This window comes from Anarhichas minor, unplaced genomic scaffold (assembly GCF_050575085.1).
Source record: "Anarhichas minor isolate MPS153535 unplaced genomic scaffold, ASM5057508v1 ptg000027l, whole genome shotgun sequence".
In the NCBI taxonomy this organism is placed as follows: Eukaryota; Metazoa; Chordata; class Actinopteri; order Perciformes; family Anarhichadidae; genus Anarhichas; species Anarhichas minor.
The window spans coordinates 17,285,888-17,428,439 of NW_027466473.1; the positions used below are offsets into that span (position 1 = coordinate 17,285,888).

General features: G+C 39.7%; 2 protein-coding genes across 3 annotated transcripts; one reads left to right on the forward strand and one right to left on the reverse strand.

Annotated features, from left to right (window-relative positions):
* Positions 1–27,546: 27,546 nt before the first annotated feature.
* Positions 27,547–44,715, reverse strand: gabra6b (gamma-aminobutyric acid type A receptor subunit alpha6b). Its single transcript, XM_076101779.1, has 9 exons — positions 44,627–44,715; positions 44,353–44,477; positions 43,894–43,961; positions 42,591–42,811; positions 41,969–42,051; positions 41,201–41,344; positions 40,731–40,883; positions 36,005–36,282; positions 27,547–27,807 (listed from the first exon to the last, which is right to left on the reverse strand). The coding sequence occupies exons 1-9, from the start codon at positions 44,713–44,715 to the stop codon at positions 27,547–27,549; spliced, it is 1,422 nt and encodes a 473-aa protein (XP_075957894.1).
* Positions 44,716–57,049: 12,334 nt separating this feature from the next.
* Positions 57,050–108,320, forward strand: gabrb2b (gamma-aminobutyric acid type A receptor subunit beta2b). 2 transcript variants are annotated; one of them, XM_076101734.1, is made up of 10 exons: positions 57,050–57,132; positions 57,286–57,383; positions 58,059–58,126; positions 82,211–82,431; positions 91,402–91,484; positions 101,799–101,936; positions 103,949–104,101; positions 106,251–106,495; positions 107,313–107,453; positions 107,964–108,320. In XM_076101734.1, exons 1-10 carry the CDS (start codon positions 57,050–57,052, stop codon positions 108,318–108,320), a joined length of 1,587 nt encoding a protein of 528 aa, XP_075957849.1. The 2 variants fall into 2 exon arrangements, with proteins under 2 accessions (XP_075957849.1, XP_075957850.1); XM_076101735.1 differs by lacking the exon at positions 107,313–107,453 and having other exon boundaries at positions 57,062–57,132.
* The last annotated feature ends 34,232 nt before the right edge of the window (positions 108,321–142,552 follow it).

The following is a 142,552-nucleotide window of genomic DNA, read 5'->3' on the forward strand; positions in this document are numbered from 1 at the left end:
ATAATGTATGCGCAACGCCTTTCCAATGAGGTGGTTGAAGGAATGAAAGAGGCAGGCTGTGTTTGCACAGTCAAGCAAGTCCGCCACCGATTATGTAAATGTAACGTCAGTAGCTCTGCCCATAATGCCATGTAGGGGTGCATTGCATACACACACTAAACGTGCATCGGTGTCAGACGCCGTGGAGCACTGACCAAGCTGTGGTATTTGGCCATGTAAACAGCCGAGTAAGAATATTGTTTTTTTGGGGGTTAAAAAGTTAAAAAGTTAAGGACAAAAAACTGAATATTTTGTGCATGTAAACCTTGTCACTGACATTCTGTGGCGGCGCGTGTCTATATTTATGCCTGTGTAAGAATCATATGACGCATTTAAAGTGGTTTGGCGGTTCAGGGAGAGACACCGACGTGACGACATTGTTCAGGTTAATGTTTAGAACAGGAAGGGTAGGTATTAGTATCAGTTAAGATTAGAGGGAATGAGGCTCAATTAATTCAGTTTTTTGATTGCGAGGAGGAGTATGATTAATTATATGGTTTGGGTGTTTAGCAGCAGTACATGACACACAGCGAAATGAGGACTTGTGTGTGTGTGTGTGTGTGTGTGTGTGCGAGCACATGTTCATGACAAGAGTTCTTTTTTTTGTTTGACTTGTTCTGCTATGGACTATTACACAGAACTATTTTGTTCTCTTTTTATTACTTTATGTGTTTTAAGAATGTAAGTAAATACAATGTTCATGCATGCACACTACCACACATAAGTCTTAGAAGTGTGCATACACTGGGCATTAAAAAGATAATCACAGAAACAAAGGGTAACATCCACACCAGAAGGTATATACCCAAAACATAATGAAATGAATAAACTGTATGGATGGCATTTCTGGCAGGCTAGATTTGAATTAGCTATAGATGCCAATTGCAGATACCATTGCTTGTCATGATGCATAATGTCTCTGGCACTCATTCTTGTGTCTTACAGTCTCAAACTGTTTCAAGACATTCCTCAAAACCTGACATTGATTTGGAACTGGAAGACCTTGTATCTGGTTGCTCGTATGAGAATAAATGAGAATTTCTATTAAAATTCTGATCTGGTATGTTGAACCTTGTAAGAAAGATTTAATATTTAATTGTGTATATTTTATCGAATGAATTACACTAATCTTGAGTTGTTTTCATCCCATTCAAGCGTTTTTTAATGACAGATAACAGCATTAACTGGCATGATTACTGTGGTGTAGCTGTTTCTTTGAATATAGTAGTTGGGGATAGTTCATACCTGTCAACATTAAAATTTTGATATAAGGAACATTTTCCAGTACCTCAAAGCTTTGACAATCTCAGCTTTGATCACTCGATCTGCCTCAGAAAGCTTTCTGGTTATAAATGCTGTCATTGGCAGAGGATGTTTGCAGATTTGTCATCCTGGGTCACATCGCTTTTCCCTCCGTGTGATATATTAAAATCTGTGTGGCATATTTTACCAATATATGAATAAAGAATATGGGAGATTTACGTGCAATTTGAGGCAACAGGACAACAGCAGGAGAGAAGTGGAAAATACGGGAGAGAGTGCTAAAATCAAATGTTTTTAGCTAGCCACACGCATTTTGTTAGTGTTTCAGACTGTGTCAGATGGGTTGCATAATGTGGCGCTGATTGTCTTTATTGGTTGGTTAAATTGAATGGTTTGAATACAGGCAATACTGTTGAAATGCATTGATGTTAAATGTTCAAATATAGTTATGTTTAAGCATCTGTTTTTTCTGTTTTGTACATATTTTCCAATTTTCTGTTGAAGAATATCAGAATCCGTTGTTTTTGTTAATAATGAGAAAATTATCAAAATTGGTCATGGCATGCATGATACTTTTTGAAACAAAATTGTTGCTGCTTTTTCAATAACAATATTGTACATTTGAGGAAAATTTGGGCATGTGGAAAAAAATGTGTATTGCCTTTTGAGAGGGTGATTGACTCACCATATATCACATCAGCCCTGAAGGCAACACTGTAATCCTCCCCAGTTGTGTCCTGTGTGCTTCCTGCACCTGTGGCATTTCTCAAGCTATGATTTAGAATTGTCATATTAATGCTTTTTCTGACCTCCAGGGCCAATACATCAATCTCTGAAGAGGGAATAGATTTGTGTAGGACACCTGGAGCTATTCACTCTGCTGAGATGACCTATCCACTTTACGGTGATGCCACTTGTGTCAAAGTGAGTGGTAAATTCCAGGACATGGGGGTTAGTTAAACTTTCCAGTTGATGGTTGGTATTTTTCTGAAACAGCGCTGTTGGAATCTTTCACCTCTTTATGGTGATCATAATTTGCTCTGAAATGTTTGGTTTCCGATTTTTTTAAAGCAGAGGAAGGTTTTAAAACAGGATCAACATTTAAAAACGGTACAGTGCGAACCTTTTTCACAACACGTTTTCAATGCGCTGTTGTAAGCTATTTTCCCACAAAGCAATGCACAAGTAAATTGGAGGAGCCACTCACAGCTGGAATTAAAAAGGTTGAATCAAATTGCCGTTGCATGTGAAACAACTCCAGAAAAAGCTTGGGAAAATGAATATAAATTCTTTGCGGTCACATTTTGAAATGTCACAGTAGGAAAAGCACAGGTTTAAATACCAGAAGTAACGATGGCTGGATTCCATTTACCCCAGTGTCCTGGACCCAATTCCAATGTCCTTTATAAACATTAAGCCCTGAACACTTCATCTGGTAAATGGTTGAATGTGAGAGGCTACAAGGGCTTAAAATTGGATCAAGACAAATGGGACAGTACTTTTCAACAACATATTGCATTACCTTGATGAGCCCAAAAGTTGAGTTTTTTACTGCCTGATTTGAACATCGTCCAGGCTCTTGTCTCATTGTCAATAATGTATTTCATTGTTTTTGTCAAAACAACTTCAATAAGAAAAATGAAAATAAATAGTTGATGAACAAACCAAGTTTGTAATATAGCCTATTTTTATGTACGCATCACCTTAATGTTAATATTCCTGTGCCATCTTCTTTGTTTACCTTTTTTTTATACTCCCTGGTCTTCCCCTGCTAACCCCATGTTTAAAGTCACAACTCTATGAATTGTAAGTAATTCCCTCAGGCAAAGTTGGCAGAAATGGGGAGATACGGAAAGTGTGCAAGAGCTCAAGATGTCTGCGAGCGAGCCCTGAAGCATTTGACAATTTGACAGTGGGACAGCCCTAAGTCCTCATGGACTTCGTGAGAACGCGCCTCAAAGTCTGTGATTCAGTGAGTGTGGACATTGGAATCGGGCCCTGGTATTGTGCATGCTTGCTCACGGTCACACTGGTTTATGGGGACAGAGAATTGTTAATGAAAAGTGAAAATGTATGCTGTGATAAAGTCTTTTGGAAGTGACATTTCAAAGTCACAGTTTGATTTACGGTTGCAACATTCAAGACAACATTCAACAGACACCATTGCATTTGATTCTTATGAGGAATGATTTGTGGCAGTAAAAATAATCTGGGTGGTGTTACTATGTGTAATCATGACAACACCAAAACAATGTGGCATGGATAGAAGGAACAGCAGCAATTGATGAGTTACGAGAGCTGTTTACTGTGTTTCAAGGTGTTAACTGAACCCATAGTGGAAGCACATTAGCGTTCTTCTCCGGCGAAGAGCAACATTTACAAAATGGTATTAAATTAAATTGGACCTTTTGGATGAAAAAAAAGGATACTAAACAGGGTCACTTCAAAGAGTTTGTAAAATGTATTAATCATTTTACACCTGTTTTACAGAATTTCTTCAATTCAGGTCACTGTGACCTCATAAAAGTGTAATTTTGGGCCATAACTCAAGAACTGATATGCCAATTATAAAAATCTCACAGAAATGTCCGATAAGATAAAATGATCTGGCCACACTCTTTCCAAAGTCATGACGTTTTGAATATGTAAACTGCAACTTGAGTGGTTGGCGGAGGCATAACCGCGAGCCAGTAATTCTAGCTACATATGTTCAATCGTAGCTTCTTGTTGAAGTTCATCTCTAAAAAGTGGCTTGACTAGAACTCCACTTAATGCTGAATTCATCAAACCTGTGACCTTTATGTTATTGGGTAGTCTGTCTATGTTAAATTGCCTGGAAGTAACTATTTTCAAGGTATCTTATCTTGGATGAGCTTTTGTGGTATGACAGCTGTGCTTCTGAGGGCTATGGGAAAATGGATGTTTTCTTTTGTTTGGGTTGAGTGTCAGGTCTAAAGTGATACTTGCTGATGTGATATATATGTCAACGCAACATTGGCCGGAAGGTTCTCCTTAGAGCAGACATTTATTAGAGCACCGTCAGCATATTGGACGAGGCTATAAATCGGTTGATGTAGAACACGACGGCACAAGTCCTTATGTGTATTTCTATGGGCAGCAATCTCTGACAAGCAGGCCATCCATGCTGGGGAGACAGAAAATAGAGGGGTTGGACTTTGAGTTAAAGCATCCTCATCATTATCATCATTATTGTTATACAACAATTAATGCATCACATCTTTATACTTTTTTTCGCCCTGTGTCTCTGCTCTAATCAGTTTCTGTTATCATTTAATACTTATTTCTCCACCCTCACCTATCTTTTCAGCACACTGACCATGTTCAGATGCCTCCCTTCTCATTAGTTTTGTCCGGCAACTTTCCTCTTTCCTCGTTTATAACCTTCATCCATCCATCCACGCACCCATCCAGCTATCATCCAATCATTTATTCACCCATATACGTTCATCTGTCCATCCAGCCAATCCTTTATCTTATCCTGCGTTCACCTGTGCTGTTACTGTATGTCTCTCATCCTTCCGCTCCCTATTTCAACCCCCATGCTAATTTATCTTCTTCCAATTCCCTTTTTGCTCGGCCCTCCGCCCTACTATTCTTCACTCTTGGTGTCTTCTGCACAACCTCACCTCTCTGCCCCTGCCCTGATCCTTTTATCCCCACATTCACTTGCCTCATTGCTGGCTGGATTCCCCCTCTCCTTCACATCTGTTACTTACACATGTATCCTCTACAGTAGTCTTCTCTCCTCTTTTGCTGTCACTTTTCCCTGCAAATAATTTCACCTTCGACAATCCCCCATGTCTCCGTCTTCCTAACATTATAATATATTACTCTGTATCATTCTCTTATTGCCCCTTTCTGACTTGTACTACTACCAGCCCCTTATTTACTTCATAGAAATGACATGTACTGTCCTTCTCCCTCACTCCCCTTCTTCTCCCTCACCCTGCTGTCCTTATTAGTCAATAGGACATGCCCTCTAGTGTGCATTTAGCAGTCTCATTTGGGTAGTTTGAATACTTACCGATGTTACTTACGTGTTACATTAGTAGAGCTTCAAATTATTTTTTTGCCTGCAAATACAGTCAAATACAGACAAATACAGACAAATAATGTAAGTTTATAGCTAAATGTATAAAGGCAAGCATGGTTTTATGTGCTCATCTTCAGACAATAATTTTTTTCAGTAAGCTGGTTGAGGAGTGACTCATACATTAACACATGGTGTTGATTATTGTAAAACACTATCACAAAATGTTTTTGCTTGCATATCGAGCCAAAAAAATTGCTGGTAAATTAATTTGAAAAATATCAATCTTACTCACATTGTAAACTCAGCAGGGATTATTTAGGTTTAGCTTTCAGCTTGGTCATGCAAAACCACCCACCAGTGGGAAATACACAGGTTTTACATAAGATGACTGCAAAGACTGCAGCAAGTAGCCAGAAATCATTGATGTTAATGATTAAGCTTAACTCAATGAGTTATACTACCGTTACATTCGTCGTGCTACAGTCTACCATGTCCTCAGAGTTATTTCCAGTAAGAGGCAAATCATCATTTTGTTTCAGTAGGTGACAATCAAGAACAAAACAACATAATAAGAAGAAATACAAAGTTGTGTATTTTAGTTACATTTTGTAAAAATACAAATTAATATTAAAAAGGTTTTGAAAAAGCGTAATTTTGGTTTCACTTTACAAAAGTGTAGTGGTAGTGTTGCGGGTGGGAAGCCAGTGGGGGATCAGTGCTTCAAATTCATAGATATTTGGGTATTCTGGATATTTGGGTATTCCAGATTAAAATGTGCTCACTGGATCACCGGCGTAATCCTTAAAGAGCCATAATACTTTTGTGAACAAAGACTTGTGCTGCAATCATATGAGACCCTTAAATTGCTGTGCTTTAAATACTACAACACTGATAACCCCAACTCATTGTTTTATGTCTGTTACGGCCTATTTATTGTGTCTAGGGGTACACATGGAGTAACATAACTATTTATTGAAAAACAAACTAAATGAAAAGAAATGGCAGCTGGAACACTTGATTAACCATGCGTAACATTTATTGATAAAATAATGATTAACAGAAACAAACCAACTAAAATGGAAGCAGGCACATCAGGATCTCTAAACCCAAATGAATAAACAGAACCCCCAAATGAACTAAAACATAAGGAGTTCAACTGTCCAACAGAAACAAACAGAAAAACAATATGATATCCAGCTCTGCTGACGGACTGATGAGTCTGAGGTGTGGGTGCTTCAACCACTGAAACGGGGCGTGGCAGACCTGAAACCAAAAGAAGCCAGAGTAAAGTCAGTGGGCGTAACAGTGTCTCTTATTAACCTGGTCTGCAGTAGCCTTAATGGCAAATCAGCTCCCCGGACATTTGTTCTTGTCTTTTTATTTAATTTGTTTGTGTGTGTGTCATCAGGGTTAGGCAATCAAGAGTAGGTCAAGTGTCCAGACAGACAAGCAAACCATTCAACCGTGCCTTGACCCATGTGACACAACTGTCTGGTCAGTGCTCATCATTCACTTGAAGGTTTCTTATTCAGTAAGATTAGATCATGTATTTATGTTGGTCAAGGTTTGCTCAGATATTTCACATGGGCTGCATCTTGATCTCATTCACCCTTTGTATTTCTATTTGTAGGTAACATTATTGTAGTGACATTTGAGTTTTCATTTTCCCTAGATCTCTGAGCTGAAACCAAACTGTACATCCAGGAATGTATAAATCCATCCGCCCATCTAAACCCCTCTCATCCACTCATTCATCCATCCCTCTGTTATTCTTTCCAACTTTTCCCCTTGCTCCTTACACTCCCTCTATTTCTACCTCTCTAATTGATTCGCCCTCTCTTGCTTGCTTTCTCTCTCTCCCAAAGCCCATGTATGATATGAGCGCCCTGCTCCAGTGAACAGTGAGCTTTTTTTCTTCTTCCAGAAATCCTGCCGGAGAGAGAGACAACCTTGGCTAAAGACTTTATGTAAGCAGTTCATTAACTCCTCAGCTCTGGACCCCCCCACACTCACATTTTAATCAGAGAATACAGACTGAAAACACTCCAGCAGGAACTATTATGCAACCGTGACCCTGGTCTCCGTGTGCTCTAGCAGTGAAGGCATTGTGGGGCAGGAAACACCAGTCCGTTGATTGAGAGGACTAATTAAAAGGGCTTTATTTAATTGTCCTTTTAAACTGGCACCTTCTGCACAAGAGACACCTCCTAAACTTGGGTTTGGGAAGCCGGCCCTGTGCTATGATACATTTTAATTTCACAACAGAGGGTTGTTATTGTTCTCAGCTGCCACTTGCAATGGTAAGCAATGGAGTCGTTGAGGTTGAATAGAGCGTATGTCACTGAAATTGCCAGTGTTGTGGGAATGGTTATCAACAAAGGGTGCACTTAATGTGACAATCTGTGCAGGAAGATGCTTCATATAAAAGCATCTACTGGTTTCCATGTTAAGGAATACATTTTGCCCTGGTGACCTCTGTTCATCAGTGCCAAATGAATGGCTTTGTGTCTTGAGAAAATGTAGGTATGACTTCATAAGTTGAATTATAATTTTAAGTTTTCAATGGTGTGTGCGAGGCAGCAGGGGAAGAACCCAAATGCAGATAGGGAAAAAAGATTTTCTCAGATTTTTAGAAAATACTTAGATAGGCAGGTTTGTACAGAAAACAATGGCATGGCACATCAACATAGCATCACAACCGTGAGGGGAAATGAACGGGTATAGGTAGCCTACAACTCGGCTGATTATGGAAAACGGGAAGCAGGTGGTTAGGGAAAGTCAAGCAACTGCAGGGCTGATAAGCGAAAGTGAGAACAGGTGAGGAGGTGGGTGGAGAAGGTCAGGTGACTGGGAATGGAGGGTACGTTTTTGTTTTTTTTAGACCGGGGTGTAGGGGCTGCAGTCACAGTCAGTGATATGACTCCGGCAGGTGGAAAAGTCGAAAGGCATTTGGTGGATAGAAAATGTATGGCACATCAATTTTCACAATACAGTATGTGCCACATTATACATTATGAGAGAAATTGACAATTGCCAAATGTATAGCTAACAATTCATGCATCATTTTTTAGGAGCTGTGAAATCAAAACATTACCACTTCCATTGAATACGTGAGTAGGTCACATGCACCAGCCTGAGCACTGTATTATTTCCACCTCATCCCACGATTCCAAATAATTGAAGTCAATTGTGATTATAATCTGATGTATGGTATTTAGTTGCCCTACTACGAGAGATGTATTCCTACAGATAGTAGCTCTCTCGTGCCCCACTCTTGTTTTATGCACATCTGATTCTGATTTTTGACTAAAAGTTACCTTAAAGTGTCACTTTGTCTCGGTTACAGTTCAGATAACTGAAAGCTGAAAACTGTTGAAAGAAGCCACCGTGTAGGTAAAAAAATAAATAATAATGAACCACACATTCAATCAGTAATCAATAAATGCATACTGGGAATGTCTTCCTTTGCTGCTTTTGCATTTTGTTTCCAGTGAAACTGCATGTGTTGCTGCTTGAGCGAACAGATCCTGTATGACTATAACAACAGCAGCTGCTATGAGGTGTGGGAGAACCGACTCAAAGTTAGCCGAAGAACAGATGGACCAGCTGGTCTCTTCTGGTGGGTTACCATGGTAATGTGGATTTGACCTTATTTGTGTCTAATATTTCTACTGCACCCCCACAGCACCGAATCCTTTCTTTAACAATGTCGGCATACATTTCCATACTTTTAAACACATAAACTTACTCACATAGATATCCATTTAAACACGTTTAACTTAGCCATCAAGAAAAACACACGCGTATACCCGTTTTGCCCACACACGTATGTACACCTATTGCCAGCAGGATCCAACATCACCCGCTGTGCTTAGAGTCACAGTTGCCACTTTCGTTCAACGTGCTTTCTAAACCCAAGGGAGGTCTCTTGTGTTCCTCATTAGCATAGGTTCTGTCCACAGCGTGAGGCCTGTCATCAATCTTCCACTTAACTTAAGATATGCAAACTTGGAGCAAAAAAAAGGACCACAGAGGACTGCAAATCAGATTTTAATAATGCTGGTTAGCAGATTAGATCTGCGTACTTTGTGAATTTCCATCATTTGGGCCCTTAGACTATATGTCTGAGAAAAATGCCACAAAATCTACATTTTTGTTGATTGGTCTAAGATCTTGAAATCTGGTAGTCTACAGACACACTTTGGGCAAATGCGTAAACATACAACAAAACACACTTGTATCAATATTCTTATCAGGATTTTAGAAAAATTACAGAAAACCCGTTGACATTTTTAACACTGCATTTGTGGACATATTTTTAAAATTCAACTTGTCATGAGTTCATGGATAGCAAATACTAAATTGTGCTCCCCCTTGTAGTTTCTGAGATATAGCCATGTTCTTACGAAACTATATTTAGTCTTTGGGTGAATAGCGCTTTTGTTTTCCTAAAATATAATGACATGTAAAGAAAACAAACCTGTAGTTCCATGTGCCCGAAGACTACATAGTATCATAAAAAAGACTCACCAAGTCAGCCAAGTGGTTTGACCCATTTTGAAAATGCAGATTCTAAAAATGTTCCAGAGTTGTGCTGAAGCCTAGAGAACACTTCTACCAAAGGTAATTCAAAATTCCAGTAGCATTTCGGTGTTAACATGTATATCTACTTTGTGTTTCATAAAGTCCACAGAGATTGTGCTTACATGTAAAGAAATGGATGTTTCTGTTTCCAGGTAGCCTTTATGGCTAAAATGCATACAACTGCTTCATAAAGTCATAAATAGATCATTTATACGCTTAAAGATTACACTACACTACAGTGATCTAAATTAATAAAGTCAGTGTACTTATATAAACTGTACTACTTTTCTTGTACAAGAAACCCTCAACTACCCTAAATCTGAGCTGCTTAACTTTGTATTAGATCCCTCCTTTACTGGCTGATGAACTCTCTCTTCCCTCCATCAGTCTGGTCTTTACTCATCCCAGTCTCAACCTGCCTGTTCATGGCCAATGCCAAAATGCCTCAAAAAATAAATGCTAAATGCATTGATTTCAATGAGGAGCTACTAACTGCTAAGAAGGCAGGTTTTCCTTCCAATAAAAATAGTGTCCCTTCTTAAGTGCATGAAGCCAGGAAGCTCTGTTGATGTATAGAGATTCTTTTCATTTTGTTTGTCATGCAGTGGTAATGTTAATATGCATGTATCTATGTAAAACAGACAAAAAACAAATACTGTACATGCCAACCACGTTAATGAGTTTACATTCTGATACATTACACACGGGACATCAGCTTGTTTCTTGCTCCATGTTATGTGGATTAATGGCCGAGTGCATTCACAGTGCTGTATATCTGCAGTATAATCTAGATGTTGAGGTCACACCAAGCTGCTTAATAGCACTGGTTCCTCTGTAAGTATAGAGATCGGCTTTTCCCATGACCCTCCCCTCTCTCTCTCTCTCTCTCTCTGTCTCTCTGTCTCTCTCTCTCTCCCACACTCTCTCTCTTCTCCCCTGCTGTAATCCTCACAATGAATGTCTTTTGCCTAAACTGCAGTGTCAGGGGTAACACTGCTTCACACTCCAAATAAATGTAAGATTTAGGTGTACCAGTTTGTGGACATGGGGCAGAGTAAAAGCATACATCACTGGACATCTAAAATATTGACTTTTACCACAAATAATGCCAGTGTAGTCCTTAAAGAGCACACAAGGACATAGGGTTAATGTTGTAAAACGATTGATTAGGTTTAGGAAAGAAAACTATCTGTTTAAGGTTAGAAAAAAGATCATGGTTTGTTTTAATATGATGACGTAAAGCACCAGCCGTAACAACGTAACTATCCGAAATTTACGTAAACACAGGACAGGACCAAGGGTCTCTTACTTATCAACATACCATATGAAATTCATGTAACCTAACGTTCAATATCGGTCGCTCGATATATCCCCTCACTTGCTCAATGCCCAAAGTCACTTGCTATGAGCAAATGCAAAAATGTCCATATTCATGGTATCCCTGGTAAGACTCATACACTGTTAGGACCACAGTTAGGATTGCAGATCATCAAATCAAAAACTTTTTTATAACCTTCAAATTGTGACTATTTTTCAGATGTTTCATGCTCAATTGATTGCATTTTACAGCAAACCCCTCATCACTTTAAGTTGGTCATAAAAGACCCATCGGTTTCGCATCTGCATTTCTATTCCTGTATGTACCTGCACTTCATTTAAAACGACATTCCCAGGCATGCTAATGGCATATGAAAGAAAAAGAAAAGAGGTGAGGTGTTTCATCGTTTTGTTATTTTGTCTCATATGTATTCTAACACAAACGCCTTGTTTAAATGAGATGGTTTTGATTAAAATTCAGTTGGCCCGTCGCCCAGGCCACACAATTGCATCTATTAATTTATGCACTGGTCATACAAACTGCAGCAACTTCATTATTAAGTATAGCCTTCAACTCAGAATAATATGTTACACTCAATACCAAATGTTATTTAGTTTCCCTGACGTACAAAATCTATTTGTAATACTTTCAGTTTAATTAACTGACATAGGAACTTTCTAATTAGATGGGAAATATTTGTGTCCCAGATTGTAATGTATGAATTCAGTGTCTTGTGTAAAAGGTGTGAAGACGATGAGAAACAAAACAACAAGTCTGAATATGGCATTCAGTGAGAGCTTTTGAGTGTCTGGGAAATATAGCTAGGATGTTACCAACACAAATAAAGAAACAGATGTGCACTGAGTAATTTGTTGGAGGCGAGCACAAGCCAGGTGCAGAAGCTGAGACGTGTCCTTTCACCTCCTAGCGTGGGAGACCCAGTCGCTGGTACCATGCCATCTTCTCTACAAGCTCCAACTGACCTCTTGCAATAAGAAAAACTTGGTTGCTATGGTATCAAGAGCAATTTTAATGATATGCTGTTGCTACAGAATGTAGAGGCTTGATACATACCAGTTAGAAGCTCCCAAAGAGTGCACCATACCTCCCGAACTATGGCAACTGCAAAAGGTGATTTGAACAACTATTTTCTTTAAATAGTGCCGAGGTAGTGGTGAATGTTGCTCTCCATTTGTATTATAATTGCACAGGATACCATTACACCATGAATATACAATGCATAAACCAAACGACGTGTCATACAATTTAGGATTTTGCACAAATCGTCCAAATCTCTTCCCTAATGTTGTTGTTCCACCATTATTTTTGATATAGTCATAACGCAGTTGAATCGGTCCACACAGGCAAGACACACAGACTATAGTGGAGTGATCTCTGGAGGCCAGTGAGGATAAACATCCGTAAATCTGTTTAGAAGGAAAAAAAAACGTTCTAATATTTTTCATATTAGACCAACTCTATTTTCATCCGAGCCTCCTCCAATTAGGCTCAACGCAACCTTTCATTTTTTGAAAAGACGGCTCACACACCTCTAACCTTTCCCCCTGTTAAATAATTTAAACTGTGCACATTTAATACATTATACTATGTTGTTTATTTAGTGAGAAGCTTAACTTACAGTATATGCATGCACACCTGATGAGTAGAAAAGTCAAGAGGATTTCCCACCACTTGTAGTTTAGGCTCTGTCCACTTCTGGTTCAAATACAGATCCGGATTCAGATATTATTATTAAATAAACAAGACAGAAAGCAGCTTTCTGTCACATCCATGTGGGATAACATGAAGCACTGATCGGTGTTCAACCTCTTTTGAACCAGGCCAAAATATTTGCCTGAAAAGAAAACACTGGCAATAAGCTTTCAAAACTGATGCATGGAATCCTTATGATCTTGTTTTAACTTTGTTGTAATATCTAAAGACTTCAATTCTTTTTCAAGTTTGAATTTTTAAACAAAATTTGACTAAGCTCCAGTGTTGCCAATCATGTTCAAAGAGAACAATGGACAAATGCTCTCAATGTAATCCTTTTCAGAAACTCTTTTTTTGATCTTACATTGAAATGTTAATTGAAGCTTCTCATCTGCCCCGTGTAGTGTTTCTGTTCCAAGAGCGTGTGGAGCGCCGTAGTACATCGAAGGAGGTCGTTCGTCACTGATTCTGGGGTTATTTTTAACCGTCCCCCGTGTGCAGGTCTAATCAGAACAGGATGTTCCTCATCAAATTAACCAGGAATATATTTTCATGTAACGAGACTGGGTCTGCACATGTACCCCATGATGTAGCAGACGAAGTTCAATTACACGGGTGGGTTAGGCTACTGGGTTGAGTATTGCAATTTCTCCACTTCAGCTGATAATCAGAGGTGGTTAAGCGTGTTAGTTACTTCTTAATGAGGCAATAACACAGAGACAAAGTCATATTTGAAATTAACGAAAGACTGAAAGACATTTATTGGTAAATGGTAATATAATTTCTTTCTGAATCTGAGGTATTTATGACAGTTGCTTTAATTCATTTTGCCAAACGAAACACAAAAATAAACGTATCGTTATTTTTTTTTTGTCATGTTATTTCAGGTAAAATTCCTATATTCTACAAAGATAAGACCAATTTCCATGTGTGTGAAGTGAACAAGTAAAACAAATAAAAATGATTATGTTGTCATCAAACTCTCCATGTTCAAAATTATTTTTCAACAAGTTGACAGTTAGAAATTCCCTCCAGCTGTGATGAGCCTCTTCAGACCTCATTTGCATTTCAAACAGTGACACATTGCACAATATCACTTAACACTGAGGATTCTCTCCTTGGGTTCTAAAAAAGATAGACGGAATAAGGAGCCTTACCGGATCAACACTCTCAAAAACACTTTAGGCCCACATAGTTCCATATATTCAAATGCAATATGCCTGGTGATGGTTCCACATTAGGTGAAACATCCTAAGCATTGTTTCATGTAACGTACTGCCACTAAGCAGCAAATGGAATCGGAGGTATGTGTGCATGACACCAGATTATATCCTTCAGAGGAAAAGGAGACGGGACAAAATTAAATGAGATTCGGCCGGCATCTCCACACAAAACATCACCTCGAGTGTTTCTGTGGCTCTTTCACACTGGGAGAAACAGAAAGAGAGAGACCGAGTATGTTTCCCATCTGTGTAACACTCAGCGTTCCGGGCTATTGGCTGGTTTACACCGTTGTGCTTCTCCTTGAGCTAACAGCTTGGCATGTCAGGCACAGGAGAGCTGTTGTTCTGCTTGTGTGCCCCCTTTTATTTATATATCTTTTATCCAATACTTTTATCCCTCATTCTACTTAATACATCTCTCTTCATCTGGTTCACTCCACTATCCACTTCTCAGTTTGTTCCTGACTGTCCTCTCACCTCTCCATCTTTGAATCTTTCATCTCTCCCGCCTTCTGTCTCTCTATCTTCTTCTCTCCTGGGTTGACAGTGTGGAAAGTTGATGAATCAGACTGCATGGGACAGTCTGGCATTTGAGTGAATCTGATGTGGTTAATATGGTGCCTGCTGACAGCGCTGTGGAAATTGTTCACAGTGGAGGAGCACTGAGACACAGCTACACTTAGGCCCAGCTGCCCTCACTCACTCTGCTGCTAGTGTATCAGCATAGGGGAAGCATGTGTGTGTGTGTGTGCATCCACATTTGTTTCCTGGGGGTCAAAGGTCAGCAGAATAAGGCGCCTTCCTTTATTTTCTGCCTACACTTATCATCCTGTCTCAAACAGCTATTCCTTCAAGAGTTCACATCACCATGACAGTGATAGCTTTGAGCTTCCCTGGACGAATTAAAGTGATACTCACATCCACCTCTCATCATGGCTTACAGGCAACAAAGTAGGTTCTCACAAAACTCATGTTACATAATTACTTTTTTTTCTTCATTGCCATAAAAAAATCGTGATTATTTAAATATAGTGGTTTAGGTTTTATGCCAGAAGAGTCACCAAAAGACCCTTTGAACTGTAACTATTGAATTTAAATTGAATTTAAAAAACACACAATTAGAGGTATTACATACTGAATAGATTTATTCTCAAATGACAACAGTGGAAACATTATTAGGACAATGTATTTTTAAATATAGTTTTTGTGGGCATTTCTATGCCTTTAATATATATTTGACAGTGGAGCAAGGACAGAAAATAAGAAGGGAGAAAGATCGGGAATCACAAAGGTCCCAAGATGGTCTCAAACTGGGATATTGTGGATAATAATTAGTACTTTAAACTCTTATAAGCTACCAGCTACCTCTTTGAGACCCATGATTCAAAATTATAAATACAATGTTTTTTTTGCAGTTACATTATTCAACTGTGTAACTTCTTCTATTGTTGAGTTGTGAATGTTTGTAGGTTTTTGCACCATTAATGAATCTGTGTGCTGTGGTTCTGCTCATATTTGTGCATGCGTTAACATTTCTGTGCAACTTCAAATATACACACACACACCGAGATATTTCTACATGTCAGTGTGTGTGTGTGCATGTGGGTGCTGTGCATACTCAAACTGTGAATTTCTCTGTGCGTGTGTAAAAAACATATGGTGAGTCAGTGTGTAGGAGTTAAGCGCCAGTGTGCCTGTAGGAGGAGGGAGAGCTGTTAGGTGGTGATGAAGAGGAAAGAGGATTCAGGTTGTGCACCAATAGGTGGCACTCTACCCTTTTGTGATTGGCTACGGTGGCCAAAGTCAGGTCTGGAAGCACATGTGTTTGCATCCCAACGGAACAGGAAGTTGGATGATACAGCTACCTTTTGTTCAGGCCTCTGGTTATTTCTGCTGCTGGCTGCTCTTAGTGTAGAGGAATAAAAGCAGAGTGCGAGGAGAGTGTGACTTGGGGGAGGGGGTGGAGTTTACACCACTCTTGGTGATTGAATGGAGAGTTATCACTGATGGGGTTAGAAGCTCACTTTCCTTTAGGCATTTATTTACAATGCATGCCTTTATGTGTGCCATTACGTGGTGTAAGTAAAAATAACCCCAAAAACAAAAAAACATTGAATGACTGGTTTCATGATTTGGAAATGTACTTCATGTATGTTTGTTCATGTTTATATATAGGCTGCATTATGTGTCACTGAATGCCAACCAACACACAGTGTCGTAATCTGTAGTTAACTGTAGTATAACCCATTCAGAGTACAACACATTGAGACTGATATATATATATATATATATATATATATATATATGTAAATGAGTCACTGACTAAAACAACATCCCTATAGTTTTCTCATTACATCTCATATAACATCATTACTATCATCACCGGGAGCGATAAAGGACTCACATTTAGTGTACAGTAGCATTCATGTGTGAAATGAGAATTATTAGCTTCATATCGTGTGATTCAAAGTACAACATGGAACTGGTTTGATTAAACCATTGTGATCTTCTACATAAGGATAGACTGCAATGATTCAAAAATGTAATTTACATGTCCTAGAGTGGAAATTGTGGCTATAATGATTAGAATATGTCCAGCTAAGTAGGGCTTCAGAGATTGCATTTTCAGTCTAACAACAAAGATTGTATTTTCAAAATAAGCAGAGCTTCAAATGTTACTTTTAAATTCTATATCACAGTGGCATTTTTATACAAAGTGGGAGAGAGAAATTCATGTATTTATATACATAACCTGGCTTTATTGAACATAGTAATATACAATCATGTGGGAAAAGTGAGCAAGGTTTTACCTATTAACAGGGGACAAGAGACCTGGATATGCAAATATTATTTACTGTTGCAGTAAAAACAGGCCTTCCTGATGACAATTAAAACTAATATAGAGGAATGTGTACAAGGAGAAAGTGTGGATGAACTAAACTGCTTGAAATACAAAAGTTGGTGGTTGGTGGTCAGTACAAATGTTAATGCAGTGCAGCTGATCATCAAGCAGGGTCAATTAGTTGGAATACAAATAGCAACCTACATAAATACTTAATCATATTCACAAAATATACAGATACAAATAATGATGTAGAGCATTCATTGTCTTCTAAATTGTATCCACAATTTCTAGGCAAATGACTTATGAAGTGTAAAAATGAAAAAAGAAAAGAGATTAACGCTGACGAAATGAAACAATCAAGAAAGCCCATGCCTGTGGAATAAAATGAAATGACTAAAGGGCAGTTCATGGCCGCAGTCACCATAGCAATATAATTCTATATTCTATGGAGTTTACAACCTTCTACATTCAGCAACCCTAACAAGGACATAAAGGGTCGGAGGTCATGCAAGTGCGGTTCTCGCCGTGGTGCGATGGGGCTGAGCCGCTAGGCTGGGGTCAGAGGGCAGATCAATAGTGTCACTGATAAAAGCTAACGAGCTCAATCAAATGAAAAAAAAGCACACTCAGTCACGTGCGCACACATCCATACACACCATCCCATTGCAGCTTATTTCTGTTGGACTATTCCACTGAAGTTTACTCTGCAGAAAAACCGCTGGAGGTGGGAGGTCGTTGGTGTTCTGAGACTCCGTTGGGTTTGAGCCAGCAGTTCTCTAGCAGTCTTAGTTCACTGGCAGTCAGGTTTTCCCGCAAAAGTGCCTGACCTACAGGGCAAAAAGGGGCTGAAATGCCCCGTATCATCAGCCTCTGCCTCAAAAACAGAAGGGAGGAAGAGGGTGATGAATGAAGTAGAGAAAGAGGGAGGATACAAAGATAGTTCATAAGTCTGACACCACTGTTTTCTTAGTCCTCAGGGGTACAAAGAAAAAAGAAGAACATGCAACAACAGGCCTTTGAATAAAGAAATCCTTTGCACCCCATAATTGACACTGGAAACTTTTCCTTTTTATGTAGCCGAACCCATAACCCTACCTCAGTCATATCATAGTTGTAATTCATGGATATTGTAGAAAGCAATAACTAAAAATCCTTGGCACCGGATGGAATCCGAGGTGTTGTAGAATTGTCCAATAAGTTCTGGTGATAGAGTTGCTTGTTTGCAACCAGTTCATGAAAGACTTCAGAATATGGTATTAAGCAATGGATCCAAACCGAGGGGGTCCAACCAGAGTCTATATTGCATTGTTATAGCATTGCATATATTTATTCTATGTTAATGATGAAACATTTGAATCATGCATTATCTATTTATGTTATCAGTATTGTTGAACTGAGCTCCACCATTCTGGTCTCGTCACAAGTCAAAGGGCTCACAGGAAATATACATAATTACATCAAATGAAGAGTTTCCTTCCAAACCCGAATAAAACCCCAAACTATAACACAGTATTAAAGAACCAGGATGTCATGTTGCTTTTGTTCAATACATTCTATAGATAGGTCCCTCAGTATGAGCAAGATCGATTAAGAACACATGGGTAATTTCCCCCTATTGTACAGCTTTATTTAACATAAAGTCTGAATGAGAATTTTCATCAAAATCTAACACCCACTAAAGAACCAGAGGAAGTGTACCGTTTTCAACTGTACTGTCATCTTTTGGCAATGTGTGCAGTTTTTCTTTTCCCATTTCAAAAGGTGCCTGTTAATAAGAGACACCTTCAATGAGAACATCCTCACGGATGACGGATGTCATGAGGAAGCAAACACACATCAGTTTATATTTAGACACCACATGGCTTAAACATGTTACAATATCTACTTAATTAGAAGCTCTGCATAATAATATGCAAATCCACACAAGTGTTCATTGAATTCATATTCATGAAAATGTTTTGGCCTTTCGTATAATTGATGATGATAGGTTTAGGTGTCTATCTTTTGCTGCTTTTTTAAAAGAAGCCTGTGCTGTCGTCTCAAAAAATAATTGGCAACCAGTGTAAGCATCCTTTAACATTAAACTGCTACAATAAGTATAAACAATATAAAAGAAAAATGATGTTAGCGTATAAAGGACTAAATATTCTCTGGGGAAAGACGGGTTTGTTGCCAGGATACAGGCTACTGTATGAGACGCTAGCAATGATATGTAGTAGTAGGTTATCTGTATGTTGCTTTTTTTTCGCAGTTACCATCCAAAGTGTTAGCATCCATTGTTGCACTGAAGTGTCTTGCATGTCATACATTTGCTCTTTCATGAAATGTCTGTTTTGGGTGTGTTCCTCACTTGTTCCTACTGTGTTTATACCAGATGGATTACAGATTTGAGCTTTTACTTTGTGATGGTCATTCAATCGTATATCAATAATATTTCAAAGTTTATTCCTGTCTAAAGGAAATGTTTCTCCATCCACACATGCATGTGGCAGTTATTATTCAAGCAGGCCTATGTATCTGTGGAACACACCTTAAAAACCCTTTGAAAATTTCGCCTCACATCCTCTGTACTCCACCAGTGGAGGGAAATTAAGCCAATGTACCAAAAAATAGCGGGTGTTGTGGGGAAAGAAAATAAAGAGTGGAAAGAAGAGCTGGGAGTTCAGTCAGTCACATTGGATTCAGTCAGCACAAAGGGTAGACTCGTTCCCTCAAATTTGTTCTAAATATCATAGAAGGGACTGCGTCATTTCAAACAAACATGCAAAATCACTATGTGTGGAACTGCATGCATGTTGCACGCATAAAGCCTAGTTCTGCAGCCTAGCTAGCTTAGCCATTGCATCCTGCCCCACCCACTCAAGACAGAGAATACAGGACAGACACTGAAAAAGTGTCATACAACTTTTTTTAAATATTGGGGAAAAGAAATAATGAACTGAAAGACACAGATAGAGATGTTGTGCCTGTTTGAAATGATTCCAGAGCCTGGGGCCCACAGGCTGTGAGCTCCCAGGTCAAGTTGGCAATAGGAGCTGGTACATCTGCTCTCAAAACACTCGCTTTCCAGGGAGGTACTTAAAAAAAATACAATGCACTGAGGTGGCATAAAACAGTGCTTGGCAAGCGTCTGTCATCTAGTTATTGTGTAAATGTGTATGTGTGTCTGTGTGCCTGTGCAGGTGTATGAAATGTGTGTGCATGTCTCATTTCCAGGAAGACGAAGACTTGGCTTACACGGTGTCCCTGTAAGACAGAAAGAAGAGAAAAAGGTAGAATTAGCAGAGAGAATTGCACTTGTGTAAAGTGTGTGAGTGTGAGAGACGGGGAGAGCAAGAGGGGCACCCTGGTATGCTGCCAAGAGTATCTAAAGGTTTTCTCATCCAATTATGGATTTTATATTTGATCATATTCAAATATATACAAATAAATGCATACACCTCCACACACACCTACTCCATCTCACATGCGTTCACATCTGCCTGTACAACGCACATTGGTATGATGTAACAACATTCTCCGGATCAGTCTTGCTGTGAAGCTTGGCATCCGTTCGAGGCTGAATTTAAAATTTGAATTTATTCAGTCCCTCGCTGCCAATGTTGTTCAGAAAGACCTTGTGAAACCCGTCTAGGAACCTCTGCCAGGTAGTTCACACCTCCACCTCCTCCGCCTGATGTGCTAAAGCAGGAGACACTTTTGACAGCACTGAGAGCCATTTTCAGCCAGAGAACTTACATGTCTGCTGGCAATAAAAGCCAACTTTTTGTGTTGGTCGGTAGGTAGGTGAGGAGGCACTATGGTATAGAATAGCTACTGTGTCCATGTGCTTTAAATGACTTAGCTAATGAAAACAATTGCTAAACTGTTTGCAGTATGCAAATGTATGTTTGTATGTGTAGCTATATGTGACTGTGGGATAGTGTGAATCTGTAGGTTGCCTGGCCATATGCTCAATAGTGTACATATTGTATATGATTTATGTAGTGTTGTGTATGAGCTACACCATTCGTGGTTATAGTTGTTGCAGTAATGACAGTCTGCTGTGTTTAGGGTTGTTATGAGAAGCAGATGAGTTGAAGTTGTTATGTGCGGCAGAATTGAAGCTGCTCTCCGCAGGTTATTGGATATAACATTTGGCGACAAGGATTTGGATTTTCCATTTCCACCTTTCTCTCTGTTCCTTACCCTGCCTTGTGAGACGCTGGATCCATGGACACACTGACATGAATCGTTTGAAACATTCATTGCGGCCATCGGATTAACAGACGCCAGCAACAACCAGATGAGAGCCATACTCATCCACAACCTGGGAATCGAGGGACAGCTGATTTGTTTTGACTCTCTAACCGGTTTTCATATACGCTGCATGTGTCATATGGCTGTCTTTACATTCCACTGCCTCGCAGATCATTATACTGCGGCGGATTGTGAGTAAGTCCACCATTACGTAGTCAACCGCAGGGGCCTGTGTAAGTTTGAGGCACTGGAGGATGAACAGAAAAGAGACCAGCTAGCTGAACACACTAATAACCTGAAACGTGTGATGTCCCCTGACGATTTAACACAGTGTAAGATGGAAATAACATTCTGAATCTGTGGCTGGTTTGGCGTTGCAACTAGCAACCTCCAGCCCCTCCTTCTCCCAGCCCATGCTACCGACAAAGGTCACCTAAGCATTGTGAAAGAAGGGGCTTAGTGTGGTGGCCAGGTATTGGTAAAGACGGCACAGCCTGCATTGTCAGAGGGAAGACTTGCCAGCCGCCGCTGCCAACCTCTGCAGCATTTGCAGTAGCCACCCAAGCCTTGGGAACACATCCAGGTGGACATCTACAGGGAGCTCCATGGCATCCCACAGCATTAGCACCTCCTGGTGGTAACCTCCATTCAAAGTGGCAACAGGGTCCGTTACAGCTCAGGTGGTCACAGACTTCCTTGGCTGTCTGTTTGCTCGGTGAAGCATCCCTAACATAATCTCTACGGATAATGGCCATGAGTTTGTCTCTGCTGAGTTTAAAACCTTTGTGAAGGACCAGGGACTCCATCACATCCGCAGAACTGTCTACCACCTGGAGGCAAATGAGGCGAGGTTCAACCAGGCATTTAAAAAACTGTGCCAGAGTGCACTTGGCAGATGACCTTCCTTTTTCAGCTGCACTGCTCCGGACCCTGCCACACTACCGGGCAACACCACACTCCACTATGGGCAGCTCCTAAGCCCTTCTAATGATGGGGCGTGAGCTGCAGCTTCCCCTTGGTGCACCACCAGCAGCGCATCAACAGAGTGGCAAGGTTTCAGACCATCAAAGTCACATGAAACAGCAGTTTGACAAGAGACGCATGTCACCAACCAGCTGGGGCCAGCCGCCTTTTGCTTGTTCGACAGATCTCGGTGGCATGCAAGCCGGCTAAGGAAAGTGGCAACGAGATCCATCATAGACCCATAAACTGATGCAGACATAATTTCCCTGCTGAGCAGCTGCAGGCTCCAGTTGGGCACTCACTGGAGACAGCAACCTGAACCCCTGGCTAAACCAGAAGCCCACCTGGCCTGAGTCTGGGCCAGGCAAAGTTGCCTTAAACACTATGTCACAGACTTTTGTCTTCCTAAAGTGTTCAGACCATAGTCGGTCCCTTGGCAGAATAATCCACACGGCTATGCTGGTAACTGGCAGTCTACCAAGTTTACCTAGTTAGGTTGCAAGTAAAGGTGCAAGCATAAGCATACTGAGTTGTTTTCATATGAGGGGGAAGCATGGAAAAGCTATATTTCAGTTTGATGGTGCTAAACATAAGCAATAATGCAGAACATGGTGTCCCTGGCATGCATACGATAGTAATACACCGCTATAACTGGAGGCAAACAATTCCATGACACACAGTATATTTATACAAGACAAAAGGGATAAAATCAAAAACTACAGTTTGACAAAAGGTCAAGCTGTAGTTATACGTGGTTAGATCTTGTCACCACTGAGAGTTAACTAGTGACACAGTTTGAAACAAAATGTTGATATCGCTATCTGCAGTTTAATTTATCTTACTGAACATACTGATTTTAACTGTTGTCGACAAAGTTTTAACAATTTCATACTCGCCAGCCAATCAGCAAAATGTAATTTATGTGGCTATTGTATGATAACTATATTGTTAATAATGTATTATAATTAGTTATATATAATAAGTATATTGTTTGTATTTGTCCATTCTGTACAATAGGCAATTTTAACTGTTGACAGGATATCAAATATCAATATCAGTGTCTCGCTATAGCGTACACTGACAGGTCACACAACTGCTGACAGACTCATGTTGGTTCTTGCAGTAACTGAACTTTTGACCTTTTGGGTGATGGGACCATTTCTCTTTAGACGGACTGCCCTGCTGCAGTAACTGTATTTGCCAAAGTAACCGGATGGCCAATATGCATCTATACAGTCAGTGAAGTAGATAGATAGACGAGACACATTTGCAAAGTCCTATGGAGACCAGATTCTGCTTTGCACGGAAATGACTGGATGATTAATGCTGAGTAGATGAGATAGAGGGACACCATCTCTGCTCATCCTGTCTTATCAAAGAGGAAGCATGGAATAGGCACTTCACCATGGGAGAGGGAGAGAGAGAGAGAAAAGTGGTTGGGGAGTATAGCGGCAGGGAGGGGGTAGCAGAGAGAGGGAGAGAGTGTGTCTGAAAGAGTGACACTGAGATAAAGTGAGAAATAGAGAAAGCAATTGAGTGTGAGGGATGGTAGACGAGAGAGAAAGCCTGTATTTGTGGAGTGAAAGTAGGGGCAGAGATCAATTTTCTTGTGTGATAATTTATCTTATGAGGAATTGTGAATGTTCACATTTCAGCGCTTGAGTGGGCACACAGACGTCCATGTAAACACAGGTAGATGTGTGAGAAATGTGCACACGCAAACACTCAAACTAGGTGACAAAAGCAGATGTAGCAATTCCCTCGAGAAATATGATAGATAGGGGAACGCTGTTTATATTGGTCTTCTTCGCTCCCTGTCTGAGTGGTCTGTAATTGAATGATCATTACACCAAAGTTATGGCTACTGCCCCGCAGTCGAAAATAGGGATTGAGTTGGAAACAGCATTTAGTAGTTTTGATTTATGACCAACAATGAGGAAGTTGTTTTTCAAGCCTGGCACTCTGATGGGCAATAAAGAGGGGCAAGGCTTATCGCCTGCTGTACCCACTCTGACACACATACACCAGTCAGCCAGCCAGCCTGCAACCAGTCAGCCAACCAGCTGGGGCCCTTCATGGAAGGAAGTGTTTTCATCAAATTTGTTTCCTTCATGTCTCGCCCTGAATGCTGCTATTCATTAAAATAGCCTCCAGTCGGTATAGGCACTGCTGCCATGGCACATTTATACACTTGTCCGCCTGTATCCTCACAGAAATAGACACACACACACACACTCACCTGCACACACACTTGCACAAACAGAGAGTCTTTTCTTCTGGTCCAGCTCATCTTTGCAGGAGGGCCCTCTATATTAAAAGTAAAGCTACAAAGAGATAAAGAGGTATGCTGCATGCACTGTTATCTGCTTTCAGTTGGGGCTTATGGAGCTGTATATTTATCTATCTGGAGTGAAAAGGACGGCCTGCTTACATTTAATTGATGTGATATGTGGATTAAGGTGGATCTAACTGAGAATTATGGGGTTGCTAGTGTGGGTGGTGCTGCATAGAAATAGCTATGAAATGTGAAGTGTTAATTATGGAAGTGTGAAGCATTGTACGGTGGACTGTGATTCAGCTGTGGCCCAGATCACTGAGCTCGTGTCTACAAAACTTTGAACAGACTCACAGTTCAGCCATATCATATGTGTGTTATTGAAATCTTAACACCCAGCCTCTCAAATTCATCTTCATTAGCCAGATCTCATTTTACCGGGCTATATGCAAATCAGGGCAAGTCATACTCCAGTCCAGAGGGTTTTGATAATGTACTTGATGCTGTTTTTGCTCATCATCACAGGCTCACGCAACTCCCTCAACACGCAGATCACTGCTCCATTATCCATACAGATCATTCAGGGGAAGCATTGATTAGAGATCAGATATATGCTGTGCATGAACATTATCTTAAGTCTTCTTTATAAATGTAAGTTTTTGTTATACTTATATGTGACTGATATACTTATTTGTGACGCTGGCTAGTTCCAGTATTATCTGGTCAGTAAAGATTGACATTTCTTTTTTTTATTATTTTGTGGGAAGTAAATATCCACTACAAACGTCATGGTGGCGGCTAGACTGAGTTGTTGGATTCTTCGACTTGTTGGTACGCAGACATTTTGTTCAAGTTAAAGTAAATTCTACCACACTATCTGCAGCAACCCTGTGTGACAGCTTTTGTCTATGTTAGACATCTTGATTTTCATGGTGAGAGTGATGTAACCAAAATCAATCACAGCGACAATCTGTGGTACACTGGCTGGTCAGCTACAGGTTCAAACACCACTGGGATTTACAGTTATCCGCCCTGGGGCATGGTGTCACCTCCTCTTTCCTGTCATCACTCCCCCCACTCACTGCACTTGTTCAGTCATACAGTAGATTTGAATGTATGCAGACATTCTTCTGTTTTGCACACATGTTTACAGAAACACACATGCAAATTAGATTGCATGTTATTTCCTTATTTCTGATTCCTGTTGATTCCCACAGCCTGAAGGCCACCCTTCTTCTGCTTTCATACAAGACGTTTGTCAGGTTCTGCTTTCTCGCTTAAAGTCCTTATCAATTAATAGAAACAGTTGAGACAGTGTCACTAAGAGGGTTAGTCACACAGAACTATTCCAGTGCCTGCCAACACTGTCATGTCATTTGACTTGTCTCAGTTCAGGCCTCAGAGCTGTTCCCTTTTTAGAAAAAGAGCAAGGCAGGGAATGAAAGAAGCTGTAGAAAAGCCCCGGAGTTAGGAGTGGTGAAGCCCATCAATAGCATGCACATAAATGCACAACTAGGCATACGCATCTGTTTATAGCATTTGGTTGGGACAAATCAGACTCCCAAACTTGCATACACACACACGTGCATAAATAAAGCTTTTTCCTTCAACCGGCAAAACCCATCAGCGCTCACAGGATCCATGGAGGTGATGTATGAGAGCAACATGCATCTCTTGTTGTCATCCAAACACCACAGAGTGATTTCATTTGTTGACAGACATATTGCTTTGGCAATAACAACGCCACGAGGACTGCCATGCGTTACAACTGTGAATCACGTATATGTCTCGGTTTATCACATGCATTTAAAGACACCACTTGCGAAAATGACATGAATGTGCCTCTGAGCCTTTACGGTCCACCCTGGCAATGACAGTAGCTATCGTGCTCATTTTCAAGTGGCATTCTTTGTGTTGTGTGGTGTTTTGATTAAAGTCCCAGATACCACAGCTATTATGTTTTAAAATGGTTCAGCAGCAGTAGATAGGAAACAGGCCAGGAGGGTTAGGGTGTGATAGCCTTTTCTAATCACCATCTAAAACCTGTAATACTTGTACACCAGTATACTAGTGTCATTTATGTCAGGCAAATGGCCCCTTGAAGGTAAAAACACTTTTCCTGCAATCATTAAGACTATAGTTCACTGTGTATGTAAAGCACAGACACCTACAGGCTATGAGTACTGCAGCCTATTGGCAGTGTACAGTGCTGGACACATCGAAAGCATTGAATGACAAATACATGGCCTGCCAGTTTTGCCTGGTGGTCTTATATTGCAGTTGTAAAATAACTATTGTATTAAGAATGTGACCAACTCTTCCACTCTGCTGACACATTTGAAAAAAAGCCATATGGTAAATAATTAGAGCTGGAAGTGTAAGAGCTTTGTGTGGCTGCTGAATAATACATCAACTTAGACATTACAACCAGATTATTATATTGGGATAGTTCTGTGCACTGAACCATGTGGTATGGCTTATAATGTGACTTTAAATATGGATTATTGTGCTCAGAATCAACACATACATTATAGACTCAATGTGCAATCTACTATACAGTGTGTGATGTGGTGTTTTTGACCAAAGGTACAAACTGCAACATCATATAGACACTGATAACTTACTGCATGCCTACCTTTCTGTGGACATTTCTCTATTCTTATGCTAAATAATAAGACAATAACAAATTGCAAGATCCAACAACTTTGAAGTCAAACAGCTCAAGAGCATATGCACCAACTTCGAAAGCTGACAAATAATCGTCTTGAAAACATTTTCAAAAGTTAAAACAGGCCAGGTATTTTTTTGCGGTTGGTCTTTATTCATTTTTTAATAAATTTAAAAAAATGTGTTCACAATTAGAAGTTTAAAGATGCGGTCGTAAACTTGTTCACGTGTCCTACCAATCTCATCAATGCACACACAAATACAGAACTTGTGCGTATGTTTGAGGTTGAGCGAGATTTACCCAAACAAATTATTTTCAGACGAGGAGGTGCTGGAATTATTCGTAACAAACATGCCATCTACTCACCTGGACATCTCCATCGTGTCCTTAGTGAGATAGACAATCCAGTAAACCAGGTTGAAGGCACCAAACGAAAGTGGGAAGAGGATGCGGGAATATTTGTCGATGATGCTGGTGCCCGTCAGGACATTGTTGTCTGGCACAGCTGAACCCTGCTGCAGGAAGGCTTGGGCATTGACAGGTGGGTTGGGAAATGTTTTGGCAGGGCGGTCAAACAGCGGGGTAGAGTTCATCCTCTTCTTTAGCACACTCCTGGCATCCACCTTGGAGAGGGAAAAGGAAAATGTATATGATTGGTATGAGGAAACTGACATTAAAGAGAATAGTGCATGATGTAATATGAGGGTATTAATAATGAAACGGGTGCTGCGCTGTTTCCAGAGACATAAAATCATCGTATGTTTTGTGCTAAAATATTAATGCTGTGGCACAAAACTGATTGTGCGTTTGAAGGGACAACTTGCTATAATGGAATATATATCAACACATTACACAGAGAGTAAGAACAATTATATACAAAATAATCCTGATGTTAGTGCCATAATTACACAGCTAGTTAATCACTGCATGTGGGAAATGTGTGTGTCTGCAAAAACTGTCTAGGATACCAATGAGTACCACAGGTAATTAAGCTCAACAAAGGAAATCAATGATATTCTGTTTTCCATTTGATGCGATTTCCATCAACCCGTTCTTAAGATCGATAGAGTTATGGGAAGCAAACAAAACATCTTAAACAAAAGAGACTTGCAGTATATTGACACATAGTTATCGCTACGCCTCATCAGATTTGAGTAAATCAGTGTGATCTCAGCACATACTGCCTTCTCCAATAGTTATAAATCAGCTACAGTATGTGTATGGAGCGAAAAGGGAGAATACATCTTGGAAATGGGTCAAGGAACACCGTGTTGCCTGTAGTGTCGGAGAGAGTGAGAGAGACAATGAAAGAGAGCGAGACATTTCTTTTTATAAAGACAACAATACTGTGTAAATTACTGTATCAACCTGAAGAGCCATAGAAATAGTACAAACAGCCATTTCTTGATAGATCAAGTAATGACCTAACAGTAGCTCCATTAATATGGAGATGAGCATTATGGAACATTTATACATTTTATCTCTATAAAAACAACATAATAATGAAATATTTAGCATATTGTCATTTAACGTTATGATTGCAAGACTGTTTACAATGTCATAAAATGTTTACATTTGTTTTTTGGTCATTTGGAACCCATGTGGGCGTGTAGCCCCCAGCTAATGAGCAGGAAGGGCAGCTCGTTCTCATTCCCAGGTCAAACACTGCAGCTTTATCCCGCCCCTCGGTGTGCTGAGGCTCACATACCTCACAGGCCTGCATGCACAGAGAGAATGGACCACAGCAAGAGGAAGCGTGCCTTGGGCTACATTCATTAAAAGAAATCAGCCACCTTCCCGCAGGTTTGCGATGAAGTATGAATCTGTTTATCTGTTCCTTAGAACGTAACCGTCTTGAAACAATCAGAAAATAATGTTTTATTCTTTTGATTCACGGTTTTGTTCTCACAGACACTAATCTCACTCTTCAATTACTCCCTAGCTCCCTCAACCTCTGCTACAATCTCTCTCTCGCTCACTCGCTCGCTAGTTGAGAAGAGGAGGTGTTTGGAAAAAGCAACCGACAATGGTAGTACATATATCTTCAATAAAAGGTATGGAGTGACTCATAAAAGCACCGTAGGGTCCAAATCAATTGAAAAACAGTACCACATGTGCTAATGGAGTTTTCCTAAATTATTCACCAAATCATGTTTATGATTCTTAAACCACACTTTAAAAGAATAATGCGGAGGAAATACACTTCATATTGTAGTTCACTGACTTGTCCAGCTTAAAACTGTCAAGCTTATTGCATTCACAGTGCATGTTTTTTTTCCAGACTATAGTCTTCGAGCAAAAATTGTGCTTGTGAGATTTAGGCTGGATTTGTGAGGCTACAGGATTACACGCTCCTCTTCAGGTTAAGAAACTGTCAAGCTATTGCAATCGTCTAGCTGAGGGGGACTCTTCCAATTTAACTACATAACTTAGATGTATTCATATCCCAAAACTTGACATATTTGCAAATGCAACAATACATTTACAATCAAAAACGATTCTGTATTTAATTATTAAATAATGTTGTTGTAGTATGACTTTGTCCTGATGCTCATCTTCACAAACACCATATCAGTCGTTGTAAGGCAGCCATCTTGACATGTACAATTCATGCACATTCACACTGCTGATTTAATTAGATCGAGTCATCCTCATTCCAATTCTGTATGAATTGATTGAATGTCTATGTATAGAAGGTGTTGTATGATGCATGGCTTGACCACATATACTAAGAAACACAGTCTCTTTCATCTGAAACAAATACAGAATAACTTTCCTCCTCTTCGGTAAACCATAAAACTTAATAATGATCCATGGTACCCAATATAATTATTTATTGTGGTATAATACTGATAGTTGCCAAGTAACAAGGGACAAAGAGAGAGAAGAGAAGGAAAAGTACTGCACAATGATTAAAATTCTTTAATTCTCTTCAGGCTTCATTAGTGTGAGAGGGGGGGTCTGTGGGTCCTGATGATCCAACAGCTGGTCATCCCGACGCAAAGCTTACTCAATTACTATTTGTGCCCCTATGTGTGAGTTAGGTACGCTTCCTGCTGTTGAATAACTGCCCATTTGTACATTTATCCTCACAGGAATTTGGTCTTGAAGGTCTTTGGTTTTCTGTTGCAACCAGTTGGTGTCAGAAACTGCAACAACATCAGGCTGCAGCTTCAAATCTCAGAACTATAATGCTTCCTATTGCTGTTAAAGATCATGCAGTGAGTACACATTTCGTGCATGCCCTGCGTGCGCGGCGTACTGTACATTTGCACAGCTGATCCGATATGCTATTTTTGATAATGACAACAGGCTTGTATGACTTCTTCCTGGTCAAATCCCAGAGGGATCATCTCCTCTCCACTGCTGAGAATTTCAACAGAACCACTTTGACACAGGGAGGAAGGGTACTGACTGATGGATGGATGTATGTATGTTTGGGTGCGGGTATTGATATGCATGGGTGGGAGCTACATGTAAGTGTGTTTCATTATGTATATGTGTAGGTGCGTGTGTGAAATAAGGTTACTCTAACTGTGCACTACCAACATTGGATGGGAGAAAGAGCAATGAGGTTCATCTGAGTGGGTGTTGAGTGGGTGTGTATACACTTATGGATGATCATAAATGGAGGAGATGTGGAGCAGTACGTACTGAATGCATCAGCTATAATACTGTACTTTCATTGTTTAGTTTTAGAAAGTAAGAGAATAAAAATGAACATCAGTCGGGATAAAAAATAAAATATAAAGATTATTTTATGAATTGGTGTTTGTGTCATGATATTAATTCTTAAGAATATGAACCAGTAGAATATGGAATAAAGCTGAAAAGGGAGAGATTACCTGATCATCAGCTACATATAAAAATAAGGTTACATCTTTCACAACATCCTCTAAATATTACACTGCATTCTCAACATGAACTGTGGAAAACTTACACCAATGTTGACTGACATGCAAGAAAAAAAACATTGAAAAACTTTTCTGACTTCTGGTTATGACAAATCCTGCTCTTCCTTCTCTTAGTTATAAGTTCATACTTTAACCACTAGCTTCCTATGTGACTTGCCCAAAAGGGAACACTAAAAAAACGATTAGGTCTTCTAAAACGCAAGTGATAACATCTCCCCATTTGCGGTCATATAGTCTCTCTTACACAAAGCTTAGAGGAAAAGTCAAACATTTCACTAATGCCTTTTCTCTATGCGGAGTGATACAGTGGTTGCTCAGGGCTAAACTTACATTCATGTCCATCATTTCAGCAGACACTGCTCTACTTCTTTTCTTTGCCGAACAAATGTTAAGTCTGCCGCGGGCACGCAAGAATGTTGGCTTTAAACATTGGTTAAAACAAAGATTTTGATGTCCCCCTAATGTTTTCACAGTGGGCCATGCGTTACCAAGTCACAGAGTAATGTGTGTGTGCTGAGGTTAATAACAACAAACACTATGAATGTAGCCTATCCCTATTGTATCACTAATAATCCAGACTAACATATACATCAAACATTAAAACCTGTATGACAATTAAAGATAGTGTTTTGGAGCAAATTTTGATGAGCATTACCACGTTTTATTCACGCTTATTCTCTACTAGGACACAAGGGGGACACATGATGACATGCATGAGCAGGAGGTTGACCAAATACCCTTCCCTGCTGATTGCAGAAGTCAGTAATGCAAATGATTAGTGCATGCAAGCCATACAACACGGATTGCCTAATCAACATAAAAGGGGTCTCTTGGTTTTTCAACCTATTCCACTGATCACAGTACAGTTATAGTGGCAGGCCTCAAGGATACACACAGCGTATTGTGTGACAACCAAGAAAACTCCACAGGTAGCTCTAGGTACAGTGCACGACATCTGTTGTCAAATCTCTGGCCGGAGCTTGAAAATCAGAACTCTCAGGACTAATCATCAGGACACTGTGACACCAGGTTAATGCTTGGAAATCAAACCTGTCCCGATGTAATCAGGACCCGTCTATAAATAAAGGTCCCCTCTTTCTCTCTCTTTCTCTGTTCTCCTGTATTTCCTCCCACCACTATTTTATTTTCTGTTTATTTCCTGCACCACATACTGCACCGCCTACTCACACAAGCCACTGAAAACGCATGCAGCAGCCTTTACTCACACACGGTAAACACCCCCGTCCCCTTTGTGTTTACATTCGTATATCTAACTCATTAAATGGAACATTTATCTTGTTGCTGTGAGGTGTCCTTTCCTGTTATGGCTTTACCTGACAGTCATAACAGGTAGTGTTTGGCGTGACTGTTGGATGGCTATTTCTATCCCCAATGATACACCATTGTGTTTCTTTCCCCTTTCTCTGTGTAATGAAGAGTCTTTCCTCCTACATATTTGTTGAAAGCAGTCATTTTCCATGATGCATCCCTCCCACTCTCTTTCTCTCAGTGTAACGCTCTCTCTTTCTCACATACGCAACACAAAAACAAACCCCACTGGTCCCTCACATCTATCTCTCCATCTTGCGCTACAAAAAACGGACTGGGCCAGCTTTCTCAGCCCCCACTCTACTGGCTGCCCTCCTTCATGTGAGCCTGCAGTGATCTGCTGGATATTTCCTTAATCTATGGCTGTTACATAATCTGCAGCAACATCGTTCACAGAGCCACTGGCTGTCTCCCCGTGTCACTCTGTGGTTATCACACAGTTACAGGGCAGAATAGAGGACTGGGAGAGAGGGATGGATTGATGATAGATGTGCTGAAGGATGGATGGATGGATAAGGCATCATATAGAGTGATGAGGGAATTGTGCGGATGTGGGGGGCATAAATTGCTGCAGATTACGTGTGTGCATATATACAGGCCTGTATGAGGGTCTGAGTGTGTGCTGCAGATTATGTGTGGACGTGCGTTCTTGTGTTGGGCTGTGAGGACAAGCGTGGATAAAGTGGAGATTGTGGCGTTTCAGTGTGTATATGTGGACAGCACATTCAAACAAAAAGTGAGGGAAAAAGGTGTGTGTGTGTGTGTGTGTGTGTGTGTGTGTGTGTGTGTGTGTGTGCATAAGAGAGAGCGGGAGAAAATATTTATTTAAAAAAAGAGAGTGTACCAAGAATAATGGGTTCAAATGAAGAGCACCGCAGGGGGCTAGAGAAGAGGCACAAAAAGAGGGATAATGTTACATGTTGGTGCAGTTTTGTGTATGTGTGTGTGTGTGTGTGTGTGTGTGTGTGTGTGTGCATGTGTTTGAGGGGGAAGAAAGGAAAGAGGGATGAATCTATGGATTAGATGTAGGCGAGCATGAGACTTGGTCTGGGATGGGGCAGAGGATGAAAGAGAGACCGTACACATTACAGTATAGTGTGCATTTGAAGAAAGAACTCGAGAGCAAGTCATGAAGTAGAAATTCTACATCAGTGATATAAAAATAAAATGAACCATCTAAATCAGTCAGAATCAAACACAATTTCACACACGTCTCTTGAGTAACATGTGCTATGTGGACGCAGAACCACTGAAGCAACGTTAAAGAAGGGTACAGTCCACAATGAAGAAAATAAAATAAATAACGCAGCACCAATCCCTCAACGAAGATGTTCAACTGGTGGAATCTTAACAGCAGCGAACCGGAGATTGCAAGAGGTTGCTATATGACATGATGAAAGCCATCAGAGGAAAGTAACTCTAACCACTGGCACAGATAAATATCATAGTTTTGGTAGTCCAGGGTTTAAAACCCTGCTTAATCATGAAAAGAAAAGAAAAAATGTAATTTTCTGTTGCTTTGTTTGGTACCTACTGCCACAAGGCAAGACAGAGTGATGATAAGTTGCCTGTCAACATACATCTGGCCTTTAACACCCTATACTGTACGTGTATATAGTGTATAAAATGAACACATATGGAGCATGTGACTTTAATGTATTTGAACAGTCACACTGGATGTATGCCTTTACACACCGTATTTAATCATTTTATTTAATGTTCGCTGTTGGTATCTGTTCAGCGGTTTGTATCATATTTATAATTGCTTGCTTTTTCTCGATCCACTTTTCATTTTGTAATTATGCCTTTGCAACACAGCTGTGTTTACATGTTATACTAATAAAGCTAATTGGAATTGGAAAAAGATCAGAACATTGAAATTGTTATAAAAAGGCAAAGATCTGAGAATGGATTTAGACAGAAGGGGAGACAAACAGAACAATACAGGCAGGAGGAAAAATAGAGACATGTTTAGCAAGAGACAACAACAACTGAGACCCAGAAAGATGAAAAGGGACGATGAAAATCAGACATATAGAGAGATGATATTGACAGAAGGATTACTTGTATAAATCCAGAATCGTATCTGACTTCGGTACTGCAGTCTATACTGGCATTATTTTCCCTCTGTTGGGTTAACCCCTTGCACCCAAATGACAATCATTCCCGCAAATATCACGGCCCATCTTCTCCAACCTGAATAATATGTCATAAGCATATTGTCGGTGGGATCTGTATACCCATGATTACTGTGCAAACAGGAGCTGCTTTTAGCTAGTGCAACAATTTCCAAAAATGTACACGAATATAGTTAAGGCTTACATCAGCCCGATATGACCGATCCGCATCATTAAAAAAGGCATTTGCTAGGATAGACTAACTTTATTGTTCAAAGCTGCAGCTGATACTAAAACCATCCCTTTCTGCAGGTGCTTCACTGACTCCTAATGTAAAAGCAATGGTACATCATTGACGTGTACGTAGAAGTGTTGGCAGTCAGCTAACACCACCAAAATTGGACTTGATGCACATTTTCTAATTTCAATCGATAAGTTGCTCCAAAACATTACATGGACAAAATACTTGTCCAAAGTCCAACACAGGAGAGAGGCTCCGAAAACGAGTACTGACTTTTCAACGACAAACTTTTAGCGAATGTAGTTAAAAGCCCTGCGGAGAGTTATGTTATTTAGCAGCTGAGTTTAGATTTGTGAGAAAAAAAGATAGTGTGGTGGAGCCAGTGGAGTGGTTTGATGAAGAGATGTAGAGGCATGTAATGAGGCCAAGTGAAGCCCTCTTCCTTTCCTGTGAGTGCAGCATCAGCTCTGATCATCATTAATCACAGAATCTCCAGTAAGTAATCCTACCTCTGCATGTAAACTACATTAATAAGACGAGAAGAAGAGTGACACATAGAATAATGATCTTAATTAGTTCTACACTGTGTAGCATAATGTACACGACAACATTTGATAAAAGCTGCTCTAAATGGAATATAGAATCGCCTTTGATAAATGTGAGCTGATGAAGCGAACGTTCAACTCACATGACCAGAAATATATTCATATTGCCTTCATCTCCAGACAGCATGGAACATGGCCAATATCAGCTGACATGAAAGAACAATCAAAACTTGGCCAATTGAAACAGATTCCTGACAAAATGTCTCTCCCGTGGATCGGCCAAGGCGATCTGACAAAACAATGCAGCCTAGTTTATTTGCTTCAAACCAGTTGCTGGATATGTGCCTATTTCACATTTCTTTTTGGCGGCACTTCAAGAGGTCGCTTAGAATTTGCTTGACAATTAAATGGAAACAGAAGTGATGTTTGCAGATTTTAAAATAGAGAAAACAGAGTAATGGTATTGGTATTTGTATAGTGTTTCCATCCCACCCGACACCTAATGGAGCACGGATATATGTAACATTTGCATTTTGACAACAACATATTCGGAAAACCTGATTTCCTTCCTTGAGTTAACAGTTTAGTGAGTTCACACAGGTTTGAGCTTGAGCCAGAGCTGATTTGTGAATGCACGTAAACACAACAAGTGTGAAACAGTGGAGCAGACTTACTGAGGAAACCTCTCCGTCGTTCCCCGAGGCTGCAGCCGGTGCTGCGGCTGCAGCTGCTGCCTCCTGAGCCGCCGCCTTCATGGCTGCTGCTTTCCTCAGCTCCCTGTTGGCCTGCAGGGTGGAGAAGTAGTTGACGGCCGCAAACTCAATCAGGGCAGAGAAAACGAAGGCAAAGCAAACGGCGATGAACCAATCCATGGCTGTGGCGTAAGAAACTTTGGGGAGGGAGTGGCGGGCGCTGATACTGAGTGTTGTCATGGTCAAGACAGTGGTGATACCTGGATGGAGGGAGGAGACAGAAGTTATGAGTGCACTGTTCTGTTTACATCCTATCGTCCTATGCTACTTGGGTTGAAAGGCTCGTCTATTCTTGTGTTTACTGTCGTAGTAAACTGTGGCAGTGTGTTGGCTGAAACTTTTATAAGACCGGTAACACTCTCATGTCTTTAAGATAAATATAGACCTAGAGCCTGGAGCCAGTGAGCTTGGCTTTGGATGGAGAAAGCTGTTCTTTCTCCAAGTTTCAAAAATATGCCTGCCATACCAAAACCTTACTAATGAACAATTATATCAGATTTTTTGAATCTGCACACAAATAGTCAAGACTACGACAAGTCACTTTGCTCAGCCACTGTTTGCCAAAAACTTGTAACGTGAGCACATATATACTGTATGTTTTGCACAGGCCAGGAAAGATGTACTCAGTGGTTAATCCTCTTTCTATTAATACATGGACGAACAGAGATTATTTAACATAAACTGCACCCTGTATTGTGAATATTAATGTTCTAGAATTATTAAAGAACAATGATGAATGTCAGTATGACGGTTTCTGGGAACCATCATATAAGTCAACAGCTGCTTGTTTTTCAATGCATAACAATGTAGAAGCTTGATTATGAGAGATCATTGCAATCACCTTTATTCGGACAGACACATCAACACTTATACACGAATGTAAACAAATGCAATGTTATAAACAACTTAAGGGTAAGTATAGCTACCGTGTCTTTTCTTAACATCAATAGATCAGGTCTGCTCACGAACATCATTTAAGTGACAAACAAAACTGCAGCATCTCTTTAGAAAAAGCCATTTTAAATCTCTTACCATCTGGCAAATAGTGTCTATAATCACATCAGCATTGCCGAGATGATAGCAGTTGAATCCCTTGTGGTTTCAGTATTTATTAGACCAAAATGCTGCAGAACTTCCGAGTGAGGTCTTAACATGAACCATAATTAATCACTGGCATACAGGTCTGGCAGCTATCAACACGAGGATAAAGTGATTTTCTGAGGACTCAGTTTGTGAATACAAATGCACAAGATCCACAGGTGCATGAGATTGAACTCTGACTCGTATGTGTAGATGCCATTTATAGCCTTCTCTAAAAGGGCTGAATTTGAGTTTTTATGTCTCCTTATGTCTAAATACCATGGCATGCACTACCTAATTACATACAAACTGGAGCTTTGGATTGAGTGCTTTATGTTGATTTAAATTTTCCAATAGTGTTAGAATTAAGACAGATCCTTATTCAACTTGCATGCAAGATGCATGCAAACTACAAAATAATCTAATTGAAACTGAATGCAGTTTATTAATCACGTATTAATGCATTTGACAGGAGGATGTCAAAATAAAAAAATATTGTTTCTGGTCTAAAAAAAACCATATTAATACATATAAAGTAACACAGCATGTGTAACACCCAAGCTGTTATAGCTTGGGTGTAGCTAGTATAACGAGGTAGGCAGTAAATGTAATTTAATTAAACAAAAAAATAAAAAGTGAATTGTAGTGAGCACACAATTGATTTTCCCAAGGATTATCTTTGACACATGACAGCAACTCTGTTTGATGGCATATAACTAGAATGGCAGGCCATGTGGCATTTCTGCCCTGCAAGCTTTGCCAAAAAGTCACTTCATCGGAAGCTAATCCGTCCATAAGCAGACGAACCCGTGCCCCTGCACTGGCGCGCCAATATTAAACCAAACATCTGTAAACATTCTCGAGGAAGCCAAGCAGAAAGATGACCCAGACACAAGCCACAAAGAATTTGCTAATATTTGTTTATCTGCTAATAAGTACTTCACAATAGAAGCTACGGGTCAGATAGGGAAGGATAAACTGACTGAAATACGGATGTGTGGAAAACAAAAAAAAACTGTATGTATCAACATAAGCAACATTGTTTTTGATATATTTAGCAGCTGTCAAAAGTTCTTCTAAAAAGTTATACTGGCCAAGGCTCCAGATTGAAGCACAGAGTGCAAAGATCCTTTTGAGCACACCCTCACAGTATATACAATTAGGAAAAACACTGTATAGATTTGAGACTGCAGGCCATTCATAAATTCCCCTTGATACATGACAGTTTGAAATGAACACAAACGGTCGATGGCAGGTGCATTTCTGAAGCATAAAACTATCAAAACACACCGACAAAAATAGATATGAAGTGCAATTTTGCCTCTGTAAAAATGGCTCTTAATCACTAGAAAGGGATTTTACCTGTCTTGCCCAGATTCTAACCTTATTAAGTCAGATAGAGATCCTGACATTGAACAACTTTTCTAATGGCCCATTAACAAAGTACATTTCTAATTCACTTTCATCAAGCTAAACCAAGCAGGGAAAAGGGGCCATTGAGTACTGCGGCCCATGCTTTCAGCAAATGTGCACTGTAGCTGTGTAAATTGAATTTGCAGCGTAGGAACTTATGGGGGATTTAATGCACCCCTTAATGTATCAAAAGCATGTTCGACACAACACTTGAGCAGTGAAAGCTAACAGCTCTCAAATACAACCCCCTCCGATAGCCAGCCAACGCTGACTGTCTCAAGCTCAAGCACAAGTTAAATGAAGGGGAGGAGGGACATGGGAAGAAAGCCTGTCAGGGTAGGAGGGAGAGGCAAGAGAAAGAGTGTAGGAGGGAGGGGGATGAAGGATAAAGACAGGCTAGAAATTAAATGCTTGGGGCATTTATGTGCTTTTACATGAAAAAAGCAAGGTACAAATTAGGCCACACTCAATTAAGTCTGTGAGACTTGAGCTCAAGGGACTTTCAGCTCTTAGAGAGGTTGTTGACAATCCAGAGCACAACATACGATGACTTAATGTTCTGTCAGAGTGGAGCACATCCATACAACAATTTGTCTTCTCCTTTGACTCATTTCCAACGCTCCATATCACATCGAGAGCATTAATAAAACCTAAATCAGATAATGGCTTTTTTTTGGTGATTCGATTGCTGTCCTCTGTACAAAAGAAAATTACTACTTTCAGACCTCATAAGGAAGGTGCTTAAATTCAGGAAACGTACTTTATCGGAGTTAGAAGATAAAGTTTGGCCTTGTTAGCAAAATATCCAATATGCTGTATTTGATTTTTGCTATACAACCTCTTCTAAAATACCCAGCACGCCCTTGGTTCGCCCCAAAGCTCCTTTTCAACAACAGCAAGTTTTTTTCATCCCATACCCAATACTGAGTGAAATGAAAACAGCAGGACGAGAGCGGTTGATAGGTTGCCACAGATGTGCTTTCAACACGGGGCCTCAACCTTCATGGTAACACTAATGATTGGGATCTAATCTCTAAAGAAGCGTGCAGGGTTGTCGAAGCGCTGGCTCGCTTACCAAAACAAGAACAGACTACAGAACCATAATCTCCAAGGGCCAGCAATGTTACTCCGCTCAGCTGCAGCTTGTCGAAAATTAACGAAAGGGGAAAAATAAAATAATTATTTAATAATAATAAAGGAGAGGCATTTCACACACTTTCCCCATGTTTTTCCTCTTGCTTTGTCTCTGTCTTTTTGTCTCTCACTCCCCTTAGTCTCATTTTCTCCGTCTCTCGTCAGTGTCTCTCACCCTCTCTGCTCCCGAGGCTAGAGCTTGGTGGCAACTGTAGCGTAATGTAATGTGACCAAGCGGAACCTGTGAGTGCTCGGAAGAGGGCCAAGTAAACATCCTCACTCTCGTTGTCCTTGCATGACCAATTTCAAAAAGGACATTTATTCCCAATTAATTCAGCTCCACCACAGTGACAGAGGATGGGAGATAATGAAGAAAGGTTAAAACATACTCTGATGACTGTGTTTGTCTTTGTTCTCTCGCCGAAGGTTGTATTTCGAGGACCACTCCGTGCAGTTCTACCCAATCAGAGCGCAGTAGATAGCGATAGGTGTGCTTGCTTAAAGCTTGCAGAGCTAGACTCACACTGGGGTCGAGCAGTGGGTGGTGAGTTGATACATATTCATTTGAGTTTTGGATAATTGAAAACAATAAAGTTTTTTCAAGGTGATAACTGAGTGAAAAGAAAAACTTGATATAAACTCTTGCAACATAGTACAAACCTTATCTGACTCATCAGAAATACAAGAACTTCATGCTGGATGATCCATCAGAGGCACAGCTTTAGAAATGTCTGTTCTACTCAGTGAACTTTACGGGATTTACATTTATTAAAACATTATACTCCTCTTTACTAAAATAACAACTGAGATGGCTATGAGAAAAAAAACAACTCCATTATTTGCAAATCATTGTATTACAATCCTGGCTGCTAAAATGAGAAAGTTCCATCCCAGCAGGACAGCAATGTGCAGCATGTGCTCTTCTTACATTGTCATGTCTACACTGATTTCCCTTTAAAATCGGCTTAAAACTTTAACTGGAATTTTTTACAGCATTTGAGGAAATTCAAAGAAATCTTACCAAACACCGTCCTCGCTGGAACCGATTCTTTATTAATCCAGAAGGAGACTTGGGCCAGGATGACGGTCATAATGCAGGGAATATATGTCTGAATCAGGAAGAAGCCCATTTTCCTTTGCAGATGGAAGTGGACAGTCATGATGACATATTCACCTGAAAGAGGAAACACCAAAGACATTTGTATTTCTATTGGTGGCAAATCAGCAATTCATAGACACACAATTAGTGGTTTAAATGTTTTGATGGACATAACTGTGTCTTTTTTGAATACATGTTGGTTTAAAATAAAAGCTTTAATAATATATATTACAGGATACTATCTCACCCCAGAGAAACCTCATAAAACACATGTCACATAAAAGAACACAGGGCTGTGAAATGTTGACCTGAAGGGTTATACATAAATATAAAACACATACTGCATATTGCAAAGCACATTTCTGAGCAGATCTCCAAGAATCCCTCCTCACCTGTGTTGGACTTTAGCCTCTCGCTTGACACTGTCTGACCGATGAGGTCGTACTGCAGCAAACTGGATGATTCCTGTGGCACCTCCACAGAAGACAGAGGACCTTTCTTCCAAGTGTACACGATCTCGCTGATGGGGTAAGCATCTGGACGGGATGGATGACAACTTTGATAAAACTAATATTTTTTTTTTTTCTTTTTTAAAATAATTTAAGACACAAAGTACAAAACAAAACTTTGAGACTCTGAGAAGATAACAGACAAAAGGGACAAATACGTTTGGTTTCTGGCTTTAAAAGCGGACCTGATTATCTACGTTCTCCAAAATAAAAAATCAAATATTAATAGCTAAAATAGATTAAATAGAAAAAAAAAATAATATAATAAATGAATAAGCACACAAGCATGTAACCCTGCAAAATTAACATGCATATGAAATGGCAGATCAATCAACTGAAACATTATCCAAAAACATCATTCAAGGCTACATGGGTAAATAGCTGATGTTATTGCTGATACAAAATGATAAGATAACTTTTAGATTTTCATTTCATAAACATTTTTGCGGGCCTGGTCTTCTACACACTTCTTATCGAATACTGGAATAGTTGTATTCGTACAGTTCCCCAAAGGTAGCCTCGTGTCTGAGACATTTCAAACTGAAATCTTTGACTTTACGCTTTCAGGCGGTCAGTTACTCGGTGACAGAGTGATCATTTGAGAGTGACACCATCTGTCAGACCAGTGAGGCTGAACAAAAACAAACTCACAACTCCCAAACTTGAGCGGGCAGGCATGGCCATCCATCGGGAAGTTCATCAGACGCATGGGACACTCTGCATTTATAGTTAATCTGTCAGAATAGAGAAGAGTTGAAAGCAGTGTTTGATAAATATTTGATACACTGTTGCCTGCTAAGCAACTATACTGAAACCAGTCATTGTGGTGCCATACAGTACAATGGCTGACTAAAAGAAAACATTAATGAATTTAAAATGTATATAGAAGAGGGAATAATTTAACTGAACCTCCTGCAAAGGCAAATAACAACACATTGCGGATTAAATAAAGATCTTGAACTTATTCAGTAAAGTTGATCCACTTAAAATAATCAAATTATTTTTTTGAATCTGTTTTTGTGCCATCGGTAATTTAAAGGGATTTTTTTTTCATGCTACATTGGAACAAAGCTCGAGTCATGTTTGTTTGAATCGCATTCCAGGCCTGTTTTCAATATCAGATGGCGCATTTCTCTTTTTTTTGGAATGGCACTCCTCATTTCTTTTCATGTCTGTGCATATTCTTGGATGCTTGTTTGTTTGATTTGCTTTCCAGGCTAATACTCTATTCCGGTCTTGGCTGGGTTTGGAGCTCACCGTCCAGCACTGTTACCTCATGGTGTAGAGGATAGTTCCGTTCTGCATGATGCGGAACAGCTTGTTGGGGGTGGTCATGTTGTGAGAGATCGACCTCTTGCCATTCCGGAAAAAGGTGTCCGGCGTCCAGATCTTGCTGACCATCAGGTTGTTGAGCCGCAGGATCTCGATAGGGCCCTCGAATTTCAGCCGCTCGTCGATCCATGTCTGACGGAAGAAGACGTCCATGGTGTATTCCTGGATGGAGGTTAGAGTGTGGGTTAAAGGATGTATTTACTACCACAGTTACTACTACCAATCCCACTGCTGGTGCTGCTTCTGCTCCTGCCACTACTATCTCCACTACCCCCGGAAATAATGGCAGATGGGTTTGTGAGCCATGTTTTTTGTTGGATCTGCTGGATGGCAATATAGTCCTTTGTTTTTATGTTTTTTTCTTTCCATTTATGGATTACTATTGCTGCCAGTACTATTGAAATTCAAAATGTAGATTTGTGCTTATTAAAATATTTTACAATCAAGACATTAATCTATTGCTGTTTCTTTTAAGGGATTTCATATGGGATTTTTAGATGCTAACAAGTGTGGGACACAGACATACTGCCATCTTCTCAAAATAGATGATTTTTCTTCATCACACACATTAAATTCCTTTAATGCAAATAAAGATACCAAGACGCTAAAACATAATTTGCAACATGTATGTTTTTATCATATTCTCTGCGGACTGCAATTAATGAAAATCAAGTAAATTTGTTGATTGATTGATGATACAATCATTGAACATGAATACAGTTTACTATATCTACAGCCGGCAAAAAGTCTAGGATGTTTTTAGATCAAATGGATGGCCATGCTGCCCTGACGAGCCTTTTACATGCATCTCTATCACTAGCCTATCACATGGCAGTTCAAGTGGGCTTTAGATGCAGTGAAAGCTAAAGCCTGAACAGAGTACGTACTACAGACCTACAGCGCTCAGCCTATCCCATGACACACAGTGAAAACCTATCCCGTCCCAACATCAGTCACATCTCTCTCTCCCTCCCTGACAGGGGGATTGTCAACCAGATTAAAATGCTAAGCTGCACTAATGACGTCCTGCCCAAATGCTGGAATAATGAAGGCTGGGAGAGCCATGACTTGATGCTGTATGCACCGAGTTACCGGGAAAACCGTACATATTCTCTTTTCTATTCACATATTTACACTGACTTTGTTAACGAGTGATGAAACACATGCATGCATGCGTATGGCAGCCAGTGAATGATCCTGTGTATCCTGTATCAGTGTCTCAGGGGTCAGCATGGTTTACGTACCATCTCAACATCTGAAACAGGTCCAAAGCTGGTGACAAAGATGTCAGTTTTGACCTCTGTAACTGGACCTACAGCAGGAGGATAAGTAGTTGCTTTGATACAGACAAAAACAAGAACTTTGGGACAGACATTTGACTATTTTTTTCAACATATAAAGCAGTTAGAAATAAAGCTGTTTAATATATAGTCTATGGAAAAAAAATATCCAGTGAAAATCAAAAATGAACATGAAATTAATTTGAGCCGATTCTCAAACTGAGTTTCCAGTTGTTAGCTGTAATGTTGTCATAAGCATATAAAAGAACATCAATAATATTGAACCTTTACAGCATACATGCTGGATGAAAATCAGGGCACACACACAGCTGCTGGAGTAAAACTTTATCTCCTGAGAAAAGACACATTGATCCAATAATGTATCAAGCAATATCGTAAAATATGTCACGGTCATTAACATACCTCCAAATCCAGGTCGCAGCCTGTTGTCATAGCCATCCAGTAATCTATCCAATATGCGCGTGATGTTATCCAAATAGATATTGGTGCCACCGGGCTGATTTCCCCAAACACTGCTCACACTGTAACTAAAGTAGATATGCACGAATGAAATCTCATTCCAACAAATAATTAAACTGCTGAAAATACAGTTTCTCAAATGGACATAAATGCACGGTCTTTGGTTCCCGTGCGTAAAAGTCGGAGAACATGCGGAGAAAAGAGTTGTCATACTCACCAAGACAGAAATAAGCAAGTTAAAAGGAAAGCCATGCCTCGCAAACACCCCACAACTAGAAATCCCTGGTCAACTTTTAAAATCAGCATATTCCATCATTTAAAAGCATGATTAAATGTGGGTCGGGTCTTCTTTTAGTTGCGAACCACGCGAGGATATCGCGCCAGTCCAGCACGAACTGACTTTCTCTCTAGTGCGGTTGCGCCCGCCTCAGAATCGCTCAGTTGGAAAAAGCTGAAGAGTTTTTTTAAGAGAGTGAAGAGGAAGGACGAGGGGGGCATTAGCATTAACCAAACAAGGCACTTTACAAGACACACTCCGGTCTCAAGAGCAACTTGTATATTTACAACATGTATCTGTTTGATGGAGCTGATGACGGTTATTGTGCCTATTTAATTAAGGAGGTTGAGGAGAAGCGAGGGCGAAAAAAAAAGAGACTGGAGGGAGCAGTGCACAAATACTATCATATCAACGTACAGTATACCAGTGACCTTTTGAGTGCAGTATCATCTTTATATTACATCATTTTGCGACTGCCTTCTGTGTGTGCGTGTGTATGTGTGTGTGTGTGTGTATGTGTGTGTGTGAAACCACAAGTCTTGGCCATAGGAAGACAGAAAATTGCTACTCGAGATAAAGCATGATGAACTGTGATTCATATAGTGGTTGGGTGGTTGAGTGGAGTAGGTGGTAGATACATTTAGTGCAACTTCAAACTCACACTATCCATAGACCGAGAGCGAGGGGAAACCACACAAAGTCAGCTATTCCTACAGCGCTGGCACGAGTTTATATCTGTTGCCAAAACACAATTCAAGAAATTGCATCATTTTCACTGTTGCTCAGTAAAGTTGATCTTTCCGTGGCACCGCTGGCAATGTGCACAACCATCAGCTGATTATGATAAGGGTGGCAATGATGATACGATTCAAAGGTTAGTGAACCAGGAAGCGTTTGGGAGGGATCTTTTTGACAGCACTACTATTTGTGACTTATGTGTTAATTGTAACACTTGCACTGAAAATTACTAACCTTAACATACCCTGACCCTAAAACTGAAAAAATGGAAATAAGAAAATAAAAAATAAAAATGAAACTCATGTTTGCTGATCAAATATCTTCAGCAAAGATCTTCATTATAGTGTGTCCCTGTTGATCAACTGACAAGAATACATTGTTTCCGCACAGCATTACTTTTTTATTATAAGTGGTATCATAGTTATCAATAATTCATGTGAGAGAAAAATATAGGATATTCTTCTGACAGCATTCAAATGTGGAGACAGATTATGCAACATAATCCTTCAACTCTGGTCTCTTTGTACTCAAAACAAAAGTTAGATAATGATCTCAAAATATGATTTCAATCATATGCAGAAAACAATGGATTACTTTCAGATCAAGTGCATCCAAAGTCAGACCTTTCAAAGATTAGACGTAACTGCATAAGCGGAAAGATCTTGGCGATCACTAAAAACCACTACTAGTACTTGTTTTACTAGTAGAGTTTGCTCGACATAGTAAAACAAGAAGGTTCAGCACGATTTCAAGTTTACATGATGCAACTTAAATTTGCATTTTTTACATGTTCCACATGCTTTAGAAACTAAAAGGAGTTTCTTGATGCTGGTGTGTTGTTAAGGGACATATGTAACCTCGCTGTACTGAAGAATAAAATCAAACTTTAGATTTTTTTTTTCTCAGGATCCACTGCAACCCACCATCTAAGAGTTGGAGCAACAGAAGAAGTAGAAGTAGCGGTATGGGCAGTATAGCAGTAGGAATTGTATGAATGTTCGACATAGAGGTAGCAGAAGCAAGTAAGTAGGAGAACCAGCAGCAGCAGTATTCATACAAGTTAAAGTAGTACTAGAGTAGTTGCAGTGGCGATTGAGAATTAATCTTATATAATTTGTGAACACGTTGATGTTTTCGTTGGCTTGTTGGCTAGACAAAGTAATCTGTCCCTAATGCTGTGATCAACTTGATCTTATCAACAATGAGGTCAGCTCATCTGACCAACCACAGCCCACTGACCATGAAAGGCGCTTGACCCGATTCACTTTGCTGGCACTAGACGAGCTTGTGGATGAGACCCGGATAAGAGTGAATTTATGCGAATGTGTTATGTAGCATGCTATGCAATGGCTTATAATATCACAAGCAAGCAGAGACCTGTGTGTATACACTCACATGACACAGACAAGAGCCAATAGTCTTTAATCCACCTCTGTGGCTGATACGATCACGCACTGGGCACACCCATGCAGTCATTATTAATCTCTGCTTTTTAGGCATGTCTTTCCAGTAATCACACAAAATTAGCACAATACATCACTGAATTCATACTTGATAAAACAATATTGATTAGATTAGAGATGATTGCTATGGCTGAAATCAGGATTCTTCATGTGCACTCTCATGTTTGTTCTTGCATACATCTGTGTCCCGTTTGTCCTGTCAGCATAGTGGTTATATTCCAGGCTGGCTGGCTGGTTGATTGTCTAACTGGCTGGATAAATGGCCCCTTTATAGAATCATGTACCGAGTAGATAGATGCATCTCCTGAATGGCTGGAAGACTGACTGACTTATAGACAGCTATTAGAATGTAATGCCCGTCTTCCTGACTGGATCACTTTCTTCCTGGGTACCATGTCTTGAAGCAAATGCTCCGTCAGGCACCCAGCCAAACATAAGTGCTTCAGAGAGCAGAGAAGCAGATGGTTGGACTGGATACATTGAGCTGTGTAAATGCACTACATAAAACAGATATTACTCCTACTAACTGAAAGATAATAGTCAGCTCAGGTTAATCCTTTCACCAGTCTTATTGATTATCCTGCTATAGCCAACATCTTCTCACATCTCATTCTCTATTCCATTTGGCCGAATTCATGCCTCTCTATAATTGGTCATTACTTTTTAAAGCCTGTGTCATTGGGACAATGTTAAATAATAGGAGGCCATTATATCTTATAGACAATATTTCCACAAAACATAATCACTGAACCATTATTAGACTTTAGTCTGAATTGAGATGAAGGCACAGTGATTATGATGGATTGTAATTACGTATGCCTCATTCCTTGAGAACAATACACCTCATATGCCAGGGTGGGTAGCAATTCAATTATGTCAGTTTAGGAAGTGCAATTACTTTGGGAAGATAAGGGGACATACTTCGAAATCCAACGTGTTTTGAAGAAGGAAAAAAAAGCCTTCAGTAGGAGTTTGTTAATTAGTTCATTATTCAACAAAATAGGATTCAATTAAACATGTCATGATATGTACTCTGTATTTGATTCCCAATAGTACACGGCTTGGTGCAGAGCTAGCAGATTATTACAAGAAACTTTCCAAAACTCGCTGACCTTTTGAAGGAAGAAGAGCTCTCAGATGGCAGAACTAGAAAGGGGGGGAGGATTGTTAAGTCGTTTGCTCAGTGCTAGTCATTCTAATTTTTCTGTGGAAAGACAGAGACTGACATACACAAAGGCATGCCGTGAGGAAGAGTAAAAAAAAAAAAAAGCTGCAGAAATGGATGACAAAGAAAAAACTGATTCAGAAGAATGAAAAATCTGTTTTGCTCAATATCTGAATATTCTGAATGCCTCAATCTACTTCCAGCACCACGGACAGTTCCAACATGCAACTTATTAATATTACACTGAAGTGCTATACACGATGACAATTCAAAGTCACTGCCAACATACAAGTATGTGGCTCACAGCACCTCTTACCCGTTACAGCACTTCATTGCTCGTTATTGCCCAAAAAAGTGCATTGTCTAAACTCATTCCTGGCCTCACCACAGTGCTTCTATAAATACACGATAGCTCCCACGTGAGATGGACCCACTGTACTTCATGAGCCTCACCATGTGGTATCTATGGTAACCACTTACAGTAGAAGAAGCTCAGCATGTGTGATGGAATGTGAGCGTGTGTGTGTGTGTGTGTGTGTGTGTGTGTGTGTGTGTGTGTGTGTGTGTGTGTTATTAAGAGGCTATTAAGAAATGAATTGCTTCACAGGAATAGAAAGGTGAGGAATTTCTGGTCATTGCTTCTGAAAGTGACTTGAATGGGGTGTAGGGTAGTGTAAAGTTAGAATACATTTAAGGTAAGTGTGTGAGTTGAGGTTCAGTCAGTATGGTCAAAAAGGCTGAACTAAGACGATGGGATGGTTTTAGGGGAAAGGTTATGTTTTGGTAGAAAGTAGTGGTAGAATGTTCAGAGATATGAGCAAAGAAAAAGATGTTGGTGATGGATATTCCCAATTAAATTGTGTACTGGGCATGGTATTATACGCCTGGGTTAGTGGTTGGATGAACATGCAGCACAAAGTGCCTCTTTGTCAGCGAACTCATTGCTAAAGAGACCTACTTTAAACTCAGAGGTTTGAAAACGTTGGGACTCAGCCTGGGTATATTGTCTTTTTCTCTCCCCCATAGAAACACACCCACAGCAGTGAACACAAACAGCCGTTCTCTAAAATCTCTGCTCCTCAGACATGATGTGCTGCACCACATTCAGTGGATTAGACTGTTGGAAAAAAAATAAATAAAAAAATTCCAGTGCAGTTTCCATGGGAACCAAACCATATCATAGTAAGATAAAATAAATGTTGATTTTGAGAAAACAGCTGTCCTCACTGTCTCGGTTGACCTTTCTCCTGACTGCAGCCGAAAGCTTCACAGTGAACTGCTCTGGACAACTGCCAACAGCCTGCAGTACAGAGACAGGCAATAAAGGCAGCGAAACACACAAAGTCAATTAAAAAAACAAAACTTTATTGCCTCAAGGTTTGTAAATTTTATTGAAATGTAAATGTTATTATTAATCGATCTTTACTCCAAATGTCACAGAACTATAGAAATGCATATACACAGGACATACATGTACAGAATATATATATATATATATATTTGTATATATCTCTCTATATATATATTTCAATGGTAACCGATCAATTTCATCTGCAAACAAATTGTTGAAGAAACCTTTTTTCCGTACTGCCTCAGCTGACCTGTAAGCTGAAGACAAAAAAGAGAAAGAAAAAGAAAAGGCAGGAAAACTTCAGCAGAATAAAACTTGGCCAACAGCCCCCAGTGAAATACACAAAGAAGTCAAAACAAGTTTAACACATATATACAGTATATATATATATATATATATACATTTATATATATATATATATATATACATTTATATATATACTGTATGTTGACGCATGTCTTACAAATGCGTCTATATGTAGTTAACTATGTGTGCAAGTGGTTAACTTTAATTCATGTTTGTACTGGTTGTGAAAGCATTGATGTATTAGTTATACATGTGTAAAACGCATGATTTTGTGTGTACATACATTTGAATTTGAATTGGGGATGACAAGCTTATTTACTTTGTCTTTTACTGAAACACTGTTGTAGTTCGCAAAGCATTAAGTACAACAAACTGCATTCATTTGTACTGTGCAGCAAGGATTTGCCTTCACTCACAAACGACGTGCACGAAAATAAATCCGGACTGTGATGTCTGAAATCCAACCAAAGGTGCACTCAGACACACATACACATCAACCATGATGTGCATACATCCTTTGAGTTAAGTGTTTTGCCCTTTCAACACAAAAAAAAACACAAAGCCTGCAGCTGATGCTAAATTTGTGCCATGCATATGATATTCATCCCTCAGCAGATGTAAGCATAGAGAGTTAGTATTCAGTCTCTATGGTTACCACTTGCAGTAATGGAAAAATAATCAATGTCAAGTTAAAGTCAGCGAGCCTGCAGAGATGGTACTTCGCCAACTCTGCTGAGCTGCGTCTTCAGACTGAGCTGATCCGATTAAACTTGACCTGCTCAAAACAGCTGGTTATCACCTGAAAGCATGTGTGGGTTGGTTAACTTTTAAATAGAAAAATCTCCACCAAAACTTTTATTCCATAATTATAATCACTTGATAATGCACCATTGGACTGCTTGTTGAAAAAAAGAGTTGTTACGTCCAGTAAATAGATCTCGGTTGTGTAATATCTACTTAGCATGTTGAAAGTGCAACTTTGAATGGCATCAAGTGTCACAGTAGCCCTTGATCTTTGTAATCTGCAGGTGGTATGGTGAAATGGCGATCGAGTGGCCAACTGCCGTGTTGTCATCCTGTGTCATGGACTAAATCATCACTTCAGTGACCAAAAGAGGGGCTTTTGGCAGAGGCCCTCAGAATAATCTTCCTATCGCTCGCTGCTTCTGCCACTCCCTCCATCTTTCCACCCGTTCCAACTGTGGCTCAAGCTGACACTCACCCTGGACTCCTGTCAGCAGTTTTGGCAGTGATAACCAACGTCTGTCAGTGGCAGAGTGAACGACAGAGAGAGAGAGATGAAGAGAGAGAGAGAGAGAGAGAGAGAGAGAGAGAGAGAGAGAGAGAGAGAGAGTGTGTGTGAAGGTAGGCAAGGAATCAGCCAACTGTCTGCTGTTTTGGTGATAACTAGGGAAGGACAACGCAACCTTGAGGAGGTGGCAGGTGGCGCCTCTTCTGGTAGGGGTGTAATGAGGCATAAAGTTTGGCGGATGGACTTCGTTTTTCCTGCTTACACTTTAGAGGTTGAATCCACCACCATGTCATTTTCCCAGGGACAGGTGGAGATCCTGGCTAACAGCAGCCCTCTGTTGGTGCGAGGGCTTGCATAGAAACCCTGCAGTCCAGGATACATCCAGGGGCCATTTTGAGGCTATGTTGAAGGGCTATTTAGCCTCCAGTTAAGGTGAATAGTGATGGATGGAGTGCAACTATGGGCTTATGAGGTATGGTTACAAAGTCATGAACATAATTGCCGGTGAAAGTGTCAGCTCCTCACAGCCTGGATGCAAGAGGAAATGCTTTGTTTTGGTATCTGATTATTCAGTGGGTGATTTATGATGAGCTAGAAAAACATGAATATAATTATCTATCAAAAGGGATCAAATTACACCCACGTAGTCCTGAAGAAGCACATTATTTGTTTAGTGTTAAATTAGCAAGAAATAAAAAAATATATTTTACAGAAATTCACAAGGTTCGAAAGCAAGTTTTCAGGGGCTTTACTTGGGTTGGATTTTATTTGTCATGCTTCACCCATCGGTTCTCTGTTATTATAACAACCGTCCAAAGTAATTGATCAGATCTCGGAACGCAAAACTCACTGTTTCCCTGTGCGATGAGAACACATTCACTGTACATCATTTTTGTCTTACTTCCAAATAAAGCGGTTCCGGTGTTTGTTTACAACCTTTCTGATTGTCTGACCAACCGTGTTTGTTGCCCTATTAAAACACCTGTTGTAGCATTGTCACCACATTTTGAGATCTCAGAATATCAATTACTTAAGTGAGTACAATGTTAGTGTAAAAAGGTTCCCTTTTGTTGTTCTGCATGAGATGTTGGGCTGCCTAATTATGTCCTTCCGGCGAGGGGCTGAGCAATGTTACCTATAGTAGGTTAGAAAGATCTGCAGTAAATTACATTCAATAATATTTGGCGTGCTCATTGGTATGAGTGGGTGCACATAGGTAGATTGAGATGCAAGCAGTAACTTAGAGATCTTGTGTTATAGGTATGACCATTATTCTGCTTGAAATTCTCTTTTTTTGTTAATAAATGCCACTCTTTTTGCACTACTCTGGCTCATTGACCTGGTTCTTCAACATACCTTTTTGAAGTTTCCCAGTGCCAAAGCACCTCATCTGCTCCTTATATGTGGTGGTGGCACTACAGCTGATACAAACAATGGAATTTATCAAACCAAACCTGTATTAAGCTGTCCTGTACACTTTCGAGGTATTCAAGTTGAGCACTTGCATGCAATGTCATGATTATTTTCAAATTCACAGGCAAACATACTTAGTTTATCAAATACAACGCTTTGCTATTCTGTAGATTAAACCACCCAACACAATTTAAGTTGTTAAATGTGCTGCTTACACTATTTTGTATCAATAATCCAATAATGTTTGATAGATTGACAGACTGACAGAGGGCACTCTGCAAAATGCATTTTTTTTTTTTACTTTGGATGCACTAAGTACATACTGCTGGAAATACTTCCTTACTTTTAGTTGAGTGCGGTTTTTTTAATAGAAGGCTTCATTTGTAATGAGTATAGAGAATATCTGTAAATTGTAGAATAGCAGCTGTTTCTGAGACAAAGGATCTGTATCTCTCACGGAACGGAACACGGAACACATCTATGTGGATAGGTGTATTTCCTGTCCAGGAAAAAGGATCTTTAGAAAAAAGTAAATTAATAAATAAAATCAACAGCTATAATTACACTATACTTTGGTGGTTGTCTTTTTATTTTTTTGGTTTCCTCACCCTGTCAATAATTAGAAGGCTATAATTTTAATGTGCCTTCCACTGGCCTCTAATAGAGCTTTCCTGCTGAGTTAATGAGCAATGTCAATGCTGTAATTGTGGTACCAAAAACAGAAACACTGAAAGATGTTTTAAGTGCAGAGAAAGGCAGAGAACAATGTTCAACTCTGGTAGGCACATTGCGTACAGTTAAACTATTCATTTTAATTAAGGTATTTGTTGAAGTTTATGCTGTTTGGTCATGTTTGGTATCTCCACACTGTTGATGGCCATCTCATAGACACAGCCATGATAGTAAGTGGGTGCAATTATGCTTCTATATTTTGGCCATGTGCTTTGGCATACTGCCGCTCCATCTCTGTGGGGCTGGAAGGGGGCTGGAAGGATACCAACATTCCAAGGGAGGTGTTACCTGCTGAGAACAGACCAGGTGCAAACTCCACAGTAAGACCACACAATGTAAGGTTTATTCAGCACTGCACAGTAATCCACCCTCCTCCCTTCACTCTGGATATGACTGAAATGTGTAAATAAATAAAAGCTGATCGCATTGGCTTTATTAGTTTGCCAATATTTAGCAAGGTTTTGCAAAAGCTTTAGCAAGATTTAATTGAGGAAAAATTCATAAATGAGACATGTGGTGGGTCGAGATAGAATTACAGCCACCCAATTTAACATGGAAAAACTTCACATCGTAATAAATATGAACCAGCTCTTTTTTTAGAAATACAGTAGATGAACATTATCTCAACCCCCCCCCCCCAAATCTACCCCCCAAAAGATGTTATTTTGATTTGACTTTGAAGGTTATTAGAAAGTATGTGTGTCTGTTTATCTATATTACTCGCAATGTAGAGACAAAAATCTTTCCAGAGTCACAATATGGAGACACTGGAAAGAAAAAGGTAAACCATAAAAATGTCTATATGTGTGTGAAGAACTAAAGCTTTAGACATCCAATGCAATGCCCAACCAAACAGAGTGTGTGACATTGTGTGCCAATATTTGTTTTTTCACCACGTTGGTTATTTATTGCAAAAACAAAAGTCAATGTCATGGCAGACAATAGACTGAGAATGTGTTATCTATGTACTCAGGCACAGAGTCCTCACGCTCACACACACACACACACACACACACAGCCAGAGAGAGAGATCACAAGCTTCCTCCCTACTTATGGACATTTTCCATCATCTTGCCAAGATTCCAGCAAACAAACCTTTTTACTGACATGAAACAACACAAATGCCTTTTTCAGACATTGTGGACATCCTTTTGTATTCATCAGCACACAAAAACCTGAATATTGCACTGGCTGAAATGCGTGGTGTTTTACCGAGGGGCTCAGAAAAGCAGTCATTATATTCCCTCTTAGTGCAAAGATGCAGAACGACATAGATAGAGAGAGAAAAGATGAGAGCCAGAGCCCTTTTAATGTTAAACAATACAGTAAATCAAGCATTAAGAACGGCATAGCAGGTCAAAATATGTCTTTGCTTGCTTCAGTGCCAGTTTCAAAGAGATGTGAAGATCCACCCACTGACATTGCAGGTTTGCAATACAACTTTTTATATACTCGCAATATTGTGATTGACAAAGCGCTCCATGGTTCCACCATCTGTTCGCCCTCTGACTAATATAAACGAGCTATGAAACGCATGCTAAAAGAGGTCATGATATGAAAAGCCTTGAGGGATAGTGATCATGCGATGCCTGTGCCGCACAACCAAACTTGTGCATTACTTTTATTGTCTTGCTTTTCATGACCTATGGCTAAAATCTGTGCATGCACGAAAAGCAAACACTGGGAGTTTGATTCTGACAGCAGACAATTTTTAGTTGTTGACACACTTGATATTAAACATATATAGGCCCATGAGGAAAATTTCCAACAGCCATACCAAATGTCATGAGGGCTATCCATGGTGCTGGATTCACCCTGAGCAGACAGAGGCACATCCTCAGGAACACACCAGAGTTCTAACTGTTACAGCCAGCAGGTAACCACGTAGCACCACAGACAGTCACCAGACTAACATTCATCCTGAATGCACATTATTTAATGTTGTGCTGTATTAGTCTTGAAAAGCCCTGCTTGTAAAACCAAATAATCTGTGAAAGAGCATCTATATTTGAAAGTACAAAATGACTCAATATCAAAGAAAGCTGACTGGAAAACCACAACAATGTACCAGAGACCAACTGCGTTACCAAGAGAGTTAACAATTGTCAGTGTATCCTTAGTTTAAATCAGTGTATATAACTATGCATTAAGATATTAGAAGAAAAGTATTGTCAATAATGTCTAATCCCTAACAATGCACTGTTGCCGATTTTGTTGATATCTCTCTTTCAAAGCGACAGAAAACCAAAGGTGATAAGGTGCAAGATACTGTAAATATGTTGTCATTGATTTTAATTGGATTTTTTGATATGTGTGGAGGTTTATAAGGTGAATTCAAAGCCAGGAATGCAGCAGACAAACTAATCTTTGTCTCTCAACAATTTCATATCAACCCTCTGTAGATATATTACCAATGTGTGCAATGGGGCTGTAAATAAAATATTCATTACCCAATCAAACTGCGTTTTATTTGGCACTGAAAATCTTCACATTTTACAGCGCCCCCATCAGGTACAATGGGATGCATGTGAACAAATCAATATAATCCCAACATGAGCAGAATCCTTTAATGGACAGCCATCGATTTTCTACTTGATACTTCCTGGTAAGATCACTTCCGCTCCCCTCCTTACTCGGCCAGTAGAGCCGCTGTAGGGCTTCTACACAGGGCTCACTGCTCTAGCATCCGACTCTGATCCCACCATATCCATGGCGATTCGTGTCCGAGTTTACACAGTGGCGCACATCCTGCTTACCAGTGCTTGGAGCCACAAGCGTGCATGGCTGCGAGAGATGTGCTGAGTGTAGGCTTCAGTGCATACTGCTCTGCTCTGCTCCATGCATCCCACTCCCAACCCTGAGGCACTGCATTGGCACCGCGCCTCTCAGAGTATTAAGCCACGCTCTTCGTTTTCTCGTCAGAGGCCTGAATGCTTGGAGATCGATGCGTGAGCAACTGTTGGTGCAGGGATGCATTAACGGAACCCCTTGTTTGTGTGGAGGGGAAGCATTAGTGAGAGAGGAGAGTACATTCAGCACAATGGACAGAGTCAGAGAGAGGGGGTGACTGAATTCACACATTCCAGCACCATGGACAGAGTCACCAACAGATAGTGAGGTTTGTTTTTTCTTTCTTTCTTTCTTTCTTTCTTTTGGAAGGAGTGAACAAACGGTGAATCTGTTCTGTTCCCTCAGCTTTCCCGTGGGACCCGCCTGACAGTGCTCATAAAAACTGCAAGATACAAGAACAGTTTTATCTTACTTGTATCTGCCTCACGTACAAGTTCACACCCACGCACGGATTGTAATGTCACTATATCAGTGAGCAATAAATACAAATTAAATGCAGATATAATAAGACGTATAGCCTAATAAGACAATACGATTTGTATCGGTCTCATTACTGTCTCACATATACATTCCACTTGATTCAGTTGAATGCTCTAGTATCGTTCTGCTTCACGCTCAGGAAGTTACATACATTTACACTAAAAGCTGTCCAGTCCAGACGTCAGCTGGGAGACCCCGAGCAGCTCTGCTGGAGCAGCGGGGTTAAGTGCCTTGCTCAGGGACAGCTGAATGAGTTGGCTGACGGGTGTCTAAAGAGCGAACGGAGAAAGACAACTCCACCCACATTTTCCACCTCGCCCCCACTGGATTTGAACCTACAACTCACGGTCACCGTTTCTAAAACAGTCACACAGGGGTGGATAGAAACCAGGGAGACCCCCGTGTACCACTGAATAATTTGTAGTCATGGTTCTCCTTTAAATTTCCTCCGTGCCCGGGTACTACATCTGCCACTACCACCACCAGCAGCAGCGCTGCTTCTTGATGTTGTGGTCGGGAATACGCATGCGCCCGGCATTGGAATTACTGCACTGGGAAGAATAAGTTGGACCTCGTCTGTCTTCACTAAAAGAAAAATACATATAATATAAGCATGGCAGTGTTCCGAATAAGAAGAATGAGGTGTTTTTGCGTCTGGTTCGTCTCTCTCGTAGTGACCGTGATGTGCGCCCAAAGGTAAGTGAGAAAGGTTCGGAGGATGCTCCACTCATTTATTTTTAAGTGTGACTGTCTTACAGACGGCATGGAAAATACTTGGACACTTTATGGTCCAAGAATGTCTCGTGTTTAAATTTCCTGTGCACCTTTTCTCTCTTTTCTCTTCCATAGTGCCGGTGTCAATGACCCTAGCAATATGTCTTTGGTTAAAGAAACGGTGGATAGACTGTTGAAAGGTTATGATATACGATTGAGGCCAGATTTCGGAGGTAAATTAAATCGTATTATCATCAACTCTGATCGAGTTTTCGCCTTGTCAGCCCGTATAATAGTACAGTGTTTAATCCCCGATAACTCAAATCATAATTGCAATTTCGGAAAGTAAACGAGACATGTCTTATCAGATTCTGCCACAGTCTGACATTTTTTACGATACAGTCGAGGCAAAATGTGCCAAAACAAACCAGAGTAGCGACATGATGAGAGCACACACGAGTGATGTGGTTGAGACGATAACATAGACCATCGTATTTATTTCAATGAAAAATCACTACAGGAAAAAAAAAAAAAAAAAAGGTGGCTGTCAACTCCCAGTGCTCGCTTATTGGAATTTAAAACAAAACAGTGCCCATTCCTGTTTATTTTCATATTCCAACTCAGGTGTTCACTGCGATGGAAACATGCTTGGGGCTAGACGATTTAATGTCAACAACTTTTAGGGGAATTACCAACACTTTCACTGCAGCTCACCGCGTCTAATCTCACCCGAAATGAACACTGTAAACTATTATCCGGCTGACAACAGCTACATTCACAAGTGTTAATTAATGTGTGTTTTCATCACACATTATCAGCCGTCTATCGTAAAATGTGTCAGTCAATCATACAGGCTGCAGCTGATGTACAGTATATATAGTGCTTACTGTTGTTTTGACCTGTTCTAGGTCCTCCGGTGGAAGTGGGAATGAACATAGACATAGCCAGCATAGACATGGTGTCAGAAGTCAATATGGTAAGTAGGCCATCATCACCTCTACTTTGACAATGGGAGACCATTCTGGACTAATGATCCCTGCTAAGCATAAACCTCCCTGGGGAATTCCCTCCCAGACCACGGGGAAACCCCCTCTAAATGCAGGCCTGTGTAACTGTGTCGTCCCCCCCCAACACTCTCATCAACTTGTGGGTATGAGAACTCAACGGTCTTTTTGTTTGTGGTTTGAAGGCATGGATTGAACCTGTCTAGGGTATTGAAATTGATTGACATAGATGATCGCTTTGTTTTCTGTCCCATAAACTGATTGCTGCTTAATTTACTGAGCAGGCAAAAACCCAATAATCACTAACTTCACAAAATAAATGATATTGGCAAATAAAAGTTCAATCCAATCACCACTTTCTTTTTGGGAAAGTTGAAGTATTAGTCCAAGTCTTAACTGGTGATTTTCCCCACTGACATTTATGTTGCTCCATGAGAAATGTTTTAGATTGTCTGTTATGGCTGGTTTAAAACGCTGAACTAGAAATATTGACAGTGGAAGAACTTGAGAGCTGTGGATATGAGAAGTGGAGATTAACTTTTGCTTCATACAAGTGCACCTCCTAGTGATGAGATGCTGGAACTGCACTTCAGTTTACAGAGAAACTCAAGGCTGCCTTTTTTGTTATGGAAGGTCAACCTCGACACGTATGATACAGTTGACATAATGAGAAAAAAATTGATATATATGAAAATATGCATTACATTTCCATATGTTCACTGTCACCTTATTTTTTTCTTATGTAAAACTGTCTCTTTCTGTGGTTGACAGAACTCTACTGATTTGATTTACGACCTCTTTACATCTCGCACAGATGCCTCCTGCTGTTGCAGTTATTTATGTGTTGCTAGCTGTTATGAGTCATGTTGTAATCTCAGGGAATGGTTACGCGCTGGAATATTTTTGGCAGCAGCACCCAAAGGCTGTTGCTCATGTTATCTCTGTGCTCCTCTGGACTTTGTTGATGTGTAGAGATGAGATGAGAGAACAGATGATGCCATGTCTATTTGCATGCATTTACCCAGAAGACCTGCACAACCATAGGCACATGCACATGCATACACAATGCAGGTCTACAGAGCCCTCCAGAGTGGCCTTGAATCCTTAATTAAAGGCATGTTTTCTGTGTGTAACCGATGCAAGAGCTGGAGAGATGTTGTGTTTGTGTGCGTGTGAATGAGTGCCTGCAAGTACAGTATGCATGTCGTAAGTGTGGGATGCACTTCCAGGAATGAAATACTTAAGTATTATGTAAGATGTTATTTGTATTTACATCCCAATCACCTAATGTATAAGAGACATTTCATTCAATTTATATTTAGCTTTTCTCAGCAGAAATGAAGGTAGTGATTTAGTTACGTCAAATGGCCACTCAATTGTGTAGGCAACAAGCAACTATATATATATTTGGGGTATTTGTTCTTATAAAATAGCATAGAGCAGATAGAAATCCAAGCAGAGTGAGGAAAGGGGGCACAAGTAAGATTTGTAGCCATGGTGTTGCAAGTATATGATATACAGTAGTACAACAGGACACTCCGACATTTGTTGTGCTGTGTTTACTATTTCCTCTACTGCGATCATCTCCTCTGGGCTACAACTTTCTGAAAAAAAAGTTGAGTATATCCCAGGTTCATTACTCCTACCCAGAAGTGCGTCATGGCCGGAGCTTATATCCACACACACCCACACACATGGTCAAAGAAAAATAAATCCCACTCACCATCCAAACACACAGAGCCAACGCCGCACAACTTCTTTGATCATCCCATTCCTTTATCAGCTTTGGCCCACTAAACACCCTCTAATGTGAAAGGGGAGTCATTACCACCTGACCCATTGGAGCCTCATGAAAAGAAGAGGCCACATGTGTGCGCGTAATGGTTTCGGCATCTTTGATCTGCTCCCCTTCCTATAAATGTAACCACTTTTCAGGATTGCAGCTGGTGTAGAAGCACTTTCCTTTCTTCCATTTCCTCTCCCCCATCTGGCTCTTTGTCTGCCACTTATTTTGGTGTGGGGATGGAACCATCCTGTGTTCTTTCTTCAGAGAGCAGATGAGAAACAGGGTAGAGGATAATGGAGAGATGTTACCGATGGGTATATCCAGCAGTGTCCTATTAGCCATTATGGCAGAGCAGGACACCCATGCTTTGGTGTGTATTAACAATCTATTCTTCTATCACCCACCACTGCTTTCTGTTGAAGGCCTCGCATTGAAAGCAGAGACATGAACTAGTGAGAACATAGTGAATAAATTAGATTCTTTTCCAGGAGGGCTATTAAAATAAGGAACTGCAAAGAGATTTGTCTTAAACCATCTGTTTTAGCACGTTGTTACCTATGTCACAGAGCATAAGCCCATTTAGGAACAACACAGGCCTCTAGCTTACTTTAGATGAGTCAGTCCCCCGGAGGACATGAAGTCCCCTCCACTATTTGTCACGTAAGCAGTTCTTAGGTCCAAATGCCTCTAGAATAAGGTAGCGCCTGGTGACTGTTTATATATGCTAAGGTTAAGACTTTGCACCAATAGCTGGCTTAACTGAGTCATATACGATGTAAAAAACTACATTACATGTCACTTGGGCCTGGAGCCAGATGTGAAATTGAAGCTGTGGCTGGTGTTCATTACATACCCATAAAAGGTCACTTATTCCTGGGTGTCAGGGCCAAAGTCCCAAGCCTTCGAGGGAGAAAAGCAATACCATTTGATTGTTTAAGACCGAGGAGTCAAATTTGTCACCTGTGTATTCATGTGACAGAGAGACAGACAGAGATATATAGGAGACAGAGTGCTCTGACATTACTAAGTTACCATGTGGAGAGCCAGAAGCGGTGCTGGTGTTGGAGAGAAGGTCATGTACCGAGTGCTGCTGAGGGTTCATTCTGCATGACTCAGAGGTGGACATACAGATAGGGACACACACACTGAATACCAATGTCATGTTAGACATTCAACCCAAGGCAAGTGGCTTGGCAAGTCTTAATTCATGCATTGGTCAAAGGAAGAAGGGAGAATAGTAGGCATGTAGAGGAATTGGTTGATTTCTTTCTTTGTCGTTCTTCCCAGCAATTCTTTTTTGTGCCCTTTTTTTCAACTACTGCCATTTAAGTCTCAATATTTGCTTTTGGTTGAGCTCCTGGGCATTTGAATCCTAAGCCAACAGTTTTCACAGGGGAAGAAATACTCCTGTCTGAGGATGAAGTAAAGTTCTTATCCTCCTCCAACAGGCAGAAATACCATTATTGATGCACACAAAGGTCAAAAGGAGCTTATCGATTGTTGGAGAAGGACTGTGAATTTCAGAGCTCCCCCAATTTTGTACCCAGGTATTTCCACCTCTCAGCAGATGTCTCTGATAGGATGTATGCTATAAATTCACAAGGATCGCACTGAAAACTAGGTTTATACTTCATATTATACAAATGGTTACATCGTAATTGATATAGGCTGAAAGGCAAGAGCTCATTGCTAGGCTCTTTGATAATAAAAGGCAAGGGAGATTGGGAAGTACTTATAAGGTATTGTATAATATCTCATCTGCATATCTGAAAGCTTCAAAATTATATGAAGTCTGCATCTTGTGTCTAGATCTATTTTAAAGCAGCCTTCAATTGTCTATTGCTGATGTGGGCAGACTTGTAAATGGATGAGCAAGAGTCTTCAGCCAAAATAGTGAGTCAATATGATTTACATTTTGTCATGGTACAGATTTAAACATTTAATGACCAGTTCATAATGGCAATAGTGAGGAAAAACTCACCCTAATCAGCTCATTGTAATGGTAATGATACAAATTAAGAGATGGATGATATAATTCATCTTTGAGGATGATAAATTCAATATAATCCAACTTTTTTGAAAGGATACAGAGACACTTTTGTCTCTTTTGTCACTGCACACACTTTTCTTTGGACGGGTTTCACCAAATTAACACAAATTATCTTCAAACTCCAGCTCCATGATGGTTGCATAGTAACTAATAAGAGTGTCGAGGCAATGTGCAAAGATTCACAGACTGAAACGCATTCCAACGGTGGGGAGAAATAAATACACTCAAACGTTTTGTTCTGTTGTAAAATGAACTGTCAAACTATCGCCACACTATATTCAAAACTGGTAACAAGTTAATGAGCAACGAGGGATTGGTCTTAGTCACCAGATGTAATTCTGGGTGATAAAGCATATATTTGATTAGTACAGTTTAAGATATTATTGTAATCCATAAAGCTGTAGATGGTTGGTTCGGTATTGTGAACCCAAACTAACCAATAGTTTACTTTGTAAATGTGCAACGGTTAATCACACCAATTCAATTTTTGAGTTGGCTGTAAAGGGTAATTACAGCACTCAAAACTGCCACATTAAAATGTTTAGTGACTGAAGTCCTTTGGAGCATTGCTTGCAGTGTCTCCTTTCTTATTCACACTCTATATTAAGCCTGCTACCATATAGGGTATACATGGGCATACTTGTACACGTTTGATGTCTCTAGTGAGAGTGTACACTCACTTTCTGTTTCTCATATACACATTCTCAAATTCTAATCCCTCCGCTGTTCTCCAGTCATGCTTCCTCATAAACTGGTATGTTAACGTAGCCTCCAGGAAAGTAGCTGTTCGAATTACGTAACAGACCGGCTTCAGCAAGGATTTGATTTGGTGCTGCAATGGAGGTGGAGAGAACATAATGTATGAAGAAAGCCGGGCTCTAATGATAACAGTATTGATTTATTTTCATTGCTTAGGATAGATGATACATCGGTCTGACTCATTTCCTAGCTCCTGTTCCAAGACAATTTCATTAAAAAACAGCTTGAGTAGGATTAAAAATATATACCGGTTGACTGATGGTGCAGTGCACTAAAGAAGGAGACCTCATGCATATGTAATAACTGCATGTTATGAGGGAAGAAAACAATAGATAATTTAGATGTTAAGAACACAATCACAATTAAATTGTTTTTTAAAGATTAGATATCATGTTAACCATATTCTTCCTGTTAGCAGTGTCAACCTTAATAGTATCACTGTACCGACTCTGCTGCTACCAGGATGTACAACAGCAGGATAATTCATTAAAGTGGCAGGAAGTGAAGATGCGTCGTTCATTTATATATATTCAGTCAATGTTGTAAATTAATCAAATGCTCCCAATGTAATTCACTCCTTTAAGCACTTCACTGCCCAATGCACAGATATGACCAATGCAGTTGGATCAGGTCTGATACCAATTATCTAGAGGATTGTGGATTATAGTCACTCATACCATTAGTATTTCAGGAAACGTTGATTTTAGTCCTTTATTTATTAGACGAGTGGTATTATTATTGTATGGCTTCCTTTAGTTGGCATAATATTTTCAGCCAACTCCCTGTGTCATTTTTAGTTTCAACTTTACAGCCCTTTCATTTGGCCACGTCTTTTCCACTTTGCTCCGTTTTTCCCGACCCGAAGAGATTGGCAGCAAAGAAAGAAAGAAAAACATGAAGCTTACACAGGAGCTGTATACATTGGGCTTACATACGAATAGCGAGCTTGTGCAGAGGAAAGTCACAGGGGATGTGTGAGGCAGCAAAGTAGGAGTGGATGTGAATTGTGTGAGTGGAGTGCTGAAACAAACCATGCCCCAACTTGCATTATTCATGCTGGTAGGTTTAGATACATGTGTCTAGCTCTAGAGAGTTTTAGTAATCCATTTAGATTACACTGTGTGCCACACGAATGCAGTAAAAGGACAGACATTAAGTGTTTGTATACTGAAAAGAGGATTTTTATTTCATCAGTAAATATACATTACATATGGCCAGGTGTTTATCCATTAGCAGAACCAGTTAACTCAATGTAAATGATGATGAAGATGGCGGAAGTGTTGCTGTGATGATGATGTTGATCATGATGATGAAATAAGAACAGAAGATGATTTTTCACTTCATATGGAGGATGAAGAACCAGCAAAAGGAAACTAGGATAAATATATGTAAAATAATCAACTAAGTGGCTTTTCATAGCTTGTCGTCATATGAGAGCAACTGTACATTACACATTAGAGCAGTGGGCGCACCTGCCTCGGCCACTGGGATGCTCTTAGTGTGGGGTGGGCACAGCCAGAAGACTTGATATTATGTTCTGCATACTTCACAGCACCTTATCAATTTTCCTGGTGACTTAGATGAGAGTTCAACATTTAATATATGTGAACATACAATGATGAGATAGAAGAACGTTAAGTAAGAATGATGTTTCAGCCTGTGAGTCGGACTCTTTTTGTGTCATCAAGTGTTATTATCAAAGCAACACTAGGCAAGTGAATTGCCTGGAAGCTGTATGTTGGTAATATTATCTATAGTTCATATCCTGGAGATACATAAGAGCGATTATCAATTCTGGCTTATTCCTCTGAGTTGAAGACCTCCCCTGTTGTTCAAAAACTATTAAAACTGTAAGGATTACAGATACTTGAACCCAAAAGCACAACTCGAAGACAAAAATACAAGTTTAGTTCTTTACTTATGTTCAGGAAGGGTCAAAACCGGGAGGTCAGTCAAACAGGCGAACAAATCCAATAAGGGCCAGGCAAAAATCCAAGGTCGAAAACAGGCAGATCAGGAACAATATCAAGGTACGCTGGAGAGCTTGGCAATAAAACACAAGACAATCTGGCAGGGAACAAGTGCAAGTGAGGGGACCTAAATAGTGAGGGCTAATGAGGGGATGGGCTGCAGGTGAGATGGGTGTGGAGGACCAGGGGAGGGGAATGAGAGGTGATCGGGTGTGAATGGTAGGATCTGAAATGACAGGAGAGTTAATTCAACAAGCAGACAGGATGAAAAACTAATATGAAGGGGAATTCGTGACAAAAACATAAAATGAGCCACTACTGGGGACATGGTTTTTCATTACAATGAACTTCAGTACTGTAGATCCCATAAACACTGGTCTGCTGTTGCAAATACTTACTGGCACACCACATTTGTATTAATACACAACTGAAAATAGTCACCAACAAATGCACAATTTTCTCTGGTTCGAGTAGTATTTGCCAAAAACTAAAGTGCCCATGCGGTTATTGGAAATGACCTAGTCCTAAAAAATATATATATATTGACAAAGACAGATTTAAGATAGATTATTGTCACATTCATAATTTTAGGCGAAGATTTACCAAAAGGTTAGCATTCACACTCTTTCTAAAGCAAAAGAGTGATACCGAAGTATAACAAAATGATCCTGACACAAATATAGTGCGATAATCAACATACAATTAAGCTGGAGGTAATTAAGTATTTTCTTGGTCAATAGACAGGCTGTTAAAAACAAAGTCAATCAGATAGGGTAAACAAATCCAAAATACTGAGGGTGTTAGGCAGTCAATCAAAAGACCGGCAGATGGCCATATATAAACAGGAACAGACAGGGAAAACAGATCAACAAGGCAACAAGACAACATAGACAGTCTGGCAGAGGCTAACTATGCACTACACAGTATCCCCTATATACTCGAGCTAAGTACAGATGAGGTGCGGCTGAACAGGTAACTGAGTTGCCTGTCGAGCAGGACCGGGGAAACTCAAGAGCAAAAGCTGCAACTGAAGGAGGTTAGAAGAATTCAGAAAATACGAAATAGTGAGGAGGAACTAAAGGCGGAGGAAGGAGGAGAGGTAGACGGGGCAGCTGTCGGCCTGACAAGATTACCTCAGGTTTTTGCACAGTCAAAATCTCATAAACTGTGTGTACAAAGATGTCTGGGAAAATGGTAACTGAAGCGTTAGGCAGCCATTATTTCTGTACTCACTGCACATATCTCTTTAAATCTCATCAGTAGTCTGTACAACAGGTTTCTGCAGATGCACAATTTTTCATTCGGTGAATTCTCTTTAAATGTACCATTCCTCTGTGTTCTAGCATAGCGTGCAACCTTGCAACACACTCTCTTATATATTGTTCTTATCTCCCTGGATTGTGCTCACTATTTCTCTAACTCTTTAGCAATACACAGTTTCTATATGCATTTATTCGGGGTGTAACGGTTCACAAAAGTCTCGGTTCGGTTCAACACGGTTCGGTACGTTTTCAATACAGCAAAAAAGCAGAAATGCCAAATCCTTACTGGTGAGACTCTCAAGGTGGGCGTGTCTGAAGAACATGGTTCTTCATCTCCCATTCAGTAATGAGGCAATGTGTCGTTACAGTCAGGTAGCTTTGTGTAGTCCGTGACGTCCGGCCGTCTGTAAGCATGTTCGTACAGCCTGGTTTTCCACTCCAGAGTAGGGTCTCATATCTGCGGCTATAAATATACCTTTAGCCCTGTTTGAATCGGAAGGGAGTAGCTACCTAAACGCTGCGGGGAGAGTTTGTAGCGTGTGTGCTGCTGTTGGTTTTCCTGCTAAGCTAATTTAGCGTAGCGTGCCTCTCCCAGAGCAAACATGGCTCACCACAGCAGAATGTTGTTCTTCCGTGTCAGACAACACGTTGTCTGTTACGTCGGGGGGTTTGCCTTGTTGAGCGCATTATATTTCCCACAATTTAAGCTTCTGCATTTTCCAAATGCAATAGTATTATTCAAACGTATTGTTCGGTTCGTAATGCGTACCGAACCGTAAGCCTCGTACCGAAAGGTTCAATACGAATACGTGTATTCTTACACCCCTAATATTTATGATCCTCTTCACTTTTTTACCTCGGGCCACAAGCTGTGCAATTAAGTATTCAGCGACTTTGGCTACGTGTGAAATATCTCCGCAGCTATTGAATTGATTGCCAAAAAATTGATGATCCTCTCACTATTCATCTATAGCACCATCATCAGGTCACAATCTTTGGTTTACAATCAAACAATGAGTCAAAAAAAAAACAATCATATCACTAAAATGTATGCTCACCCCTTAGTTGTGTGAAAAACAAAAAATCTCATATTTATTTTATAAACAAACTAACTTTTAAAGCTGACTGAATTAAGATATCCTAAAAACCCTGCAGCAACCCTTTGTAGTATTCAAAGTAATTCTGTGCCTTTGATCAGGATCATCACTATATTACTGTTGTTTTGAGTCTTGTTATACAACAACAATATTGAACATAATATGCAATATCTAACATTTATAAATTAAATGGCATACACCAGTAGCATTACACACACACACACACACACACACACACACACACAGTCATAAAGTAGCCGAGATATACTGATTAAGTCATTATTAATGTTACAGACACTGCTTATTGTACAATTAATAACGCAGCTCTAAATGTCAGGGGAAGGAAGGCGTGTAATCAATTCCCCCAGGTTTAACAAGCCCACCAGTTAGGCATCTGATTCACTGTTGCCTGTGACAGTCAATGATGGGGTGGCTGTTTAGCCATCAGAGATGCAGCTGTAGGTCTAACTGTTAAACGGCAGCATCATCTATTTTGGTGGGCAGAGCTTGGGGAATTGACAGCATATTGTCATTGTGTGATTCGCTCATTGTAGGGCAATAATTCCCACACCTGTCCTGTGTCAGGCTGATGCTGCTCTCTTTTTCTACATTCACTCATTCCTCGGTTCCTCACTCACTGTCTGGCCTCTCTCACTTATCCATTCTCTTTGCCTGTTTGACAGTGACACTAGGCTGGGGCACTTCTGCAGGGGGATTAGACAGATCAAAGTGGGTTCATCGGCTGGCCTACCATTTCAGGAGGCATCTCTCCATTCACTAACCCCACTGCTCTGTTTGTCTGTGTGCTTTTGCTCACACTCAACAGATCTAAGTTTTGGCACATTTTCACTCCGCTCGTTACATGCGTCTTTTCTGAATAAACTTCCAAGTTCACAGGAAATGTACAGTTTCTGCTCTTTACATGCATATAGTCCCTAAAATAAACTTTCAATGGAGGTTTACGTAAACAACAAAACTACTTGGTTAGGTTTTGGAAATAAAACCACTTGGTTCTATTTCGCTCTCTAAGAGCTGTCACTATTGGGTTTATCCATTCTCGCAAGCACAGTTGAGAATATGTTTTGTGCCCTTGTTGCCTGCACGGGCCACTCTTGCATCCACACTTGTGTGGATATATAAGAGTGTGCGACCATAGTTTTGCTCCCTGACATTTTTTTCTTCTGCGTAAAGCAGTCAACAAATGAAGAAGTAAAGAATATGATGGACGTCTAGCGGTGTCCGTCTGTGTACCTGCTCATAACGGATCTTCATCCCCGCTGCGAGCTGCCTCTGCTTACCCCAATGGAAGAGCTGCAGCGAATAGTGGAGGCCTTCATGGCACTCCTTGTTTAAGGTGGTAGTAGACTTTCCAAAAAAGAGTCTTTGCCAGCAAGAAAACATATCAACTTAAGTGAAAAAAGGTCCACATATCACAGGAATTTATGAATCTGCTTCATGAATGTACAGAGTCAAGAGGACATAACCAAAAACACAGCCCAAAATGACAAAATGCCTTAAACCAAAGGCTCAATGTCTATGTAAACAGCATCATGTACAATGTTGATCAGTGTTAAATATTCACTGACAACTATTTGGCTTTGGCGCTGACTGGAGTTTTTTTCAGTTATAGAGCTGATATGACTGTTGTGCAGATGGTCATTTATGTATTTAATTGGTACATTATCTCAGACACTCACAGTTTGCTGTGCACATATATCACCAATGATAAGAACTGGAAAGAGAAGTATGTCTTTTTGTCACTGTAGTTGTGTCATTGGAGAAACAAAAAAAAAACATTTATCGATTGTAGTTGACCCTCTATAGTTTAGAAAGACCCTGAATGAATGCATTAATTTATACAGAGAGATCATTGAGGATCAGGGACAGAGGAATGAAGAAAGAGTCAAGGATGAGGAAGTCAATAAGGAGTCGACTTTTCAACTTCAGCACATTGTTTAGAGCAAATTTAAACATTCTATCACTCCTGCCTTGAGTCTGTAAGCAACTGCTCTGTGTTGAGGGGACAACACTCATCATTGTGTGGGACCTATTTTTAGCTTGTTAATCAAGGTAACATGTTCAGACTGACACACTCAGTATGATATCCCCTAAAGTGTGAGTAGAGTGAGATTGCTTCATTTTCGGCTCATCCACCTACAGTGACCTAACAGAGGTCAAAATCATGCATGCAAGTGTGTTTGAGGAGGCTGTTCCACAGAGGTAGAGGAGGTAGGTGGTCCTCTATTTTTGATAGGCAAGAGGATCAAAATATTACTAAATTTTACGCCTGGCATCCTGCTCGCCAATGTGTGGACTTTAGACGATGGGCTGCCGCTGGATGACCTTCGTGCTGCCGGCATCAGTTTTCAACGAAATATTCAAAACTCTAATGTTTGAAAACTTGGCTAAACTGGAATGGAATAATAGAGAGCGCAATTCAACCACAACTATTTTCCTTTATACCAATCTGTAAGAACAGAAGACTCCTGCTACTTCTTTATGGTGAATAACGTTAACGTTAATGTGCAAATTGAAGGAACTGACAGGATTGCATTTCGGTACCTTCTACGATTTCATGTGAGATGTAAATTAATCATGTATTCCAGTTTTTGGGTGAGTGCAATTTTAACACTAGCATTGTTTTATTTATATATTAGCCGGAGCCGCCCACTTTGAGCTCCATTTTTGCTTTTCAGAAAACTATGGCTGACGTCACAGAGACTAGGTCCATGTTTTATGCAGTCTATGGTCTGAACTGTGTCCAAGTAAATTCTGTACAACTTAGTGGTCCGGCAAGTTTTTGCAAAATTGGGCCGTACTGCATATTCCTTCATTGTGATAGTTGGAAGGAGGCCCAGATTAAACTAATTGGTATGAAGTAATTATAATAAATTAAAGAGATAGTGACATATAAATGTGCCATATTAGCTCATTCAGCCACATTGCATAACGTATGAATATTGTGCATTTAAGGGGAGGAGGCCCAGACAATGTTAAGTAGTTTTGAGAAAATAAATAAGAAACAAATGATGGAAGTCTGATAAGCTTTTTGTAATTTTGCATCTACTCTTAAGAGGATCCCCAACTTCAGTTTGTCATCTTCCTGTCCACTGTCAAGTCATTCAATGTGCCAGGCTTCAATATAGTGTTAAAAGGGATTAACTGAGTGTCAAACGACTGGGTCGAGACTAACTGAGTAGGTAAGACTATGATCTGACGGTGTGGTGGAGTTAAAGCCCAGTAATTAAAGCAGAATTGATTGAGGCTGATTAGCAGCTTGCCACCCAACACCCATACACCTGATCCCATTCCTGTAATCAAGTACACAGATACACAAACAGAGTGAGAGAGAGGTGTATGTTCAAGTGTCAAACTGAAAACTATCTAAACCATCCACAGTTCAACTGGAACTACTTAGTAGCCGATCAGAATTGGGTATTTATCCATACAAAGATATATATATACATGTGTATCATTGCCATCTTGGAAGATTTTATCGTGAAGATTTTATCAGCCAGCGCCTACCATGTGTTATGAAAATATATGTAATACTTTTGAATTTCCAGTTTCCCCATTTACCTGTGGCCAGCAGTTTTAAAGGTATCCGCACTGGAAAGTATTTTCAAAAAGCTGCATTTCGGGGGGGTTTGATAATAACACTGTAGACGAAAGGCCAACACAAAGACAATTCTGCATTCTGAAAGGTCTTGGTATTTGATATGTGTGAGATAAATGTGTTTCTGAGTGTGTGTGTGTGTGTGTGTGTGTGTGTGTGTGTGTGTTTCTTACAAGCTGAACAGATTTACTCACACGGTTTCTGCTGTTGTGTCTTGTCATCAAAGCTTTATAATTGGTGTGGGTCATTGTAGTTTTGCTCATGTCTTGAACTATCACAAGGCAAACGGACAGTTGTCAATGGAGCACAAGATTAGATTCTGCTTTATCACAGCTTGTCAACATACAAGAAGTTGATAATGGCCAAAAAAGGAGAGATGGCGGGTGTGGATTGGTTTTCACACAGCAGCTGAACATGACACTGAAAGCTGATAATGGGATAGCGGCGAGCGGGATGTATGGCAGAAGTTGCTCTTGGTTCGAGTGATACGTTTGCCATCACTTCACTTTCTTTAGTTGTCTGCACTTTTACACATATGTTATATACCAGTGTTTTGCAATTTTACAGTTTTATTTTAGTACTGTATCGTACAATTTGACAAATCTGAAAAAATAAATCATTTTCTTCACAGCCTTGCTTCTCTGGGTCTTTAGTTAGAGCTTCTTTTGTAAGTCCCTGTCTTTTGATGCCAGGAAAATGTACAGTTGGTAAAATGAAGCCAAGAGCAAGTGTTGCTGTTGTCTATTGGGCTGTTAAAGGGAGTTTAACAGCAGCATCAATGCTATAGATGAAGCCTGAAACCCTTTCCAGATTTATTTTGTATTCAGCCTTATACTGTCAGCTGTGGGAGTGAATTCCAAGAAAAGAGAAAGAGAAGAGAAAACCCGGACAAGCGGTTAGCCAGGCATCTAAGTGTTCCTTGTGGATGCTTCAATTTCTCCCTCTTCTGCATCTCCCACTCATGAAGATTGCATCGAAGAAATGGATGTCCATTCTTTTGTATTTGTGTATGGGGTTTTATTCTGAGCATCGATTCCCTAAGAATATCCTAAGTGTTCCACGTGTCTGTAGCATTGCAGTACTGAGTGTTTTATTGCTTGTTAAGTAGCTGGAGAGCTTGCCAGGAACTGGCAGGAAAGGTAGTCGACTCCTATGTTTCGTCACCATCTCTTTTTCTGTGGGGCATATTTTGTACTTTTAAATAAAGTGTTCTCTGCACTAAATCTTGCCAGTCTGCCCTCTATTTGATCAATATCAAACTTAAAACAAGAATTAGAAAGTAAAATCGGTATTGTATTTATTTATTTAGTTTTGGCAATGAAATGAAAAACAAGTCTATAATCTTGATCTCTCTCACAAGTTAAATAGGTCAGGTAGGGGGAGATGAGGAGAGGAACAACTCCCTTGAAAAACAAATAACATTGTGAGGATTAGTGTTAACCAGGATGCATGTTCGTGTTTGTGTGAGATGCACTTTCATTCCAGAGTACTATGGATATTAAGGCTTTGTGATACTCAAATCAAGTTATTGTTCGCTATTATTATTATTTGTTGCATGCATGAAACCAAATTTCAAATACTTTAATCAAGGTGTTTAACATGCCAAATCTTCGAAGTAGCACAAACATATGAAAATATTATCATCACGCAAATAAAAGGGCTGATTATATAGAATTGAACATGTTTTATATTGTATATGTTGTATGCACTTGTACACCTAAATCATGTTACAGGGCAATCTGCCAATGGAAATTATGCCACTACTCCAATTGTGTGGAAATGGATTCAATTTAATTCATGGTATTTAAAGAGCTGAAAAGTGACAATTGAAAAACTAAGTAAATGTCAAATGTCCCAGGACAGTCTGGAAATTCCACAGACCTCCATATTAACTTTTTTTCTTTAATAAGAAATAGTAAAACTTTCAGAATGTGTTTTCCATAGTACGTTGTGCCAATTTCAGCACTGACTGTGTCACACTTTGCTCTCTCGGCAACTAGACCTCAGTTCTTACAAATTCCAGAGAAAAAATACATTTTTAAAATACATTGTATACCTCTGCCTCATAGGTAGCCCTTCATTTTACTGCAAGGCTTGAAACCACTCAGGACATCCACTGAAGTTGATTCATTGTTTTAAGGAGTCTGTAGCCTGAAAACCTGCCTTGGACTGGAAGCCATTCAAACTATAGAGGAGTGTGAAAAACATGATGTGTTAGAAATCTGTTCAAATGCCTGCAGCTCCCCTCTTGGCTAAATTTGGAATGAATTCACTAACGATTTTAGACATGATTTTAGCATGTTTTAAAGCATAAAAATAATTGGACCTACTAGATGTCCCCTGTTGGCCCTACGGTCCAATTTTGAATCTGTAACTACACAGAGGTCCTTGGCTAGGCAAGGGAACACACACACACACACACACACATTCTGAAGCTGACACCCCCTAAAGCGCCCCTGTGTCTCTTGTAGGTCATTCCAACTGTGAGGAGATATTGCTTATCCTAGGGTGTCCTTGCTCAAGGAGACACTGTATACAGGCCATCAAATCTGAGCTCACACAACTCTGTACATAGTCAAAGAAAAAAGACAGGAGACACACGTTTAAGCTGGATTTGTTTGGATATAGATTGTTAACCAGTGTTCTGTACTCATTTGTAATCTACACGCAGTATCGATCCACAGATGTCGATATATTGCATTATCTCATTGTTGACAACGTATATATGTGGTGTGTGCTTCTTGGTACTCTGTTCGAATAGCAATCAGCTTCTTCCTCAGTTCCCCAGACCTCCATAATGCATGAGCTGTGGGACTGCTCCAGTCGATTATTGTATTTATATGTGAATTGTGTATGTGGGATAGTCAAAGGGCAGCTGTCTAATGCTCTAGCAGGCATTTTGGCAAGTTTGTAGTACAACAGACATACATCTACGCATCTTGACCCCCCAGTGACACACACACAAGCTCTTCATGCAGGAGAAGCAGTAAATGGGACAGATGACAGGTGCAGACTCATTTTTTCTCCTACTTCTTTGGCCAGCTAACCTTCCATCTAGTTTTGAATGACAGCTGAGAGTGAAATCCCAATCAACTTCTTCCCTGTCTTCCAGTGGGCTTCAAAAGGCACCCTGATAATTTGCCTTCTGCTCTGCCCTCTCTTCTCTTCCCCATCACCTCCCCACCACCACCACCACCAACCCTTCCCCCCTTGGAATTGCCACTCCACTCTACTCCTCTCAGAGGACACAAAAGGGCCTGCAGATGCTCCAATCGACTCTAATAAATAGTATGTAGTCAGTTAAGCTGCACCACTGCCAACTGGCAAAGCTGTGAACCTGTGCTTTGGGAGAGCTCTGAGAAGGGAAGAAAAAGGTTCCTTTAAATTTGATTCACCTTCAGCAGCAAGCTCTAATGAAAGCAGAGTCCAGGCGGGAGTAAATGAGGAAAGAGTAGTGAAGGAAAATGGAGATGTATAAAGAAAAGAGGGATAAGAGACACAGAGAGAGGAGAAGTTTGATGGAAAGGGAGGTTAGACAAAGTGCAAGTAAACAAACAAGAATCTGGGCATTATTAAAATCCGTGATCGAGTTTCTGACATGCTATGAAATAAGGAAAAGGCCTTGAGGGAAGACAAATACACAAAGTGTACAGTCTAATAGCTTTGGTCAGAGTAATGTCGTTATGTAAATTCAAACATATCAATCAAAGCATTCGAGTTATAGAGATTGTCTTTTTATATCTATATATATTTTTTTTTTTGGGCTTTTTGCCGAAGCTGTCCGTCTGACTGTTGGGTTAAAAGATATCAGCATTATGTATTCCGGAGCAAACAGACCAAACGAAACCCCTGCAGCAGCCCTCTTCCTGTTGCAGATTTCAACATGCGGTGCACAAGCTGTTCCAGATACTGTGCTGAATCCTAAAGACTCCATACACAGATCCCCAGAGACTGGGGAATATATGTCACTCAGCTCTGTGGGGATGGGCATGTTTATTATTAGGCATCTTTGGAAATGCTGTGCCCTATGCCAGGTTCATACCCTGTCGCTGACGGCATGAGGACTGTGTGAGACAGGAAATTGAAAGCCACTTGTTGTTGGAGGGCTTTTTTGGAGGAACTGAAGTAGGGGGATGATAGAGTTTGGTATGGATATATGACTGAGTGGTGGAGCCATCACATTTCCTCCCCACTGAAGGTATTGTATAGAGAAGAGCAGAGGAAGAAAGACACAAAGAGGATCGAGGTAGAGGAGGATACAGAGGCAGTGCCACTATTCAAGGTCAGTGCACTATAGAAATAATTTAAAGTGACACATACCTCTTTCAAAAAAAGGAAAAAGAAAATATTCAAGATCAAAATCATATGATAATCACATGGCTTGTCAATATTCTTTAAATATCAGTCCATGCAATCATGTGGTTGATTTGGTGCCCTGTTATCGATACGCAAAATATGACAATTTTGGAAATGAACACTCCCAAGCTATATTGCGTCGAGGAGGAGCTATTCAAATCTGAATGTGGCCCGCCAAAAGCCATAAAACACCTCAGAGGCTGATCCAACACCTGTCTTGTTCTCTAGACAGCTCCCTCACCTCTGTCTGTTTAGTCAGAATGATCTAAGCCATTCACACTCCCCACCAATATGTTCCCACTTCCCTTTTTTTACTGCATGCAAATAGATGCAACAGAAGGTCCTCTGAGAATGAGATGGAGAGATGGAGAGGGAATACAGAGAGAGGGGATGCTATAGAGAAAAGTCGATGGAAGAGGGTGTCTGTGTAAAGGAATGAAGGGAAAAATGGGAGATGAAATAGAAAAAAAATGATCGGAAAGAAAATAGGGGAAAAATGTAATGGATGGGGCAGAAGAGGAAAGGGATGAAAGGGAAGAGAAAGAAAGTAGCAGAGGGAGGTCATTGCTGGTGCTGAAATCAGAGACTGGAATTGAGGAGCTGTGAGAATAAAAGCAATTTGCATCACTGCTCCATTGAGCGTTCCAGTGCCTTTCATTTATTCCACCTCTAAAAAAAACCTCCCACACCCCCCATCTCTTCCAGCAAACTCACCACACCATTCCACAGATCTCAAATGGAAAACTGGCTTCAAGGGTAGTGGGGAGAAAGCGATATATAACTAGTACTCACTATTAGGTCATCCTCATTCTGAACCCTACTCGAGCCTCCATTCTCCCTCATAGATTTTTGGTGTTTTAATATCACATTTTAGGTTGATTTGGTGAACTTATCTTGAACATTTGCTACACATCCAGCAGACACACAACGTTAGCATTCAATTGGAGTTGTATTTCTGTCCACCTTGTAAATGTAAGTACAGAGGAACATATCTGGTTCTTCACTATGCTCCTTCATGCTAACCTATAGTATCTAACTTTGCCTTTCCGCCGTCTTTGTTGGGCAGGTAGCGTACAGTAGATATTTAAAGCATGTTTGCTAAAAACAGCTCTCTGCTGTGGCTGAAAAGAACGCTCTGAGAACAGTGACAGTGAACTAGCAGAGTAAGCACGTCTCAAATCCAAAACAATGAACTGAAAGATGCTATAAAGCTTTTAACATCGCAAATTATAAATAACAAAGCAAAAACAAAGTTGGAACAATTGAACAATACACAAAGTAGGATTTGTAAGAGTTCTCAAACGGTCCAACTAAATAAGTCTAATATTAGTTCCTAAATCTGTCCTCAGCCCAAGAGAAGCCATGTGTTGCGGGGGTGGAGATGAGATGTGAGGGGTTAGTGGACAGGGCAGCTCGGAGGATGAGTGGGGTTGACGAGGTCAGAGTGGGCAGCTGGAACATCTTTTTTTGATTTTTATTTCCAATTGTTTGTTGTTCTCCACAAGTTTACACTGATCGCAGCTGATCTATTTGGAGAAGTAACAAAATGAAGAAGCTGGATTGTTTGTATTTCTTTAATACTAAGAAAATAATGACAGACGTAGAGGCCGAGACAGCTTCGGATCGTTCATATTCAAGGCCAATTGATGGCACAGACCAGTCTCTCAACAAGCACAAAGCATGTGACCGGTTATTCATTTGTGCATTGTGAGATGGTTACCTGCTAACAATGCTGGCCTCCATGAGTCTCCCTGGCAGTCAAATCATGTAAAATATGAGATTTTGCACAATTGCACTGGCTGAAGAGCTGACTGACCAAGCATATATTGTATAAATAGCATTGTCTGGAATCGTTGCCTCTTTCGGAGAAAATCTGCCCCTACAGTGACTCTGGCAGTAAAACGTGCCCTTTCGGTAATGAAACACAAATTTGAAGTCTGCAGACATCATCTGGATGGAACTACAGAGCGTGTGGGATGGGCCTTGTCACAGATTATGTGTTCAATTAAAAAACATAGAGCCTCAGGGAAGAACATGACATCATCCGTGCCATATAGATTCGGTGATCATCAGTTGACTCCATGAGTTCCAGTTCCCATCATTCACATTATGGAGCACTTTAAACGTCACCATACATCTAACTGTCATTTGCTGTCCATTGCTAAATTACAAATTGAAATCCACCACTCACCAGCTCAGACCGGGTATTTGTTTAAGCTGTTTTCTTGACTAATTATGAATCGGGTTATCACAAACACTATCTGATTCTTACAGCTATTAGGTTTGCTCATCTAATGTGTATTGTTCATTATAAAAGGCTATACTTCAGACTTTGGTTTCCCAACTGGACTGGAATTGCGCTAGAATGCCTAAAGGTGTTTTCACTAAGCAAAGTTTTTCATTTATGTTCCACAATATGCATGCTAACTATTTTCCAATCAGTGTAAATATCAGTGACTGCAGGCTTACATTTGGCCAGAGCTGCTTTCATATCAGAAGGGACCCTGGTCATTATGACTAATTGAGGCTTTTCACCCGTTTGAGGCTTGGGGTCAGATGACTCGGAGATGTCGAGGTCAGAATTTCAATGTGTGTTGGATCATCATTGAAGGCTGTTTCTTTTGCCTCTCACTCGCTCAGATAGCTACGAGTTACCGCAGAGCGGTGACGACAGTGCCTCTCTCAGTGTACAGCATTATGCCGTCAGTGGGCCAGGTGAGGGGAGTCTCGTGATCTCACAGCGGCAGATTCTCCCCCAGCAGTGGAGCGCACCCTCGCGGGCTTTTGATGATGATGTATCTGTAGCTAATGTGTCATGGTCATGTGTGCAGTTGTATTAATTGCACATAATGCAGGTGTTTTTACATAAAAGATAGACCTTTAGACCTCTTTTGAAGGTTTGGCTTCTTTTTTTCTAGTACTGTACTGTAAATTTATATCGTCAGCGAATGTAAATGAATTGTATTTTTGGATTGACTAGACAATAACAGGAGTAGCAAATATGAACAAAATTGACTGATTGACTTGTATGAAATAGCTTGTGTGATCTGTAAGAAATGTATTTAACCAAAACATCTTTAAAATGAGGAAACGGCACACAGTAGGAGGCGTACGGTGGAACTGTATATTAGTTATTAGTTATAATGGACTCTTGCATTCTGTAATGGCTTAGAGTGAGATAATATAATGATTACTTTGTAATGTCCTTTCCTTGGCAGCTTGGCAGCACAGCATATCCTGCACTCATAAATCCAACATCATTCTTCCTGCATCACTCTCTGTCTCCTTTCCTTTATCTTTCCAATTCTCTCCATCTCTCTCCAACATAGTTTATGTACTGATGCTCATTATGACTGTTGTTATGACAGCCTCCCTTGCACTTACACACAGCCACAGCAGTTATTCTGGTGATTTACAACCACCTCCTCCCACAGAAGGAGAGGGGCACACTATAGCTGTCTTCAACAACAGCTTTATGTTCACTGTAAACTAGCCACAGTGGCACCTCCACAGAGTTCGTCCCACAAAGCAAACCACAACTTTCTCAAGTATATAGGCCTGCAATAATAGGCTCTCAGGGATGACAATGGAAACATTCACTCTTTGATAATCACGCCCTACGTTGCATAGTGGCCTACGTTCTTACTCCATCGTGGAGTAAGAACGTCAGCTTTTTTTTATCGAACCTCTCGCGGCTACTTAAGAGTACTTCAGATTCAAAACGTGGACAATGTGGTGCGGAGAGCTGTGCATATGCCGGAATGGCTGATGGCTTTTTCAAATGATGCATATTATAAGTGCTGGGGCTGGCAAGAGATGTAATATACAACATCATGATTCTTGTTATCTAATCCCTGCTGTTAACATATTGCAAAGGACATATTGCAATATTACATATTGCATCCACAGTGCCAGGCGGCAATCACAGCTGCATTGTTTGCTTCTATATTGTAATCTCTGAAGCACAAGAAACACACACACACACACACACACACACACACACACACATATATATAAATAAATGTTCTATCTATAGAAAAGATGTACTGTGTATTGAGACAGACTGCAGAGTTCTAACAGGATGAGCCGCACCGATTCATTTATTAATCGATTCGATGTCAACTATTAAATTACTGGGTTTGAGTAACTTTTCAAAAGGAAAAAGTAAATGTAAATTCTTTGATTCCAGCTTCTTAAATGTGAATATTTTCTGGTTTCTTTGCTCTTCTATGATAGTAAACTGAACATCTTTGAGTTTTGGACAAAACTATACATTTGAGGATGTCATCTTGAGCTTTGGGAGATACTGATCTCAACATTCATTTTCTGACATTTTTAAAGACCAAACAACTAATTGATTAATCAAGAAAACAATCATGAGATCAATACAATTTGAAATGTATAAACAAAAAATATTCAAACTAAAAACTTAAATAAATGTACACACGATATTGTATGAAACATCAGAGAGGCATAATGTGTGCGGGCCCACAAGATAGAAACATAGAGAAGCCTCTCTGATGTTTCATACATCACAGTAAACCCGCCTGCTTGATGTTGTGTATTGATGAGTGCAGCGATGGTAGTTAAGGAGGACGACATGGCAACAAGCATCTCTTCTACCACATGAACTGCGGTGCACAGCCTGCCAGAAAGAGTGTGAGCTGTTACATAACCACCGACCAGGGATGGAAGTGTTGCGAGGGCAGCACGTGCAGCCAAAGACCCGTTGGTGGAAGTGTAAAGCAACCAAGATATCAGACCTCTACAGTTATATAGCCTATAAGGAAGACAAATACAAGATTATTCTGCTATGAAATTCCCATTAATCCCATTCAGTTTTTCCAGCCTGGATTAACTGAATTAGGTCTATTCCCATTACAAGTCCATTTACACTGTTGAACGCCAGAAATGCCACTAGACTATTTATGTCTTTGTGGCATGACTTATGTCTATGAAAAAACTAAATTTTCAAACTCGTGGTTGTCAGCACCCCAAGCCAAATAAGGTACGAACAACAACATAACAAAAGCTATTTGTCAAACAAGGGCTTCACTGAGAAAACCTGCCCCCGTTTCCCTGACTCCATCCAGTCAATATCCAAGCCTCCAGTTCCCAAGGTGCTGTCGGATGTCAGATCTGTAGCCGACGGGCATATTCAAAAATGCATGTTCAGCCTCTTTGCCAGGAAGTGGATGTGCCAGTCATGACAAAAAGTTCCCTGAGACAGCAAGTTTATTTCACTTAGTTTTTCATGGATGATTGGTAGGCTTCGTACTTCAGTGAAATACACAAGCATCTGACTGCTGGCTTGGCTGTTGTAGCGCGTCCTAGATTTAGCATCATGGAATTTAACTGCAAGTTATCAAACTCCCTCTATTTGTTCATGAATTATTAACCTCTTGTATGTGTTTCAGGTTTTGAGTGTTTCATCATAACTAGAGAACATACAGTGTATGCGTGTACAGTCCCAACAGCCTGCATTTTAGAACAATCATCTCTATGAATGCTTTGAATATGAACTTTTGAAGTACAGTAATTATACTGGCCTATATATGAGGTTTTCTTTTGTACACAAACAGTTAAAAATATGTGTGTTTCTCACCACAATGCTTTGTGTGTAGGGATGTATGTGCAAACCTACTTGGCAATAAACAATTTTTTTTATACTTTTAAACCTGCATCATTTACATGAATAATTGCTATTTAGCCATCTTCCTTTTCTGTACTTGTTGCTGGCGCCGTGGTACATTTGTTGCCGGATCACTGCCAACAACTGCTGATCAGCAAACTGCACAAACCCATAACAGGAATGTGTATTGCATTACCCGCATGAACATGTATATTTGCAACCTTGTGCAAGTGCTTGTACAGCATGAGGTACAAATACTACAGAAAACACAAAAAGCATCGCTCTATAGCACAACTAGCGGTAAATGTGACCGATAAGTGTCTAAATAAAATAAATCTGCACAAGCTTGCCTCAGTAACATTGTAGCACAGATAGTCTTCATCTTATCCATGCATGAGGAAGGCAAACATGCATATAATGCCCAACACACTTTGATGTCTGACTTTGCTATGTAAAGCAGACATGTACTCTCTGCTTGACTTGTGATGTGATGCGAGGCGATGGTCTACCGTTCTGATTGTGGGAGGAAAAGCAGAATAAAATGGGTGAATATGTTATGCAAGTACAACATGGTGAGCTCATTTAGCTATACTTAATCCCAGAAAGACAGCATCTGTCAAAGCAAATAGAGCATATAGGAGATATTTAGTAGAACAGATTTTTTGAGGTTGCTTGGGGGTTGTTTTCATTTGTCTGGAACATGTGGTCTCTGACACATTCTCACACCAATGCATCAAATATCGTGGTTAACGCGTGGTTGACGTTAACTTCGCTAACTCGACTAATGACTCACGCGAGGATGACCTGACAAACAAGTCATGTGACCAACTGATGTGACAAAATTTCAACAGAACTTTTATTTTTAAACAGCGGACTCCTGGACGAAGTGTGTTTGTTTGACCCTTCCACCACCATCCCTCACGACGGCACTGTTTGGACTATCCCCATTTTACACTGAGCGTCGTATAAAAACGCTAAACGTGCGGCGATGTCAGACTCCGGGGAGCACTGACCAAGCTGCGTAATTTGACGCATTTTGAGTAAGAACGGTTTGCTATGTGTGTCACATCCACAAATATAACAAGCAAGCCACAAACATATTTTTATCATATATTAACAGACCCAAACTCTCTCTTTCTCTCTCACACACACACACACGCACAAACCCAAACCATCTGTCTCTCTTCCCCTCTCTGACACGTACGTGCTCTTTCACGTGCTCTGTCTAAACCTCATGTTTCTATGAAAAGAAGGAATTCCCCATTGCCTTTTACTGAGAGTTGTTTGGCCTGTACTCCTACTGTTCCATTTGCTTTTAAGTGAACTTCATCCAATATTGAAGCCTAGTCTGGTCTAATCTGAGTGTTTGTAGTACAGAGCAGCTGTGTAAAATGGTCACTTCTTGGAATAACCGTGTCTTCTCTCTCTTTTCTCTCCATCTCTCACCCGGCCGCTCCCCAATTCATCTGTCTCTCCTTCTCGTCCCCATCCCCCCCCCCCTGTCCTCCTCCTCTCTGTGCACTTTTAGGACTACACACTGACGATGTACTTTCAGCAGGCCTGGCGAGACAAACGGCTGTCCTACTCTGAGATCCCCCTCAACCTGACCTTAGATAACCGGGTGGCTGACCAGCTCTGGGTCCCCGACACCTACTTCCTCAATGACAAGAAATCGTTTGTCCACGGTGTCACAGTGAAAAATAGAATGATCCGACTGCACCCGGATGGTACCGTACTGTACGGTCTAAGGTGAGATCTAATCTCTGAGAGTACGATTTCTGACTACAGAACAAGAACAAAGTGTTACATGTTTACATTTGCAAATAAACACACAAATACGTAATATCTCCCAAATGCTGGATGAACATGGCACCAGATACAATAATATAATGATAAACTATGCACTAAAAATTGTAGTAATAGTAAACAGTAATTTCTACTTCATGTTGTCAGACACTTCCCATTTTTATATTTTGTCAATGTACTTTTTTTTAATTTTTTTTTTATCAAACAACCTGGGAGAAAGAAAAGACAAAAAAAAGAAAAAAGAAATTCCACCACCTTTAACACAATAATGTGTCAATGATTGCTGCATCAGTCTCAGTCAGTAATTAGCTCATTAGAGCCAGATGAAGAAAACTACTGGTGTGAGGTGCAATATGGCCCCTGAGCAAAATTAGAATGTTGATGTAGTGACCTACTTGAGTCCTCATTATCTGGACATGTGCACATCACCAACTAAAGGCTTCTGTAACACTAAATTGAGCCCTTTAGAAGGCATCTGCATAATTTGCACCACCACCAAAAGTATATATAAAGGTTTACTTTCTGTTTTGTTTTTGCTAAAGTATATATTTGAATATATATATATATTTTTTTTGCTCTCCAATTTATATTTCATGTGTTATCCTGTTGTCTTCATGATTATGTCCTCTATGCATTAACCAGTTGGAATGCTTCTCCAGATAGCCAGATAGAGAACTTATATTATAGAATCAGTCAAATGTGTACATTTTAAACTTGTATTTGCATAAAGAAGTAACTTCATCGTTGTATCATAGGCGAGCGGGCAAACTGACTAAAAGCCATACAGCAGCCTGCTATACAAGGGCCGTAGACTTTGAACAACAACTCCTATTAGCGCTCTTAAAAACAAATGTCCTATGTTGAAGCATGGCCTACTGAAATAATGACCAAACCAACAGTGCACTACTACATATTGTCAGTTTGCAAGACAAATAAAAACACATTAGATAGCTTAAAAACCTTACTGCAAATGTTCTATTGGTCAGAAGTTGACATGATCCTTGCTCCTCATTATTACTGATAATAAAACACTGTCTGGCCTTGGCTTGTGAGCATTACAGCTTCCAGCACAAGCTTTTTTTCTTTTCTCTCTCCGTTCCCCTGTCATTGCTCAATCACATGCACCGACATGCCCCTCCAGAGGCTAAGAGGAAAAAGAACATTTTGAATATTCCCTTATAGGCCTCTTTTCCTCCTTTTCGTCATGAAAAGCTATTAACATTAAATTGACCACTGACATTATTTTTGACCGCAAAATTGGATCTGTAATTAGGATTTTAGTTAGAATGAAATCTTGTCAGATGATTGAAACATCCATTTATCTTTGTCATGTCTCCTACCAGAGAACAATTGAAGAGCATATGGTTGTAATGTTTTACAATCATCTTAAACTTATTGGGATGAATGAGTTACTGAGATGTCTGTGTTTGTTGAATACTACTTTTACAAAACACAAGGTTTGATCTTTTCACTGTAAACATTCCTCTCGGAGGCCACTTAAGAAACTATTCTGAATATTGCCCCAAGCTGAGAGTTTTGCATGTTTGACATGACACATCCCATCTGTTTTCCAGTTGCCAAAAACAAAACCCCAATAGTACAATATAGATTGATTGACTAATTCCACTGAGTTTCAACCTCTCAAAGTTAACATGATTACAGTGCACTTCTCACACCTCACTGATGTCTCATCAGTTCATTTTGCAAATAGGCCTCTGATGCCCAAACTATAAAAAGTTATTGAAAACCATAACATCTTAATGGCCATCATGGCAGCACATTAGCACTGCTGCGGGAGAGTGAAATTAAATATATATAGAGAGACAACGAAACACAGGAGAGAGAGGGGTGTTAAGGAGAGAATTAGAAAGAAATCTTATCAGACTTTTTGGCGTCGTCGTCAATGTTATCCATCTTCATTACTCACCCAATGCCCATTTACAGTGTTCAGCAGGTTGTGATTTGCTCAGTACCTACATAAACGCATGTCATCTACATAAGGTTTCATTATGTTACTTTTACTACTTCCATGCCAACCAAAGTAACATCTCTGACAATGATGGATGGAAGTGATGTGTTGAAGTCCAACTGTTTCTGATTCTGAATACTTGAATTGCAAAAAAAAGAGTAAATAGTCGCTGGATATGGTTAGTGTTGTAGTTACAGCAAGAGCAGAGGGGAAGGTGGGACAAAAGGGCCGTCATTTCATCTTTAGAGATGAAGAAAAGCATTAGATAAAGAGATAAGTGCGAAGGAAAGAAAATAAGTAAAGAACAAATTCCAGCTACTTCCCCTCTGAACATTACATTTTCTTGCACTGCAATCCTGATCTCTACACAACAATCAGTCAAATTTGACTTTACATGGAACAAGTTGAGTTAAATAAAGAAAGAAACTTGAGGACTTATCTGCCAATCAAAGGCACAGTAATTAGGTCCTTACGTGTTTTATTGCAGGGGGTAATGGACCTTCACTTGAGCGCAGTGTCCAATTATGCCAGCATATTCACGAGTACAAGGTGAATTAGAATCAGATTTTTTTGAATTGTTTTTTACACTCATACATTTTATTTATTGCCTTCAGATTAAATCAGAAATCCCCTGGTAAAAACCAAATCCTGCTGTCAAATTTACAATTGGTTCCATTCTTCCTGGATCATAGGTGTTCAAGGTATTTATTAGACACTTGATTGTATGAAAAGGCAAAGCATTACACATCAGATTCATACACACAGGAAAAACAGCATCAAGCAAACTGCCTGACGGGTGTTTAAGTTATTTGATGCAGTGTGGGAATAAAGACATTTTCTAAATAAAATCAGTGACATCCTGGACACACTGTACCCTAAATACTGTCAGTTCTCGAGGAAGTTAATGGCATTTAATACTAGGGCAACAATCTGCTGTTCATTTCATAAGAATGGTGCTTGATCACAGCTTTGCGGTGCTTCCCTCTGCGTTCAGTGCCGATGTGCTCATTGCCTGGAACATCAAAAGTAGACAAAGGCACACAGAAGAAAGCTAGAGAGGCACCAGCAGATTCTGAGGGTCAGATGATGCTGAAATAGAACTGAAATAGTGGCAAATCATCCCTGTGTCAGGGCATTCTACTTCAATCGGATAACCTACAGTATCAAACCAACTATTGAAACCAATATGCAAATAAAAAATCCATAATCACGTGGAATATTTTCACATTTCCCATGCACTGCATACGCTATGACAAGTCAGTGCACATATTAATTTGGATGAAGTGGGATTAGATTGAAATAGGGAGAAGAAATCCATCACCCTTGACACTCGATATCATGCAAGTAGGATGACCAGATTTTAACAAATCCTAAATTGGGTCATGGGATCTAGCACGTCAGTGAGTGCACACAAATCCACACAGCACATGCAGATACAGCATATTACTGTCCACTGAAAGCCTAATATATTATGTAGTTATATATTTGTTATGTCAATAAATAAGATTAGATTTTATGAAACTTTTTGTGATGAAAATTGTGTTATCGCAGAAGGCAGTGTTATAACCATACACCATACAAATTAAAATATGAATGATTAAAGAGGTAATGCAAATTATAATGTAAATACTCTAAATATACAAATGTGAATAACAATATCTGAAATTATTAAAAGATGTATTCAGTATCATAAATACGGGACAAATTTGGAGTTTTGTTGATGTATTGAATGCATTTTTTGGGCAAATGCACCTAATTGCTTCCATTTTGAGGATTATAAGAGAAGATCAATGCCACACTCATGGATGTCTATTCAAAATATATCTAGAGTCGGTATAAGCTTAGCTTCACATAAAGAAGCATGGTAAAGAGCTAGAATGGCACTCTCCAAAGTTCAAAAATACAAAAAAACATCTCTGAGTCTCACAAATAAACACATTGTCTCTGGTTTAATCAGTCTGTACATAAAAATAAATATAAAGAAACAGGGAAAAAAGGAATATAAAAACAACATGTCATGGTTTTACAAAGAGTTACGTACTGGAACTATCTCTAGCCGATCAACAGTCAGACATTTTCACTTCCCAGAGTCACAGTCATGACCATGAGGTTGCCAGGTAACCAGCAGAGATGCTGCACAGAAGTGGTGGGCGCGGATGGACAATATGTTATTCATCAAGAAATAGCTACAGCTTGTAACTCTCATAAAACAAGCTCTGTCTGAGTGGTCTAAGAAAGCAAGTTAAAAAAAACAATGTCCAAAGTGACGTATTTGAATGCAAGTCCAGAGATGCCGGTAATAAAGAAAGCCACACAGACAGAATGCACTAACAGCTGATAGATATTCACAGAGACACACACACACACATTTTCCTCCCTTGAGGGGTCTAAATATGTATTTGCCTAATTGTGGAGTCCACACACACACACACACACACACACACACACACACTGTATTTACCATTGAACTGCTGATTCATCCCATTCATTGTGGTGGCTAAAAGGATTGTTTTTACATATCTGTTGGCTATTGTTCTTTTCCCACGCAACTTGTAACACCCCCACATTGATCTAAATCCACCATTTCAAGTGTTTTTTTTAACCTGGAAAAACAGCAACGAGTAGAAATTGACTTTAGGAAGTATTATAACAGTGTAAAAGCTAATCATGTCAAGCAACAAAAGTGCCTCTCAGAAGGGTATAGGCCTGAGATGGCACATGTAAAGGAACGTCTTACCTTTGTTCTTTATCAATGAGCCTTTCTGACAATAAGTTGAGAAATTGGTATACACAAGTACTATTTAATTTAAATAATTAATATTAATGATATTGGGTTGAATTAACATTTACAGGAAATGCCAAACAGAATATTATGCCTTAAAACATTAAATAGCAGTGACTTTTGTTTAATATAAATGTTACAGCATCCAAGTGATTCAGCTCTGTGGGCATCCTACTCCATCTGTTTTCTTGGTAGGCTGTAGGTGGGAAGCAGCTGGCAATGGGGGATGAGTGCTCTCTGAATGCTGTCATTATCTTAAATATAAAATAATGCAGCTCTGGCACACGTTGTGTCTCTGGAATGAATATCGTAAAGATCTGTAGGCAATAGAAGAGAGGTATTCAGATCCTTTGTGAAAGTAAGGATTACTCTACCACAATGTAAACAATATTACATTAAAAGTACAAGTGGGCCAAATAACAACTGTTGCAATGAACACTAGAGATTGAGACAAGGATCAATGGGTATTAAATACTGTAATTATGTTTTAAAAAAGTGGATTTTGTCTTATGTCCAGATCATGAGTTAAAATAAATAGATTTAGTTACTATCCACTAAGCATGTCTGTTCCGAGTATGTGATAAACAGTCAGCACGTTTACTTGGTCTGAATCCCAAAGATTGCTGGAAACCCTTCAGGCTACTTGTCCCTGATTTGACCTCACACATTTGATCCATCCAGGATCAGAGTCTTCGAGCAAAATCTGGTAAATATGGAGGGTCACTGCAGGTGACGCAACATATGGGGCTCAGTCGGTGCGGTTGGCAGTGTCCTCAGGCAGCAGCCAAGCAACCAAGCACTAAGACAGAGTGAGAAATGTGGCTGTGCATCATTTAAAGGATGGGAAAAGCGAGAAAGTATGTGAGGGTAAATGGAGAGCTAGACAGCTGCAAACACAATCAGGCACTTACACACACACACATAAACACATCCGCAGAGTGACGGCAACATAGCAAACATGCTCATGGGTACAAATGCACACACATAACCCCACACAGACATGCATAACCTTAACCTTCCCCACACTGTCTTTTTGAAGACCCTGCCAGAGGCTCTTGCTCTCAGTTCTACACCGCTGACTCCATCTTGACACAGAGATCAGAAAGTTGCCAGAAAGTAACCAGCAATTTACTCCTTGGTTAAACACTTGGAAGCCACAGTGCCCCATCACCAGCAGCAAATCCATCAGAGATAAAGAAATGCTGACAAAGACGGGGGACAAGAAAGAAAGAAAAGAAGAATCCATCTAAACCTCTTTAGGCTCACACAACCTCCCTGTCTCACTCTGGGCGGTGGAAACCCCTGAGGTGTGTAATATTAAACAGCATGTTAATGCTAGAACTCTTCCCTTTGAACTTCTTTAATGCTACTAAAAGGCACAGTAGTGAGAGTTCCCTCACTTACTCACCTGACGCCCTCAAATGTTCTACCATCTCCTCTCTTTTCATCAATAAGCTCCTGTGGTATCTTTTGCCGTGCTGCCCTCCCTTCATGTCGATATTTACAGAGCCACACTTCATCTTACAAAAACATAAACATAGGCTGGTGGTCAGCAAACATATTCAAACTGTGAAAAAAGATTGCACAATAAACCTTGGTAGGGCTTGTGATTATAAAAAGGTATAAAGCGTATAACTTCAGGAACTTCTGGTCCCTTGTCCTTTTGAATAAACAGCTAGTGGACATTTATTATTTGACTAAAAGAGGTTGCTTCCAAAGCCTTTCGGTGACCAATATAATATGTTTTTCTTCTGTAGAGGCCTTAAGCCACCCACTGTAAACTGTATTTATTCAAGACCTTCTAAAGTAACACCAGCAAAAGCAATGATGTGGAACACTTAAAACAGCATTTGTCCAACCATCTTGTAAATGCAATAGGGGAAAACCAGACAAACACACTAAAAAAGAAAGAAACTATAGAGAGGATGATTAAGCGATTCAGTGATGTCAGGGTTTTACTGCTATGTAAATAATTGACTGTGTGGATGACTCAGACTGTATTCTCCAAATGATTTTCTTGCCATCTTAAACCATATTCTTTAATTAATGGTATCTACCCTCCAACATACAATTCCTAGATGCTCATTGTGTTACCTGGTTCTGAATGAACCTGTCCTTCATGCCCATCACAATGAACAGTTCAAACTACTCATGTTAAATGTGTAGTTTTTAATGAATTACTCACCCTCGTGTCAGCCAAAACAGAGATGGAAAGAACACGTCATGACTTGGGTTATGAGGTGCAATATCCAACCGCTTTTTTGGTCACTTTTGCTCTTCATGGGAACCCTGACTTCTGGCCATGTCTTTATTTGTAAAGGGAGCTGCTGAGGACCATCCTTGAGGGCGAGTAGATCATAACACAATATTTATTTGGTGAATTTCAATACTCCTTCAAATAACATTTTAAGAAGTTTTAAATAAAAGCTTCCCTTTGATTTTTGCCTTGATTTTTGGGTAGGTGTGATCCAAGCTGTTTGCCATATGTTGCCTGCGGTGAGCTTGGCTGCTTAGACACAGACGCACATGATTTACAGACGGAATGGGCTGCCTCTATAGAACACCGACCACCACAGCATTGTGAAAGCATTGCTGCGTCATCATTTCAAAAGTTTGATAACAAATATTGTCCAGTGTGCAATTGTGTGATCCTTAGATGGCTTGGATTTTAGAAAAAAAAATAGATTACGTGATGCAAAAAGATTGGCATTGCAGTGGCTGTTGGTCTGAATAATGGAATGGTGATAAAGAGAGAGTAAAGAGAGTAGAGGGCAAAAGAGAGAGAGGGAGAGGCACAGAGACACACAAAGGTGATTATCTCTGCTGTGTAACACAGAGGATTGGACTCAAGATGAGCCTCTCCTCTGGCACAAATGTATCTATGTTGTCAGGTGTGCCTAGACGATTACCCACCATGCTGTGCTGCTCTGTGGCAACTCCCTCAGTGGGAGTCAAGTTCTAACACAAGACCAGAGCCAGGCAAAGAATGGCAGCCTATTACTCACAGTAGAGTCCTTATGGTCCCTTCACAAAGTCTGATGGACAACATATCCTTATCTATTGACTTGTGGTTGGCTGCTGTTGTTATTCCTTATTATCCATCCCTGTCTATTCATTTTGATAGAGATTGGAAAGCTAAATGCTATTATGCTGACATATATACACAACATATGATGAGGGCAGTAAAGCAGAAGGCTATTCCTTCGTCATACTTTGTCAAAAATGTGTATAGATATACGTTTGAAGCAGCTCAGTGTCAAATAATGTTGAACTTATCTCTATCAATGTGTCTGACATTTTGATGAGCTGGCTCATTTAGCTGCTAGACAGAAACTCAAAGTTTGAGGTCTACGTCTGAGGTGTTTTACTCTATAGAGAAACAAATAAATAAATCATCACTGAACTTTTTCCATGCTAAAGAAATATTCATCATTGACAGTTCTGAAACAGAGCTTACCAAAGTCAAGTTGATGACTTGTTTTATGTCAAAATTGGATTCTGCAAGCACCTATATACTCCTTTGAGGAGAAAAACACAAAAGAACATCCTACAATATCTTTTATCCTTGTTTATTCATTACATTTTCACACTCAACAAAATGCTCATAAGACATTAAGCACTGTTCTTCTTCTTCTTCTTCTCATATAGTAGAAGCAGTACATAATGTCATTAATATGCACTAGTCCGAGAACCAACACTACCGCTGTTATCTCTGGCCTATTGCTGCCACAACTATCCCACAGAGTGTGATCCCTGCTGTGGCTCACATCTCAGGTGGGGCCTGACAGAGGACCCACAGGATAATCCAAACAATGCTTAAACTGGGACATAAGGATTAGTTTTGGCTCTGTAATCCCCAAAAGAGTTCCGACCACTGCTGCCGCCACCCCCGAACCCTCAAAGGCTCCTGCATTTACATTTTGGAGGTTTTGAAGATGTTAAGTCTTTAGTTGATCATGGTTAATTGGATGTAATAGGTATTTTGAGTAATGAAGTTAAACTGTACTAACATTTTACCCATAAATATCTTCAAAACTTTGATTCATGACACTGTTGAGACTGATCAAACCACTATTTCACCTACTGACAAACAACCAGTTTGCTGTCAAGCAAAATCTACCACAATGCCGTAAAATGAACATGTTGTGTTATGTGTTTTCAGGATCACTACCACCGCTGCTTGTATGATGGACCTGAGAAGGTATCCACTGGATGAGCAAAACTGCACACTCGAGATAGAGAGTTGTGAGTAATTTGTCCCTTTATTCACTCATTATTTTCTTGTTTCATTTATTATTTTGTTTCTTTTCCAAGCTATACATCTCTGGACTGCCCTAAGTGTTTGTACCCTTATACACTGCCACATGCTTAGCTTTTTTTCAGTCAGCTATCATGAGCTATGCGTGACTGGGCCAAACAATTAATGCTCTACTGTAGTGCAAGGATTTACTCAGAATTTTAATATTTTCTACATAATCCTTCCCATCCAATTTACTGTATTTCTCGGTAAAAGTAGATGCATTATTTCCTTCCTAAGTACACCCTCCCCTGAGTTTGCTCTTTTACCCCCCAAAAGAACTGTATCAGTTCAGTTAATGTAGAGCTGTTTTTATTGCACACAATTTGATTCCAAGAAGAAAGATATTTTTCAACTCCACTGATGTGTCACACAGACTTTGGAAAAATTAATGGAAGGTAAAATGAATTTGAGCATCATCAAATGAACTAATGGTAATAGTTCAATAAGTGCCTCTACCCTCACTGGAGCAGCAGATTATTGTGTGTAATATGTGCTGTCCGTGGTGCTGAAGTGATAAAGTAGAGCTATCGCTAATGCTTTCCAAAGCTGCAGACCAGTTTCGAATTAAAACAATATACCACAACGGACTAGGTTTTAAGGTTTGAGTGTGTCCCAGGGCCTTTGCTGTATCGCCATAAGTCTTTTTCAGTTTTCCATCAATTTGATAACAGAAAAAAACAACATTAAAAAGTACAAGATGTTTGTAGTTTCATTTAAAATGTTGTAATGTAAAATGGCAGGTTCACATTTCTCAAATGAATGTCTTCTTTCATTATAACTTGCTATGCTAACTGCTGCTCCAATGCAAAAAAAATGACAAATACTCGGGAGGGATGAAAGTATATTTTTAGTGGTGAATGGTGAGGTACAAAAGGTGCCCTCACCATTCATCTACCATCATGGGCAAAGTCATATCTACTTGCGTAGATAAACTTCCTCAGACTTTGTCACAGCAACTGGATAACTATAAATGCATCTGAAATGTAGTTTCCATCTAGAGAGAGTTAAGCTTATTGTAATCAACTGTGCAATGTGAGCTTGGAAGCTTACAGCTGGTGGTGGTTTACAAAAGGAAATAGAGCATAAAGAGCAAAGGAAGTGATTTAAGCTTCTTCTTTTTTTAAACCCAGGATTGCACAACACTGTTTAACAGTGAAGTTTAGCAGAGGCCTGATACTCACAGCAATGTGCCTGTAGGAACAGTAACTGCTTTGAGAATTTTTACAAGCCATAGTTGTTGTAAAGATTTTACTTTCCACGAAATGTCATCATAAGATCTGATAGTTTATGTACGCTAGACTACGGATGCACACAGCTCTATATAACAAAAACGTGATGTACGCAGATAGAGACCATTTGTCCAGCAGCAGCCAGCTAAGTTCTGTGAGAGTGTGGTTACAGGAATGCAGTCAGCTAATGGACTTGAATGTGTTTTGCTTGGTGCACGATGGGCACATAAACCAACTGCATTACATATTGCAGCAAATTCTATGATACCCATGAAAATAGTTTGTTGATATCGAATGCGGAATGAAAACACACATTATGTCCACCTTCAATTGGAAAAACTGAGAACATCTGGGCTTGAGATAGGTACAGTTGGGTTGGCAGTTACATGGCCTCCCCCTCTCCTTCAGTGATAACAGTATAGTTGGTTTCACAGCTCCTAATCAAACAAAACTTTCCATGAAAAATACAACTTCATGGGACATTATGGAGGGGAAAAAACATAGCAACTCATTTTCTGATTCTCACATTTAGAAACACCATTGCTGGACATAAGGTCACAGACCAGGGCACAATTAGGAGAGTATTGTAGCAGCAGTAGTGTGCTTATGCTGCTGTTGAGAGGATGACCTTCATGCCGACATGGACACAAGAATGCTTGCTTGTCATCGATAGTTTCACTTGCCAAAAGGCACAACGAGCAAAAATGCCTTAATCAAACTTAATTGGGATCCTGGTATGCCTTTGGTAAGATAGCGAAGAGCTTGCAAATCTTACCTCTACTGTGCAGTGTCCATTTAAACTACCGTATTTTCCGCACTATAAAGCGCACCGGATTATAAGGCGCACCTTCAATGAATGGCCTATTTTAGAACTGTTTTTATATATAGGGCGCACCGGATTATAAGGCGCATAGAATAGAATAGCGTCGTAAGCGTGTCTCTTGAAAGGTGCCATTTTGGGGTCTTTATACACACAAGTGGTGTTGGACTAGGAGTAAGCACAGTACCGGTGTTTACCGCGGTGCGGCTTTGTAGTTTACCAGTCGTACTGAAACATTTTGACAGAGCGCCGTGTACAACCAGTATGGATCAACCAATTAACCAATTGATCCATATATAAGGCGCTCCGGATTACAAGGCGCACTGTCGTTTTTTGAGAAAATTAAAGGCTTTTAAGTGCACCTTATAGTGCGGAAAATACGGTACTTGTTTGACCATGGTTCAGTGAATTATGGGAGGTAAGTGAGGGGGAGACAGAGAGGGACATTGGCTGTTTACTAATGAGTGTGCCTCACAACACAGCTAGTCATCAGAACCCCGAGCAGGCATCCTTGTCTTTTAATTTGGTGACAGGCTTTGAGTTTAAACCACACTGGCTTGGGACATCCAAGAAATGTTATGCTGACCGTGGTTTGATTAACATTTTAACTACGCAATAACAAGCTGTTTCAGTATGGTGATTCCTGTATCAGCACGGGTATTTTGTGCAAACAGGGCAATCGTATTGTTTCAATTCTACAAGAAAGTTGATTAAATTATTATCATTATTTAGTTACCTCACACAAAATAAAATCTAAATAGGGAATGAATTGTTCTTTGTTCCAAACTTAGATAGTTCTATCACTTGTTGAATAAAGGATAGATCAATAAATATTACACGTCTGAGGCCACACTCGATATTACAGCTGCAGTGAGCCTGGAGAAAACAGCATCAAATATATTTGTCTGCGGGCAGAGTTTACATTGTAAACTGCACCATTCAATAAATGCAGAACTTTAGAACTTTCTAATCATTTCCACACTAGAACCAAGGACCATTTTTTTATTTTTTATTTTGGAATGTGACAACTTTGTTAAAATGAAATCCATTCAGCTATAGGACCCTGACGTTTCCTTAATGTGTGTATATTTTATTCTAACATTGTCATCTAATTTAAATTACAAAAGAGTTATGAGTATTTCTACCTTGAATTGCCATAAGGGTCATATTGACCGCATACATTAACGGTGTTTCTAGGTCATTACCGACCCCGGGGAAGAGAGAGAGAGATGTGCAGTATGGACTGAAGTGTCGGCGTGATACTAAAACATTCTTTTGATCATAAAACCCAATGTTCTGGTGAAATGATCTGGTTTGTCTGTGAAGTTTATGAACTACACTGCAGACTGGAGTCTCTGAACGGGCTACGCGGGTTGAATGCGCATCAGCAGCAGCTTTGACTGACAGAGGTACGGTAGCCTTCAGTGTTGATAGGCTATTACTTTTGACGTGTAATTAATCAAATAGTGCTGTGAGCGGGTCATTGAGCGAGGCGACACAGTGGTGACTACAGACATTACCAATTTCTGACATTACAGATCCAGTTGTTCTTAGATTTTACAGTGATTATTGAAATAAAATGCTGATAAGGTATGAATGGTCAGAATGACCGTTATGGCCATTCTAGTTGTTGTAGAATTAGTATTTAAAATCAAGAATTATTTACATCCTTGCATTTTCAGTGTTCTTCTTCCCTGTTTTTGTTGGCTTAATGCTGCATAAGCTCTTCAGTGAAAGGTTTCAGGATATGGCCAAAACTTTAACACCGCAAAGATGACTATAACACAGGACGTGGTCAATTTTTAAAGAAAAAGTGTACCGCTAGCTTAAGACATTTCTCTTTGTTCTCATAGTTTTATTCCAAGTTTATTATCCAGGCAGATCTTTGATACAGTTTGTTAACTCTTGCTCATAAGTTATGCAAATCTATAAAAAAAGGCCATTACCACACTACCTCAACCTCTTGTTCGGCAGTATTGTAAAAGGGTTGGGTTTATAACCTGGCAAACCAAGGCCTGTCATCCTGCATTTGTTTTGTTACTACTTCCCCAGCATCTCTATAATGCATGTGTCATCCAGGACTTCAACTAGCGTAGTAGGCCACGCAAGGTTTCCCCTCAGTGCAAGGAAATACCATTTCACTCATTATTTAAAAGGGTTAAACCTCCTGATGTTCTGGGTCACTGTTACAGTAATGCAGTGTACAGAGTACAGTATATACGCTGCTGTACAGTAACCCTTCCTTCACAGGAAGCTGATTCTAGTTAAAGATGTAACATTGACTTGTATGCAGCTTTTGAATTAATCATACTAAAAGCAGGGTCACTAAGTTGTTAAACACTGAATGCTACGCAGAAGCATTTTTGCCCTGATAAGCTGCTTTAGCTTTAGCGTAAGTGTGACTGCAGATGCCTCATTAGGAGACAGAAAAATGTGGAATCTAAGTTCTTTGGCAATGCATTAAGAGAGAACACAAATGTAGGCAAACTTGCAGCCACCAATACAATACATTCATCACACATGCAAGCACAAACAGACAAAGACGTCCCTGTTTATTTTTTTTTAATACACTGAGAGGGGAGTGAGAGGCACATTATAATTGTTATTTTACACAGTTGCTGTGCACTCACAATGAAACTATCATTTCATTACAGCATTTCTACCAAGTAATAGTTATATTTTCTGCACCAGCGATCCACATCATATGGACAGAGCCACTTCCACAGTTTATCTCTCTCTGGCTATCCTTGCCCGTCAGAGCCCATTTTTAGAAACTGCAAAGATCCTGTGGGGTGTGAATGGTTTTCTACACTTGGGCTTGCATGGCTTATTTATTTATCTTATCTTTAGATGTTCTGTCCCTGTCCAGGCACGCAGTCAGCTGCAGCTTGCTGTGTACTGCAAAAGTTTCCAAGACATTTTTAATTGGACGCCAGGAAAAACATTAAAGTCGCTTTGAACTGTGTGGAATCAAAGATTCATCTGAGACATATTTAAGCATGGAGTCGCCTGCTCAGCTCACAGGAAAGAGCGAGAGGCAGGCAGTTGTTCAGGGGGTTTGAGTTGAACCTTGTGCCCGTGTGTGACGATGTCTTTGTGGGTCCAAGCAAGCCTGTGTGTCTCTATGTGTTCATGAACGCTGGCCCATGTCTGTGGACATGCACCACAAATCTTTGTCTAATAATATGCATTAAGTTGACATGCATTCCTATGAAAACTGTGGAAAACGCCAGATTTTCCAAAACATACATGGTAAATGCTGCAGTTTTGGTTAGGTTGGACAGTGTAGTACAATTTTCATGGGACACATCAAAGGTTTCAGCATTTACACACACACTCCCTCAGACTCCCTTGGTGCTTATTGGAATTATTATATATTTTTTTAAGGGGCTGTTCTCCAGCAAGGCTTGTAAACACTGTAATCTTAAAAAGCCATTATCAAAGATGTGAAGAAAATTAGATAAAACTGACTTTTGTGATTGTTGTTAGTGCCTCTGTGTGGCCTTTAAAATGTATGTCAAAGACATGTGTTAATACATACTAGAAAACACAACAATAAAAACTAAAAGTTTTATTACAGGGATATGATGTTAAATAGCACCAGTTAGAAGTAAAACAAAAACTGTTGTTGTCATTAATTGTGTTGGCCAGAGCAATACCAAAGTCAGTGTTTTATCACCTTTCAAAATCCGTCTTTGCCCATTAAAACAAATCAACGGAGACATTATGTCATAAGCTTGATAAAAAGGCCTGGAGTCAGATTTGGTCAGGGAGATATGCCAGTGTCCCAGTTAAATAGCTTTAGTATTGTATTGCTATCTCCTCTGATGCTATCGTCAACTATTTCATTCATTTTTGGCCTGTCAACGCTCCCAAACTTTGGAATCCACGAGAGAAGCCTTTGTGCTATCGTAAAACATATTGTCACACCCATAGGGTTTTATTTATTTTTTTAATGAGGGATGATCTTGCCTCTTGTGCCACTGAGAAATCAGGAAGCTAATTTCCATCTTTTTTATTTCATTGTTTAATAGTTTACATACCGTATATACAGTACACTAACTCCTTCTTGTGTGTCATGTATTTCAGATCATGTCTCTTTTTTCTCACCCTCACTCATTTCAGTCAATTTCATTCAATGGGAATCAGGATAATCTATGTGTGGCAAATACTGTGACGTAATCATTTATTACGAAAGCGAGGTGATGCAAAACTGCATCGTCAGCCTCAATTACGTAGACACAGTGGAGTTAAGTGGATTGGGTCACTGTAGGCCATTTCACATTATTGACTCAAATGTTTGCACAAAGCCATTCACTTCTCTTTCTTACTGAAAACGTGTATACACAGGATTCTATACTTAAGCTAGCTGCCCCTGGAGAAGGTGGAATGTGTGCATAACACCCCATGATACAAAAATGTTGGATTGAACAGTATATTGACAAATTTGCTCTTCAATGCTTTGATTAAATTGCTTCTCCTGAGGGGCCTGAGGAAAGGCCATAATACGATTAGTATCAAAAGGTTTTATCCCGTTGGAACTGAGCATGTGCATTACAATCTACCTGCTCTATCTTGAGATCATTGGAAGAGCTGACATTTCTGCGCAAGGCGGTGCAAAGCAGAAACGGTTCATCCTCGAGAGAGAATGATTGTTGTAAAAGTCAATCTCCCTTAGATATTGACACACCCTGTGTTTGGCCCAGAGCCTAACGCAAGAGCAGAAATCAGGGGGTCATCAATAAAATAAGCTCTCATCATTTAGGGCCAATCCTCTGGGAATGAACAAATTGACTCAAATTTAAAACTCAAGTAGAGGAGGGCGTTCAGTCGCGATTTTATCATTTAACAAATGTATCCAAAATTAAGTTATTTCTGTCTGCCCTGGGCCCGACCTGCCTTTATTTCATCCCATGTCAACTAATAAAATTGCCTTCTGCTCTGCACTTAGTAGAGAAGCACAAGATGGTCTGCAAGTTGTTTCAAAATGCAGCTGCCAGGCTTTTTACTGGAACTGAGAGGATAGAACACATTCATCTCATTTTCCCATCCCCCCCTTTGGCTACTTAATTCCTTTGGAACATATTTTGAGAATTTATTGATTACCTCTTATGTGAGGTAAAGATGATAATGTACATAAATGTTTTGCAATTATATAGTTTTTTAGAGTATATCTGAACGTGGTGAGCATCCAGTTCCACTTTCGTCAAGGGGACCAAGAGATGTCAGAGTGTGAGGGCGTTGAAAGCAGCCACTGAGGACTCTGTGTTAATAATTCAGAGCAACTAAATAGGTCACACAAGTATTAATTACGCAGAACAGGGTATGGCGGAAGGAGATGAAGAGGGAAGGTAGAGTGAAAGATCTACGGACACATAATAGTAGTTATGACAGAAAAATAACAAAGGAGTGAGGGAGAGGAGTGTAATCAACTGGAAAAAGTAGTGGAAGAATGTAGATTAAAAACAGAACAAGTAAGAGAAGAAGAGTGTTTGAGAAAAGGAGAGACCAGAGGAGGAAGACAAGAGGAGGTGTGGTCCATATTATGAGCACCAATCAATGAAACAGCATGAAAGTTGCTTCTAAAGTGTTCTTTCAAATGTGCTTTCCTTCGTCATCCAGCCAGGGCCTGTCATCCCCGCCACCCCCCATGCAACAAAATGACAGCTATAACAATAAAGGCTCAGGCCACATTTACTAGCATGCATGTAAATCCCCACTGCAGCAAACAGGCAGTTGTAACAACTGTTGCGAGCATCAGAAATGATTATTATGTTGCATGTTGAGCGACTGAAAAACAAGCCAGATTTGTTGTTCAGTCCATCTCCTGCTGTTACCTCAAATGTAAAACTGCTCATGGGAGGGACTGAACGGTGTTAGCAGTTTGATGATATAAGACAACAATATTCAGTTGTCTTGATGCAGCAACGTGTATTGCCGGTCTCGGCCTCCTGCTTCTCAGTTGAGCAAGTTCACACTTCAATACACTCATCGTGATGAGCTGTCAGACGTCTGAGACAATCTGGCCCCGCTATATATACAAATATAGCAATCTAACTGTGTTGCTCTATCAAAATGAGATCTGTGTCACTTCACAACCCCTTTGTAGCCCTAAAGAATCCCAATATTGAAAGGCAATAATGCCATCTGTGCTTTAGAACAAGCTTGTCTGCTGTACATGTGGCTTTTTTTCAGCATTCTGCCATTTATTTTATTTTTGTTGTTGTGAAATGCTGAAAATATACACCCTTTTTATGTATTATTCTGCAAATTGCTGTTTTGATTGAGTCCAACATAGTTTTAGCTTGTCATTAATGGGAAGCCATTCTTCTAAAGAAGTGCACTAACCCCAGCTGTTTCCTGTCTCACCTCGTCTCCTCATCTCCTTCCCATCCTCTCTCTGAGACCACTACTCTTATGCCCCGGAGCCAGCAGACATGTCAGCTGCACTGGAGCAGACAGTAGGCAGTGGATTATGCAAGAGCCAAGTTTCATGGTCTAATGAACATTTTCTACTTTTATTCTTTCCTTTTTTATAACAGCACTTGTCTTCAACTATGTGTTACTCAATCATTTATTGCTGCTGCCCACTAGTCGCCTTGCTGTCCATGTCTCCACTGATTGGGCCAAAATGAGAGCAAAAGAGCGAGTAGCTGTGGTTCAGATGAATATTAATGGACTTGCTACTTGTCCCTTTAAAGATTTTACTGGGTTTTAGAGATGAAAAAAAGCCTGTTTATTTAATCATTCTTGCTCTTGGTATTTAATAATTTAGTTGCTCATGGGACAAAACATAATAAAGCTGACTCATATATATATATACAGTGGGGAAAAAAAGTATTTAGTCAGCCACCAATTGTGCAAGTTCTCCCACTTAAAAAGATGAGAGAGGCCTGTAATTTTCATCATAGGTACACTTCAACTATGAGAGTATATGTATATTTAATAATTTAATTTCCCTCAGCTATATTGCATGTCGTAACATCATTTCATAATTTATAGTTTTAACAGACTAAGAATAAGCACAAGCATGGGCCTTGCTTGTGGCTATCTTAGAAGTTGCTGTTAAGTTGCACTTGAACAAGGGATAGATCTGTTGTGGAGCTGCTTTGCTCAACTAGACTCAATTTTAGTAACAGGTCAGTGGTGGTTCTTGGAATTTGTTTTTTTATGTATTATTCTATTCATAATAGTCAAAAACATAAATTAATATATGCTACATGCATACACCCTGGGTTCTATCTTCCTCTAAATTAGATCACTAATCTGAATCATGTAGTATTCCATACGTTATAGCATATGATGATATGATAAAAAAAAAACTGCCTGGATGTTTTCGGGTAGAGAATAAAAAAGCAGGTTCTGGCCATATTTAGGTGCTTTTCTCTTTTTGTTTTTCACAGAGGAGAGTACTCCCTCAGTGTAAGCAGAAATTCTCAGCTGATCGCCATAGCTAAGCTGCATGGAACTGCCATGACATCATATTCACGAGACACTCACTTTCTCCTTTTATCTGCAACCAAACAGAGGAACGTCTGCACTCTGGTGTAGTGTATGGCACAGTGTTTGGGGGCTGCCATTTTTTTTTTTTTAAATCTGGTTTCAATTAATAGAAAACCATAGTCGCTATTGACGGTAGCTTGGCTATTTAAAGATCACGGGTTTGTGCGAGATGTGACAATTCTCTCTGACCAACCAATGGTCTGCAGTGCTTAAATTCGACCATCTAGTATTGACTCAGCTTGCTGGGAACCTCGACCGAGGTGGTAAAAAAAAAAAGTACCGGCTGCTAGACCGATGCAAAACTTTTGCAAATGGAAACGCAAAATAATAATGTGTAATGAACTGAATTGGACTGCTTGATGGAAACACTGTTTAAGTGACAACGCAGTGTGTTAAAAAGTGACGACAATTTGCCCTTATGAAGCATCCGTAGCAAAGTGTATTCATGCTGTAAATGCAAAAAAGTTGGATTCAAATATGAGATTATCCACAAAGTAAGGATGTGTTTAAATCAGTGAACCGAAGACCAATTACTTTGTTTGCTGTCAGCAGAATCTAACATGGTGATAAATGCAAACCTAATCATGTAAAGTGATTAATTAACTGGACTGTACGGGATCCAGTTGGGACATGATTATGAGCATATATATAATGTGCAAACAATTAACAATCCTGAGTAATTCCTGTGCTCTGTATCTGTATCTCAGACGGCTACACTACAGATGACATTGAGTTCTACTGGCGAGGAGGAGTCAATGCTGTGACAGGGGTGGACAAGATCGAACTGCCCCAGTTTTCAATTGTGGATCATAACCTCATCTCCAAGAATGTCGTCTTCTCAACAGGTAATGCTAACAAGCAAGTGAAAATGCATGAATCATAGTTGATGGTATTTTCTGTCTTTAAGGTTTATTTCATTTCCTTAATATGCTGCTGCAAAGAGGGCATTATGGAAGTTCACAACTGTTGACCCTTTTACAATTTGCACTGATTGATGAGAAATAGCATCCACTAATTTCCAGAAAGGCAAAATGATATGTAAATGTACGAACACGCATACAACCTTCAAATGAAGTACCGTCCTGGGAGATGGAAGACACTATGACTTATTTAACAGCAATAAACAAAAGGAATACTGTCTGATACAATAAAATATTCATCTCTTCTGCATTCATGAATTTGTCATGCAATCGTAAGCGGGACAGAGGTTCTGCTGAATACACTTTTTGGATGCTGCAGAGAATAAGAGCGGAACACTAACGCAGTAAGAGCGTAGTGACTCCACCAACGAGAAGGCTAGTCTTGTCTGCAGGGGTCAGACGTTGCACACAACCCTATTAACAACATAATGCTTTCTGATGTATGCAAAATGTTTGTATATGCATGAGTGTATGTGTTTGTAAGCTACCCAATGTGTCCCTGCGGTGTGCCTGATTGTATTGCCTTATACAGAGATATGGTAAGCGGGGATTCCCTTTTAATTTGCTGTCTACTGCGATATGGAGTGAATGACCTGGGGGGCACACAGAGATGCAAATATCAGCACAAGTGCCTGGGCATTTACCAAATACAAGTGACATGTTTCACTCCAAGGATAGGCAATGTCATTGTTGCCTTATGAATATTTAACGTTACACCTCCGCTCTGTCATTTTACCCAAACTGTTTCCTCACTTCATGAAGAAATGATTCAAGAATTATCTCAGTGGCTCATGCTAGCATTAGCTAAATAAAAAAGCAGGTCCTTGACATTCTAAGAGGAGCGGAGGCTGGTGGGTTGTTGATGCTTTCATTACAACGACTTAATATTCCTTCATTGCCCCTCTTCTGTTTCTGCATGACTCTCCAATCAACTTTATATTGCAGTGTATTCTAGCTCTTCTTTTGTTTCCTTGCCCCATTCAGTTGCAATGCAACTCAAACCAAAATACAGCCAATTCCCGAAGGAGAGAAATATGTGTGGTGATGCAATTTGCCCAACCCAAAGCTCCTGCTGTGGGCTTATTTCAAATAGAGCAAGATAAGCAAAAAAAAAGAGGCCCCTCAACAGACAAACCATCAAACTTCTTGCAATATTGTGTACAAACACAGGCAGTGGAGAAGGGGTAATTCCAGAGAGCGCTGATGCGTCAGTTCAGTGGACACAACAGATATGATATTTTACTGAGTTGCTTCTGCAACCCAGGAACTAGAGGCTATTGTTGATAAACGAGCTTGGAAGAAGAACTGTTGAAGAGTACAGTCTACATTTTAGGGTTCTCTCACATCAACGTTTATAATCAATTTGTTGTTTTTGGTTATTATGAAGTAAAATTGCTAGCCTCCCTCTTCTGGATTTGAGTCTTTCTATTTTGTTATTTGGACAAAACGTAACTTAAGGCCCAGGGAAATTGTAAAGAAAATGTTTCAGTCTGTTCTTTTCAAAAGTACATGGATTAAACAAAAATAAATGGACATATACATGACTAATTTAAGTATTTATTTATTTCTATGATTTTTGAGAGACTCCCTCCAGAGCATTCAGTAGCAAATGCAGATGTACCGTGATGTTGTGAAAAAAGGATTACAATGTCAACCACAAAGGAGGTTTGAACATTGGTATCCTTTTCTGTACATGATTTATAACCTATGATTAACAATAAGTGCACCAAAATGGCTGACTACAAAAACAGAAGCTAGCATCCTTACTCCATAGCCTACTAGTAGTAAACTTGGATGGTAATAATCTTTAAAAATGACATTCCCAAACATTAATAAACAAGTAAGATTTAGTGCCTACATTTAACCATACTGTACCTTTACCATAGATCAAATCAAAAAACATCACTTTTCTTTTCTTCCCTGTCTCTTCTCTGCAGGTGCTTACCCTCGTCTGTCCCTTAGTTTTAAACTGAAGAGAAACATCGGGTACTTCATCCTGCAGACATACATGCCTTCTATACTCATCACTATCCTCTCGTGGGTCTCCTTCTGGATCAACTATGACGCCTCGGCTGCCAGAGTGGCTCTGGGTGAGGCCTGCAATACAAATATAGACAGAATGACAGGAGATTGGGGTAGACACTTTAAAAAGGCTAAACATAAGATTATATTTTTTCCTCAAAATCTTACCTCATAACGTTCACATAATTTACTCCAAGGGCAAATGGAGACAAGTAACCTGAGGGTGACAAGTTGAGGAACAAATATTTAGAACATATTTCACATTAAGTCAGGCAAGAACATATGTAGTGGACCGAAACATTCAGTATACTGACAAAGGATAAAGCATATATATATTATTTCTACCAGTCTTCAAATTTCATCTTAAAATTGTACCTGTATAAATCTATCTATTGATTTATTATTTACTGTGCATTTTGTCTTTATTCATTTTATACATGGCCATTATACAGTCATTGAATATAGCACTGCACTGATCCACACATTTTTTCATTTTAGTTTAGTTAATTTTTTTGACAGGGAATGTGCCTATTTTTTACTTTTACATACCAGGATTAGGCAGAAAGTTACATTTTAATTTGTATCTGTTTCACTTCTTTTACAATCACGGTGGATGTTAACATGGTCAAATAGCCATCCAAGTACAAGAAATGTTGCTGTATCCCACAGAGAGATTATGGTGGATGACCAGTTTGATTTGTTTCCGCTTGATTCAAGAGCCTCTGAGCTTTTCTGGTAGTCACAACACCCCCCGTCATCCTAAAATATGTAACGACAGTGTAGCCTGTGAGGTTTGTATTGAGCTCCTAGCTTCCTCAGTGTTTATTGGAAGCTCCCTGTCTTCTTTTCACCCAACTCCCTCTACCCAGCTTCATCCATCCTTCAACCCATCCCTCGCTTTAGTCGACAAGGCAATTTCGCTGATTGCCGACTGAGCTGCATTTAGTGATCCGGGGGTAGGGCATGCATGGGATTTAATGAAAAAAAAAAGGTAATACTCCATAATGGAGGCGGGTCAGCAGAGTTGGGAAATGTTGGGTCACCCCTTAGTCTACACCAGATTCAGGAACCACTTTATCCTGACCTGGTTCCTGGCAATAAAATGGACCTGTAATGGCTGAATCACATGGCCACTGTGCTGTCGGAATCCTTTGTTGTTATTGTTAAGCCCTTGGAGCAACAGCTTGGGGAAATTGCCTGAATCCTATTTTGAGCGCTGGTCACCTGAAAGCTTTGTGACAGCTGTAAAATAATTTAGTAATTGTTTACCGAGACTCTCAATAGAAATTGCCTTAAAAAAATGATGCTTTGTGTGCTTTCACAGTAGAATAGACAGGTGCGCGTGGGAGGATTTGTGAGCACTATAAGAGCTGAGAACACAATTATTTAATCGTGCAAGGAAAATCACATTTAAGGTTTAGAATCAGGCCTCTCATGCCATTTACAATATAATACTGCAGATACACATTGTAAGCACACTACATCCAACAGACATTACTTTGCAAAAACAACAAGAATAGGAAATGAAATGACTACCAGCAAGAGTAAGTGTGTCAATCATAATAAGCAGAAACTCAACACGTTGATATGCACATTCAATCTGACAGTAACTATTAGCCACAGCTTGCCGGGCGAGGATTTGAAAACGGTCTACAACTTTTCTCAGTCGGAGTTCTCTGCTAATGAACAAGACCAAGGTTGACATTTGAATTTCAAATCTCTGCAGCGCTTCAGGTGCACGTCTTTTAGCTCGTCTCCCGATGCATGGTTTGATGTCATGGGGGTAAGTCCCTTGGGTTCATTGATCCTGGCAGGCTTAATGAAGCACAGACATGGTATCAAATCAAGCACAGACATGGTATCAAGTAAATCACAAAGATGTCTCGCAGTCGCAAGCACTAGAACACAAAACTGTCACACATTCAGTAAGAACAGTACAGAGAGTAACATTTTGAAATGATGGTGGCACATAATGTGATAAAACCACAGAAACAAATCCAATGGAAAGTCAAATACCCCACTTTACGCCCCTGACCCAATTTGGCTTCACAGCTGGTGTGATCTCATCACAGGGTGGTCTAGTTGCTATTGATTTACTAAAAAGAAAAATGGAAGAAGTCAATTTGTGAGTGCATTACATAAAAATACTTTCAACTGCAACATTATTGATTCATACTGTTTCTGTTATAATGTAATGAATTTGGTCTTTGTCCTCAGGTATTACCACGGTGCTGACCATGACTACCATTAACACCCACCTGAGAGAAACCCTCCCCAAAATCCCCTACGTCAAGGCCATAGACATGTACCTCATGGGCTGCTTTGTCTTTGTCTTCCTGGCTCTGCTGGAGTATGCGCTGGTAAACTACATATTCTTTGGACGAGGCCCTCAACGTCAGAAAAGGGCAGCTGAGAAACTAACTACAGCTAACAATGAAAAGATGAGGATGGATCCAAACAAGGTAAGAATACCTTAGCCTGGAGTTTGTTTAGTTTATTTATTTTGCACGATTCAAACAATAAAAATAGCCTGGAGTTTGTCAACCTGTATTTCCTCAAATTCAGAATACGTTTCTGAAAGATGCCTCCATCGATGCATTTTCGTCTGTAGAGGCACAGACTCGATGATGAGCTTCCACATTCTCACATTTTCAAGTGAAAGCAGTTTTCGTTGCTCTAGATTCACAAAATCACATATTTTCTTTACTTTGCAGTGGAATTTCAATTTAATTATTCATAAAGCTGTCTAAGGAGCTTAGAATAATTACAAGGGGGAAAAAAGAAATGTCACCGCTTCAAATAGAGGGTTGACCTAATGTTTCCTGCCTTTAGTGTGCCAAGGAAGGCAGCCTAATAAGCTTCTACTAGCCCTGTTTGAAATACAAATGAGACATGTTGCCAGCTGCAACCGAGGGAAAGAAGGTCTCAGAGCCACTTGGCTCTTTGTCTTGAGAGAAAGAGTTGTGTTCACTTCCTCAGTTTGTGCTCCCAGGTGAAGTGGACCAAATACTTACCAGCAGAGATACAAAATGGCCACCACAACGTGGCTGCACATGGACGTGCTGATATTTGAATACAAAACACTGTCCTTACTGAGCAGAAAACATTGATTGCATTGATATCCTGTAATATCAAGTGAAGGCAAAGGAGGACAGTCAGTCAAACTGCACTTTTGTTTTGAATCCTCTGATAACACCATTCCTTACCTGCAGTTCATGTCCACACGTATTTGCATTTACTTTTCAGTTGCTCAAGTAACCATCGTGATTATGTTTGCAGTGGCTGGTGGGGAATGTAGTTGGCCGAGACGATACTCTGTATGCAAGAATGAAACAAAGGGATCTTGATGGTCATGACTCGATGTGGGAACCAATCTTTGTGGATGACGGAGCAATTGGACTTGGCGAACAAAAGAACAAGGTAATGCTAAAATGTAAAAATTAAAGAAATGTCAAACTGTGTTAAACTGCTACTACACATTTACATTTAGATAGTATTTTGGCCACTTGGAGGCAGCAGGACAAACACAACATTGACATATTATTACATTATTAAGTTGAAAATAGGTTACTGGTTTGCACATCTAGCAGAGAGAGGTTTAACATGAGCATATATTTGAAGTTGTGTTTTTGGCAGCCTGGTGAATCTAGGTCCAATATTCTTAGGAGTTCCATGTTTACCATGTTTGGTGCTGGCAGGTAAAACCAAAACAATGATCAAAGATGCTGAAACACTCTATAGATGATGATAATTCTCTACTGGTTTGTCACTAGGAGCTACCTAGTTACACGAAATCCTTTCCTCCATAGTTAAATTAAATATGATTTTGGTACTTAGCTTTTCAATTATTTTAGAAAAATGTAATTTAGAGAAAGCTGTTGTTGCATGATATGAATACACTACACAAACTTGACTCTTTTTCTTGGGTAGATGGACCCACATGAAAACATCCTTTTGGGCACCTTGGGCACCTTGGACATCAAGAACGACATGGGCGTTTCAGAGCTGGCTCTGGGTCTCAACGACCCACGAAATACCATGCTGACATACGATAGCTCGACTCTACAGTACCGCAAAGCAGGGCTGGCCAGGCACAACTTTGGTCGAAACACGCTGGAGTGCCACATGACTCAAAAGAAGAGCCGACTACGGAGGCGTGCTTCACAGCTAAAGATCAACATCCCAGACTTGACTGATGTAAACTCTATTGACAAATGGTCGAGGATCATCTTCCCGACTGTCTTCTCCTTCTTCAACATTGTTTACTGGCTTTACTACGTCAATTAAAAGAAGCAAAGGACATCAGTGAGTGCAAGAACAAACAGCAAAATATGTTGCTCATTTGTTGTTTGTATCCGGTTTCTTTCATTTTGATGTGATCTTGTAAAACTGGACTGAATTACTATATCCAGGACTGGAAACATCATATCTTGGAATACCCCATTTGCTGGCTAACACGTGAAAACCTTATAAAAGAGAGATTACAAATATATAAGGTGCCTGTTCCTGAGTAATTGTTTAAATTGTACATACTCTGTGCATTGTGTATCTTGCCATTTTGTTGTTTGTTTGCATATTTTTTTATGTTTTTATTATGTTAGATCTACAGCACACATAAATCTTTGCCAAAATATATCAGTTACAAACCAATTGACAGTTGACACAAAATGATAATTTACTATTAACAACAATACTTAAATAGTGTTAAAGCAAGTTTCAGGTTAGCAGAGTTTTTTTAAGATGAATTATGTCAAACACAAAATGTATTGTTACTAGCATTGATTTCATACTAATATTATAAGGGCCTGAAGTTCACATTTTACAATAGAATGTACTATGGAAGTAAGGTATCGATCTTTTTCTACTTTATTATACTAAATAATAATTTAATAAATTTCTAAGGATCTTCTCAGTTCATAAACCATTTTAATACAGAAGTATTACGTAATATCAACAAAGAGCATTCCAAAAATTCCAGGTTTTAACTTAGATTGCACTAAGAAAGAAAATATGAAATATTTGTCTTTTGCCAAATTGGCTTTAAATATACATTATTATAATTATTGATATTGGATTATACCCCAAAACATATATACACAGTATGAATGTCTCAGACTGCATCTGAAGAAAGTAGTTTAGTCTTTAGATGTATATATACATAAATATCACATGTACAGCTTTTATTATAGGGATACTATGACCTACAAAATGCCCCTATCAGCCCTCTATACTGACTTCCTGGATATGTATTTACCACATTCACAGAAAAAAAATATCTGAACTGAAAAAGGCACTTTATTATCTAAGATTCAACAAGAACGCTGATACTAAATCTTAAAGGACTCTATCGGTCCATAGAAAGGCCACAATGCATACAAAGCACAAACAAACCTTCAAATATCAGCCTTTGACATTATTTTAATATATATATTTTTTGCAGGTGATTTTCCTTTTGTTGCCTATGAGTTTATACATCGCATCTGACTAGCAAGCCAAATTAATATAATTATCATTAGTTTACAAACCTCCAAGTCGTGCATTGTTGCTAGATTGAAAATTGATGCTCATAAAGGATATAGCCGTAAATCCCAAACCAACATGTAACAGATAATTACAGATTATTTACTAATGATGCCGTGTTTTGGACACAACGTCGATTTTTATAAAAGATTTTGCACACAAGTTCCTAAAAGCCATAGAGGCTGCATTGTTCTTCTAATACCTGGTGCTTATGGGGACTGTTTTACAGGGAGGAACTATATTAATAGGATTATGTTTCAGTTACAACAAGGTTCAAATGTAGAAATAAAACTAGGGCTGCAATACATAAGAGTTTCGTATCCCTCTCCCTATAGATTTGCCACAATGTCCGTATGAATGAATTCTGGCATTATGGCTTCTTTCCCGCATACGCAAAGTACCAAATCAGGAGCTAGAGCCGCTGCGAGTGACAAAGGCTCATAGAAAGGAAGAGAAGGTGACTCCAAATATCCTTCACAAATCACACTAAAATGCAAACTAGGAACTGGAGCCTTTGTCTCACGTGATTCTTTTGAGTTTACCAAACAACAAAGATCAAACTCCTGGTATGCCATTCATTTTGATTGTGAAGGTGTGTGTAAACACTTAATGTTAGAATTTGTCACTTAAAATGTAGCCACATACAGTTACGTCTCATTGCATGCTCTGTACAGATAGTACCACCTTGATATTCAGTTTTTTGCTCACTTCTGTCCTTTCTCACGAAATTCTTTCAATTAATTTGTGCTTTTTTTGTGTTTAATCCACTAATTTTGCTTTATTTCAATTCACAATTGAGCATACATAAGTCTGTAATTACAATTTATTGAAACTATATCTGATTGGTATTTCAAATATTAATGATGTTATTAAGAATATTTACATTTTTCTAAAAAGCATTTACGTAACAGCTCCAACTGTTTTAAGAATGACACAATGATGCATTTTCACAAGCACTGCCCAACAACTGAAGCTTTGATTGAACATTGTGCATAGTTCTAACTTACAATAACCTCACTGGTGTTTACATGTTACTCATCAAAATCAACCATTTTCACATTGTGTTGATCTAAGTATTGAAAACTGCGCAAGTAAATTGTTATGTTTAGTTTTGGGAGTTTTTGATAGTTCTGGTGATTATGTCAAAAAATTCTTCTCATCTTTCTTTTTTGTTTATTTTTTTTTTAATTAAAAAAAAACATACACAAAGGGATCGAGATAGATTCTGAGATTTACTTAAACCGATTTTTGGCATTGTACTTTTTTCTATAGACGAGGATGAGTTGCACTCAAATTTGGGATCTCGTCGCGAAACAAACATATTTAAATAAATATGTATATATCAGATAATATAATATGAATCATCAATTGGAACATTTTAATCGTGTAAATAAATAGCTAATAACTTTCAATGGAATTTTCAATATAATTTATACTGTGATGTTAAGAGAATGCAAAGGCTGATTTTGAACTATGTATCACTTGATCACCTTTTTTTTCCTTTTGCTCTGTTTGTCGAAGCACATTTCTTTGGTTTTGCCAAAATGTAACCTATACTGTATTCATGAATGTAGTTGATATTCGTTTGCAGCATGTATTTGCTGCAATGTGTCAGCAAAAGTAATACAATTTCCTGTACCAATGATCAGCTAGGAAACAGCGTAACGTACACCACCTTTTCAAACACACACACAAACACACACACACAAAAGGGTCAAGTGATAAAGAGGCTAGCGATGCCTTTGTATCAGCCCGAAAGTCAACCATCTCAGGTCAGCACAATTCACACTAACAACAATACAACCACAAACTACAACTTTAAACCCAAGAATTGTACTTAAGGACAAGTACCTTAGTGAGCTTGTCTCAGATGTTTTCTTTGTACTGTGTTTGCTTTCTCTGTTTAAGGCCTATCATACTGTGCACATTGCACATTTACAGTAAAAACAGAAAGGCACACTTTTAGCATTGGCAGAATCTTAACACCTAAAATATTTGAAAATGCATTAAGGTACTAAATCCACCTCAGCCATAGGACATGTCTCAACTTATCCAATATAAATTTCTTAAATTTCAGAATAATACTGTATGTGGTATGACATGGTATATGAGTGTGAGAGTGTGTGGTGGATGCATGTTCGCCAGACAGTAATGTGTTTCCAAAGCACACTGGCAAGAAAGGTCTGCTTCATAAGTTCTACACTTTGAATGTGTTTGTACTTCACAGCGCTTTTTTGTTTCATATATTTTTATACTTCTATACTCCTGTGTAAAAAAAAAAAAAAATGCAAACACTGTTTTTGGCAAAACCTTGTAAATCCAATTTTGGCAATTTTCACATTTATACTATACAGAATGAATACATTGTCCTCCAGTGATTCTGGAAACGTAATACAGGTATGTTTAAAAAATCCAGTCAAGATCCATTGTATAAAGTTGAAAAAAATACATGGGTTTACATGGTTTGAAAATGGCTTTTATCTCTTCATTCCTGGAAAAAATGCAAGGTTTTCATCAGACAGCAGAGTCTTCTCTGGAGAGCAAGGACAGACTGACATCCTAAAAGCCTAAATGACACATCTTGGTGACAGTGTATGTTTGCACACACTCACAGAAGAAGCCTTAGCCTCCTGCTACCCTGGACTTCACTCCAAGGAGCATTAATCCTTCTACCCTCAACACCCTCCACCTTGAAAAATCCCTGTATGTGCCACTCACGAGAACATTCCCTGAAACCCAGAGCTGTACCCTTCTCAAAGATAAGCCCTGTAAAAGTCAATGTCTGTCTTTACTATGAAAAACCTATGGAGATGAATAAATCGTCAATAAATATTGTATACAGTTCTAAATCTGTGAGTGTTTATTTTCGCACTTGCAGGAAGCAAAAACTGAGCATGTGGGCATGTGATCACATTTATATTGAAAATCTGTTGATAAGCTGTTTACAAGTTATAGTGTATCATGCTTGAAGAACCTCAAATAACACAATTAATTGGGATAAATTTAAAATCTTCACTGACACTTAGTACTAGTTAAACTAATTAATAACAAGTAACACCACGGAACTTACAACACAGCTAAAGTTGTATGGAATGTGTCTTCTTTTTCCCCTCAAATCTCATCCATGTTGAGTAAAAGGTTAACAAATTATATCCAGAAACTATGTTTCTCTTAAGTACATGTACGTAATGCGTACAAGCTGTACGCATTACGTATTACGCATTGTATTTTTGTATGTCAGTAACATAACCGTACTTTTAAAAAAGGATTTGCGGAAAACGTAATATGGTACAGATCATATTCTGTACACTCATTTATAGTTTATGTGATTTGTGGATTTAATGCTGATGGCCAAAGTTCATTCCATAGCTCAGCAGCTTCAAGGTCACCTCTACACTTGCTGGCAGTGAGTGGCTAAATTTTCCAAACCACTGCTCATGCATTTCAATTTCAATTTCAAGGCTTCACATCACACAGATCAGTAATACGCATTAAAATGTTGATGGAAATAATGCTTATGTGATGCCGAGAGACCCTGCTCGAGTAGTGTGGTATCAGCAAATCCCTAACAATCTGCTTGAGAACGGTTCAAACAAATACCGACTAGTTATGCTGTCAATCATCTAAGGGCAGCTGCCACACAGCAGATCGACTCTCACAAGTTGGTCTTTATCTAGCTGAAACAAAAACAACTCCCTGCCACACATTCAGTAAAGAGGCTTTTCTGCCTCATTCCAGACTTTTGGATCAGGAGCTTCGTCCTCCAGGAAATTCATAATTATTACATCAATATTTTCTTTTAATATTTCTATTATTACTGAGTTCATCAAGACATCATACAATGCATGCCTTGAACAAGGTATATACAATTTTCATTGCGTATTTGAGCGCTCTAGAGTTCACACATTCAATGCATCAAGGCTGCTGATAAATTATTAGCTACAGTATTCTATATATATTTGGTAAAAATGACTCTGCACCAGGTATTAAGCCATATGTCAACAGTAGATCATCATCAATAGCATGTGTTGCCATTGTATACCACATCAAAGATGACAACAACCAAAGGCTAAATAGTCGGTGTACTTTTGAACGAATGTGCTGTCAGAGGTCAAAGGAGAAGTGTAACTTCAAACAAAACACGACTCTGGCTGTGAACAAGGACTCTTGTCAGAGTTTTATGGAGGTTTTAACACAGCAAAGAGGCCTTGCAGCCTGGCTCATTAAATCCGTCAGAATATAATACTAGAGCTATCTTTCAAGGTCTCAAGATGGAAGAGGACATATTTACCAGCCTTGTTCTACTCATGTCTATTTATATCTTACAGAAACTTGCATCCAGAGACGGAAACCTGAGTTTGTGACCTAAGCCAGTTTGTTTTCGCCATGAGAACCTTAACATACCGAAACTTAATGATCTTCTCTTTAACACTTTTATGATCTAAGCCAAGGGATATTTTAATATGATTTTACTTACATAACTAGCTTCAACCAATGACGCTCTACACACCCCTGTAGCATCAATTTTAAACATGTCAGGGACTTATCAATACACGCTCGTTACATGCATAGTGTCAGTTTAGTTACTAAATAAACTTTACATTGGACACTAGACACGGATAGCGGTCTACTAGAAATTAAGTCCTGTGTTTGTTTGACTCAACCATCTCGCCTGCCACCCTGTGGACCGTCTCACACTTTATATAACTTTCCTCTGTGCGTGAAAGGTCGCGGGTGTGTTTACATTGGAGTTAGTTGCGAGCCTGGTGTGAAGCATACAGAGAAACAGTATTTGACGCATTGGGAGTGAGAACAGTTTTAAACATGATATTGGATCAGTTCACCACAACCAAATACGCTGACTTACAAGATGAAAACTTTTCCACCCTGTTCATGCTCAGACATCCTCCCTCCCAGTCATGTGGGCATGATCAAAGATCCCCAGTATGACACACATACGTATATGCCGAATCACCATAAACTCACGAAAAAAAAAGCGTCATGTGTGATCTGTACCCTGGTGGTCTTGTGCTGCTTCAAATCCTGTTACTGCCATGAAGCTGTTAATAAGTGAATGTGGTTTCTGGAAGACATCTGTCACTACAGACTGCTGATATGAAGCAGTGCCACATGACTGCACCCTCTAAAATATCTGACAGAATTTTGCTTCTAAAGAAATGGGGATGAATGAAAAGCCATGAAACAAAAACTCAAGTGCCTTTGGGCAAAGCACTAAAAAACAGTCCAAAGTTCCACTGAAAGTTTTTTGTTGGCACATTTTGTCCCATCTCCAGCTCATGTGCGTGTTTGAAATGCATACGTAGCCAAGCGTAAACCAGCTTAATCAAAATAATCTGCATCCCATAGCAACAAAGACCTTTTCTAGTTTCCTTTGCTTTTTTCATACGAGCACAGCGTGAGGCTGAATTTGAAACCGAGACACAGTGGTGTAGAAATAGAGCTCTGGGAGCTCTGTATAGGACATGAGTCATGACACAGAACTGTAGGCAAGCCTGGCATTACAACAAAGACATTAGAGTCTAATGCAAAAATGCTCCTTTTCATCTTTCACCCACAACACCATTTTTGGTCATCACCCACAGCCTAAGTGTGTGTGCGTGTCTGTGCACAACCCACGGTGTCATTTTTTCTTAATCATCCAGTGTTTCAGATTGGACTAACAAAAGAAAGCAGTGTTTGTTTAGCCAATATATCATACCAGCTTCATTGTGGAGGGTGACTCATCTATGAGAGATACTTGTAATATAAAAAGCATGGCCTTGTGAGAAATTGCATCCGAAGAAATTGAAGAAGCCAAGGTTCCAGTCCAAATTTGTAATATTCATCACAGGGCAATACATTTGTTTACACTGGATCATGAACTGTGTCTTCAATAAATACATTCCCACATTACATACAGTATGAGAAGTACCACTGTACCTACTCAAGGTCCACTTACTAGAGTTTTTAAAGGATTATAATTTTAGTCTTGTGGCTTTCACCAGTGCAAGGAATATACCCAGTAGTTAGATTATTCCACTATATCACATGATGCGTATAGTTTGAAGCTGCGGTATTTGACGCATTGGGGTGAGAATGTGTTGTGTGTGTATAAAAGATGTCTGCCATCAGATGTGAATGGTCTCCTTGATTTTTCTCCAGCCATCAACTTACTCCTGGTTAAAGGCATTTCAGTCAATGGTGAGATCTGTTTTGGTCGAGTGTTCAAAGATAAGTCTGTTTTGTTTTCCATTCAGTCATGTGTCCAGTGGAAATATGCAGACACAGAAACTAGGTAACATGACTGACTTGACAAGGCCAGAAACATTGCCCTGAAAAGAGTGCTAGAATTATAAAACTTAAAATTTCTAGACTTTGGTGAGCAAGGTCTTTGCCCACCAAAGCTATTAAGCTGATCTGAGGAAGAACGAGGTTGATAGATTAAACTTTACTTTTGTTTTTCTGCTTTGTTAATTCATTTTCTCCTTTTATAAGACTTCAAGAAACATCTTTAATTTCTCTGGCTCAGCCTCTGTCGCTCTGTATGTGTGTGTCCCGAGTTAATTAGGAGGAATATATGTTAATGGGACGCTGCTAGCAGACTAATTAAGATTCTGATTAGAACAAAGATACTGTCAGCCAGTCGCAGTGTGTGTGTCGGTGCGATTGTGTGTGCTTACATGTGCGTCTTGCTGCTGGCTCGCCTGTCGAGGAAATCACCCGAGCTCCAACATGCACTGGATGAGCAGATTACACAATGTAGAAAATGAAACAGATTCTTAGCTACAATGCTGACTTACGACTTCAAAAAAAAAACATGGAGATGTGAACATGTTCTGCCAGAAAATGTGTAGTTGGATTTGTTGGAAGCTGTAGTTGTAGCCAGAGTGCAAATCTCTGATTTGGGCTTGCAGAAGACCACAGGCTGAATTTAAGTCAGGAACACAATGATCCGTCTAATAATGGGTCTATTTGTGTGGTTGTGGGGCGTGCATGTGTCTTCTTCTGTTTGTGTGTTTTTGCACCTCTGTTGTGTTGCACGATGTCACTTTGAACCTTGATGCTGCAATGTGCAAACAGACGTCCTCCTAGAGGAAAATCCCAAAATGTTTCCCTCATGTTGTAGGCTACATCCACCATAGCAACAGTTTATTGACAAGCGCCAGAATAAGTCACATTAACAATTCCTTTTGTCTGTCTCTTTCTTGCCTTCTCCCTCTTAGTTTCTCTTCATGTGAGTCACACTCTCATTTTCAGTTTCTCTTCATGTGAGTCACACGCTCTTTCCGTCTCTGTGTTCCCCTCTATTCATTTCTGTTTTCTAAAGGATTTTCTCCATTTTTCTTTCTACAGCATTGCCCACATGCTGCGCCATGTGCATTGCAAAGATGAAGCGAGAATACAGCATGTGTAGGTTGTAAGAAAGATTGACACTCCTCTGGTGCAGGGAGCTTCTCTACATAGCAAAAGGAGATACTACGTGCCTTCACAAATGACTTGCTCATGAAGTATGCACACCGTGATTGATGCGAGCATTGATGTATGCACTGGAGAACGAACTGCAAAGATTAGATACATTTATGACAGGGTGAGATATTTTGATAGAACTCAGTCTGATTGCACATACTGAGCTTCCCTTGAAGAAGGACTCAGACATCCACGTAGCATGTTGCGGGGTGATATTACACGTATTGTGTGGACATAAATCAGCATTTGAAGTGAGATTTTTTACTGAAATGCTCTAAACTGGTCAATTAAGTCTTTCTGTTTGTTTTGACATTTTAGATGGTCGTGGTGTGCAAGTTGCTGCGTTTTAAGATTGTCTGAAAAGGTTAGGGCAGAAGTTATAAAGAGATTTATACATTTACAACCTTAATCACAGATTGATCTTGTGACAAGCAATTATTGTGGCTTTAACCCTTAAACTAAACCAGGATTTTGTGAAAACGTTTTGTGATACCGTTTAGCCCAGCAGGCAACAAGCGGGACATGTTTGCTGAATTACTCATTTGTACCCTACAAAAGAAGAAACAATGTGTTTCACATAAAAGGAAATTAATTGTATACACACACACTTTTACACGTTTATATTACATGTTATTGTTGTGTGTATTTTAGTATGTTTGTACTGTACAAACATACTAAAAGACACACAACAATAACATGTAATATAAATGTAAAAATAAAAAAACAGGAACAAGAGAAAAGGACTTTTTTGTTGTTTTTTACTAAAGTGTGACATCAAATGTGTTACCTCAAACTACTCAGATTCATTTTTTACGAAGTTGTACCTGTGGGAAGTGAAGCTACATAACATTGCTAGTTCACTTACAAAGAGTATCAAAATGTTAACTCTAATACCTTGACAGTTACAGTAATATGTAGTTGTTTCTTCAGCAAATACTAGTTAATATTACTTATGGCAAGCATTTAAATTGTCCCAGTGGCAAATTATGAAATGCTGTTCCTCCTCGTCTTTCACAGCTACAAATCTTCATATGTGAATTTACATTTTAACAGACATAGATTTTGCATTTCACAAATTAGGGGCAAGAGAACACCTACTCTAAATGCTTGCCATAAAAGCGATCAATCTGATCAGACTGATTTTTGCCTTACATTAATACAAATCATAGTGCATATGGACATTCACAGGCATGCGGCACCATTTGAAACAGGCTGTATTAGAAGAAATAAATTATCAGAGACTGAAGTGCTGGGATGCCATTAGTCATAAGCCATTAGAGCATACCTTTTTTCTTATACCCTTTGAAAAGTGCACCGTAGCTCTCTGACAGGTTGGTGGATGAAAGACAACAATTTACAGCAGACCTGCCATAACCGCTGATGTCCTTGTGTGGGAGGTGCAGAATTACAATGAGTGGAGATAAAACACTTCACTTTTGTTTAGCCTGGGAGGAGAAAACACATTTGTAAGTGCCCCGCACTGGTCGTCAAATAAACACAGCCCATTTTAAGAAACTGTTTAGTAATTCTAGGCCAAAAGCCAAATAAACATCGTTATAGAATAGGTTTTCCTGTGAATTCAAACTTATTACCTAGCTCCTGGGAATATACAGTATCACTCCGTGGATTTATCACCTCGTCAAAATAGACAATTGTTGAAAATTGTCTTAATCAGCATATCAACTATTGGGGTACGGTCAAAAATGTGTTTTGTGAGGTGACCTTGACCTTGGACCTCCAAAATCAAATCAGTTCATCCTTGAGTTTAGGTGGATGTCAGCGCCACATTTGAAGAAATTCTCCGAGCGTTGCTGTGATATTGCATTCCAGAAAATGGAACGGACGGAGAGACACACGGACAGATGGACAACCCCGAAAACATATTGCCTCCGGTCAAGACTGTTGCCAGCTCAGAGTCATAATACAAGCTATACACACATACACTTGTCATTAGCAGATATAATGCTTCCTAGCAGTGGTCTAAAAGCCTCTTAGGAAATGAGGTTGTGCACATGATGTTGAGAGCATTAGGTGCTGACAGGTGTTGATGTTCCGTTTTGCCAACAGTTTAGGACTGTGACATTATCAGCCTATTTGATGCTGCCAAATAATCTGCTGGCAACGCCTGGCATTTACTAGCTGTTCTTTCCTTACACCTCCACCTTACATTTTTTAAGTAACACTTCTCTTATATTTTCAGTTTCTGTGCTACAAATTACAGGAAACCCCTAATAAATTAGTTTATTGCACCTCACAGCACGTGACTATAGAGTGAAATACAAAAGGGGTGTAGGTGAGAAAAAAACTAGATTTCACATAAACCATTCCACACACTGAGTCAAGCCTTCAAGGAAAAAAATATCCATAGGGCAGCTACAAACCTCCCACCGTCCATGGGTTCAAACAGGGTTGAAGCCATGCTTTCTGTCACGAGACCGGTTGCACTTACTGGATTTTTGGCTGGTCTTGAGCTAAGTTGTTTGTAACTTGGCGTTCTAAACCCGACCGAATAGTTACGCCGATCAGGAGTAGGTTCAAAGTCAAAATCTGAGTCGGAACAATTATTTATTGCCTCATGGCCATAGCCAGCTATGAGGTCATCAAGGTCCAGACCACTGTAATAATTTCCTAAAATAATTCACCATTTCTCTGCATCTGAATGACGTGAAACCACTTGAAAGTGAAAAGCTATTAATAAGACAGCTATCGGTGGTGACAATGTGCCGGGTTAGGTGACTGGAGAAGGAAGCACCGTGGTGCGTTCTGTGGCTCAGTGGCGCACAAAGAGTCGGACACTGCAGGTACACACAACAATTTTAGGCTACGTAGCATAAACTCAATATGATATAAACACAGTATTTGAAGAAATTATTGAAAACTATTGAAACTATATTCTGCAGTTATTTAATGATATATGATGTTCTCTTGGATTTCTACAAACAATGATGATACTTTACATACATAATGGCAATATGTTGTTGTGTCGGCTTTAACTGTTACAGGTCTTATTTATTATCTTTGTTTTATTTATTATTTATTTTTTTGTTTCTCAATGACCATGATATTTCCTTTTCTTTTTCTCGGGTCCATCGCTGCTGGGTAATAGCTATAGTTTTGATGCCATTCACATGTCCCTGCATTGCTAATAATGGGTGTATATAAGACTAGGCTTAAGTTTGGTTGGTGCAATAGACTTAAAGGCCATTCTAAAGACTGATCATAACAAAGATCGACTTAGCAGTTAGAAACAGGCTTAGTAATGGCAAGTTGTCCCTCACAGACATTTGAAATCCTCTGTTCATAGCCATGCCACGTATCTCCTGCTCTTCCTGCTTCTCACTACAGACTGGCAGACGAATCCTCAAAAGATGATGAAAAAAAAGGTTGTTATGGACCTTAATACCAATATGAATTTCAACACGGCTGGTCTTTTCTAATGATTCAGACCTCAGCAGAGCCAGGCAACAGACCATTTTCTACATGATAGATGTACCCATTTGGTAAATTATCTTGTGGATACCAGTTATCCAAGCCAAATGCCTATTTATCAACAAAGGACCAGAAGGACTAGAGGGCAAAGAACACACACACACAGACGTACGCACCTGCATACAAACGCACGAGGTGGTCTTCCAATCCACTGTTTCCATGATGCGTGTGACCCCCCTTTGCCGTCTTGATCGTGCATATTAATCACATGCCCTTTGATGTTAAACATTTATAGTGCAAGCATAAATAGAACCGCATGCGTAGTTTATATATGTGCTGCCAACCATTGAAGATTTTTGCTCAGAGTGTATGTAAATAGGTCACTCCTGATGAAGCAAAGAGACGACGAGAGGAGAGTTCCATATTCTCTCATGAATCTGCACTGTGGTAATTAATGTCCTGATTTAGGTGCAGTTTAGAACAGACAGTAATTTAGTAAACGAAAATGCTCAGATGATGGCGTACCACACCAATATCTACACACAATAACAGACTGATGGAATTCAGTAAATGCTCTTGGCCAAAAATAAAATAAAAGACCCAAAAAAAAGCACTGATGGAAAATTGCATACAACCTTCCAAAACCCCCCTCCGGCTAGGCTTTCTAAAATTAAACAGACGTCAGTGAAATGATCATCACTGCGTACAGTATACAGTATGAAAGCCAATGGAGTGCTGGGGGGGATGAGGTCACCATTCAACATGACCTCCACTTCCTGTGAGTAGCATGTGTCAAGGAAGAGAGGCGCTGTGAAACCCACATCGTTCGACTTCATATGCCAGGTGGATCCCACAGGGTGCCCTAGCTGTGCACAAATGTTGTATAATTACGTGTTACTATGCCTGTGAGGATAGGAAAGACAAGAGGAGGAAGAAGCCGACCCTCTGTCACAGCAAAGAAAACTGCTCATTAGCCACATTAGCACAAAATGATATGGCTTGAAATATCCAAGCCCCCCGGGCAGAACACGAGGCAAGAACATTTTAAATAACGTTCAAACCGTGGAATAATTGTGCCTACAAATACTTTTTCCCATAGACTTACATTGGGGAAAGAGATGTCTGTAAATCACAATATATATACTGTATGTACACTGTATATATATTTAAAAACCGAGGCTGGAACAAGAGCTTAGAGGCGGAGTTGAAGGAAACACTAGTGCCCTTGCTCTATGGGCCCATGAATGCAGAAGATTGGGAGAAGTTTGAGGCCATTTCATACACAGAAGTATTTTTTAGCTTTTTGGGTCACTTAACAATTTTCATAGGAATGAATGGGGCCCCGTCCCCAACGCTATATCCAATTCTGTTTATACATCCATGGGAACATCTCCACACCCTGAACAGCACATATGCACCAGGAAGCCTCATTTGCATGACATCAAAAGCATGGAAGGGGATATTAGTTTTTGAAAAGAGAGTCAAACTGTTCCAAAACCCACAAAATGTGTGTGTTCTTCTGTTGATGAACATCTTAACCAATGCAACCCTTTGTTAAGCTGCACGTATAAAACCATTTTAGACTGTGAGTGTATGTTATTCTATGTCAGCTTGGAAAAAAAATGTTTTCAGTTCTTAGTGAGTTTAAGTTAAGTGGAAAAATTGGCTTGAATAGGATCATTGACAAATATAGACATCACATACACATGCAGTCTTCTTTGTCCATAATCTTCTAAAGCGTTTGATGCTAAATATTGAACACACCAGCAAGTCTATTATTATAAAATCCTTATACCAGAAATCTATTTAAATAATTTAGACATCCTGTGCCTCTGATTGAATCCATTTTGGAGGGATCCTGGAGAACAAAAAAAACATACAAAATAGGAACAGTTGTGTGGGAGAACAGATCCACAATCTCTTCGCATTAACAGGGATTTTCAAAACCGAAGGCATAATAGAAAAAGCACATTGCACGTACAGACAAATATGATTATTACATTTTCTGGTAGGGAAATAATGGTAACACTTTATAATAACTACACACGAAACATTAGTTAAGTATGAGTAAACACTTAATTCATCATTTATAAAGCATTGTTCCTACATTAATAATTCATTAGTATTCAGTTAACAGTTATAAATGTTTTATTCTTGATTAATAAGCTCGTCTATTATGCGTTTCATTATTGTGTTTTCATACTTTATAAATGATGGATTCCCCATTTGTAAATGAAGTATTATATATATTTTACAAACCAATTAAGGAGTTGTAGATGATTAATAAGATAATTTATAAAGTGTTAGTAAATGATTAATAACTTATTTAGATGTACATTATTCATGCATTTATATATATATATATATATATATAATGGTTAGGGACTATGTTAATATATGCTTTATAAACACATTAATACTGCAATTCATGATCAATTCATGATTTATTAAGGTAGTTACTACTCGTTAGTAAAGTGTTTTGTGTGACCTCATCTAAAGTGAGGACTATTTATGCCTTATAAAGCATGGATTTGGATTTTTGTGTAGCCTACTTTTAGTTTTAAAATCTTTCCCAATTCAAAAATAGTCAAAAGGTGGTGAAAGTATTTTTCCAAATCTGTTGTCAGAACTGACACGTGCACCAGTGAGCCTAAAGGATTTGTAAAACCATGATAGCAATGTTTGCACTATGGAGTTCTGATACAGTTTTATTTTACAATGTCTACAGAGTGAATATTTTCCCTATGCTAAACTTCCTTAACTGCCCACTGGCACCCAGTGCATGCTCATAGCTGAATGTGACGAGGTGAGTGTGGTCTACAGTCTATGCATGCATGGTTATGTGACAAATGATGCGGATGTTAATTCGCTTTGCAGCCCCCCACAGCATGTAGCCTCATGTTTGTGCGCTCTCTGATTAAACCATGTGGCTGTGCAGGATGAGCCATTCACTCGGTCAGTTAGCCAGCCCCTCTTGGCTCCTCCTCAAGGCCGTTTGGTTACTGGATGCCTGGACATATTAACTGGCCAATGCTGCAACGGCGCCACAGCTCAGACGCTCCCTGTTGAGTGCCTCCTCTTAGCTCATCAGTGGCAGCAGGCTCACGTCAGCCATCGCTTCTGTATTCAGTCTCAGCTCTCCTGGCTCCAGCAGGCAGCGATTGCATTATGCTGCTTTTTGATTATTTATATGCCGTTTCGGGCCGCAGCAAGATGGAGTTCATGCTGCAGTGAATTGGTCTGATAACATAGACATCATCGGGCAGGAAGACCAGTATCATCCTCATTGCAGTGGCGATTTATTTGCATTGACGAAAATTGTCTCTATGGCTGTTTTTTTATTCTTCTCATTCATATAATTGTTATTCTCTTGGAAGAGCTCCTCAGGTTGCCAAAGGATGAGGATTATTATATACATTTTTTTTGTTTGAATTTGATCATTTCCTTGTGTCCTGAGAGCCTAACATCCATGATGTCATGAAAACAGTATTTGACTAAAACTAGCCCAAAAAACTGAAAATGTTAACGGCATCATCTAAAATAAGTGAAAGAAAATAAACATTATCTCAACACAATGTCATCATGTCCCTCTCAAGAAGCTAATACCACACAACTTTAAGGTGTTTGTGGTTAACAGGCTAACGAGTTGTGAAGTGATTCCATATGTTCAAGCTACTGGAGCTTAAGGACACTAACAGCCTCCTACAGACGGTGATCGTGGCTGGTGATCTAGATATTGGACCTTTCTATATGGAGATGTATTCTGAAAATTGGCAAAGCACCAGAGTTGATCTGATAATGCCCTTTGACTTTGCAGCATGGGGACAAGGACTGGACAATAAGGCTTAAGAAAGATTTCAAAAGTGTGATGGGGATTGTTTTCTGACTGTGGCCACAGTCCGAAGAGAGAGTGAAGTACGATTATATTTGCACAGTTGAGTTAATTGGTTTTGTAAATATTAAACTGATTTCAATTTCAGACTGTCTTCCATAAAATTGAGCTCTCCAATTTACTTTCAAAGCATTTTGTTGGGGCTTTGAGCTATGATTTTATTTCAAGTGAAATATGTTTAAAACATACAGTAATATAACAAATAGCCATATTTTCACAAGTGTATTTAATAAAATGAATGACGGCTGGATTCTCTTTAGCTGCCTCGGTTTCAGGCTCCTGGTATTTTGCAGGCTGGTTCAATCACACTGCCATGACTTATATGGATATCGTTAACGTTATTAGTAACACCTGCGCTGACCCTGCTATGACAAGTAGAAATGTCTGCTGTGAGAAATGCCTACATCGGAAATTCTGTGAGGACCAAGAAGCAGTGTGCAGAGGTAAAAGAAGGTAGGGTAATAAGGCAGTTCATGTCGTCTGCTTAGAAACAAGGTTGGCAACAAAAAGGCAGTTTACAAATAACTATTACAAATAATAATAAAGCAGGCAGAACAGGACATTGGGCAAGGTAGTTTGGCATGCAGGTGAACAAAGCTGTAAATTATACTGTATTGTCATTACAGAACTGTCCTTGCACTAACTGCCACCAAGCAGAAACGTCTCTTCTCGGCTGCTTGTGTTATTTCATTAAAGGCAGGTCAATCCCACCCCTTCTCACGAACGAGCTGCACATTAGAGAGCCTCACAATTTCACGTCAAAATTCAATCAGACTGAACTCGGATTGAAGTCAAGAGCCGAGGTCAATTTGCAACGGGAAGCAAATACCCTGCTCTTCACAGAAATGAATGGGGCGCAAAATCCAGCCTCCACTTTCAGGCTATGAGGCAAGATAGATAATGTGGCAAATGAGTGAAGCCGGAAACTGATTAAAGTGAATGAGGGGCAGGTGCTAATCATGAATGGCAGGAAAAGCTGAGGACAGGAGGGGTAAAGGCAGCGTGTGAAATGATAAGGACAGTTAGAACTGGCAGGAATAAATAAGAATAAACCAAGAACGATTGCTGGTCTGCTTACACTAATAGGCAAGTATATTAACATGAAACACTTTGTCTAAAACTGCTGGTATTGCCTTTCCAAACCCATGTCAACTGAACCTTGCCACATGCAATGTTGTCCTCCATTTTTAGTTTCCCTCTAACAACTATTCCATCCCCACCCCAGATATTAGTAGTTCATCCGATTTATAAAAAGAAGCACATTTCCAGTTAAATAATTGGTAATAGGGTGCTTTAAAACTCATAGGACCCTAGCCCTATTTTTAGGCCTCTGCTCGAAAATTGCATAGCCATACTCAAGAGAGTCCTGAGCTCTAACTACAAGGTCTATTTTAATAATTTTGATGCTAGAATACTGGTAACACTTGTGAGATGTGTTGAATTGTGTAAATATTGTGTATATGTTACTGGTTAATAACTGATACACTTATGGCACAGCTCAAATTGAAAAATGTCTAGGTTCGCCTGAAAAAAAGCACTTGTATTGAACATTTTTTTTATTTTAAATAATGCAGCTGCAAGCCTAAAAACACGCCACAGTCATAGAACAACACGTTTTACATGTCCCCACAACATATTTTACTTCGATTGAGTGAAGCAGGCCAGCATAAATGGTCATAAAAATCAAAATTTTTATTTTTGGAACCAGCTGTTGCATTGCTGTATACTAATTTCATATACTATATAACTAAATATTAACTATATATTCACTTTTCTTATCACTAAGAGTGTTCAATAATCCTAATAAATCAGTTTGACACCATTTTGAATAATTCTGAGTAGTTATGATGTGTCATATCTGTCATTCATAACAATAAATGGCTCATAATGTGTGTCCATGTGACCCTGGTAAGGCCGATTTACTTGTGTGAGACATTTTTAGATGCGGGATACAACGGGAGCCATGCAGGGGTGTTTGATCGTATCCGGGTCTGTTTACTGACAAAAAATCGCAAAATGCTGGGCGAACCCCCCTCTCTACATGGATTGCTCCACCCCACAGAATCGTCTGCCATTTTGTGATTCATTCCGCCAGCGCATTGATCTCACTCAAAAAAAGAGTTCTTACATACTGAGCAGCTGTAAGGGTTTTCTCCTGTGTGTTTTCTCATGTGTCTCTGTAAAGATGAGTGCTGGCTAAAATAGTTCTTACAGACTGAGCAGCTGAAAGGTTTCTCCCCTGTGTGGTTTCTCATGTGTCTCTGTAAACATGAGTGCTGGCTAAAAGAGTTCTTACAGACTGAGCAGCTGAAAGGTTTCGGTTCTCATGTGTCTCTGTAAACATGAGTGCTGGCTAAAAGAGTTCTTACAGACTGAGCAGCTGAAAGGTTTCGGTTCTCATGTGTCTCTGTAAACATGAGTGCTGGCTAAAAGAGTTCTTACAGACTGAGCAGCTGTAAGGTTTCTCTCCTGTGTGGGTTCTCATGTGTACGTGTAAATATGAACTCTGCTTAAAAGAGTTCTTACAGACTGAGCAGCTGTAAGGTTTCTCTCCTGTGTGGGTTCTCATGTGTACGTGTAAATATGAACTCTGCTTAAAAGAGTTCTTACATACTGAGCAGCTGTAAGGTTTCTCTTCTGTGTGTGTTATCATGTGTACGTGTAAATATGAACTCTGCTTAAAAGAGTTCTTACAGACTGAGCAGCTGTAAGGGTTTTCTCCTGTGTGTGTTCTCATGTGTCTCTGTAAAGATGAGTGCCGGCTAAAAGAGTTCTTACAGACTGAGCAGCTGAAAGGTTTCTCTGCTGTTTGGATTCTCATGTGTTCCTGTAAATGTGAACGCTGGTTAAATGTTTTCTCACACTCGGAGCAACTAAATAGTTTCTCACCAGCACTACATCTTGGTCTGGTCTCCTTCCAATCATCACTGTCATCAGTGTCAGAAGAGTCTCCAGTCTTCTCATCAGTATCTTTAATGTGTGGGGGTTCTGGGTCCTCCTGCTCCTCTTTAATGTGTGGGGGTTCTGGGTCCCTGTGCACAGTTACCAAACAGACATGCCGACACAAAATGTAAAGACACAACGCACCAGCAGCCATGAGGTCATCAATAGTTTACATGGCAAAAAAGTGTGTCACTACCCAACATTGTTAAGAAGTATTCAAAGAACCTGCATCGTCCATAAAGTCCGGTCGAGGTGTGATCATGTGGGCAGTTATAGTCTGTACGTAAACCTGCCACCGTAGAAACAGTGGATACTCATCAAGATGGCGCCGCGGACGGCTGCCTCGACGTGTTGGTGCGCATTGTTTTGTATTGTTTTTGTCGTTAATTCAGTTTTATGCTGCGATACCCGGAGCTCTTTCACCAGAGGTGAGCTCATGAACATCAGGGGTACAACTACAGCGGACTTAGTCTCAACTTTTCTGCTAACTTCTGTGGAATTACTGGACATTCTAGTCAAAGGTGCTCTCACCTTAGCCCAGGGGTGTCCAAACTTTTTTCAAAGAGGGCCAGATTTGATAACGTGAAAATGCCCAAGGGCCAACAGTCCCTGTTGACATTATTTTAAACAATACAAGTAGCCTATACATACATTGTTATTTAATCATTTTATTTTCAATGACAGCAAATAGCAATGTAACCAAATGTAAGCATTCATGTATGAACACATCTCAACAACTATTCTGCCTTTCTTTCACATCTTGAAAGTCAGATGACACAAAGAACAAGCCATCTAAAAGCTAATTACATAGAAACCGATCAATGTTCTCACCTCAAGACAATCTTAAATATGACTTAGTGAGGGTAATGAAAAGTTGTCTCACATTTAAGTTCAACAAACATGAAACAGGCTAACGAAAAAAATCAAGTTGTCTCTTAGTATCTGCCATCTATAGTAAATGCCATCATTCAACATTAGGTTCTGGTTGGTAATGGACTCTGTCTTTTGCACTTGTGTTTGTTTTTTGTTTGAAACATTTGTGAATGATGGATGTGTTCATGCATAATGGTAGGACTTGCATTGTTAATTAAAGGGATTCTTAAATTCACCACTGCCTTGCTTTGGGAGGCATTACTTATTCACATTACTGACACTGCTACTGTATGTGGCTTGAATATTAAGAAATCTTCATCATCACATTTTTGCTTTGTTTGGGATTTACCTCCATCCACATTTGATCAAATGTGATAATTGACATTCACACATAAAACCCACTCTACAGGAAGGTAAACCAAGTCATGAAGGATTGATTGCCATGTGTAAAAACACTAACAGGTAGATCTTATTGCAGCCCATTTGCAGTTACAAGTGACCAAAAAAGGTCCTCTAACCAATGAATTTATTAATAAGACACATACATCTGGTTGATTTTTAAATGGAGAGAAGGAGCAGGTGATACCAATCAGATGACTGTGGAAATGTCCCCTGTCAATTAATTGAATTATTCTGAACAATCTAAGCCGTAAAAAGTCTACTCAATGCAAGTTCTCATATGGAGCAAAAACTCACATACACACCTAAATATACAAAATTAATATAACTTCACCTGATCAAACACTATCAGACATTTTATCCAACAAAGCAATGTGACAACAACCTTATCTCAGTGTGTGGTGTTTCCTTGCTAGGGCTCATGGAAGTTTTTTTTTTTTTTTTCTTGACAGCTGTTTTTAGATTAGAAGGAACCAGGAACCAGGGGAGACATGTAGCTCCTTTAAATGAAATGGAATGAAACTCTGCTAAACTATTCATCAGCTTAAACCGTGTGATTGCAAGCATGTGAACAGGCAAACACACACACATGCACAAATGAAAAGCAGTTTTTCCCTACCTCCCTTGACTCAGCATGACAGCCTTCCAAATTACGGAAGTCGTGTCAGAGTGTTGTATGAGTTTCCAGAAAACACTAGATTGAGTGCTACATTGACTTTCCGAGATGAGTAATGCCCTGAGGAGGTCTATCTGGGTAGATGGAAGACAGAAGCTGTATTCTATCCATATATCTCTGCTTCTGTCTCTTCTTCTCTGAATTACATGATAGACTATTGTGCAATTTGCATCCAACACTGATGGTTGATGGTTATTGTCTTGCATGTACAGTATAAAAGGGATTTTATTTATTTCATCCTATGATCGTTCCTAAACCCTGACCACGTTATTTTGTGCCTAAACCTAACCAAATCATGAAATCATGAAAAAAAATCCTGTTTTCAACAGGGATGCTAATTTAGATATTTGTTTTGTCACCGATAGAGGACACTTGTTAACTGATCATTATCCGTTAACCTGGCGGTGCATGTTTTCTTTAAACAATCACCAAAACTACACCATTTATCATAGCCAAAAGCTACGTCATAATCACAATAGTCAGAATTTCATCTCTCCGACGGCCAATGAATACTACATGTGTGACGAACGCTTCCATCAGTAACTCAGTGCAACTCAGTAAGCACCGCCATTTTCAACTTTCAGGCAACTGTGAGTAAGAATCGAATGACTGAAAGGGTCAGTGAGACTGAGAAAGAAACAGATGGAGAGACTGAGTGAGAGACCGGCTGATGGCAGATGGAATGACTGAGAGTGGGAGAATAATGGCTACTAAGGCAGGGATTTGTTAAAGGAATATAATGATTGCTATGAAACCCTGTGTGTGTGTGTGTGTGTGTGTGTGTGTGTGTCAGAGGTGGGGATGGGTTGTCCCATTAATGTCTAATTGTCTTTGTGTTAAATTGCAATTATATTGGTCTGCCAGTGACCCCATTAGGATGACCTTCAGTTGCTAATAGAAGGGGAATGGGAAACATGTTGCCCATGATGGGGCCACGCAGGAGCTAAAGGGTGTATGTGTGTAAGAGAGGAGAGAGGAAAAAGTCTACATGGTAAGAGGAAGAAGATAAAGATGTGAGATGGAAAGCCAAGAGAAAGGAGAAATAATTGCAACTGTTAATAGTTTGACACTTAAGAGCGGTGGGTAACAGATGGAAGGGGAATGGCTTTTCTATGATGGTAGCAATGGAAGAAGAGGAGTGTGAAGGACCTGCAATCATAGGGTGATCAGTGCTCGAGGAAAAGGCCAGTCTGCCCTGCCTTTTCTCTTTGTGGCCCGTTTTTAAAGATTCACATCTTCACAAGTAATAAATGGCCTTTTACAACGTACGGTCATAGACAAGGTAAGGAAGTCGGAAAGCAATTAGTCGATTAATGGATTGTCTTTTTTTATCTTACAATCAAGTGTTATACCAAACAGTCCTTTAAAAAAATGTCCTCACTTACTTGGTGTTAAACGTGGATTGATTGAGGTATACAAAAGCACATAGACTCAAACAACCTATCCTTTCAGACATATTGCTCCCCCCAACCAAAGGCACTCAGATGGAAGCAATATATAGGACACACACGCTCAAACTATTTTGCACACACACGCATTAATATATAAATAATACTTGTAAAAGATACACACACACACACACACCTACTATGTCTCCCCATTTTCTGCGTCCATTCTGAGAAGATGTGTTGCTCTCATCAGCCATCATGCATCAGTATGGAAAGTATAGGAACACAGAGCACCTAAGCTAACCAGAACACACACACACACACACACACACACACATTCATCTTCTCAGAGATGGAAACATGGCATTATTTTTGGAATGAGTGGGATGTTGTTTTCCTTGACAAAGAGTTGCATTTCTTAAACAGAAATCAATCACGTTAAGAGACAATTAGTGGCAGAGGAAAACACCCACTTTTCCTTTTGTGACTCTCCCTCCTTCTCCCTCACAGCCTTTTCTATTCATGGAATAGTTCAGAAGAAAAAACACGCTGAAAGTCATACTACAAAGTCAAAGATCTTTACAGAGAACAGTGTCACCTACTGGTTTACCCTGAATGTATTTAAAACAGACTGAGGAAGGGCCAAGTTTCCAAAACACTAACTAACATTTAGGGAAGAAAAAGTTGACCTGTTGGTTCCCACAGACAATACAAAAAAGAAGCTTAAAGCTTTGTTTGTCCTGTGTTCCCCAACCAATCTTTGCAAAGAATATTGTGAGATTAAATAAAACCTAAATGTCTAGCAATGTCAATCTAATATTTTTTAAGGGGAATATATTTTCACTTGCTTTGTAACTGTGATTTTTAATCATCACAGTAGGTAATTCCACTGATTATGCTGCACTCTCTTCATGAAGGTAAAATGTGCCATAATATATAAAGACTTAATTAGTGCTTATTTGTTTGGATGTGTTCATTCTGAGCTGGACAAAGGGAACTATTATAACTTATGAACATATCCAAAAGTACTCTTCACCACTGCCACGACATTTAGAACCATTTTAAACATTTCCTTTTGTTAATTCATCCCGATATTCAAGTTCTGGCAAAAGACGCCTCTGGGCTCTCTTTCTCCGTCCATCTGTGAGTTGGAAAATTACATCCCTTTTTACCAGTCTCATCTTCTTGTTGCCATGGTCTTTGTTTTCTGGAGAGGACCACCATATTGCTTTTAGTATCTCTGTCACGTTTCAGTTTTTTTTACAAACCCACCTTCCTTTCCTTATCATACACCTCTTCAGGAGCACATGCAGTCTGAGCACCCACAGCTGCCTGCATGACATGGCAGATAAGGGAAGAGAGTGTTCAGAGTTGCAAAGCATGATATTAAATTGCCCATTTCAGTGGTTTGCTTTTTCTTTGCCAAGAACTCAGTTGTGTGATATGTCTAAATGTGTGTGTGTGTGAGAGTGAGAGGAGATCTCATACTGACTTTTATATTTGTGTCCACCATGTACCCAGTAAGTACACACATATTTTTGTCTAACACAACACAATGTGTGTGTCAGTTTTTTTCTCCACTATTTTTTCTGAGCATGTGTACAGCACACACACACACACACACACACACACACACACACACACACACACACACACACACACACACACACACGTATGCATGTGGTTTAAGGGTTTTATCAAGTACCAAGTGCCTTGCATCATCGAGCACTGGGGGCAGACAGCTTGTCCCTTGTGCAGCAGACTGGAAGGCCGGGTTCCCAAAGGTCAGCTGCGCTCCGCATAAACAGACATGAACCACTGGCCCGGATGTTTTCAGCAGCACGAGAGGCAGCTCACGGCCAGATGAGCACAAATCAGAAACAGTGCCAGTCAGAACCTTTAAGCCTTTGAGCACCATCTGGTTCTGGGACTATTCAAGAGGAGCAAATCCCACCAGGTTAGGAGGGACAGGAGGATAGACAAGGGAAGGGGAGAGGAAGGAGTACAAAGAGCAGCAGGATGGAGAGGAAAAAAAGGCAACAGAAGTATACAAAAAGCATGTGTCCAACTTTTCTATGACAATTCTCAGTGGTTTTGCAAACTTTTATACATTTGCATTAGAGGATCACAAAGAAAGATGAAATTTGTCACAGATTTCGTTGTGTATTGATTCATAATCATGTTAAATCAATTGGGACTATTGTAAAACTGGACACCTATTATCCATTATTAGCCAGATGTTGCCTAGCACTCTAAGTTGGCAGACATTGCAAATGTTTTTGATATAATTGCATGTTGTTGTGTTATGGTATAAATGGGGTGATACCAATTTTTACATTCCCAGAATTGTAATAGATAACACAGAGGCTAAGAACATCTCTTGAGAAACATAATTCATCAGGTAATATGCCTTATGTTGAAACATATCCTTGGCAGGTGAGAAATCAGAAATCATGCTGGGAATAGTAAGAAACTCAAAAGATATAGAGCTTGCAACACCGTGTTTGAGTATGTCCGAGGATAACAAGGTATTTGTATGGTCCTTAAGTTTTATTAACAGTCAGAACATTACACTGTCACACACATTGAAAACTACAGGAAAAACACCTGGGTGGGAGCCTCAAACAGACTAGCGATCAACTAGCAGCGACGCGTTACTACGTACCACCAGCACATAGCCAGTAGCATAAAGACTGACCCAGCCAGCAGCAAAAGAACTGGCAAAGACGATAAAGACTTCACCTGCAAACGGAGCCAACAGCATCAACACATAGAGCTGAGCCACTATGCTGCAGTGACTGGACTTTCACCTTGAAGTACTTATTTCTAGCAGTGCAAAGTCTGAGTGTGGCAAAATAACAATGGTTTCCTTAAAGATCAAATAAAGGGATCACCCAACAGCAACATAACCTACAAACAACGGAGCCCGCAGTGTAATAAAGTGGAAACCTATTATAATGATTACATCAAAATACACTACAGCTGTTTTTAATGCGGCTTCAGGTATTTCAAGGGCGGCTTTAAACACAGGTGCTTTGCCCATGTGCATTTGTACTCTGTCACTAGCAGCCATGTCTGTTTCTTTTTGTTTGAGTAAATGTCACAAGGTAGCTTGAGGATTACCAAGTTGCACTGCTTCATTTTTGTAGAGGAACAATTCTGCCACAAGATGTTTTATATATATAAGCGACTGTTTCCCACAAAATGTAATTCACAATGCACTTCAATCGAAGATATTTTTCAGGAGACAGGGCTGACAAGACGGTGTCTTCATTCCCCCGCTACAAATTCAAAATGACTTGAGTGAACCCAATCAAATGGCATTTTATTTAGCAATTTGAACAAATGTAGCATTAAATAAAAGTTACATTCAACTTTGAAAATCTCCCAAATATTTTGGACAAAACAAATCTCAAGGTCCACTTACTTGCTTATTTCTGAACTTTTAACTGCACCTCACAGTCTCAGCAAATGTCATCAGCTAATCTGCAATGTGGTTAAAAACTCTGAAAAACAGCCAGTGTGAGGACCTTGAGTTAAGCTCTTTTATATTGTCCATAGTCAACAATCAACTGTGAAGGGCATTGACTGACTGACATAATATTGGTTACTAATCCTATTGAGTTGCACCATGTAAACAATAAATGAAAACTGAATAATCACCCATATATCATCATAATGTCTTCATATTGGCCAGTTCTCTAATAAAATCCTCCTGTTCCAGTTTCCACAGTCATTTGTATTCTCACAATGCCTTATTTGGAAGCTCCACTACCTCATGTTGATTATTAGTGCACACCCACCTATCCAGTTAGTGCTAAATGAAGTGCGAAGATTATTTACTGTAACTCAGGAGACAGTAACTGGCAGAGGTCAGGCCACACACTGAAAGAAGACTGATAATTGGACTTCAATTAGGTAAAATTATTCTGGTGGACCTGGCCACAACGCTTCATATCAAATCCCTCATGATACAGCTGCAGAATTGACAGTTTTTGCTGTCATTTCCTTGACTTTGCCTCCACTACTGCACTGCATGCACACACACACAGAGATAGAGAGGAGTTGCCTGGCATCCCTCAGTCTGCCTAATGATGTCCACAGAGCCACAGGAGGAGCACGGGGAGAAATGAAGGACTTTGGAAAAACTCGCTAAAGCTCACTGTGTTGTGAGGATTACTCAATTATCCATGCAACCACATTCAGAAACAACACAGCCTCAAATTTGAAAGGCTTTTACATTTTCAAGTCAGTATTATGGGCAGACCTCCTATGTTGTGTGCTTCAAAGTTTCACTCGACTAAGTAGTAGTCTGTGGCTAAGGGGCGTCCTACAATCAGAGGATCGGTAGTTCGATGCCTGGCTCTGCTAGTCCCATGTCGATGTGACCTTGAGCAAGACACTTAACCCCAAAATTGCTCCCATAGCTGTGCCTATGGTGTGATAGAATCTGAATTGTAAGTTGCTTTGGATAAAAGCGTCTGCTAAAATGACTGTAATGTAGTACAGAATATGAACAAAAGTTGTTTATGAAGATATTATATCTCCTCCTAATTTTTGCATTGTTAGTCATTCTCAGGCAAAGTGTTTTATAAAATCAAAACGTGCTTTAAGTCCAACACTCCATGCTTTCAGACTTGCAGGAACAGTAACTTCCTCTTCTCCTCGTCATTGGCTCAACAGTATACTTTGCAACATTGAGGAGATTCCCTTCGTCGCTCTGGCAGTAATCGTGATCTATGGTAGATGACTGGTATGTTGTCACTGTGTGTCCCGGCCAGTAATTTCAACAATTCTCCAGGGACCTATTATGCTGTTATAATTACCATTGGAAAGACCAAGAGAACTGTTTGTGCCAATGCTAGGCATTCATCATGCCTTCCTATGCCTGTGGGCTGCACGGCTCCACTGCTTGATGGATTGTACACTTGAAATAGAGGGATTTCACATCTGAATCAAGATACGACAATTCTTTACAAGTGCAGTCAGAGACACCTGTTTGCTCATCCAAGCTGCCCATGATATATTAATCATGCTTCTCACAGTGCAGTAATATCCTTTGCAACCTCTTAATGAAAAGCATAAGAACTATTTACACATGCACCTTTTGTCTTAACATGCTCACATTCAGGTGTGCTTTTATATCACAGTGAGTAAGATGCTATTTTGTCACATATAGATGCGAGTGGAACAAAACAGAAGCCTTGCTTATTTCCTGTTACTTCTGCTTTAAATTTAAAGTGTCCAACTGGCAAACTATGGGATGGCTTTAATTGTGAAGCAGCCATATAAACGATGCAATATATGTGTCACAAGTTTAATAGCACTTTGTTAGCTTTGCCATTTTTCACAAAAAATAGCTCTACACAACAATATATCGACAGTTATTGTGCTTTGTGTCAGGGGATCCATTGCACATGTTGTAGGTAGGAAGAACACAGATACAGTGAGCTGTTAGGTTAAGAGCTGGAGGAAACTCTTACTGCAGATTGAAGATAAACCCCTGGCTGTCCCATTGTATGGAAAACCACTCGAGTTGTGCGTGCAGCATGAGATCAGATCACAGGTGCTCATGGCCATGCTCAACATGGGTAGATTAGATTAGATTAAATTGGCTTGAAGGCCAGATTTAGGCCTATCTGAAATTGTCCTATAGCAAGCTAAACACTGGTTTACGTAACAGCACAAAAACAAACCAAATAGTTTTTTTAACAATCAAAACTTTTTCATTCAAAGAGCATGACACAATAAATCTTCTCTTTCAATAGTTTGTTTGTCTGCGCTTTAAGGTACACAAGTAGTTATTCATGCATATAGCTCGTGGCGTGTTTGTCTCTAGTGTTTTCCAATGTGATCTCACAGAAATAAGTGAAACGGCCATGACCTCTTAACGGTGCATTTCATGGTGGTGGCACGTAATGTGTAAATGTACCTTTGCTGCCATCATGGAAACAATTTACTGTTACAAAACCACTTAGGTGTGCGAAAAACATCATGGTTGAAGGTCTCCTGGTTGGAAGTCCTGTGTTTGTGAGACCCATCCACCTCCCTTCCCACTGTTTATAATTGGTAACTAGCTCTGAGCGTTTCATATTCACAAAGATGCATTCTATTTGTGTGACCACCACTTCAAAGGATCCTAATTGACTCTCCATTGGCATTGTTTCTGTAATGGTCATTTCAAGTATTTCTGTTAGATCAGGCTGGTAATTTCAACTTGAAAATCAACTTAACTCTGGGACCTGTATTGTTTCAACACGTCTTTTTTCTGGTGGACCTGGCCACAACGCTAAAAATAGACAACTATCAACAGCTTTCAGTTGCATTTCAACACCTGATTTTTTTCTTTTTGAGATGGATACCCTTAAGAATATAGTCTTCAGGCCGGTCTGATTGTTCACCGGGTAGAGCGTTGTACCATTAAGGCGTGGGAGTCCGGCCCAGAGCCCATTGCTGCATGTTATTCCCTCTCTCTCCCCTGTCTTTCCTGTCTGTCTCTCTCAAATAATGCAGAAATGCCAACAAATAATCTTCAACACAAAAGAATGTGGTCTTCACAAAGGTCCTCTCAACTCTGGTAACGCAGGTGTGTTGGTATGCATATGTGTGTGCACGTGTCAGAGACTTTCCTCATTGTATGCTGGGTATATTTGGTTGATGCATATGCATATATGATGTGTTTGTTTCTGTGAAATTGTGTGCTCTTGTGTGACTATGCTGTGCAGACAGATAAAACTGCAGAGTTTTAGCATTCAGCAGCATGGCCTTGGTTCACACTCTCAAATATTTGCACGAGCAAGCCTGTGTCTGCCTGCGATCGTCTCTGTGTGTGTTTATCAAACAATCTGTGCTCACCCACTTGTAGCAATCTGCACTACCAGTCAACAAGGAGCCGTTCCCGCTGCACCCACCATTTGACTATTGAGGTCACTTGTCCTCGTGGCCTGCCACCGCTACCCATGAGGCAAATGGAACCTGACGTCGGTAAGTAGTCCTCCCCATACTCTGTGCAGGTGGCGTTGCAATCAGCTGTCCTGGCCTTTAAATGGGGCTGACTGTTCCAGCACTTAAAAACAAACAGGGGAACATAATTCCAATTGCTTTTTGTACTGAGATATGGTAAGGGAGAACAACCCTGTTTTCTTTGATTAGCATCCTGTTCTTTTCTAATTTCTCATTTGAACGTCGGTTCAAAACAAAAACGAAACAGTTGAAAGGTTTTTAATATGAATCACTCCTCATATCGTTCAAACCATACTATAACAAAACACTTTTTTTCATTTTTTGGAGGCTAGCAAGAGAAGCAGAAATACAAATCTTATTTTCAGAACTGCCGGGGCATAAGTGAAAGCAATTCATTTGTGTCAGACAGGAGGCAGTGATACTTTGAGCCACTTGCCACGGACTTCAGAGAAAACTCACTGTGTATACTCTGCACCACAGTGTGGCTCAGAATGTATTGATTGTGGCACAGTCAATGTCATGCCCTGTTTCTTTTTCCAGACGCAACGGTTTTCACTCTGTGGCCAAGTCTGAACCATTTCGGTATACCTGATTAAAGTGCCAACACATTTTTGGGTGTTTTTCAAAATGTTGTCAATTAAACTGTAAGGGGGGTGAGACTTGTGGCACATCAAAACAACACCACACAATAGACCAAAAACTAAAACTGTCAAATAGACTTAACTTCAGTCTCCCTTTACTTATGTGCCTTATATTGTTGCACATACAAACTCCAGCTTGAAGCGTACATGGAAATGCCCCGGTGTGCCCAATACCAATTCACCCGCTAGTAAGAAAACCAGCGGGCATGAGGGAGCTTGGTTGGGAAGGTTGTTCCCTGCTCCTCTCAAAAAACACTTGCACGTTTCAATACATTTGAGTTTATATTTTATTTTAGTTGGAGGCTCACCTTGGATTAAAAATGCAGTAGACATTTTCCTCACACTCAGTAAGAATATTTTATAATTGGAAATGGTGAAACAGTTGTAACTTAGGCTTCCCCCTATTCAGGCAAGCACATTCGCTTACTCACCTGGAGAGGTAATTACTTTGTTTAGCTCCAACTAACAGGGTTAGTCGGGAGTATATGAGGTTATAAAAAAGGCACAGTGATCGAAGACAAATCCCCTCTCATTGAAATGTCTGAAACTGACAATGTTATCCTGTATTCAGGAGGCTTATAAAGACTAGACGAAGCAATCACACCTGTAATTATTTGGGCAAAGCCAATGTGCCACCGAACATTGGATTTGATATTTTGTGTAATTCACAGATGGGTTCAAAACTCAGATAGCGCATTCAAATGAAGTATCCAACATGTTCTTTGATTTTAAGTTTACACACTTACATACTGTAACAGATAATAATCAAGAGAGTTTCGACTTCATATTTCTGATCATGATTCTGATGTTCTCATCTGAGCGCCATAAATGATCGTCCTCTACGCGTAGCTCAGAAAGCTGCTCAATCGGGTCAACAATCAGCTTTGGCAACAGAGAGGTTGTTACAGAGGTTGTGGTTTTCAATTGTGGTTTATTTTTAGCATCTTTACTTCATAAATCACAGAATACAACCAAGATGTTTCTTTAGCTTTTCAGTCAACCCACAGTTGTATGGGGATGCGCAAAATTCAGGGAGTTATGTTTAAAGTACTGGCAGTGAGATGTTCTGCAGCTCATTTTCACAGCATTCTGCCTCACAATACGTCATTATCAGCTGTGACAGTGAAGTGACACAGTAAAACTGAGGTGTAAAGCTAGTAATAGCTCACATCTACATTCACAGCTGAACACAAAAATAAATAAAGACATTGAAACATTCGTATATAAAGATACACAGCCATATGTGATGCGTAATAAATGCTGGTCCAGGGGCTTTTTCATTTCAATTTTCCATCCGTAAGAATTGCTGATGTGAAGAATTACATGCCTACAGCCATTGATGTAGCTGCTGTGAGCAGCTGGTCTCTGCTAAGGAAGCAGACATATGGAAACACATACAAGCACACAAAAATATGTGCACATATAGACACAAATACACTTGCACACACCATGACAATACTATTGAATTAGGGCCCTATACTCTCATATCTATTACAGCATTTCCTGCTCAAGGGCTCTCATCGCCTTTCAACTCAAAGCCGAACAAGACAAATTTTCAACAGGCAGCACAGTCCAAGGACATGACTAATACTCACTCACTCATTCTGGAGCTCTAGTCAAGAGTAACAATAACTATCCACAGTGCACAGCTTATAGACACTGTATCAGAATGTATATGCAGTAAAGTGCAGTATACAGTAGCTATATCACTTGGCAGGTCTCAACACATATAAAGAGACACACCTACAAGCAATCTCCACTTAACGCAACACTGGATAGTGGAAATAAACTGGAATACTAGAGGGAACCCCAAAACACAGGGAAAGGTTTTGTAATAATGGTCGTATAATTTAATGTACAATATAAAACGTTGCAGTAGAATCAGAAATCTAAATATATTAAAGGGGAGCTATTATTATTACGGATACGTTCGCAAAAAAGATCACTAAATAATTGTATAGAAATAGAAATCACTATTTATTATTAAGTAATAAAGAAAAGTCATGGGTGGCACAGAAACAGTGGAGAAATGATATGGAAGACTGCACTGAAAAGTTCAATAACAGTAGTTTGTTTTAACAAGCTTTTGAGCCTCATCGGTTCTATTGTCAGGTCACTGTCGGGATGTGTAGGTGTTTGGTTCATGGTGTATGCACCAATGTACACAGTTCATGGCAATGTTATGCTCCTTTAGCGACCATATTGCTGTTTGCCACCATGGCACTCTACAATGATTTCAAGTGACAGCTTTATTGCTCCTGAATCAGTATGAGGAAGCAATTCAGTGGAATCAGAGTGTAACCTTGAATGTTCCCCAATATACAAACGGGGGAATGTAAGGCAATTTAATTCCTGAACTAAACTTTTTTTCTTTAAAGTCCAAAAGGATTCTGTAGGTCTACAAACTGCTGAAGTTTACTGTGCGGTAAATGTTCGCGGATTACATTTATTATAACCTCACAACCGTATTGGTGCATGTGAATGCTGATGGTTCAATACGGCCCCCACACCCCTTCTGTAATACTTTGTTCATACCTTCCTACCTCTAAGGGTAATTCAATCTTAAACCATGCACATCACTGAGCTTTTATTGCAAAAGACAGGACATTGCTGGAATTCATTGTTCTAGCCAGTCATGTTGCAAAAACCCAGTAGCCGGACTGAAAGGAGAGAAATGAGAGCGGGAGAGAAAAGACTGGGACATTTCTCTTTAGTATTCCCAAACAGCAACTTGCAACCTCAGCATGTGAGAACAATTTAAATTGAATTCAAAGATTTTAAATAAGGTTCATCCAAAATGAAGATTGTGTCCTGAATGAGAACTGTATAAGCCTCCGAGAGTTCTTGGCACACTTGTGAACAACAAATTACTAACACAAATGTATCGATGCACTTTGGTTTTCAGGAGAGAACTAGGTTAGTGATATCTTAAAGATAGTGTTGCAATATCCTTTTGACAACAAAAATTTGCAGAGCTCATACTAAACAAAGCAGAGGCAAGATGACCAGAATGAACCCAAAGAAGTTACAGAGGCGCACTCCATTCAAGCTGCAGCTAATTTCACAATCTTGATGAGGAAATCAGTGAAACCCTGCTCCTGGCAACTGAAATGCCATGTATATGAATCTAAGCTTTGTGTCACACTAAAAGCAAATTAAAATGAAGTCCAATGAATCACAATGTATATATTGTGCACGAGGCTTTTAAAATAACTACTATAACAGAATAAAACCATGTACTACTACTCTTGAGTAGGTGACATAAATACCCCATGCACAAGCACATCAAGGTACATATTGTCTGATACTGTGAATCTGAGATTGAGGCCAACAATTCATGTGCAGAGATTGGGCACCAAGGAGTGCTTCCATATCACTTCAGTCATGCCTAGCCACATTTGCATTACTCAAGCACAACCTAGTCCGGGGTGGTAGCAGCGTCCTTAGCAAGGTAATGTATCTTCTTCACTATGAGCGAGTCATCCATTAGAGTAATTGCAAGGTTGGTGGTTCATTCCCCACAGCTCCTCCTGCCCAGCTGTAGTTAGTAGTTATTTCATTGACACAAAAAGATAAAACATCTGGGTCATTTACAATAAACCCATTCGTAAAATAAACCCATTTGTAAAAGAAATATTATAAGGAGATGCGCTTAACACCACACAAAAATATCAGCCAGTCTCTAGACATTTGCTTCAATAGCGCAAGGCAAGTATGTAACATAATATGAATTATTTTATCAGAGTCCACAAACAGTTCGTAAAGTCTATATCTTAGACAGACATCGTGTGTGAGGACACTCAAGTATGTGTTATTCATTTTGAACGCCCGTTTTCCAGGTGGTGTACGACTCCACCTTCCCATTTCCACTCGAGGTCTGTGAGAGCACAACCAGAACCCTGTAAAAGTTCAAAATGATTTTGTTTTTCCATTATTTCAGACAAATATCAAGACTTGGTTCTCTTTTCTTGTTATTGTCAAGAACATTTCATGAGGGTTCATCAAGCATGTCTTGAATCTGTTTCATCCTGTCTGCGAGGACAACAGTGTCATCCATCAGCATCAGAACATGGACCATTTCAGGAATGCATCGCCTGTACATTGTGTGTAATCGTTCTGATAAGCATATGAACAAACAAGAAGCAGCATGTGGGGGATCCTTGCCTTACCTTGATGGAGGTTGTCATTGTGGTAGAGCCCAGAATACTAGTTGTGACATTTGTACATTGACATCAGAGCCCAAATCATAGATCCTCCACACCCAAAACTTATTTTTAAGATTTTGAATAGTTTACAAGAGTTTATAATACAAGAAACATCAAGTTGGA

Coding starts and splice junctions, on each gene's coding strand:
- gabra6b (XM_076101779.1), bottom strand. CDS start 44,715: ATGCTGATTTTAAAAGTTGACCAGGGATTTCTAGTTGTGGGGTGTTTG. Junction 43,962..44,352: donor GCTGCGACCTGGATTTGGAG/GTATGTTAATGA, acceptor CTCCTGCTGTAG/GTCCAGTTACAGAGGTCAAA. Junction 41,345..41,968: donor CCCGCTCAAGTTTGGGAGTT/GTGAGTTTGTTT, acceptor CATCCCGTCCAG/ATGCTTACCCCATCAGCGAG.
- gabrb2b (XM_076101734.1), top strand. CDS start 57,050: ATGGCAGTGTTCCGAATAAGAAGAATGAGGTGTTTTTGCGTCTGGTTC. Junction 91,485..101,798: donor CACACTCGAGATAGAGAGTT/GTGAGTAATTTG, acceptor TCTGTATCTCAG/ACGGCTACACTACAGATGAC. Junction 104,102..106,250: donor GGCTGCCAGAGTGGCTCTGG/GTGAGGCCTGCA, acceptor CTTTGTCCTCAG/GTATTACCACGGTGCTGACC.